Source organism: Mustela erminea, chromosome 1, assembly GCF_009829155.1.
Source record: "Mustela erminea isolate mMusErm1 chromosome 1, mMusErm1.Pri, whole genome shotgun sequence".
Lineage (NCBI taxonomy): Eukaryota > Metazoa > Chordata > Mammalia > Carnivora > Mustelidae > Mustela > Mustela erminea.
The window spans coordinates 107778109-107922287 of record NC_045614.1 but is presented as its reverse complement, the minus strand read 5'-3'; the positions used below and the strand labels follow the sequence as shown (position 1 = coordinate 107922287).

The 144179-nt window shown below is 35.6% G+C and overlaps 2 protein-coding genes and 1 pseudogene across 3 annotated transcripts; 1 reads left to right on the top strand and 2 right to left on the bottom strand.

Moving 5' to 3' along the window:
• The first annotated feature begins 52932 nt into the window (after nt 1–52932).
• On the top strand, nt 52933–94573 carry OSTN (osteocrin). Of its 2 annotated transcripts, none has more exons than XM_032337841.1 (5): nt 52933–53046; nt 65328–65426; nt 67679–67893; nt 88452–88563; nt 92473–94573. In XM_032337841.1, the coding sequence occupies exons 2-4, from the start codon at nt 65328–65330 to the stop codon at nt 88534–88536; spliced, it is 399 nt and encodes a 132-aa protein (XP_032193732.1). In that variant the 5' UTR covers nt 52933–53046; the 3' UTR covers nt 88537–88563; nt 92473–94573. The 2 variants fall into 2 exon arrangements, with proteins under 2 accessions (XP_032193732.1, XP_032193737.1); XM_032337846.1 differs by lacking the exon at nt 52933–53046 and adding an exon at nt 58319–58352.
• Nucleotides 93774–114450, bottom strand: UTS2B (urotensin 2B). The gene is given in 7 exon segments (XM_032337859.1): nt 93774–93852; nt 95119–95171; nt 97725–97786; nt 106317–106410; nt 107680–107717; nt 109345–109443; nt 114348–114450. Coding segments are annotated over 6 exon segments (438 nt in total). The 3' UTR covers nt 93774–93852; nt 95119–95129.
• A 1805-nt stretch (nt 114451–116255) lies between these two features.
• LOC116590437 lies at nt 116256–117064 on the bottom strand (annotated as a pseudogene).
• Nucleotides 117065–144179: the final 27115 nt, after the last annotated feature.

The window sequence follows — 144179 nt, the reverse complement described above, 5'->3', positions numbered from 1 at the left end:
CTCTATATTCGCAAAGCCCTTGATATTTTTCCATCTCATTTAAGCTAAAATATAAATCGTTACTCTTTCTACAAGGCTCTGAATGATGCTGTATACTATTGACCTTGTATACTATTCCGCTAATCTTACTTCCTTCCAACTTGCCCTTACTTTCCTTGATTTAACCATTTGTAGATTCCTTTTTGCTTCTCACATACTAGTCTTAGAGTCTTCACATACACCATTCCCTGTGCTTGGAAAGCCTTCCTTGTTCTCTACAATTTGCTAATTCCTTATCGTTGTATTTCAGCCTAGTTTTGTATTTGCAGAGGAGGAGATCAGAAAAGAAATTTTCTTTCTCTTCTCCACAGAGAAAAGATATGTTGTTGTGTTTTTAAGGACTGGTGCTCCTTTACTTCAGCACGAAGGCAAATTATTTTTATGAGGTGTTAAGAGCTGAGCCCTTTCCTGATGATGGACAATAAGCTGAAAGCTCTCTTTAGTCTGTTAGGATGTAAGTGAGAAGGATCAACCTAGAGGAAATTTAGAAAAGGACATGGGTAAATAATACTAAATTTGGATATCTGAGTCCCATCCAAAGAGAAATTCAGAGATTAGCTAGTGACCTGAAAGCACCAGGACAATGGGCTAGAAGGAATAACAGGACCACATGCATTTGTCCAGGTCTATGCAAGTCTTAGGCAATGGCTTTCATTATAGGGGCCCTGCAATGCCTCATCAAAGCAAGATAAAATTACAATTACAACTCTGATTATTAAACTTAGTGTTTAACTTTAAGCATGTCACTTTATCCTTATATACATCATCAATTAAAGTGATAATCTCAAAGATTTAATAATTGTCTAGAACCTCTACAAAGCCCAAATTTAAAAAACAAAAACAAAAACAAAAAACTAAAAACCCAAAAAAACAAAAAACAAAAAAAACTTTTTTTTTTTTTTTTCAGAAGACACTGTTGGTCAGTTAGAGCAACATGAACTGGAAATCCCCTTGGAAAGGGGGCCAGTTTTTTTCACGTTATTGTCTAGGTTTGTTTTACCTTATAATTCTGTCCCATATTTGGGAAACGAGAAAGTACCTGATATAGTACTCATTCTTTCTGGTTCCCCTCAGGACTCTGAAATGACTGTACCATACACAGATTACAGATCATGCATAAGCTTTCAAACAATAAAGATGTAATTTCAGGAATAGCAGAGAAGTTACCCGGTTCTTGTTCTTCAATTAGTTGGAATGTTTTGGGCTGGAAATCTTTTTGGAACAATCCCTAACACCTAGTTAGTCTTGCTTGTCAGTTTATATGGTAGGTCTCTGGGTGCCAGAAGAACATGTCAACCCTAGAAAGTGATTTTATGAGGAAACCCATTTAACTTTTATGTCTTGACCAGGGCAGTCATTATTTCTGCTAGTAAAAGATTTCTAAATTGGCTTATAATGTCAAGCACAACATTTAGGATGCAAGTGTTTTGGTGGTCTGAACAGTGAATAAAAAGGGTTAATAACAGTTCTGTGCATGCTGTTGTCCATTGACTGACTGGCTTGTGAGCATCGCATACTTTTGAATGTCAACTCAACTTGTAAAAATAACTTGGACTCTTAAGCACTTAGGTCTGTATAATAATTTATGGACATCAGATTAGAATCCCATAGAGTGATTTGGAAATTTATTTAAGCAGATTTTATTCCAGGAAAATCTCACCATGTATATTTGATAGCTAAAACAGTGTGTTAAATGTTCCAGGCAATTGCCTGCTAACTTTAAATCTTGTATATTCAATATAAAATTATGCTTACTGAATTTTCAAGGAAACAAAATCAAATCTTATTTGATCATTTTTCTTGCAATTTCGCAGTATAATTATATAGAGTTAAGAGCAGGAATGGATTCAGATACCACCTGACCCACTCTCTATTTTTCATGTGAGAAAACTGAGACCTAAGGAGGAAGTGGATAATATGGTTATAAAGAAATTGACCGCAGAGCTAAGAATAGAACACAACTTTCCTACACCCGGTGTTCTTTCAACTGCACCCCAGATCGTACCAAGCTTAATGATACATACATGTACCTATATAAATGTGTGGATCTATAAGAATATAGCATCTCAAACTCTAGTTCTGGTATAGTAACTACTAAAATGAGGCAAATTCTTTTTTTTTTTTTTTTTTTTTTGGTCAAGTGTAAGGTAAATAAACTTTTGAAAGAAAACTGTGAATAATCTCTAACACATATTTAATCATTAATATTCTCACTGATTAAGAAAAAAGCAACCAAATTATTTGAATTCTAATAAAATCATTTTACAATGATGGATTTCTTTTTTTAAATTTTTTATTTAAATTCAATTAGCCAACATAGAGTACATTATTAGTTTCAGATGTAGAGTTCAGTAGTTCATCAGTTGTGTATAACACCCTTAATGTATTTCAAGTATGAGAGGAAAATACGGAAGGAATAAAATGAATCAAGTAGCCTTCTAGGGATATTTATTCAAATGTAAACAGGCACCTTTTACAAGCCCTGTCTATGTATGTACCTAGAAATGATAGAAAAACTTGGAAGGAAATGGCTTCTCACTGAGTTTCCCAGCTTACTAGCTTCTACTATTTCGCTTCACGGATTTAAAATGCCATGCTGAACAATAAATGAGGCAAAGATTGTTTTGACAATTTATAGCTAAATAAGTCAAATTTTAGATTCACTCAATTATTTGACCATGTATCATCCAGCTTGATTTGAATTCGAACTTACTCAAAGTCAAATCAATTTCTTATCTTGGAAGGATTGAGATGAGGAGCAAGTCACAGCGATAAATACCACAGAGGATGATTTTTTTTTTTTTTTTTTTTACCAACTAGAGTATAATCCTATTTTTATTTGCTCTTTTATAATTTGCTAAAGTTATAAATTGCCCATTTGAAATGGTAAATACTTATTGCAAATTTAATCTTTTCTCTTCCTTTCTCTTCCCTTTTTTTTTTTTTTTGCACTTATGTTCAAGCCATCTGTATGGCTACATTTTTCAAAATAATGAGCCTGAAAAGTTTTGTTCTGTTTTTTTAACCTTGAAACATAAATTCCCATGAGAATTTTCAGAAAAAACTGTGACTGTTTAAGAAAATGTTGCTTCAGAGTAATGACTCCACAAAGAAGGGACTTTTCCTCATAGCAAGGGCAGTTGATAGAGAGGTAGCTACTCTTATTGTGGTATTTTGTAATGTATATATTTGTTAAAACACTATATTGTGCACCTGAAACTAACATAATATTGTAAGTCAATTGCACTTGAATTAAAAATAAAGCCCATTAAAGAGGATATCTTGGGATGGCTGGATGCCTCTGTCGTTTAAGCATCTGCCTTTGACTCAGGTCATGATCCTGGGATCCTGAGATGGAACCCGGTGTCAGGTTCTTGACTGTAGGGAGCCTGCTTCTCCTGCTCCTTCCCACTCATGCTCTCCTTTGCTTTCTCTCTCTCTAATAAATAAAATCTGTAAGAAATAAAAAAATAAAGACGATAATATGTTTTTCTAAAGTACAAACACACAAAGACAGTAAGTTTCTTATCATGGCTGTGCTAAATTAGAGTAAGAGGTAAGTTCTGCAGTTCCATTTTCCACAATAGAGGATACTAAGGAGTAAAATAAAGAAATTAATTCAGAGTTTTTCTAATTCTTTTATTCATTTTGAATTTTTCTAATTGAAAGTCATTCATACTCAGAATTCTATAGCTTCATCTGACATCAAATTAACTCTTAAAGAATCATACCTAAATTTTAAGATTTGTGTATTATTTGCATATTAATTTATGCAGATCAGAAAGCAATTTTTAAACATATTCCTTTTTTCTTTGTTCTTTGAATCTTTCTTCCTGCCCATGCAACAACTTACTGTTGTTGACATAAGTGTTTTCTGTTATTTTTTTTAAAGAAATGAATTAATAAATTCACATATACTCAAGCTTAATCTTGGAGAACATTTTTGTTGAAATCTTCATTACTAAGTTATTTTTCAATTTATCCCATAAAATTAACTCTCAACCCATATTCCTACAAGCAAATATAAAGTCATGGAAACAGATAGAGCTAGGAAAAGACTAATAATGTAAAAAATGTTTGGTAGGATCAGAGTGAAAAACAACACAGCAACTGACCAGCACCCTTTATTGCGTATTTTTCTGCATTAAATTCTTTGTTAAAAATCCTTCCATAGAGTCTTTAATCATCAAAGCAACCTTAATAAGTGGGTACTATTAAATATATCCATAAGGAACCTGAAAAAACTTAAGTAACTTGAAAAATGTTATGGAACTGGCCAGAGGCAAAGCTGGCAAATAGTATATCTGGGATTTAAACTTAAATGGTATGATTTTGGTGGCCTAGGCCAGACTATATCAGACTATATTTTAGGGCAGAGGAACCAATCTATTTAGAAGTGGTGGCACAGGACATAGCAGCTCAAAGTAAATGTCCTTTACATAAAATTCCGAGTTCCCTTCTCTTACATAGGTTTGGAATGTGCAGAATATACCGAACTATATTCCAGTGAGATTTAATGAGAATTAGAAGGCAATAAGCAGTGTCTAGTTAAAACAGTTATTTTATTCAACTTGACTTGATTGTCCATTTACAATTTGTGACTTTATAGTCTTGAATGCTGTTCTGTCAAACAATTTGATTTCCTTTCTTATTCTCATATCCTCTTCTCCAAACAGCAATAGAGTGATCTTTTAAACACATGAATCATACCATTTCCAGGCTTATAATGCTCTAGGGCTTCAGTCACATTTAGAATGTATCCCTCTCCTTGTGAGGTTCTGCTAAGCTCTGTGTGAGCTAGCCCTTACCCTTCCCTCTCCTTACAAGGAGAGGGAATGTATCCCCCTCCTTGTGAGGTTCTGCTAAGCTCTATGTGAGCTAGCTAGAGATATGACACATCTCCCCCTATCGCCCTCATGATGACTTCAGTTTCCACCCACTTCAATCACTGCTGCCCCTCAAATTCGCCCAGCTGATGCGCTACCTGAAAAGCTCTTCCCTTGGATTGTTCAATGTTTAAATTCATCATTTCACTGAAGTCTCCATATAGACCTCCTTAGAGAGGCCTCTCCTCACTAACTCACTTAAAAACCACGACTAGCCTCATCACTCCATTCCCTTCCTGGCTCTCCCTGCATGCTTTTTATTAAATCTTAGTTTATTTTCTTTTATATCTGCAAATTCCATGGGGGCTGAGCCTTAAAAGCAGCACTGTTCACTGCTGTGAGTTAGTCCTTTGACAATGCCTGGAACTTAGCATGCATTAACTATATACAGAAGAGAAAAAAATTATGATCCTGAATTATTTTAAAAATTTTATTTCTTGGTCTAGGCAGGCACACTTGCTCACTTTAAATCATATTTAAAAAGTTTTGGAGTATACAGATATTTAGGAGATAGCAAATTATTTTATGAAAGTACATTTAGACTACACATTAGGTCAAAATTATCTCCTGATTTTTACATATACCATCTAGCCGACGTTTTTATTACCGTGTTTATAGGAGGAGGAAAGATGGATGGATGGACGGACGGATGGATTTTATTTCTCAACACTTATGTATCTCAAAGTGATTCATAAATTGCAGAACCTTTGATTATCTCAAAGAACCACAGATGGAGTAGCAAGGATAGATGGTTCAGCGCCCAAGACAGGGATCTCTAGCTTGTTTCCCTCACTTGCAAAATCAAGGAACTGGGTCTGATGGTTTCTAAGATGCATTCTTGTTGATTGTCTACAAATTGGTGATTGTAATTTAAAAAAAAATCATTGGAACTCTGAAATATTGAAAATAAGAATACAACTATACTAATTTAAGTTTATAAATTATAGCTGTAAATGCCGATAACCAGCAAGAATCCTTCTTGATTAGCAAATATTATCACCCAGGTACTTTGCTTATTAACTGTGTGACATTAAGGGAATAGCTTCATCTTTCTATGCCTTAATTTCTTCACTTGTAAATTGGAATTAACTACAGTATACACCTTATGAGGTAGTTGTTAAAATTAAATAAGCTGATGTGTGATGCACCATTAATGTAGTTTGCAGCATATTATAAGTGCTAAATAATTGTCAGCTAGTAAACACAAACACAGTTAATGAACTTAAAGTTTTAAGAAAAAGTTAAAGTGAAATATGGTACTGAATCTTCCTAAAACTATTAATAAACTTCTACACTCATTTTTGGAATGAAAGAGGGGACGTGGGGGATAATTAAAAAGGCAAATTTGAAAGTAGATCTGATTTAATTAATATAAATTCTGAATCCTCTCAGTTCAGACAAAAGTATTTATGCAGATATACTAGTGCTGTTTTTTTCATATTAAGAATATGTTAGAAGAAAATACACAAAGGAATTCAACCCTTACCACAAAAAGAAATGAATATGTCTCTTCTTTAATAAAACCAGGAAGTGATGATTTTGCCAAACCACATGCTATGAAGAACCCTTGCAAAATGTTTCAGTATTTGAACCAAATCAGAAGAAAACAACAGAAGAGATACTCACATTTAGAATTAGGCAATGTACAGATTTCACTGCAAGTTTGTGAGAACTTCCTAAATAACATAATCAAGATTCTTTTGTTTGAGTAATGAAAACATAGATAGATGTCTATATATCTATATATTTATATCTATATCTATATATGTTATATATACAGATATATAACATATATATCAGTGAGCCTCAAAAGAAGAAAATTGATTTCCTATGGGTCACTACTCACTCCCTACTCAGTAGAGAATTAGGGAAGGTGAAGCCAAAGGAGAGAAAAGATAAACATCTTCAGCTTAACTCAGCTACGTCACTTTGAGCTAAGATAACCAGGAAGATGCAAATATTCATTAAATAAATGAGAGAACTCTGAACTAGGATACTTCGTTGAAAAATAATGTCCTTACTAACAATCTGCATACCTAGAGAGGACTCAGATGAAACATATTCAGAGTAGAATACATCACAAATAACATGAAAACATATTCTAAAAATGTGCACTAGCTCTCACTGACTATCAAGCCCACTTCTAGCCCTTTGCTATGCCACTGAGTGAATAATAAATCTGGAAGGTATTGCCAACATTGAGACATCACAATAAGTACGAAGTATGCAACATGGGATTTACATTTTTAAAAAATGTTAATAAAACAAGTAAATAACATGAAATACAGAATGCTGCTGGAAAATGAACTTTTCTAAAATAAATTTCTGAGTTCATTATAATAAAAGAGAACATAAATAATTTGCAAAGAGACTTTAAAGAATAACACCAGAGAAAGAAAAAAAGTTAAGACAGTGGAAGATGAAAGGTAAGCCAGAAGAGATCAGGAAGACCATTCAAAATCCCAATGAAAAGCATTACTAAAATTTGAAAATACATTAATATTTGCAAGCCATATGACTGATATCATGAAAACTGAAGTAAGGAGGTAGGGGGCAGATGTAGACATGCAATACCAAATGGGCAAGACAGTGAACAAAATGCTGAAAGACAACATCAATGAAAAGCAAATGAAAGAAATCCAATCTAGATATAACTGGTATTCCTGAAGAAGAGAAAAATACACCCATGGAAAGAAACATATCTACATTAAGAGAGATGTTGCTCAATGTGGCAAACTGACAAGGATCCCTGGCTCCCTTTAACACATTAAAGTTACGGATTAAACAGGGAAGGGGGTAAGAAAATTTACAAATCCCAAATGATAAAAGAAGGAAAAAAGATAATGAATGTTGTTATAGCAGATATATACAGGACATTAAAGGTTTTATAAATAAATATAAATCTCAAAGATAAATATAAATTTTAACATAAAAAATTTAATAATGGAAACATAAAAGCAAAATAGTCCTGATAATTTTATTTTATATGTTAGTAAAGGAATATCATCAATAATATGATAATAGGTTTCAATGAAAATTTGCAAAATTTAAAAACCTAGATGGACATAATAGAAAGCTATCCAATGGAAAAATTGACACAAAATCTAAAAACCTGCCACAACCAATAGTCATTTTAAAAAACTAAAATGGGAATCATAGGACAACTCTTCCCCATCCTCCAAAAAACCTCTCGAAATGAAAATAGTATAATTAATTCTCATAAACTTGCTTTAGCACACTGTATAAAAAAATAAAAATAGAGGGAAAGCTAATGAGGACATATAAAACTAAGCCCCAAACTAGAATAAGAATAGCACAAAAATCATAGGTATCTTTCATATATGAATATAGTTGTCAAAGTCCTAAATAAAATGTCTGGTAATCAAAAGCAAAAGTGTCTTACAAATAACATATTTTGTTCAGTAGATTTAATTCAGAAATTCAGATGATCTATCACGTTAGTGAAGGAAAAAAATCAAACAGTTGATAGATACAAACAAAGCATTTGATAAATATTGGCAAGCATTTATATTTGGAAATAGAACAAAAAGCTAGAACTAGACTGGGACTTCCTTAATTTGATCAAAAACTTATTGGAAATTTCATGACTCATGAAATATCTTTAGTTAGACATATTATCTTAAAGATCAGAAATATAATGAAAAGGCCTGGTTACTACAGGCCTATGATTGAAAAAAAACAATAGGTGATTTAAGGAAAAGAAGAGAGACTAAGCTGTCTTTATGTACAGATGATAGAATTAAGTACATAGAAAACTCAGTATAATAAAAAAAAATAAGAGAGTTCACTTGGGATTCTAAATACAGGGTCAACATACAAAATATAAGCATTTATATGGTAATATCTAATTGGAGTATACATTAGAAGCAATTCATAGTAGTGGGGAAGGGGGAGATAGGAATTCATCTAACAAAGAATTTACCTTGCACAAGAAATTTATGGAGAAAAAATTTTAGTTATATTAAAGGATATAAAGGACATAAAACATGAGCTAAATTCAGAGATTAATTTCATGTTTATGGATAGAAATTTTAACATTACAAAGATCTTAATGCCTCCTCTGATTAATCTATAATCCAACACAAATTTGGATCAAACTCCAAAAATGTTTTTTGTTGTTGTTTTGTTTTGTTTTTGTTTTGAGAAACTAAGCAAAACTACTGAAAAATTTATCTTGAAGAATAATGTCCACAGATGGTTATTTCAGTTTGGAAAGTGAACAAAGACTCAGCCTGCTAGATTATAAAATACACTGCGAGACACAGTAACAAAAAAATATTGTGGGACCACTACAAATACAAATAACTACCCCCATCAAACAAACAAACAAAAAACCCAAACAAAACACCCGGAGAGCTTAGAGCAATACTCATGCACATATGGAGTAAAAATGAGTGTAATGGAGGGGTTAAAAGTATGGAAAATGAAAACCCATTGCCTGCACCCAAAACATGGTTCTGATACTTAATAGGTATGTGACCTTGACCTAGTTGTTTACCTCTCTATGCCTGAGTTTCTTCTTCTGTAAAATAGGAAATTAAAAAAGTGCATTTATTTATTTATTTATCTATTCATTTACTTTAGTGAGAACATTTAAGTTCTCTCTTAACAAATTCCAATTATGTAATACAGTGTTATCAACCATAGACACTGTGTTACACATTAGATCCCCAGACATTATTCATCTTAGAGCTGAAAGTTTATACCCTTTTATCAAATGGTCCCTAATTCCCCCATCCCCCAAGCCCCTGACAACTACTTTTCTATTCTGACTTTTTTTTTAAATTTTATATTCCATAGATAAGAGATATCATTCAGTATTTGTCTTTTTTTTAAAGATTTTATTTATTTATTTGACAGAGAGAGAGAGAGAGATCACAAGTAGGCAGAGAGACAGGCAGAGAGGGGGGTGGGGAGCAGGCTCCCTGCTGAGCAGAGAGCTCCATGGAAGGCTCCATGCCAGGACCCTGAGATCATGACCTGAGCCAAAGGCAGATGCTCAACCCACTGAGCCACCCAGCTCCAGTATTTGTCTTTCTTTGTCTGACTTTTTTCACTTAGCCTAATGTTCCTTAGGTAACTTAACGCAAGGTGGTGGATGCGTGTGGTAAAAGATGGGAGGAATCCTTCCACAGTGTATGTGTATATCAGATCACCACAGTGAACATTTTTAAAAACCTTATAAACTGTACATGTTAATTATACCCCAGTAAAATTTTAAAAATAGATATTTTAAACCCAAAAAAGTATCTCCTTAATAGGGCTATTGTAAAGATTAGTTGAGTAAAGCACTCAGAACACCATGGGCATTGGGTAAGTACTCAATAAAGATTAGTTATTAACACAAAGCAGAAAGGAAAACATGCTCTCCTTAGTAGGGTTGTGGATACTGGTTCACCATCTGGTAAAAAATACTCTCAGAACTCCAGGTGTGTTTTTAAGTATTAAACATGAAAAATAAAATTATAAAACTAATAAAAAGGATCCTTTCTAATTTTTAAAGTATAAATCATAGGATAAGCAGTTGATAAAGTTGATTACATTAAAATTTGAAATTTGTGTTTATGATACACAAATCTTTAACAAAAAGTTAAAAGCAAGGAGATATTTGCAATATCCAATACTAAAAGATATCTTTAGACTATAAAAAGAACATGTAAAAGTTATTAATATCAAAACCCACCAAAATAAACAATGACCCAAAATAACTGTAAATGGCAGAAGTTATGCTATAAAAGAAAATTCTGTGAACACTAAACCATTTTAAATATAAATAACATTAAACCATTTTGAAAATTATGGTTACTAAGGAGAATGTAAAGTTGTAAATCTTTACACTGTATAAATACCACACAATAAAAATTGAAATAATGGAAACCAGCAGAGGAAGTAGGAAGACATATGTACACAAATTTCTTATTCTTTAAAGCAAGGAGACAATAGATAATGTGAAAAGTTTATAAATTGAGAAACATTATTAGGTAAAGAAATGATTGTGATCATTTGCTATCATAACAAACATAGCTCTCTAAATTACCAGACTATGAAAACAAAAGTGCATAAAACAAACCAAATGTAGACTACATGAAGAATTCAAAAGAAATGTTGAAAATAAAATCAAATATAAAATTAGAAATCATAAAAATGGAGCATGTGTTAATTTTCCAAAGCCTGTTATCCATGTTTCTAATATGCTCTGTGTTTCCTTTTCATGGCCAGCACCTTGAGAGTTGACTTAGTGTTTGATTCATCTCTGTGCCCAGTTCCATGCACACTTTAGGCACTAAAAAATAAACTCTCAATTATAATGAATGTATACATTTAGAAGCCTAACTACAAGGTTATAGAAGACTTTAATAGAATCATTTAAGGTTGATTAAATCCTACTTCTGATGCCAATATTTTGAGAAAGATTGAAGAACAATTAATCATGTATTAACCTTTGCTTGAGGGGTTCAGTTTAGAGTCTCTGCAGGGAAAAAATGGCACACTCAAACTGAGTAACTGGAAGGGGGTTTCAAAAGTGGATTCCTGGCAAAGCTATGAGTCTGGTATAGGGAAACCATAAGAGCTAGCTCAGTACCCTAGGTATAGTAACAGCAGAGTACTGCCACTATCCCAAGTCCTGAAGGAGTAGAGAGCAGTTTTGGGTAGAGGGAGAAAGGCCACCTGACAGAAGCTAAGTCCTGCCATATGGAGAGCCCTAACAACCTCTGAAGAAGAGTGATTGGGAAAATAAAACCCTGACTTGACTTCCCTCTCACAGAATCTCCTGGAAGTGCCTTCTATTGGTCAAAACCAAGTGAATGCTAGCAGACAAGGAGCCAGCTGATGGAGCACTCAAGGTCCTTCTCCTGGAAAGAACACAGGTTGTGAAAGGGCAGCAGAAGCTCTAGAGGGGCAAACAAGAGATAATCTGGCACAGAAACTCTCTATTTCCCAAAACTGTATGAATATAGCCTATGTCAGTTCTTTCCTGTGGTAGGCAGATAAATATTTTTTGTATTAATAAATGCCATGTGGTTGATTCTGAGCTTCTGTTTGACCCATAATTATAATCTCTATCTTCGGTGGATCTAATATCTTCTCAAATAAACTGGAAAATCTACATTCTGTTCACTCAAGTATTCTCAGCCACAAGTCTTACTTGGTTTTCCATGCATTAGAGAATTGGATCTATAATTTTGCTTCTGGTCAATAAAAAATAAGTCATGAGTGACAGATAGTTTTCTATTCAGCAACAATTTTTCTGACCAGGCAATTTTCAGCACAGCAAAGATGGATTTATTTCTCTGCAAAGCAGATCCAAAGAAGCACCTAAAGAGTGTCTTCTTTGTTGGGTTTTATGATAGCCAATCATTTGATGCCAAATCTTACATGATCCTTTTTACCACATCATTAATAAGGACAGATGTTTTGAATTGAGGATCACACAAAAGCCAAACTATGCTCTTGACCTTAAAAGACAGGATTAAACTTCCACTCTACTATAATGCTTTTTTCATCCAGAGACATTTATTTTAAGAATCATTCTTTTTGTTAGAGTTCTGTCAAATGTGCTGAAATACTTTCATAATCCCTCTTAACTGGTTAAATTTGAGCTCTGCAGAAACATTTTCAGCTGATCCCAAGACAGGCAGAGAGTGTAGCATAGAAAATATCCTCACCAACAAATTGAACTTTCATGTTAAAAAGTAGCATACCGTGATACTGTTTCTTAACTCCTTTCTTTTTTATAAGAATTCATGCAAAACATGTGCTGAATTATGGTTCCTCACAGAAGAGTTTAGAGCTTATATTTCCATAGTCTAGTCTATTTATTTTCCCACCTACTCAGTCATGATTTCAAACACTCTAGTCAATTCTTTAATTCCCTTACCGACTCCCTTTTTCCCTCAACCTCTATGGTTCATCTTCCAGGATGCAAATCTGAGAAATTCAGAGATACCTGAATAGCTTCACTTACGTGTCACATTGACACATACAACTTCTTACTGCTTAAAATATGCTATCCCTCTGGGATTCCCTATCTTTATTACCCAGTTTTCAAGACATAAATCTAGTAGTCTATGAATTATTATTCTTCATTACACACACCAAGTACTTAGCCAACCACTACAGATTGGGTTCCCTGGGAATGAAACTCTGAGGCAGTAATCAGTGCTCACAAGTTTAGTAGGAAGTGCTCTTGGGATCAACAGCTGTGGAAGGGAAGAGATGGAAACAGGACTGTGTAGAGGGAAAAGCTGGGTTGAGATGTAGGACCCCTCAGCCGATATCCTATGGTTATTCTTGAATGAACATTTGCATATTCAGATTGATTGATCATTAGATGAGGGCCACCCTAGGAAGGGGTACAGCCTTGGTCAAGGGAGCTCTTCCCAGCTAGAGCAGGGGTATTTTTAGTGGCAATACTCCCTAAAAAGTGAATTCAGGAGCCTCTGCTGCACCAATAAAACACCTCATCCTGTCATTCCATTTCTTAAATAGCTCTCAGGTCAGTCCACTCTTTTGTGTTCCATTCCAATACCCTCACCTATCACTAACATGTGTCCCCTGTATACCAGCTTTATAAGGGTTTCACTCTATCCAGTACATTTCTTCTCATTTATTTTTCAACCAGCTGTGCAGTCTTCATAAATCACGTATGGTACCATCTCTTTCCTCTGCTTAAAAACTTCCAATAGATTCTTATTACCTTAATAATAAATACCAATTTCTTTTTTTTAAATTTTATTTATTTATTTGAGAGACAGAGAAAGCAGGAGCAGAGAGAGCAGCAGAGGGAGAGGGAGAAGCAGGCTTCTCACTGAGCAGGGAGCTGGATACGGGGATACGGGGATACAGGACTCGATCCCAGCATCCTGGGATCATGACCTGAGCCAGAGGCAGATGCTTAAGTGACTGAGCCACCCAGGTGCCCCTAAATACCAATTTCTTAGACCAATAAGGCTCCAATGATCTTTCCTCTGCATGTCTCTTTAACATCTTAAAGTCACTCATCCCTCCTCGCTCCCCATCCTCTGGCAATGTCTGAGTATATACCAAGCTCCTCAAATTTCCTATACTCTCATCAGTCCAATTTTCTATACATTACCTCTGCTGCTAGGAATGCATATCACCCACCTCTCACTTTATAGCTGACTTAACCTGGACTTTTTTAGAGAGACATTTCAAGAATAGGTTAGATCCTTCTCTTCTGCTTCCTTAGCACTGTTCATCTCTCCAATCATAAAACTTCCTTAATATAAAAATATTTTATAGTTTTCTATCATTATTATTTTAACTTTTACTCATCACCTGCTCAATAGCCTCATGAAGACAGAACTTGTGCTTATCTTAATAACCAACATGGCCCAGTATCTGACATATAGCAAGTCTTAAAAAAATATTTGTTTGAATACATGTGGCTCATCTAAAGTGACTGTCTCAGTTGATCCAGGCAAATACTTCAAAATTCCTGAAACTTTGAGAAGTAATTTAATACCAATGCTATCTTAATTTGATAGAATTGGATGAGACTTTTGTTCAAGATTTTATTTATTTATTTGACAGACAGAGATCATAAGCAGACAGAGAGGCAGGCAGAGAGAGGAGGCAGCAGGCTCCCTGCTGAGCAGAGAGCCTGACACGGGGCTGGATTCCAGAACCCTGGGATCATGATCTCAGAAGAAGGCAGAGGGTTTAACCCACTGAGCCACCCAGGTGCCTCTGGATGGGATTTTTTAACTTTTTCTTTCTTTCTTTTTTTTTTTTCATAAAAATTAAACCAATCTATATCGATGACTTATGATAAAATGTGTCCTCATGTAGACTCCATCTGTTTGCACATCGGTGTATTACCTACTATTTAGGGTTTGGGGAGAATCAAATGAACTCATCTATAAAGCATTTAGTACAGTACTGGACACAGTATTATTTTATACTTAATGAATTATTTTATACTTAAAGAATGTAATAAACTGTTTTACCTAGTATTCTATTATGTAGAGTTGCCTATTTTTTAACTGGTATGTCACAAAAACCTTAGAATCACATAATCCCTTACAATTTACCAAGCACTGTCATATCTACGATCTTTGTAATTTTCAGAACAACACTGTAAGTCATGTAGAATATGGACTCTTGACTTGGCTGTGTCTCTGTTCTTAACTCATTCAAATAAATGATTGGCCTGGGCAGACAGATAGTAGGTCGGAGAATGGTAATTAAAACTTAAAACAAGTCTTTTTATGTATATATAATGTTAACTTACATATATGTATAAATAAGGTAAATTGTATATATAAATTTCTATCCTACATAATATAAATTTGTTTAATTACTGGAAATGCCTATACCAATCCTTTCATCTATACTTCTGGCCTATAAATGACAGCTATAGTTAGACCTTTGTAACTTATTCCTGAGGTCTTTTCTCCATCTCCCACAGACTCAGCAATATGGTTTTAGAATTTCTAATTTATTCTGATTTTTGGATTTTTTTTCTTGGAAATGAAACGAGGTGTCTGTATATTATGTGTATGATTGATAAAACAACTGGAACATTTGATTAACCAAAACACTGGAGACTATACTGTGTTTGGAAGATTTACACTTATGTTCTAACATTCTTTAGTTACTGAAATAGACTCTCTAAAGAATTTTGGTTCTGTTTTTGTTTTTTGTTTTTCATTAATAACATATGTGATAAATGGTGCAGAAGCAAATATAAGCTTAATGGAGCCTAGATGCACAGCCTTACTCATATAGCATTTGACTCTTATGCAGTCCAGTCTCAAATGTTAGAAGAATAATAATTAAAATAGAAAAAAAGGGGTGCTTGGATGGCTCAGTGGGTTAAAGTCTCTGCCTTCAGCTCAGGTCATGATTCCAAGGTCCTGGGATCGAGCCCCACATCAGGCTCTCTGCTTAGCAGGGAGCCTGCTTCCTCCTCTCTCTCTCTCTGCCTGCCTCTCTGCCTACTTGTGATCTCTGTCTGTCAAATAAATAAATAAAATCTTTTAAAAAAAAGTCAATTACATTTAAAAAAATAAAATAGAAAAAAAATTAAAAAACAAATCAAAACCAAAACATAACTCTTAAAATATTTTGAAATATACAGGCTTTTACTGAGTATTTTTGAGGGGTGGGGAGACAAAGAAAAGGAATGAAATTGCACATACCTCAATGAAACTTTCTTGACATTTCTCTCCTGTGGCCTGGAAGGTACTGTTAAATCAACATTCTCTCCCTGTCTTTCTCCCTCTCTCTCTATCTTCCTTTCAGGTAACTTGAGCCCTGGTTTTTTGTAGGATAATTTAGTCCTGTTCATGGCCTTTCTTAAGAAAGAAAATTATATCTGCCTTCTAATCTATCCACCTTAAATAGAAAGTGCAGGTATTCAAAATACTGTAAATATATTTGAAAAGCCTTATAATAATATGCAATTTCTGCAATTATTGATTGAAATTAAAGCAAATGAAAAAGCTGTTTGTGTAATTCCTAGAGCCCCATCTCTTCCTCAAGTACTGAAGAAAGTGCACTGAAATGCTTATGAGTGTGCATGAGATCATTTATTCATTCAAAAAAAATAAATACATGTGCCCTTTGTGTGCCAGGCACTATTCCAGTTTGGTGAATACAGAAGTAAGCAAGAGATGCATGATCTCACGTTTTGTGGAGATTTCTTTCTAGTGATAAGAGAAAAAATACATAAACTGAAAAATAAATTTAAAAGTCAGTGCTAATACAGAAAAAAAATCCAAGAAGAAAATTAAACTACATAAGTATGGCCAAGTAACTATTGGATTGACTGGCCATGGGAAGCCTCCTTGAGTATGGTCCATTTGAGCCAGAAAGCTAAAGGGTAAGAAGGATTCAACTTGCAAAAATCTGAAGAAATAGTCTGCCATGCCTCTAAATAGTGAATGCAAAAGCTCTAAGGTGGGAGATGGGTTAGGCCATTATAGTTGAAACAAAGTAATCAAGAGACGTATGAGATAGGCAGATAACAGAAAATGTATCCATGGTCAGCAGTTCAAATTCAGTTCTATGTGAGTTGTGAAGTCTCTAAAGGATTTTGATCAAGAATTTAAAATGAACGAAGGTAGTATGAGGTAGGTGTTAAGAGCCTGACTTTTTGGAGCCATAAGCACCAAAAACTATTAGCTGTGTTATCTTAGACAACTCACTTAAATTTCTAGCCTCACTTTCCATCAAATAGAGTTAAGTATAACATGATCGATTTACTTTATATGAGTACAGAGTATTGGTAGCTACCTTATTTCTTTTTAAAAAGATCACACGCAGGGCACCTGGATGGCTCAGTGGGTTAAGCCTCTGCCTTCAGGTCATGATTCCAGGATCTTGGGATGGAGCCCTGCATCTGGTTCCCTGCTCAGTGGGGAGCCTGCTTCCCCCTCCCTCTCTGTCTCTGCCTACGATTACCCAGGCTTGACTCCCTCTAATAAATAATTAAAAATCTAAAAAAAATAAAAAAATAACATGGGAGCAATATAAAGAAATAATTGCATGAAAGAAAGTAGAAATGTTGGGGCACCCGGGTGGCTCAGTAGATTAAATCTCTGCCTTCAGCTCAGGTCATGATCCCGGAGTACTGGGATCAAGCCCCTCATCGGGCTCTCTGCTGGGTGGGGAGCCTGCTTCCTCCTCTCTCTCTCTCTCTCTCTCTGCCTGCCTCTTTGCCTACTTGTGATCCCTGTCAAATAAATAAATAAAATCTTTAAAAAAAAAAAAAAAAAAAAAGATGGGACGCCTGGGTGGCTCAGTTGGTTAAGCAGCTGCCTTCGGCTCAGGTCATGATCCCAGCGTCCTGGGATCAAGTCCCACATCGGGCTCCTTGCTCGGCAGGGAGCCTGCTTCTCCCTCTGCCTCTGCCTGCCATTCTGTCTGCCTGTACTCGCTCTCTCCCCCCTCTCTCTCTGATAAATAAATAAAATCTTTAAAAAAAAAAAAAAAAAAGAAATGTTGAACTCCTCTGGAGGTTGCATTAGTGTCTATTGGTAGCATAACAAGCTACCACAAACATAGTGATTTGAAACAACACAATTATTATATTTTCATTCTGTAGATCAGAAGTCAAACATAGGTTTCACTGGGCTAAAAATCAAGGTGTTTGGCAGGGCTGCTTTCCCTTCTAGAAACTCTAGGAGAAAATTCACTCCCTTGCCATTTCCAATTTCTAGATGCCACCTGCATTCCTGCATTCTGTGGCTCATGGCCCCCTTTTGCCTTCAAATGCAGCAAGAAAAGTTCATGCCTTCTCACATTATATCTCTCTAACTATAGCTGGGAAAGATGCTCTACGTTCAAGGACTCATATAATTAGTTTGGACTCTCCCAGATAATGCAAATCAATCTCTTCAAGGTCTGTGCTTTTATTTATATTTACAAGGTCCCTTTTCCCATGTAAGGTAGCACATTTACGGGTTTCAAGGAATTATGGCATGGGCACCTTTGATTATTATTCTGCTTAACACTGCCTAATACAGGGAGGTTTTAGGAAGATATTTTAGTAGTATTTAGTAATTTTATAACTTTTAATTTAGTTCTATTTAAACAAATCTTCAAAGTAATATTTAAACAAGTCCTTTGTAAATGTTATGCCTAAAAATATAGTGTTGGCTTCAAATCATAGAAGTTTCTCATTATCCTAAGACACTTTAAATCTTCTTAAAAGGGGAACAATATCTTAGTAAATAACAAAAAATCAATTATTAACAAAAATAATTTAAGTTTACCTTATTTCAAAGTTAATAGTTTAAGCTGTATTAACAATTACATAGTTATTTTTATAATTAAAAAATTAAACGAGAATAATTCTTCTTAAAAATAATTTTTTAACAAAATAGTGTGATAGCATAACAGAACATTTTAAAATTGACCTTTCAAAGAAAAATAGTAAACAAAGGCATTTTGGCAATTAAGGGCCCATTTTTGATTAAGTATACTTGGTTAATTTAGACCAACCCTTCTACTAAAGATAACTAGAGTCACTGGTATAAATAGGTGATAAAGACTATATAGATATATGATGATAGATAGATAGATAGATAGATAGATAGATAGATATGGATAGATAATTTATTGGAGAGTCTTTGAAGAGCTACTAAGGCAGTGAAGAATTTCCTATTCACTGTGACTATGAAAAAGAGAAGGAAATGTGGCTCTGGAAGGTGAGCCTAGAATTTTAGACACTTTGACCCTGGAGGTATCTACCAGTACTGTTAAAGACTTCTAAGAAGAATACAATTGGAGTCATATTTTTGACAACCTTACAGAATTGGGTGGATAAAAATTGGACTTAAGGACCAGCTAAGGTAGCAGTTCTCTGATAAACTTCTGTATATTTTTAGTTGAAATTTAAAAGACATATATACTAGGAGAAAATGTGTACTGAATATAAACTGGCACTTTCAGAGACTACAGCCCCACTCTTCAAATCATATCAAAAATTTACAAATATACTTAATCAAAAACAATCAGGAACACATGGTGACAAGAATACATGAATTAAATCCAGCAGAAACAAAATACAACAGAAGTCAATTCAATGGAATGCTAGATATTGAAGTTGCCAGACTAAGCTTCAAGGTAATTATGTTTACTATATTTAAGTAAATAAAAGACTGAAAACCTATAGGGTAGAAATACTGCAACTGAAAGATTTTAAAACTGAAATTGATAATTTAATGATGGGATTTAACAGCTTAGATGTAGTAGAAGAGAGAATCAGTGACATTGAAAATGGGTCAGAAGAAAACTCTTAATGAATCATGGAAGAAAATGAATGAAAAAAACAGAACAGTTGGATAAGATACATGAAAAATACAGTAAGACAGACAAATTTATTTATTTATTTATTTATTTATTTTAGACGAATATATTTATAATTGGAGTCTCAGAAGAGAGGGAAGGAAGTAGTAGCAATATGTGAATAGATATTGGATGAAATGTATCCAATGATAAAATACATTAAATTTAAGGAAGTATATGAGATCCAAGCAAATTATTGCCAAATTATTTTACTGATAACCCTAAAACCTTGGAACAATAGTAACATGTAAAATAAGCTAAAATCACATAGAATATTTTTAAAGAAGCAACATTTGGACTGAGAGCTGGATCCTTAACAGAAATTAAAAAAATAAAACCTGCAATATTATCTTTATAGTGCTTAAACAAAGTACATACAAACCTAGAATGCTATACCCAGAAAAACAAAATGGTAAACATCGTCAAGAATTCATGTGATATAAAATTACATTAGTATAAATAAAGATTAACATAATCTTTCCCAACAGACAAGATGAATTATAAGGAGCATTTTTCAAGAAAAAGGAAAGGATCTCAGATGTAAGATTAGATCAGATGCAAGATTAGAAAAGCAAGAAAGATAGTCAATATCAAGGTGAATCTAAATAAACATTAATTTTATCAAATAATAATAATTACTATGTCAAATCATAATGTCTTAGGATATGTGTGTATGTATGCATTCACATATCAAAAGAAAGAGAATTAAAATATACAAAATTGCAGATATCTGGAAATGTAGTGGTAAAAATGTAGAATTTTAAATACTTAAACTTCTTTAAGGTAAAGCACTAATTAATATTAGACTAAGTCAAGAAAATTGTATTCATGAAAAAGAGCATGTATAAAAAAAGTAAATGAATTTCATCCAATAAAGGAAAAAATTTAATGAAATAATATGTAATGTACCCCCCCCAAAAAAGCAAATGGTGAGAATTAAACAAGAGAGATGAGAGATAAATAGAAAGCAAATAGAGAGATGAGAGTTTAATAAAACTATACCAATAGTTATAGTACTTATGACTGAACGAAGAGCTCTAATTAAAGGAAATATAAAGGACAAAAAGGTAACACACTGCCTACAAAAAACATTCTAAAATATAAGAGTACAACGTGGTTGAAGTTAAAAATTTGGGAATGTAAATGTTAGCATTAACAGAAAGTTTTTAGGTTCTATCAGTATCACACAAAGAAAACCTTGGTACAAAAAATTCATCATTGGGAATAAGGACAAACCCATCAGCTGGTCAAAGAAACATACCTTATGACAAGAATTTTGCTTAGTATTACATAAGCAAAAAAGTCATAGATATATGAACCTGAAGACACATATAATTATTCATAGCAGTGTTTTATAATAACCCCAAACTCAGAAAAACCCAATAGCAGAAGAACGGATGTTTAACTGACAAGATATTTATTATTTATACACCGGAATATTGTGTGGTCTGAAAATGAAAAAGACTACAGCTGAAGTGAATGAAATATTTGATTATGCTAAGTCAAATAAGTCAAACAGAGAAAGTCAATTATCATCTGGTTTCACTTATTTGTGAAACATAAAGAATAGCATGGAGGATATTAGGAGAGGGAAAAAAATGAAGAGGGAGAAATGGGAGTGCAAGACAAACCATGAGAGACTATGAACTCCAGGAAACAAATGGAGAGTTTTAGAAGGGATTGGGGGATGAGTGAGCCCAGTGACAGGTATTAAGGAGGCCATGGATTGCATGGAGCACTGGGTGTTATATGAAAGCAATGAATCATGGAATGCTACACCAAAAATTAATAATGTACTGTATGGTGACTAACTTAAGACAATAAAAAAAAAAAAGAAAAAAATATTTGATTATCACTAACCTAACATTGATCAAAAGAACTGAGTCAAGGATAATAGATGCTGTATGTTTCCATTTATATGAAATTTAAGGAGTAAAGGATAATAAAAACAAAACTAAAGGGTAATAATAGAGATTGGGATTATCATTATGTTTGTTAGGAAGGAAGAAATAGTAAGCAGGAGGAGAATGAGTGCAAGCCATATCCCACTTCTGGAACTGTGTGATGATTACAGAGATGTTCTCTTTGTGGTAATAAAGAAAAATCTGCAGATGTGTTTTCTTTATATTTTTCTCCATATATGTGTTACACATTACATATTTATTTTATATTATAATAGTTGCATAATTATATATAAGAAAGCATAATTGTATATGCATATACAAGCACACATAAATATATGTGTATACATAATTAAAAATTGGAGTATGAGTAAACATTACGTTCTCTAATTGAAGTTAACTTTATAACTTCTATAATCATTCATAATGGCAGAACTTGGCCTTGACAAATAAAGGTAACTCAGCCTCTTCTTTTTTAAAGTAGTCTATTTTGGGTAGTTAGACTGGATATAACAGCAGCTGTCCTCTCTTCTTTGGCCCAGATCCCTCCCCTGACACAGTGGTCAGCATCTCCTCTAAATTAATAGTAAGCAATTATTTAAAGGATATAATATTTAACAACTGCTAAAACAGTAGACTTTATAATATACTACATGACTTAGTTGGGTCTTTATATAAACTATCCTCATGCTTCAGTTTTATTCCCCAAATCACTATTATTTCCATCAAAAGCAGTCTTCTCAGTTTCGTTTTGTTTCTCTTTTTTTTTTTTAATTTTTTATTTTTTATAAACATGTATTTTTATCCCCAGGGGTACAGGTCTGTGAATCACCAGGTTTACACACTTCACAGCACTCACCAAAGCACATACCCTCCCCAATGTCCATAATCCCACCCCCTTCTCTCAACCCCCCTCCCTCCAGCAACCTTCAGTTTGTTTTGTGAGATTAAGAGTCACTTATGGTTTGTCTCCCTCCCAATTCCATCTTGTTTCATTGATTCTTCTTCTACCCACTTAAGCCCCCATGTTGCATCACCACTTCCTCATATCAGGGAGATCATATGATAGTTGTCTTTCTCTGCTTGACTTATTTCGCTAAGCATGATACGCTCTAGTTCCATCCATGTTGTCGCAAATGGCAAGATTTCATTTCTTTTGATGGCTGCATAGTATTCCATTGTGTATATATACCACATCTTCTTGATCCATTCATCTGTTGATGGACATCTAGGTTCTTTCCATAGTTTCGCTATTGTGGACATTGCTGCTATAAACATTCGGGTGCACGTGCCCCTTTGGATCACTACGTTTGTGTCTTTAGGGTAAATACCCAGTAGTGCAATTGCTGGGTCATAGGGCAGTTCTATTTTCAACATTTTGAGGAACCTCCATGCTGTTTTCCAGAGTGGCTGCACCAGCTGGCATTCCCACCAACAGTGTAGGAGGGTTCCCCTTTCTCCGCATCCTCGCCAGCATCTGTCATTTCCTGACTTGTTGATTTTAGCCATTCTGACTGGTGTGAGGTGATATCTCATTGTGGTTTTGATTTGTATTGTTTCTCTTTTTGCTTCCTCTGCCCAAAATAATGTACTCCAAAACCAGGAATTCATTAAATTATTGTGTCACATTCACCATTATCATATACTTTTAAGGTAAAATATTAATATCTCCATGTTGTATTAGAAGAAAATAAAGTTTACAGAAAGAAATTGAACTACTCATGGGTTCACAAGTAGAAAATGACAGAGGTCATATTCAAAGTCTGATTTCATAGCTAAAGACTCTGTCTACCAAGTTTGTACCCTTTCTAAATAAAAAATCATTTTAGATAAACCTGAAGGTCAGTTCAACTCTTTACATTTTTTTCTCTAACGCTATGGCTTTAAAATGAGAATAATACATTTCACAGATCATATTTTTAGTATGTGATATTTTTTACTGTGTATCAGTGTCCTGACATTATTGTCTAAAGAAGTAGTTGGCAAACGACTGTCGGAAGGCCAAATCTGGCCAGATTCCTGTTTTTGTAAATGAAGTTTTACTGGAACATAATCACTCCCCTTAATTTTTGTTTTATTTTGGTTGGTTAAGCAGCACAACAGCAGTTTAGCACTACAACAGCAACAGACACCATATGACCCACAAAGCCAAATTCTTTACTCTCTGGCTCTTTATAGAAAAAAAAAAAACTGCTAACTCTAGTATAAGGATTCCATTATTTTCTAATAATGTATATTGTATTCTCTGAGTTTCCTGTACACCAAAATAAAAAGTAAAACAGGGATTTTTTATTATATAATAAAGGGAAAAGTAACTATTTTTAGAACTGATGTTTGCCATTTTTACATTTCTGTTCCTTTCTTTTTTTCTTTACAAGTATATTCCCATTTTTTTAACATCTTAATTTAATTTTATTTTTTTCAGTGTTCCAAGATTCATTGTTTATGCACCACACCCAGTGTTCCATGTAATACATGCCCTTTTTAATACCCATCACCAGGCTTACCAATACCCCCACTCTCCTCCCTTCCAAAAACCTGAGTTTGTTTCTCAGAGTCCACAGTCGCTCATGCTTCATCTCCCCCTCTGATTTATACCAACTCACTTCTCCTTTCCTTCTCCTAACGTCCTCTGTGTTATTCCTTATGCTTCACAAGTAAGTGAAACTATATGATAATTTAGATAATTATCATAAACTATATGATAATCTGCTTGAATTATTTCACTCAGCATCATCTCCTCCAGTCCTGTCCATGTTGATACAAAAGTTGGGTATTCATCCTTTCTGATGGCTGTGTAATATTCCATTGTATATATTGACCACATCTTCTTTATCCGTTGGTCTATTGAAGGGCATCTTTGCTCTTTCCAGTTTGGTGATTGTGGCCATTGCTGCTATGAACATTGGGGTACAGAGGGCCTTCTTTTCACTACATCTGTATCTTTGGGGTAAATACCCAGTAGTGCAATTGCAGGATCATAGGGTCGATCTATTTTTAATTTCTTAAGGAATCTCCACACTGTTTTCCAAAGTGGCTGCACCAACTTGCATTCCCACTAATAGTGTATGAGAGGTCCCCTTTCTCTACATCCTCTTCAACACTTGTTGTTTCCTGTCCTGTAAATTTGGTCATTCTAACTGGTGTAAGCTGGCATCTCAATGTGGTTTTGATTTGATTTCCCTGATGGCTAATGATGATGAACATTTTGTCCTGTGTCTGTTAGCCATTTGCATGTCTTCTTTGGAGAAGTGTCTGTTCAGGTCTTCTGCCCATTTTTTGACATGATTATCTGTTTTTTGGGTGTTGAGTTTGAGGAGTTCTTTATAGATCTTGGATATCAGCCCTTTGTCTGTAGTGTTTTTGCAAATATCTTCTCCCATTCTGTGGGTTGCCTCTTTGTTTTATTGACTGTTTCTTTTGTTGTGCAGAAGCTTTTGATCTTGTTGAAGTCCCAAAAGTTCACTTTAGCTTTTGTTTCCTTTGCCTTTGGAGACATAACTTGAAAGAAGTTGCTGTGGCTGATCCTGAAGAGGTTACTGCCTATGCTCTCCTCAAGGATTTTGATAGATACCTGCCTCACATTGAGGTCTTTCATCTATTTTGAGTTTAATCTTTGTGTGCAATGTGAGAGAATGGTCGAGTTTCATTCCTCTATATATAGCAGTTCAATTTTCCCAGCACCATTTATTGAAGAGACCATCTTTTCTCCACTGGATATTTTTTCTGCTTTGTCGAAGATTATTTGACTATAGAGTTGAGGATCCATATTTGGCCTCTCTACTGTGTTCCATTGGTCTATGTGTCTGTTTTTGTGTAAGTACCATGCTGTCTTGGTGATCACACCTTTGTAGTAAAGCTTGAAGTCAAGCAACATGCTGCCCCCAGCTTTCTTTTTCTTTTTCAACATTTCCTTATCAATTCAGGGTCTTTTAGGGTTCCAAACAAATTTTAGGATTGTTTACTCCAACACTTTGAAAAATGTTGGTGGAATTTTGATCTGGATTGCATTGGAAGTATCGATTGCTCTGGGCAGTAACAATGTTTATTCTTCCAATCCATGAGCATGGAATACTTTTCGATCTTTTTGTGTCTTCTTCAATTTCTTTCATGAGTGTTCTGTAGTTCCTTGAGTCAGATCCTTTATCTCTTTGGTCAGGTTTATTCCAGATATCTTATGGTTCTTGGTGCTATAGTAAATGGAATCAATTCTCTAATTTCCCTTTCTATATTTTCATTGTTAGTGTATAAGAAAGCAACTGACTTCTGTGCATTGAGTTTGTATCTTGCCACATTACTGAATTGCTGTGAGTTCTAGTAGCTTTACTTTAAGAAAAAATTTTTTTTAAGATTTTATTTACTTATTTGTCAGAGAAAGAGAGAAAGCAAGCATTCACAAGCAGGGGGAGGTACAGAGGGAGAAGCAGGCTCCTTCTAAGAAGAGCCTTATGTGGGACTCGATCTCAAGACCCTAGGATCATGACCTGAGCCAAAGGAAGATGCTTAACTGACTGAGCCACCTAGGTGCCCATTTTTGTTACTTTCAATAATAAGATAGAAAAAGGCATGTTATCAATCAAGGGCCAATCAAGGTAAATATCATATCAGTCATTTAAACAGGGAAAAATTAATATGAAGGATTTTCCATCTGTAGAAGGTAATTAACTAATAAAAGTATCATATTGCAGACAATGGGTATGGCAGGCCCGAGCTGCTTGCAAGTGGTTGATTCTAAGGAAGTAGGGCTGAGGATGGAACTAATTCTCTCTCACTGAATAGTAATCATAATAGAGAACAGGTAGGGATCCAATAGAGAGAGTCTTCCTGCCTCCATCACCTTGCATTTCACTCCTGTGCCCTTTGTTGATGAAGGGTTACATTCTCTATCTCCCAAGATCCCCACAATCCAGCAGGGCAAAGAAGGGTAGGTGTGAAACTGAGAAACAGGAAGTGGGTCACTGGCACCTGTATGGAAGTACAAGTTTACAGAACGTACATATGTGTCTTGTATGGGCCTTTTAAAAATAGACTCAATTAACATTTGTCATAAGATTATATCAGATTCAGTGAAGGCATTTTTCTATCAGAGGGTTAAATTTTTGAGACACAGGCTAGCTGCTTCTTACTGATCAAAGTTGATAATAGGACGCTGTCTAGAGGATATAGAAGAGTGAGTTGGAAACATGTTCAGAATAAATATTGCTTTAATTGTAGACCATTTTTTCTCTAGAGAAAAGTTACCTAAAATAAGAAATTTAAAATGGGCTCCAGTTGGTATTAAAATAACAATACCAAATGATGCTCTCTATTCTGTTTTTAGCCAGTATTGTAAGTACTTCTAGATCCCTTCAAATTCTACCAACTTATTTTTCTGTTCCCAAAACGTGTCAAACATTTGCTCACAAATAATTCCTCTCAGTGTTATCTGCCATTTTTCTCCTGTACTTCTCCAGACCAATGTAAAGGAAAGGGCTGCTGAGAATGTTGAAATCACCAGAAGCCAGAGAGGCACTACGAAGGCAACTAGTGCACTAGTGCCCACGCCAAAATTGCTGATGCCTACACAGAAGATGGCATGATGTCTATGCTGTTGTCAGAGTTGCCAATATATGCCAAAGCATAGCATCTTCCCTCACTTTTACTCTCCATTACTGGAGGGCGTTGCCCACTTAGACTACTGTGTCCACCACCACCATGATTTTTTACATGCATGCTATACACCACATGCCTTTAACAGAAAGTTAGAGACTCACATCTTTTTTTTTTTTTTTTTTCTGTTCTCATTAGGACTCAAGGACATGTCCACAAGAGAAGGGCTAAAGAAAAATCCCCTCTTCCAATGATCTATGAACTTTTTTTTTTTTTAATGAGAATACATTTTTTATGTACCTTAACCTACTCTGCTACTCAGAGTTCTTTCCCATAAAGTTTTTTGGTTTCTCATGCAAAGAAATTCCAAGTGAGTCCTTACTGTTGAACTTCCAGACATTAGATAAACATATCTAAACTCTATAGTTACAGTGAGTCCCTAAGACATAAAAATTAAGTTTGTTTTTCCACCCCCAAAAATGGAGTTTTAACATTTGTCATGTGAATTTTGCTATTACCAAAAAATAATCTTCTTAAGTGTTTCTCCCTCTAGCTGGTGAATTTCTCAAAGACAGAATTGTTATTCTGATTTTCTAGTCATTTTGTAAGCACTTAACACAGTGCCTAGCACAAATAGGCATTCAACTAATGTTTGTTGTTCAAGTTTGCATAGCAATGGACTGAATTAACAAATTAAGTGAAAAATCCAATGTTGTCTTCATATTTTTAAGGTTCATTGTTTTGGCTTAGTTTACATTTACTGATTCTCACCTGCTTTTCATATATCAACATGTTAAAAAAAAAAGATTAGAAAAGATTACCCTTGGTAATATGTGTGGAACTATTTCCTTAAGCAATTATATTTGGATGTTTTTTCCACTTTTACACCAAGATTTGGAAACCAATGGAAAAGAAGGGCCCAGTAATAGCTGTTGCTAATGGTAACATATCCTGAGGATAAACAGGAGGGAAATCCTGGGAAGCAACATGGAGAAAACTGTAGAGTTATAGGGAGGATATCAAAGTAAAAATAGAATAATTTAGAAATCACCATCTTTCTTTGAATAGATATCCTGGCAGTCAAAATCCCCAAACAGAAGCTACTTGAGCCAAGACTTCCTTTGAAACCACTTCTATTTCATGGAAACTAATTTTTAAAATGCTCAGTGGTTTAGGAACATGAAGAGTCAGTTTACAAATCATCATCCACTCCATGAAAAGAAAAAGAAGAAATCATCAAGAACCCAGATTTGAAAACCATATAACGGAGTTAAACATTAAGTCATGTGACAAATTAGAGGGACACCCGAGTAATTTCAACACAGTCAAATCATCAGCCTTCAATCCTCATAGTGATTATGCTCTCAGCTTACATACATCTCTGCATTACTGTGGCGTCCTAATAACATCTGTTAAAAATCCTGACATGTTGGTAATGTGAGGAGAGGACATCCTTCAGTGTACCTATGCCAATAAGCAAATGTCTGTTCTAGTTACAGAAGTTTTTAGTTCTTCTGACTATATATAGCTCATACTTCTCTAATCTCCGTACTTCAGAACAGAATAAAAATAATAGCTCAATGAAAACAAGAAAGCTGTGATTATTAAATAGTTTATATGTTCGTTTGAAAACCCAGGTCTATGCCAATATGCTCTGATAACAGGCATAAGGTGAATATGTGTTAAATCTGGACTTGATAGAAGAGCTGTACTTAATGTATTTTAAATATGAAACTATCACCTTGTTATTCAGATTTTTAAAATTTTCCATTTCTAAGATTAAAAGGACATCCCTAATTACTATGTATTCTGGCCCCAATTTAATATTCACTTTTCCCAGAGCACGCATTTTAATCCATGAATGACTTTACATACAGTGTTTCCTCATCACTTAGTATTTTCACACATTCTTCAAATCTTAATTAAAATATCTCCCCCAGGCAGAGGCAACTAGGTTACTTCCTTCCTGTATGTTCCCACTGAAGTTACTGTAGCCCACTTAACTTGTTTTTCAATCTCCTGTCTCAGAATGAGTTTTTCAAGCACAGGAGTAGCATGTCTTGCCTCTTTAGGCCTCTATTATTTAGTCCAGTTCTGGAACATAATTGAGAAAAATGGTAACTTGTTAAATGAGTTTATCTGCCTTCTGGATCTTCTCTGCTCTAATACCTCATCCCACTAATATATAGGCGTTTTGTTATGTTTCAGACACAGAGGACTGTTTACCATTTTAAAATCTTTCATAATTTCTGTTACAATGGCCTTGTTCAAAGATTTGTATCAATCTACATGGGCCATCTCTTGGTTGAAACAGAAGACTTTCACAGATACCCAACACAGCAACCTGTCACTGTGTTCTCTGTCATGTCTTAAGGGGCTCCTGAGAACTTCCTCAACTGTCAAAACCTCTAGCATCAGAATATCTTCACTTATATCACTGCTCAGTCCTATCTGAACCTCCAAATACTTCTGAAAAAGATCTACTATTAATCTCTCTTCATGTTAGTGTGCTGATATTCTCCAATGTGCCAATTATCTGAGAATTAGAGGTTCAGCACAACCCCTAGAGTGTACTGGATATGGATTTAAAGGCTGTCACTTAACATCTGTTTGTCATAAGTTCTCAACTGAAAAATTGTAATAATGATCATAAACACTTTGAAATATCACTATTTTATAAAATTCAATCGAATGTGAAACTATAATGATGGTCAACATTTATTGAATACATATTAAGCATTTACACTTGCTTTACATACATTATTAAATTTAATCATCCCTACAGCATTACACAATAGGCATTAGTGTCCCTTTCTACAAGAAATTTGCCCAAATGTCTGTGTGTGTGTGTGTGTGTGTGTGTGTGTGTGTGTGTGTGTTGCAGAGAACATATCTAGTGCAGTAATCTGGTCAGAGTTATTTGAAATGCAAAAAGTGAACAGCTAGAACAAGGAAATAAGACTATTCAGTTAATATGGATGCTCATGAAGTTTAATGAGATTATTAAGACATAAACCAGCAATCAGCTTTCAAAAAGGAACTGGTATTTTTAACAAAAATTTTAAAATCTAAGAATATTTTTGCAAATAACCAAAAAGGGCTCATGAGATGAAATTTCTAAAGAGGCTATATGATCCTGATAAAGCTAAAACAAATTGTCAGCTCAGTTAAAGGAAAACTTACCACTACCCAATACAAGTCAGATATCAAGCTAGACCTCTATGCTAGAGGCAAAGGTGATTATGTGCTATTGTTACTGTCAAAGACCTTACAGTCCAGTGGGAGAATCAGAGATGCAATCAAATTTTAAATTAATAGTGAAGGAAAGGGCACTTGTATTATGGAATGTCACAGAAAGAGAAAAATTAACCCAACTGGAGAGATTAGGAAAGGATTTGCAGAAGAGATATCATTTTTGTGGTTTTTGGAAGCTAAGTAACCGTTGAAAGATGGGGAAGAAAGGATATTTAACATAAGGGTATCTTGTACTATTTATAAAGATTACCTTGAGGGTCTACTTTATTTGGAAAATATTGAGATGTTCTATTCTAGTTAACAAGTATCCAAAAGACATGTGTCCCAAAAATGGAAGCTAAATTCTGAGCTAGTATTGTCATATGACCAATACACATTAATCATCAGAATTCAAACAATAAGATAAAACACTGGTTTATAATTTATGTCCTCAGATAGTATGTCCATAGACAGCAGCAAAACCTGTAAAGATAGAAATTAGCTCATGTTTTGCATTTCTTCCTGAAATTTAGCCAAATCTGAATGCAAAACAATCATACTTCATTCCTCTTTGAAAAGATCTATGCAATAGGAAATGAGAAGAGTGTCTTTGAAAATAACTAATTATGGAATTGAATGAAATTTCATTATTCTAATTAAAGTCTATAATTCTAATTTAATACTTAGAAAATTATATTTTCATACCATTTCTATGAATATTTCTTTTTCTAATCACAATTTCCCTACTTTCTCTCCATATCTCACTTCATCTTCATAAAGGAAAATAATAATTTCTACCCCTGGTCAGGAGGAGTATTCTGAATGAAAAGCAATTCCTATTAGGATGTGTTCTGAAATAGAGCTCAGAAGTGGGGACATAGCTTGGAAGTAGAGAACAGATGTCAGAAGCTATGCATCAAATATTAAATCAAATGGAAATTTAAAAAATCAGATAGTCAAATTAAATGATGAGGTGATCAGTAGGAGTCAGTATATAAAACTAACTAGTTTGAGAAACCAGAAAAACTAAGCATCAAAGTCATGGAGTGAACAGGAAAGGAAGTATAGAAAGGAATTTGTAGAAAGGAAGTGGTCTACAAATGTTCCTGAAATGGATAAAAAATAACTCCAGTAAGCCAAACACAGGTTTGGTCAGGTTTGTATATCAGGAGTATCTGATAGAGCCTGAAATGAAAGAGTAGCCATCCCTTTACACCAGAGGATATGAATGATGCATACTTTTAAAACTCTAGTTTTCAAATAGTAGCTGAAGTCTATCTGGTCTGTCCACAAGGTCCCTAGATGCAAATCTCCTAATAGCAGAGATAAACCTCTCTGAAGAGTAACATTTGGAAAATCAAAGTTTTCTCTCTGCCCCAATAATAATGAGTTGATAAGGAAGAGAAAATGAGGCCTTTGAGAAAATGAAAGCTAATTTCTAAAGATAGTCTAAATCAGATGAGATGATAATAGCATTGTAGTGCTTTTCATCTTTAATTCATTTATAATGCTCTTGAATTTAAGTACAAAATTGTGTACTAGGTATCCAGAATCAATATTTTAAAATCAACTAAAAAAATAGAGTTAAATAAATCAATTTTGCTTGCATTTATAAATGGATAGTACTTTAATTTTAAGACATTAGATCTAGAAAAACATTTCCAACAGACATTTCAGAATAGTTTGATACATCAATAACATTGCATTCTAAATCCCTAGTTCACAGGGAGCCTTCTAAATCCATAGTTCACAGGGAGCCTTCTCCCTAGTCTGGAATTCTCTGGACTAAGGGAACAAAGGTTGGGCCAGATTCTATAGCCCTGCATCTGATTATTCCTTTCTTAATCTACCTAGCCTTACTTCTAAAGAGAGAAGTTTCTTCTTTTTTTAATAGACATGTGGTTAGTATAACTTGTTCCATATGCTTTCTCTGAATTTTCCCAAATACTTTCTTTACCTAGCAATGTTCCAGGGGAAAAAACAAAAGAAAAGGAAGAATGAAAAGAGAGGTGTGTAAGTCAATGTCACTAGCTCTAATTAAAGGGTGAGCAGAAATTACTTATATTCAGAAGGCACATGGTATATAGTTGGAATGGTGGGCTCTGAACACATCAGGTTGAAAACCCACCGCTATCACTTCCACTTGGGTGACCTATCTTAAGTCATGGAAGCACTTCTTGCCTAAGTCGCTTCTTTTTAAACTTATGGTTAATAATAATGCCTGCTTCGTAGAATTACCGTGAAGATTAGACAAGAGGGCTGGCACTGAGGAAGCACTGAGTGAATGTTAGCAGGTATTGTTATTACTAGATCTCACATTTTAGTAATGTGGAAGTAAATGGGCCATTCTTTGTTCCAATTTCCTTTACCTTCACATGAATATCACCCGTCTTCATTCCTACCTTCATAGGAATGCGGGCCCATCTAGTTGTTTAGATCAGTTAATCACAAATAATAAAAAATGAAATAGGTGCTTTTTCCTCAATGAGAAAAGTTTCAATAAGTCCTAATTACCTAATATCATTAAGCCAAAGAAGCTGCAAATAAAATAATTAAGGGAAACAATTTATTGGGAGTTCTGTTGCTTAATGAACTCGGAGTCTTTGAACAGTGACTTATTAAGTTTTAAAACACCTTATCCTTTATAATTTTTAATTAAGCAATTAAGTACTTCAATATTTGAACTTCAATGTTTCTCGTTTTCTGTGATTTTTTAGTTCATTCTGTTTCTTTTATAAAATAATGAAATCTTTTCCAATAATTTAATGCGTTTTTGTTGCTATTTCATGCTAGGCTTTAAACATGAGGGAAAAATTAACACAATAGCAACACCCCACTGCTGCTCTGAGATGGCCCGATGAAACTAGAGAGTATCATGGGGCAGACTGTGAAAAGGATGGCTTTGCTCACACCCACAGAACTTCTATTTGTTAACTCCGCACAAAATTAAACCCCAACTTCACATTCAACTTCATATTACCATACCCACATTTATAATTAGATTCATGGCTAAAATATACATTTTAATGAGAGGTATCTGGTTTTGCTTCCGTTTGGCAGGTCAGTGAATTCTAGTAACTTGGCAGACAAATGAGTGAGAGTTTATTTCAGGTAATGAGCAGTCAGTGTAAATGCTGAAACAGAGACTCAATGTGAAGTGGAAAAAACAGCATTCTTTTATATTCTAAGAAATATAGAGAAACAAGCATGTATGATACCTACTAGAGGAAATAATTCATGGTGATCGCTGTAGGTAAGATAATTTTAAGCCTGCACTTTGATAACTGCTTTTTTCTTATATACATTCATGGAAACTGAAAGAAGATGTGAATGTTGGATGTAAAAAAAAAAAAAAGTTACTTTTGTGCATTTATGATTTTAAGTGTGGACCTTAAAGGTCACTTCTCTAATGTTGGCCTGTGAATGGTAAGATACCTCCTTATACAAAAAACATGTGTTCACATATTTAATGTTAGGGTGAGATCCGTCAGCCACTCTTCAGGCATCCTGGCAACTAAAATAAAATGACAGAAGGTAAATCTCTCAAATCATGTTTAAAGTAGGCTTCCATAAAGTCTTTTTTTCATACCATTTGTATAGTACCAATTGCATTGAAATGTCACTATTTTTAAAATTAACCTCTTCTCTGTAAGACCTTAAGTTCCTGGAAGACAAGGACTATGTTTTACAAACTCTTTTTCCTGCATGATGACTTTCTTGGGACCTGATACACAGAAGATTCTCCAGAAATATTTATGGAAATGAAAGCTGACAACAGTGTAGATGATGTAGACACAGTGTCAAATAGGCAATTGCCTCATTTAGTAAATGGGAGTCTGGAAGACTGGAAAAGTACTTAGAGATCATTTGAATAAGCTCCTTATTTCACTGATAAAGAACCCAGGAATTCAAAAATGTGATACTTGTTCAAAACCAGTTTAGGATAGTAAAGATCCAGTTGGCACTTCCGAATCCCAATTACACCAGGTCATGGAGGCAAAAATGGTGCCAGGGGGTCATTGTTCCAAAGAGTATCTTACTTTTAAACCACAAAGGGAAAAACTGTGGGATACTTCTAAATTAAATCATGCCTGGCCATCAGAAGTCCAGTTTTGCAGAAGGCTGTGGGACATGAAGATTCTGCATGAAGAAAAATGTAGTTTGCTTGCCTCTGATGGATATCTGTTCACCTATAGTACACAAAGTCTTAAAGACATTGTAAATGCTAGTGTGTGTACTTACGCATTTAAGAGGAAGAATGGATAGCAAAAGAGAGCAAGCTTTGAATAAGAAAGTATTGCCTAAGAAGTATTAATTAAATGAAAATACAAAATGGGGCGCCTGGGTGGCTCAGTGGGTTAAGCCGCTGCCTTCAGCTCAGGTCATGATCTCAGGGTCCTGGGATCGAGCCCCGCATCGGGCTCTCTGCTCAGCAGGGAGCCTACTTCCTCTTCTCTCTGTGCCTGCCTCTCTGCCTGCTTGTCATCTCTCTCTGTCAAATAAATAAATAAAATCTTTAAAAAAAAAATGAAAATACAAAAATACATATAGCATTCAGATATAAATTTTGACTTGCTAAAAAAAAGTTGAAAGGAAAACATTATCTTTACTAATTCGGTTTTTTTTTAAATTTTTATGTATTTATTTGACAGACAGAGATCACAAGTAGACAGAGAAGCAGGCAGAGAGAGAAGAGGAAGCAGGCTCCCCACTGAGCAGAGAGCCCAATGAGGTGCTCGATCCCAGGACCCTGGGATCATGACCCAAGCTGAAGGCAGAGGCTTTGACCCACTGAGCCACCCAGGTACCCCTAGGGTATGTGTTTTATATTTTAAAACTTTCATATATGAGATATATATATCTCATATATATATTATATATATATAAAGATTGTATTTATTTATTAGAGAGAGAGAGCATGTGTGAGCAGGGGGTAGGGGGAGGAGGGGAGAGAGAGTCTCAAGTGGATTCCCCATTGAATGCAGAGCCTGACGTGAGGCTCAATCTCATGATTCTGAGATCATGACCCGAGCCAAAATCAAGAGTTGAACCAAGTGAGTCACTCAGGTACCTCTCATATGTATGAATTTTGATCACTATATAGAAGATTATCTAAACAAGCCTTTCTCTTACCTATTTAAACATAAGTATATATTCATTTTTCATTTTTGTTTATTGAATCACAAAGCTTAGAAGAAACTTCCTAATCTCACCTCCCTTTTGATGTGATAATCCTTTCTTCAGCACATCTGATATTTCCATTTCTTCCCAAGTAGCTTTGGATGTGGGGGCCTGTTTTTTGAAAGGAATAGTTTTATTGTCAAAAAGTATTAAATAAAAATGTTATTGATAAATAATCCGTTGTTTCCTATTGAATTCAAATCTATCTTCCTGTATTTTACTACTCAAGATAATTATAATGATTTTTTATAGATTTATTTGTCCTAAAAAAATCCATACTCTAATGATCTTTAGATTAACTGCTGTACAGACCCAACCGTATGCTGGACCCCCATTGGAACATTCTACTTTCTTTGTATCTCTGTTAAAGTATGGTACAATCTTACCAACATAGAATAAGACTATAGATATCGTATCCACGTTTAAAAATTTTCTTAACACTTTTAGGCATCTATATCATAGTGCTTATTTATACTGGGTATGTTTACTTAGGGTAAAGCCTTGTTTTACTAGTTACTTCAAGATTTGGATCACTTTGTGGGTGACACTTCCTACTTACTTGAGAGGTCCCAGTGTAAATACTGAACAACATTTACTTATTTTGATATGTCTGGGGATCCTTCCCAGTGTGAATTCATAGAAACAAGTTTGATGGATGCATAATTCACAGAGACATTACCTCTTCACAGTGATGGAAGTTGATGGCCTAAATAGATGCATAGCAGGAAAGGCTGGGATGCCCAGAGCTATCATGGGTGTTGTACAGTGTCATTGGTGTAGTGCAGTGGGAAACAGTCTTGAGTAGGGTTTAGAGGAAAGGTTTTGGAGTAGACTTCCAGACACACAAATCCCAGGTCTCACATTTATACCTGTAGGACTTTGAACATATTCCAAACCAAGTTTCCCCATGATTTAACTTTGGATAATACCTACCTTGTTAAGGTATTCTTTAGGATGACATAGAGAGACACTACAGAGTAGTTGTTAGAAACAAAAACTTTACAGTCAGAAAAGTTTGACTGAAATCTTGTCTTTACTATTAACTAGTTTCTTGACTTCAGCTAAGTTTTGGTTTCTTCTGTAAAATGAAGATAATCATGATGTCTCCTTGACCGTATAGAAGTGGAGATTTAAAAACAATGCTGTTACATAGTAAGTTTTCAAAAAATGTTGATTTTATAATGATCTCAAAAACATAATGTCTGTATCAAAAAGATAATCAATAAATTATTCTTATTAATCAGTGTCTACCCCTATAATTGTCTATAACTTTTAGAGAAAGAATGCCTGACTCAACATGAGAAAACATGAAAAAAACATTTCATATAATTTGGAAAATGTTCCAGAGTATCAGGTGACCCTTTAGGGAATTACCTTATAAAAATAGTGTAAATAAGCTAAAAAAAAAAAAATAGGAGAGCTGAATTATTCGCAAAGTAATATGGAGACCATCCTGGAGTTATCTGAATTTCAATTTTGTCTTCTCCATTCAAATATAGGTGCCTTGAGAACAGGGTCAGGACTTCCACAAACCCAGCAAAACTACCTGAATATTAATGCAACAGGTAAATATAATTCTTTAAACTTCAAGTTTTTTTTCAATTGTATAACGGTGTTAATAATAATAATTGCCTATTATCTAGGAGTATTGTCATATCCATAAGAGAACAGTTATAATAGCAGTAATATAAATTACATAACAACTTGTAAATATTGAAGTGCAATATGCTGACAGGTCATTATATCATTCTATGTTTAGGTACTGTGTGTGCATGAGAGAGAGAGAGAGAGAACTAGTATATATATTAGTTGGTCTTCTAGTGGGTTTCTGGTGTCCCAGCATTTCCATGTCCTTAAATTGACTAAGTTAGTGGTCTGAACTGCTAGAAGACAGAACTGTTAGCAGACAGAATCCTGTAATTAACGTAACCGGTGGGAGGGATCTTAATGGGGAAGGGTGTAATAAGCAGAGTATCAAACAGAAAAGGTACTCCATCAGCCTCAGCAAATGGTGTGGCTGTAAAAACTATTTTGAAGTGGCGGGGGTGTGGGAGGTTGGGGTACCGGGTGGTGGGTATTATGGAGGGCACGGATTGCATGGAGCACTGGGTGTGGTGGAAAAATAATGAATACTGTTTTTTCTGAAAATAAATAAATTAATTTATAAAAAAAAAAAACTTTTGAAATACAGCCAATCAGACCAATTGAAGTTTTAGCCCTATAAAATAAAGTTAATGTGCTTTCCTCAAAGGGGGGTCTCTAAAGCTCTCTACTGTTGTAGAAGATTCTACAGAAAGTACATAGGTGCAGTGTGCCCTAGGTGTGGAATAAATCAAAAATTTAGGCAAACCAGAGTGACACGGAGAGTTCTACAGGGGCCAGAGGTAGCGTTCAGTCTTCTGACCCTGAAGATCATATGAAATGAAAATGTGACTTGCTGGAGTTCACTTCAAGATAAATATCAATGGAAATATGAGAAGCTCATGAAAGCAGTTCTCCCACTTACGAATTTTGTTACAGGCACACTTTATACAGATGATAAATGCAGTAGAAAAGGAAGAACCTGGCTGGGAGACATGCTTTGCATCACTCATGCAATCTTGCATGCATCTTGTCTGCATGTTGACAAAAACATGCATCTTGTCTGCATGTCTACAAAATTGGGATGATAATAAAAACAATATCATTAGAAAAAATAAACAGAAAGAGATTATCAAAATATTCCTATACTGCAATACACACAAAGAATGTAAGGAAGAAGACTTGTGTTTCCACTTAGCATATAGGAAGCCACATGACAATGTCACTTTCCCAACATCAAATAAAGCCACAGTTTTTTTCAGTGCATCAGGAGCCTGAGGTCAATAGACAACCAGGGGTAGATATTCCAAACAGTTACAGCCCCTCTGAAGGAAAAGAGGATGCACAAATTATTTAACCTTTGGTAGAACACCTAAGGAGGAGGTCACCATAAAAGTGGTTAAAAAATTGATATTTTAATATTTTTAAGTAAATATATAGGCAAATGAGAATTATTTCTTAGAAGCTCAAGCCATAGCGAAATCTTCATTTATTTGCTACACCTATGACATGCTAAAATTAAAAACAAAAAGTATCAGGGACTGGACTCAGCATAGGAAACAGTAAACAAATTTGAAGTTAGATCTATAGAAAATATTTTTACTGAAATACAGAGAAGAAAAAGAATTTAAAAAAAATCACTAAGCATGATACGCTCTAGTTCCATCCATGTTGTCGCAAATGGCAAGATTTCATTTCTTTTGATGGCTGCATAGTATTCCATTGTGTATATATACCACATCTTCTTGATCCATTCATCTGTTGATGGACATCTAGGTTCTTTCCATAGTTTGGCTATTGTGGACATTGCTGCTATAAACATTCGGGTGCACGTGCCCCTTTGGATCACTACGTTTGTATCCTTAGGGTAAATACCCAATAGTGCAATTGCTGGGTCATAGGGCAGTTCTATTTTCAACATTTTGAGGAACCTCCATGTGATCTCCCTGATATGAGGAAGTGGTGATGCAACATGGGGGCTTAAGTGGGTAGGAGAAGAATAAATGAAACAAGATGGGATTGGGAGGGAGACAAACCATAAGTCACTCTTAATCTCACAAAACAAACTGAGGGTTGCTGGGGGGAGGGGGTTTGGGAGAAGGAGGTGGGATTATGGACATTGGGGAGGGTATGTGCTTTGGTGAGTGCTGTGAAGTGTGTAAACCTGGTGATTCACAGACCTGTACCCCTGGGGATAAAAATATATGTTTATAAAAAATAAAAAATTAATCAAAAAAAAATCAGACCTTCCAGGAGATAGAAGATGTCAAAGGATCTAATATATGTGTAACTAGAATAACAGAAGAAGAAAAGAGAATGGGACAAAAGAAATATTTGAAGAGATAATGGCCAACTTTCTCCCTAATTTAATGAAAGAAACCAACCAGAAACTCAGAGACCTTCAGGATAAATATAAATAAAACTATAATCAAACACATCATGGACAAACAGATGATATTAGACTTTCCATCAGACATGATACAATCCAGAAGAAAATAGAACATGAACATTAAAGTACTGAAAGAAGAAAAGCAATCTCCTCAGAATTCTATCCTGAGCAATAGTAACATTTAAAAATAAAAATGAATTAAGCACTTCCTTGGACAAAATGCTATAAGAAATGTTAAAGGAAGTTCTTCAAGCAAAAAGAAAATGGAACTGCATGGAACTGCAAATCTAAACACACACAGAGCAGCATCAACAACAGTAAATATAGTTAATATGAATTTTTAAACATTGTAAAAATCATTAAAAATAATTAACTGTACAAAACAAAAAAAGAAAAAAAATTGTGGGGATCATAACAGGTAAAATTAAGATGCATGACAGTAATACCCTAAAGGATGAGAGGATAAAGGGGAAGGCTACTGCTGAAAGATTGTTACATTATGTATGAAGTGGAAAAACATTTGAGGAAGACTGTAGCAACATAATGATACAAATTGTAAGCCTGTAGCAACAATGTAAATAATTAACAAGAGGTGTAAATTAAAATCCAAAATAAGGCAGAATGAGAGGCAACAGGGAACAGATGAAACAAAACAAAATAATTTTTTTAAAATTTTTTATTTTTTATAAACATATATTTTTATCCCCAGGGGTACAGGTCTGTGAATCACTCTTCACACTCTTCACACTCTTCACAGCACTCACCAAAGCACATACCCTCCCCAATGTTCATAATCCCACCCACTTCTCCCAAACCCCCTCCCCCCAGCAACCCTCAGTTTGTTTTGTGAGATTAAGAGTCACTTATGGTTTGTCTCCCTCACGATCCCATCTTGTTTCATTGATTCTTCTCCTACCCACTTAAGCCCCCATGTTGCATCACCACTTCCTCATATCAGGGAGATCATATGATAGTTGTCTTTCTCTGCTTGACTTATTTCGCTAAGCATGATACGCTCTAGTTCCATCCATGTTGTCGCAAATGGCAAGATTTCATTTCTTTTGATGGCTGCATAGTATTCCATTGTGTATATATACCACATCTTCTTGATCCATTCATCTGTTGATGGACATCTAGGTTCTTTCCATAGTTTGGCTATTGTGGACATTGCTGCTATAAACATTCGGGTGCATGTGCCCCTTTGGATCACTACATTTGTATATTTAGGGTAAATACCCAATAGTGCAATTGCTGGGTCATAGGGCAGTTCTATTTTCAACATTTTGAGGAACCTCCATGCTGTTTTCCAGAGTGGCTGCACCAGCTTGCATTCCCACCAACAGTGTAGGAGGGTTCCCCTTTCTCCGCATCCTCGCCAGCACCTGTCATTTCCTGAGTTGTTTATTTTAGCCATTCTGACTGGTGTGAGGTGATATCTCATTGTGGTTTTGATTTGTATTTCCCTGATGCCGAGTGATATGGAGCACCTTTTCATGTGTCTGTTGGCCATCTGGATACCTTCTTTGCAGAAATGTCTGTTCATGTCCTCTGCCCATTTCTTGATTGGATTATTTGTTCTTTGGGTGTTGAGTTTGCTAAGTTCTTTATAGATTCTGGACACTAGTCCTTTATCTGATATGTCGTTGGCAAATATCTTCTCCCATTCTGTCAGTTGTCTTTTGATTTTGTTAACTGTTTCCTTTGCTGTGCAAAAGCTTTTGATCTTGATGAAATCCCAATAGTACATTTTTGCCCATGCTTCCCTTGCCTTTGGCGTTGTTCCTAGGAAGATGTTGCTGCGGCTGAGGTCGAAGAGGTTGCTGCCTGTGTTCTCCTCAAGGATTCTGATGGATTCCTTTCGCACATTGAGGTCCTTCATCCATTTTGAGTCTATTTTTGTGTGTGGTGTAAGGAAATGGTCCAATTTCATTTTCCTGCATGTGGCTGTCCAATTTTCCCAGCACCATTTATTGAAGAGGCTGTCTTTTTTCCATTGGACATTCTTTCCTGCTTTGTCGAAGATTAGTTGACCATAGAGCTGAGGGTCTATTTCCGGGCTCTCTATTCTGTTCCATTGATCTATGTGTCTGTTTTTGTGCCAGTACCATGCTGTCTTGATGATGACAGCTTTGTAATAGAGCTTGAAGTCCGGAATTGTGGTGCCACCAACGTTGGCTTTCTTTTTCAATATTCCTTTGGCTATTCGAGGTCTTTTCTGGTTCCATATAAATTTTTAAATTATTTGTTCCATTTCTTTGAAAAAGATGGATGGTACTTTGATAGGAATTGCATTAAATGTGTAGATTGCTTTAGGTAGCATAGACATTTTCACAATATTTATTCTTCCAATCCAGGAGCATGGAACATTTTTCCATTTCTTTGTGTCTTCCTCAATTTCTTTCATGAGTACTTTATAGTTTTCTGAGTATAGATTCTGTGTCTCTTTGGTTAGGTTTATTCCTAGGTATCTTATGGTTTTGGGTGCAATTGTAAATGGGATTGACTCCTTAATTTCTCTTTCTTCTGCCTTGCTGTTGGTATAGAGAAATGCAACTGATTTCTGTGCATTGATTTTATATCCTGACACTTTACTGAATTCCTGTATAAGTTCTAGCAGTTTGGGAGTGGAGTCTTTTGGGTTTTCCACATATAGTATCATATCATCTGCGAAGAGTGATAATTTGACTTCTTCTTTGCCGATTTGGATGGCTTTAATTTCCTTTTGTTGTCTGATCGCTGAGGCTAGGACCTCTAGTACTATGTTGAATAGCAGTGGTGATAATGGACATCCCTGCCGTGTTCCTGACCTTAGTGGAAAAGCTTTCAGTTTTTCTCCATTGAGAATGATATTTGCGGTGGGTTTTTCATAGATGGCTTTGATGATATTGAGGTATGTGCCCTCTATCCCTACACTTTGAAGAGTTTTGATCAGGAAGAGATGCTGTACTTTGTCAAATGCTTTTTCAGCATCTATTGAGAGTATCATATCGTTCTTGTTCTTTCTTTTATTGATGTGTTGTATCACATTGATTGATTTGCAGATGTTGAACCAACCTTGCAGCCCTGGAATAAATCCCACTTGGTTGTGGTGAATAATCCTTTTAATGTACTGTTGAATCCTATTGGCTAGTATTTTGTTGAATATTTTCGCATCTGTGTTCATCAAGGATATAGGTCTATAGCTCTCTTTTTTGATGGGATCCTTGTCTGGTTTTGGGATCAAGGTGATGCTGGCCTCATAAAATGAGTTTGGAAGTTTTCCTTCCATTTCTATTTTTTGGAACAGTTTCAGGAGAATAGGAATTAGTTCTTCTTTAAATGTTTGGTAGAATTCCCCCAGGAAGCCGTCTGGCCCTGGGCTTCTGTTTGTTTGGAGATTTCTAATGACTGTTTCAATCTCCTTACTGGTTATGGGTCTGTTCAGGCTTTCTATTTCTTCCTGGTTCAGTTGTGGTAGTTTATATGTTTCTAGGAATGCATCCATTTCTTCCAGATTGTCAAATTTATTGGCGTAGAGTTGCTCATAGTACGTTCTTATAATAGTTTGTATTTCTTTGGTGTTAGTTGTGATCTCTCCTCTTTCATTCATGATTTTATTTATTTGGGTCCTTTCTCTTTTCTTTTTGATAAGTCGGGCCAGGGGTTTATCAATTTTATTAATTCTTTCAAAGAACCAGCTCCTAGTTTCGTTGATTTGTTCTATTGTTTTTTTGGTTTCTATTTCATTGATTTCTGCTCTGATCTTGATGATTTCTCTTCTCCTGCTGGGCTTAGGGTTTCTTTCTTGTTCTTTCTCCAGCTCTTTAGGTGTAGGGTTAGTTTGTGTACCTGAGACCTTTCTTGTTTCTTGAGAAAGGCTTGTACCGCTATATATTTTCCTCTCAGGACTGCCTTTGTTGTGTCCCACAGATTTTGAACCGTTGTATTTTCATTATCATTTGTTTCCATGATTTTTTTCAATTCTTCTTTAATTTCCCGATTGACCCATTCATTCTTTAGAAGGATGCTGTTTAGTCTCCATGTATTTGGGTTCTTTCCAAACTTCCTTTTGTGGTTGAGTTCTAGCTTTAGAGCATTGTGGTCTGAAAATATGCAGGGAATGATCCCAATCTTTTGATACCGGTTGAGTCCTGATTTAGGACCGAGGATGTGATCTATTCTGGAGAATGTTCCATGTGCACTAGAGAAGAATGTGTATTCTGTTGCTTTGGGATGAAATGTTCTGAATATATCTGTGATCTCCATCTGGTCCAGTGTGTCGTTTAAGGCCTTTATTTCCTTGCTGATCTTTTGCTTGGATGATCTGTCCATTTCAGTGAGGGGAGTGTTAAAGTCCCCTACTATTATTGTATTATTGTTGATGTGTTTCTTTGATTTTGTTATTAATTGGTTTACATAGTTGGCTGCTCCCACGTTGGGGGCATAGATATTTAAAATTGTTAGATCTTCTTGTTGGACAGACCCTTTGAGTATGATATAGTGTCCTTCCTCATCTCTTATTATAGTCTTTGGCTTAAAATCTAATTGATCTGATATAAGGATTGCCACTCCTGCTTTCTTCTGATGTCCATTAGCATGGTAAATTCTTTTCTACCCCCTCACTTTAAATCTGGAGGTGTCTTCGGGCTTAAAATGAGTTTCTTGGAGGCAACATATAGATGGGTTTTGTTTTTTTATCCATTCTGATACCCTGTGTCTTTTGACAGGGACATTTAGCCCATTAACATTCAGGGTCACAATTGAGATATATGAATTTAGTGCCATTGTATTGCCTGTAAGGTGACTGTTACTGTATATGGTCTCTGTTCCTTTCTGATCTACCACTTGTAGGCTCTCTCTTTGCTTAGAGGACCCCTTTCAATATTTCCTGTAGAGCTGGTTTGGTGTTTGCAAATTCTTTCAGTTTTTGTTTGTCCTGGAAGCTTTTAATCTCTCCTTCTATTTTCAATGATAGCCTAGGTAGATATAGTATTCTTGGCTGCATGTTTTTCTCTGAAAATATCATGCTCTGATAATATCATGCCAGCTCTTTCTGGCCTGCCAGGTCTCTGTGGATAAGTCAGCTGCCAATCTAATATTTTTACCATTGTATGTTACAGACTTCTTTTCCCGGGCTGCTTTCAGGATTTTCTCTTTGTCACTGAGACTTGTAAATTTTACTATTAGGTGATGGGATGTGGGCCTATTCTTATTGATTTTGAGGGGCGTTCTCTGAACCTCCTGAATTTTGATGCTCGTTCCCTTTGCCATATTGGGGAAATTCTCCCCAATAATTCTCTCCAGTATACCTTCTGCTCCCCTCTCTCTTTCTTCTTCTTCTGGAATCCCAATTATTCTAATGTTGTTTCGTCTTATGGTGTCACTTATCTCTCGAATTCTCCCCTTGTGGTCCAGTAGCTGTTTGTCCCTCTTTTGCTCAGCTTCTTTATTCTCTGTCATTTGGTCTTCTATATCACTAATTCTTTCTTCTGCCTCATTTATCCTAGCAGTGAGAGCCTCCATTTTTTATTGTACCTCATTAATAGCTTTTTTGATTTCAACTTGGTTAGATTTTAGTTCTTTTATTTCTCCAGAAAGGGCTTTTATATCTCTCGAGAGGGTTTCTCTAATATCTTCCATGCCTTTTTCGAGCCCGGCTAGAACCTTGAGAATTGTCATTCTGAACTCTAGATCTGACATATTACCAATGTCTGTATTGATTAGGTCCCTAGCCTTCGGTACTGCCTCTTGTTCTTTTTTTTGTGTTGAATTTTTCCTTCTTGTCATTTTGTCCAGATAAGAGTATATGAAGGAGCAAGTAAAATACTAAAAGGGTGGCAACAACCCCAGGAAAATATGCTTTAACCAAATTAGAAGAGATCCCAAATCGTGAGGGGGGAGAAAGGGGATAAAGAGAGGTTCAAAAAGGAAGAAAGAAAAAAAAAAAAGAAAAAAGAAAAAAAAAGATAAGAATTTTTAAAAAAGAAAACAAATAAGAAAAATATAAAATATATATATAAATATATTAGATAAACTAGTTAAAAAACGTTAAAAAAGAAAAAGGTAAAAGTTAAAAAAAATTTTTACCAGAAGGCGAGAAAAAAAAAAAAAAAATGAAAAAGAAAAAAATTAAATTAACTGCAAGACTAAAAAAAAATCACAGGGAAAAAGCCCTGAGTTCCGTGCTTGGCTTTTTCCTCCTCTGGAATTCTGCTGCTCTCCTTGGTATTGAAACCGCACTCCTTGGTAGGTGAACTTGGTCTCCGCTGGATTTCTTGTCGATCTTCTGGGGGAGGGGCCTGGTGTAGTGATTCTCAAGTGTCTTTGCCCCAGGCGGAATTACACCGCCCTCACCCGGGGCCGGGGTGATTAATCCGCTCGGGTTTGCTTTCAGGAGCTTTTGTTCCCTGAGCGCTTTCCGTAGAGTTCCGGAGGACGGGAATACAAATGGCGGCCTCCTGGTCTCCGGCCTGGAGGAGCCGAGAGCCCAGGGCCCCACTCCTCAGTGTGCCCTCAGAGAACAGCGCACAGTTACTCCCGTCTGCCTGACCTCCAGCCGCGCTCCGAGCTCACCCAGCCTGCGACCAGTTCAAGGTAACACCGAGCTGTGAGCTTACTGTCGGCTCTGTCTCTGTAGCCAGCTTTCCCGTTCCAATACCCACAAGCTCTGCGACACTCAGACACCCCCGATCCTTCTGTGACCCTGCATGACCTGAGGCCACGCTGACCCCACGTGGGCTTCGCCCCGGTTTAGCCTCTGGAGCGATGTCCCTCAGCAGAACAGACTTTTAAAAGTCCTGATTTTGTGCTCTATTGCTCCGCCGCTTGCTGGGAGCCGGCCCCTCCCCTCGGGGTCTATCTTCCCGTCGCTTTAGATTCACTTTCCGCCGGTCCTACCTTTCAGAAAGTGGTTGTTTTTCTGTTTCCAGAATTGCTGTTCTTCTTCTCTTCGATCTGCTGATGGATTTTCAGGTGTTTGCAATCTTTAGATAAGCTATCTAGCTGATCTCCGGCTAGCGGAAGTAGTCTCAGCCTGCTACTTCTCCGCCATCTTGACTCCTCCACCACAAAATAATTTTTTTAAAAGATTTTATTCATTTATTCAACAGACAGAGACCACAAGTAGGCAGAAGCAGGCAGAGAGAAAGAGGAGGAAGCAGGCTGCCTGCAGAGCAGAGAACCCGATGTGGGGTTCGATCCCAGGACCCTGGGATCATGACCTGAGCTAAAGGCAGAGGCTTTAACCCACTGAGCCACCCAGGCGCCCCTAAAACAAAATAATTTTAAAGACTGGGGTTTTAAATATATCAATAACTACATTAAACGCAAAGGTCAAAACACACCAGTTGAAATTTAGAGATTGTCAGAGTGTCAGTGGGATAGATTGACTAAAGGTGGAAGGAGGTAGGGAAGAGATACTCCAAGCCATCAATAATCAAAAGAAAGCTATAGTGAATTTATATCTGTCTAAATAATGTCAGAAAAAGTAAACTTCCAAACAAAGATTTTTGCCAAGGATACAGAGGTATGTTACATAATGATAAAGGGATATAAAAGGCATAAACATGAAAGGCAAAAGCTGATAGAACTAAAAAGAAAAACAGAGAAATTTTAGACTTGGAGACATTGGCAATCTTTCCTCAGTAATTGGAAGAACAAGCAGACAAAAATCATTAAAAGTATAGATTTGAACATTATCAGCCAAATTAGCTGAGATTTAGAATATTCCAGCCAATAATAATAGAATATACATTCTTTTAAAGTACACACGAACCCTCACCAAGGCCAACAATTATATTACTGGCAATTAGACAAATCTTGACAAATTCAGAGGACTTAAAATAATGCAAAATACGTTTCCTTAATAGAAAACAAACTAGCAGTCAATAACTAAAAAAAATGAAAATAAGCAAATATTTTGAAATTAACTGACATACATTCTAAAAAATCAGTAGTCAAAATTTTAAAGAAAATTAGAAAATATTCTGAATTACATAAAACATGAAAACAAAGCATATCAAAATGTATAGGCTATAACTAGAGCAGTGCCTAGAGGAAAATATATTGTACTACATGCCTATGTTAGAAGAAAATAAGTATCTATATTCAATAATCTAATCATCCATATTAAGAAAATTGAAAATGATGAGCAAATTAAACACAAATTAGGAAAAAGGAAGAAAACAATACAAAGTAGCAATCATTAAAATAAAATGACCAAATTATGATTCTTTTAATACATAAGTAAAATTTATAGAATTTTAGAATGACTAATTTAAAAAAAAGACTGACAAAATAAAAATAAAAAGAATACCAGAGTTAAGAATCAAATAGGGGAACATCACCACAGATTGCACAAATATCAAAAGGAAAAAAGAAGTATAAATAACTTCAATAATTTCATGAAATGAATATATTATTTGGAAGATGAAAGCCAAGAGAGTGCACTCAGGAAAATTAGTTACAATGATTAGTCCTATACTTATTAAAGAATTAGAAATTTTAGTTAAAATCCTTCCTACGAAGGCATCTATTGGCACAGATATCCTCACTTGGCGAATTCTACCAAACATTTCAGTAGGAAATAATATAAATCTCACACAAACTCTTCCAGCAAATAGATGAAGGTTGTTATTGACTGATTGTCTATGTCCCTGAAAAATTCGTGTATTGAAACTCTAACCCCCAATGTGATGTTATTTGAAGGTGGAGCCTTTGGGAGGTGATTGGGTCATGAAAGTAGAGCCCTCATGAATGAAATATTGTCTTTATCAGGGAGCTTCCAGAGAGCTTTCTCACTCTCCCTGTCATGGGAGGACACGTTAAGAAGACCACAATTTAGGGGCACCTGGGTGGCTCAGTGGGTTAAAGCCGCTGCCTTCAGCTCAGGCCATGATCTCAGGTTCCTGGGATCAAGCCCTGCATCAGGCTCTCTGCTCAGCAGGGAGCCTGCTTCCCTTCCTCCTCTCTCTGCCTGCCTCTCTGCCTACTTGTGATCTCTGTCAAGTAAATAAATAAATAAATCTTTAAAAAAAAAAGAAGACCACAATTTAGGAACCAGAAATTAGGTACCCACCAGACACCAAATCTGCAGACCCCTTAATCTTGGATTTCCCAGAACATGGAAACTAATGTTTGCTGGTTAAGCCACCTAGTCTACGATTATTTGTGTTACAGCAGTCTGAATGGACTAAGGCAGCATGTAGTTCTTCCCAATCATTTTATGAGACCTGTTACCAAAACTTGAAAAATATATTTTAAAAAGATAAAGGACATATACCCCTCATTAATAAAGATCCTTAAAAAGTAGTATCACATCAAATCCAGAAAAGGATAATATGTCATGACCAAGTAGAATCAAGGTTATAATTCACTAGGGAGTAAGGGGTTGAAGGTGGATGAAACTGGTAAAGCAGGTCAAAGGGTCAAGAGGTACAAACTTCTGGTTATAAAATAAATAAGTTATGGGGATGTAATATACAGCAGGGGACTATAGTTAATAGTACTGTACTGCATATTTGGAAGTTGCCAAGAAAGTAACTCTTGAAAATCTCATCAAAACAAAAAAATTGTGATTTTGTGTGGAGATCAATGATAACTATTGTGATCATTTCATACTGTACACAAATATCAAATCATTACATTGCACACTTGAAACTTATATGTCAATTATACCTCAATGAAAAAATTAAACAGGAATAAATATAACAAAATATGTGCAAGATTTATATGCTTTTAAAAATTAAAAAATTGCTAGGGGAAATTAAAGCTCTACATAAAAGGGATCAGAATGATTTCTTAGAACACAAAAAGCATGATCAATTAAAAATGCTTAATTGGACTTTATCAAATTAAAAATACCTACTTTGTGGGAGAAAATGTTATGACAATGAAAAGAAAAGTCACAGAGTGAAAAAAATTGCGAAACAAATCTTATAAAATTCTTGTGTCCAGATAGCTCAAGAACTCTTACAACTGAATATTAAGCAAAAGATTTGAACATTCAGGAATATACAAATAGGAAATAAGTACATGAAAAGATTCTCAGCAGCATTAGTCATTAAGAAAATACAAATGAAAACACAGTGAGATACCAGGATGCATTTATTAGAATGGCTTAATTTTTGAAAATGGCAATGAATATCGGATGGTAGCAAGGGTGCTGAGCAAATGGAACTCTCACACATATCTCCTAAGAATGAAAACGATAGAACCACTTTGGAAATCAGGTTCACTATTTCCTATGAAGTTAAACATACACTCCCAACATGATTTAGGAATCCAGTATCTGTATTTGTCCAGGTGAAATGAAAACATAAATATCAACTCAAGGACTTCTACATTAATGTTTACAGCAACTTTATTCATAATCACCCCAAAGTGGAAACTACCCAAATTTTCACCAGCTCATGAATGAATAAGTAATTTGTGGTACACCCAATCCAGACGAGATCGGGCACGTTCAGGGTGGTATGGCCATAGACAGTGGTACACCCAATCCAATAGCACACACTCTTGTTAAGAAGAAAAAAGTGTTGATACATTTAGCAGCATGGATAAATCACAGAAGCTTTATTCTAACTGAAATAAGCCAGACACCAATGACTACACACTGTATAATTTCCTATAGCCTTCTAGAAAAGGCAAAATTACAGGGACAGAATCAAATCGGTGGTGACCAGGACCTGGTGGTTGGGTATCAGTATGACTGTAAAGAGACAGAAAGGAGATTTGGTGGGGGTCATATAGACAAAGTCTATATCTTGATTTTAGTGGAGGTTACATAATGTTTACATTTGTCAAAACTCCTAAAACTGTACATTTTAAAAGGTCAGATTTTGTGTGTATAAATCGCATCTCAATAAACTTGCAAAAAATGTTAAGAAGTATCAGGTTTTAATTCAGGTAAATCGTGGCTTTTGCAGTCACGCTGCTCTTCACAAAGGAACTCATTTTGAATGTCTTTTAAGACAGTTTTGAGGTTAAATAATGTGCTGGTTCTTTCATCTACCCCCATTCAATCCCTTTTCCATTTGGGTTTGACTGAAGGTAAACAAAACAGGAGATTATACTGAGAAAGCAGAGTGAAATTCTGGTGTTTATTTCTTAAGTTCCCTCCCCTGTAGTTTGCTCTTGACTGGCTGTGTCCCTTGAGGAAAGGTCACATTTCTGCCAAACAACTTTGTCTACCCATATCCGTCTACTTACCTTTAAGCCTTCAAGACTAGGGATACCTGCTGTTATTGGTTCTGTGTACTCTGCTATATCGTCTTTGATTCCTCTACACCTTGCCCACATTAAATTCTCCTCAAAATATTCCATTTCAACATGCCATCCCTTTACTGTCACAATCCTGACAGATACAGAGGTGAGGTTCAACTCCTGATTCCATCATTTTGTAGCTGTGAACCCTTGGGCTATGCATTTCACATATTTGAGCGTTAGTTTCTTTTGTCTGTTAAATATGAATAGTAATACCTCTTTGACAAGGTTTTTATACAAATTAAATAATGATACACTAGCTGAAATTTTTTCATTAATATTTTCTCCCTTTCTCATCTTAGTCTTTCCCCTCTATCCCTGGATGCATATTCTCTTTCAGTTTCTTCATATGCTCCTGTTTCTACGCTGTCTTTCAAGGTAACAGAATTTCCCTATCATGTATAAATTTATAAGCAATTTACATAGGGATATATAATGTGCAGAACCCTGTATAAATGGCTTAAATGTACCATGGTTATGTTCCTGGAATAAACTTGCTATTTCTACTGCTGCAGAACAGTTAAGTCAAACTTTTGAATTAGGTCAACAAAATCCACAAATAGGGTGGAATCTTTGGACTGTCTAAGCAGGGACAGATCTGGAATAAATCAGCCGCAGATATCACTTGTCAGCAAGTGAGAGAGAGGCATTTCAAATAAGGGTAGAAGGTACGTCAAGAATATTGGCTTCTTGTAGCATTATGATGCATCCGTTAAATCTATACTGAGAGTTTTCCATCATGTGGATTCAAGCTCACATAATCGTTTTATGGCAGTAATGTTTAAACAAGGGTCCACAATTAGGCTGTATTTTTATCTTGACTTGTGAACTATCACTGCCAACTACTCAAATTTCAAGCTTGTTGAGACATATGTTATCCCTGGAAACCCTTCAAAAAAAAAAAAAAAGTATTTTACTGTCCCACCAATTCAGTGTGCTCTGGTCAGTTCCCCATCTAGATCCAAATTAACCATGTAATAGTTTCTACACTGGTGACGAGTATTTTAAATGGCTTTTAAAGCAAAACCAAAAAGAACAATTTTATTTCTATTTGCACAAAACATAATCTGGCTTGGATTCCTTTTCTAGCTTTTTAAAAAGTGAGACAGGATGAAGCTACGGAACAAGCACTGGATATGGAATTAAGATATGTATTTGAAATCTGGTTCTACTACTAGTTCCTAGCTGTGGCCTTATAAAGTCACTTAATGTATCTAGCCTCAGTTTCCTTATCTGTCAGATGGAGACCTAGCATTGAATCAAATGTGCTAATAATGATCTAACAGCATAATACCTCTAGGACTTAATAACTTATCTTTTTACAATCTGTGTGGGTAAGGTTGCAAATGTGCTTAGTAGGAAATGGGAAAGAAGAAAACTTTCAGACAGAGGCAGGAATGTTTTGGTGAAAAGGAAATTAAAATACTGGAGAGCTGGGAAAGATAAGAATGATTACAACATCTGCATTTATAGCCCACATGTCACAGTTCAGTATTTATAGGTTTGTTAGTGACAACCTTCCCAGTATAGCAATGTTAATTCTGAAGTCGCTGTCAGTTTCACTGACACAGCACTGTGCACCTGACCGAGGCTGAAACCACTCACCATTTCCATAGATGATCATTGCATTTAAAAGTCCAGAAAATACACCAGTAAATCAGTTTGGGTTTCTGATTATAATCTCCCTAAATCTTACTTTGAAATACCCTAGTGAGTTTCTTTCTGACAAATCCGAGTGCATTTTTGGTTCCCAAATATGATTTGTAATTATCCAAGCTAGACTAAAACCTCAGGGAGAAGTGATGTGTCTAGGGCTGAACACGATAATAAATGTATACTTAAATTTTCCAGAACCCAAGATCCTGTGCTACTTAGATACCGTGATCAAAGCAATAGATAAAATAAATATGGAGAAGAGTAGGAGAGGGAAAGGGAAAGACTGAGAGAAATAAAATAAGAGAGTGGGGGAGAGATTGAAGAGAGGCTTGGGAAAATGTTCAGTGGAAAATCTAGAAATGATGTAAGAGAAAGCAAAGGCAGGGATTGGAGTAAGGGGTGTATAACTGAAACTATAAAAACTCAGAGAGAAAGCTCACCATCAGGGCTGAGTTTGGGAGAAACTGCACAGAGAGGACTTTAAAGTTAGAATCTCCTGATTTTTCACAAGGTAAGTTAAATTTAAAAGCTATGAGAAAAATTTAAGGTTTTTTTTTCTTTGAGCTAGTTTTTTTTATTTTCACATACTTCTTAAATGTTTTGATTATATCTTGATTTTGAATGTTTTTGGTAATATTTCCCTCTCTAAAATGAGTAGAAAATCTAAGAAGATAGTTTTTAATACAAAATTAAGGAGGAGCTAATTGTTCAGACATTTGTTATTTATTAGATTATTCATTGCTTTTCTTTACCATTTCAAAACAAAAAAAAGGACAACTGAAGATAATGATTCTCTATATATGCTAATAGTCTTAAGTTTGCTTTCATTGAAGATGTCCAATTTAGTAAATGTTTAAATGTATAAAAGTGGTCTACTTTTAAAAGCCTAGGTAAAAAAGAAAGGCTTCTCTCATCTTTATTTCTATCAAAGTTAGAGCTTAAGATATAGCCCTAAATTAATCAAATTATAAAGTCAATATTCTATATTCTTCAAACCTAAAGTATCCTCTGTTTTTCTTCTTGTGAAACTCAAATACACAAGCATGATAGTAATAACAGTTTAGAGTGGACTGAAATCATGTCTACCCTTTTGTATTTGAAGTGCTTTTGCTATTGAATGATTGAATTGAGAGTTAATCTGATACATATATTTGAGCTGTGTTTAACAACAAATTTAAAACTTTATTTCAAGTTTTGATCTGTGGGATTAGTGTATACTCAATTAATTCAGTTTTGCCGATGCAAAATATTGTTCCTTCAAATTACAATGATAGACTCTATAGGTTTAGGAATGTGATAATTATTTGTTTCTAAGTTACCTTTCTAGAAGTTAAATAATTTTAACAATAATTTATGATGATTTTAATGCCCATATAAGCTATAAATTGAGAGGTCTCCCCAAAAACTTCAGGCACAGTATGTGTCATTTTACTGTAATACTACTCTTTATCACTCTTATGGAATTTTTCTAAAGAAACTCCCCCGAGGTTATGAATTCAAGTCTCCTCTTTGTAAGTGAATTGCACTGTGGTATCATTCAATAAGGCATTTGAAGTTGACATTTTTTTCTCCCCTTTTTTTCTTAGAGTTTTGAAGTGATTCCTATATAACAAATCATGGGTAGTAGAGAAGCAGATATATTTAGCAGACTAGATTTAGGGTCCTCAGAAATATAATTTTAACTTCTTATTCAAATACTTTCAATGACTTGAACTTTTGATTAATAAAATTAGATTAATTGAACTTGTCCCAAAGGAATAGAACTCAAAGTAAGCAGTACCAAAACACTGTCCCAACTTTGTCACTATGTGGTTTATAACTTCTGGCAAGACTTAAGCCCAGAGCTGGGCTCAATAATATCCTGTTAACTAAGGAAAGAGACAAAAGAGCTGGAAGTACCAGGGCTATTGAGTGGGAGAATGACCAAGGGAAGCTCCCACATCATCATGTTTTCCTATAATAGAGAATGAAGCCTCAGTTTCACAGTATCTTGGGCTTCATCTTTACATACCACTCAATTTCATCTTCTTGCCTGTATTTCATCTACTGGCATCTCTACCTACTGGACAACTTGTGCTTCGAGACTCTGCTGGCCTCAGAGGAACATAGTTTCGGGGTCAGGAAACAGATTTCTAATCCCAGTCCTGACTTCAGCACCTTTGACTCAGCCTTCCCAGTGCTTCATTTCCCCCTGGATACTGGGAGGTAATAAAGGGGAGCCCTAAGTTCTTTCTTAGCCCTGGATACCTCTCTACACAGGCCAACTTCTCTGTAGCTGAGTTCTCTCTCCTTTGGAGGTCTCTTTTAACTGAGCCTTCCCTCTTCTTTTGCCAGATAGTTGTCAGGGTACCTCTCTGAAGCAGTAGTTAGCATCACCTGCCAGTAATTGCCCAGTGCCTTGGTTGGCTTGAACTGGCTATCGCCCAGCCTTACCCTTTTCAGTGTCCCAACAACTCAGTTCTCCACAGGATGCTGCTCCCACAGGAAGAGTTCCTCCACTAAGCTTCACCATGCTCCCTCCTCTTTTTTGTCCATCTTAAATCTTACCTTCATCTCTTCCCTCTTTGGCCAACTTAACTGCCTCTGAGCCTTGCTCTCTCATTGTTGAGAGTGTTAAATTCAACAGTTTCCAAAGAGCATCCCCTCCCTTCTGAAATTCTATGTTCCCATGACACATAAGGCTGTAACCATGTAGAAAAGCCACTTTTATTTCTTTTTATTTTTAAAATTTTTTTTACATTTATTTGACAGAGAGAGCGCACAAGCAGGGAAGTGGCAGACAGATGGGAGAGGGAGAAGCAGGCTCCCCGCTGAGCAAGGCACTCAATGTGGGGCTCGATTCCAGGACCTTGGGATCATGAACTAAGCAGAAGACAGACATTTAACCAATGGAGCACCAGTTGTCCTTAAAAAAATGAACTTTTAAAATATCATCCATGCAACTAATGGCAACCTGGCTGTTGACCTACCAAGTCAGAACTGTGGTTCCCATGGGACCACTTTGGTGGTTGCATTTCCCTGTGAATGCTGACTTGTCTATCCACACCAGAGCTCTAAGAGGCGTGCTCTCTTCCTCTGTCTTCTCTGTGGTCCATTCCTTCCCAGCTCTTCCCTGTGAAGTCTGGTTCCAATGATAAGATCCTTCATTCCCATAATATCCATGATGGGTTTGCTTTCATGACACAGATAACTATGCTATAATATCAATATCACAAAAACTGCAAAAATCATCATCTTAACAACATAGAATTTTTTTAAAAAGTCAATAAAGATTTCTTATGAACTATAAAACAAAAATATGTATCATATAAAATTATATTAAAATTCAATTAAAAATTCACTTTTGTTACTGTAATTAGAAATTGAATAATTATGTTTTGAGTATAACTGAGTTAATTCCCTTTGTTTTCTTCTCGTTATGATATTCTGTTGTATGCTAATATTTTCACAGATACATTTCATAAAAATATTATTGCTGAAATTAATGATAATGCATAATATTCTGTAACACCAAATGCTGGAATGGTTGTCATTTATAACTCTGGTGAAATTTCTTCCCTCATTCGGTATTACTTTGTTAAAAATTTATTTTCTGCCATCTTGTCGTAATTCTAGATTTCAAGTAACTTTGTTTCTTAAAATGAACAAGGATAAAGAAAATATTTTTCATAACAAAAAAGTAGCATGGCATATTTTGTTAAGTGGCCAGATTTAGAAGGCAATATCAAGATAATGATAGCTATTATTTTTGCATAATTAATCTGTGCTAGTCACTTGTACTATTTGTAATCCTTATAATAAAACCACAGAGTAAATCTGTGCCCCATTTTCCTGATGAAAATATTAAGATAGAGAAGCTAAGTAGCATGCCCAGTCAAGAATCATAACTATATCTATGTAACTTAAGGACTGACCTCTTTCTACTAATTGACTTCATTGTGTTAGAAAGTATATACATAGGACGCCTGAGTAGCTGTCAGTTGAATGTGTATCCTCAGCTCAGGTCATGATCCCCGCCCTGGGATCCAGTCTAGCCTCAGGCTGCCTGCTCAGTGGGGAGTCCGCTGCTCAGTGGGGAGTCCCCTTGTCCTTCTGCCTACCCCCTGCCCCGCTTGTGCACTCTCTCCTTCTGACAAATAAATAAATAAAATATTTTAAAAAAAGAAAGTGTACACGCTGGACAAGGAATTAGGATACCAGTATTCTAAAGTAACTACCAGTATTCTAAAGTAACTCAACTTATCTCATTACATCTATTTTAAAAAGTACAATTATAGTATTTTTCATATAGATCAAGCATGATTGATGTGGTGATGAAAGGAGATAAATTAATTTCAAAATAATAAAGTGCTATGCAAATGTTTAAAAATGGTTACTTACAACAATTGTACTAGAAAGAAATGGAAACATTCGAGGAAGAGTCCGGTGTTGCAGGAAGAAATTCCAGGGCAGAGCTCGCAGTCCAGGGGTCTCTACTTTGACAAGGCTGGGAGCAGCTAGAAGGCAGGGAGGGTGTCTTACTCACTTTTATATTTCTGGAGCTTGATATATAGTATATACCTAATAAGTGCATCCTTTGGAATATGGTAACATTTATATTTTTGCCCTTCATGTACATTTTAGACAGTATTTTTTAATTGATTATATTGGTTAGTTTGATGTAATTAAATTGTTAGTTAATATTTTAATTAAATATTATACATAGGTACAAAATGGGGTAAAAGGTAAAAGAGGTGGTAATGTTCCACAATATCCTGAGGCTCATGTGTGCCATCTTTAATCACATTTATCCGTTGAAAGTCTTTTCATGACAGATAAAAAATTCCCCATGTATCAAATGACCAAGCAGCACGTTTATGTACAACTCTACCAGATCTTCCCTATCCATAATTTTAACGACTCTTGTTTTTCTCATTATAAAGCATTAGAATTAAACCACAAATCCCCTTAGCAGAATTGTATATAATCACACACTAAAATTTTTTTCTATTTCCAGGTGAAATCATTTTATTTCAAGAAACTTACATTAATTCAGGGATCTAAGCACAAATTAAGTTTTGATAAGGAGAAATCTTAAACACAGCTGGGAAAATTATTGGAGAATATTGATTCACGTCCCTTTTGTTAGAATGAGAATCTGAGATGTGAAACATTAATGCACTTACTGGACTTACTGGAATTCTGGCATGAACTTCACCACATATTACTGTGATTGTGCAATTTGGGCAAATTTCTTCCCTTATCCAACCCTTAGTTTCCATATTAATAAAGCTGGAATGTTAATATCTGCTCTGCATTCCTATTTACCTCCCACATGAAGCTACTTCATTCATTCATTCATTCATTCATTCAGCACATCATGTTGACTCTAAATACCTTGTTAAATATATTTACCTGAGCTTTTTAGTGATGCAATCTTCCTTCCTTTAAAGTGTCATTATAGATTTCCTTCTTAAATTTTTGCAAGAAAGAGATTAGTAGTATGCAAAAAAGAAATTTAACAACAGAATTCTGAAATTTTCGAAGGTTATAGTGTCAAAAAAAAAAAAAAAAGGATGAAAAGGGTGCCAAATAGAGTAAAATCAATTAACACATGTATAGTAGTAAGTAAATTGTCATTCTTCTTGATTCACAGCATTCAGAGAAAGTCCTTTTAAAATGCAGGTGCCTGCCACATGAAGAACACGTCATTCATAAACATTTTACTTTATAAGTAAAATTTACTTTATAAGCAGTTTGTTTTGGAGATGGAAAAATGTTTTAGACTTTTACAAATCGTTTATACTTGAAGGAGCATGAAACTAAGAATCTGAAAACGTAAGTTGCTTTTCTGGCTCTTCTAACCGGCTCTGTGATTTTGGAAAACTTACTATTGGTGACTGAAAAGCAATGAAAAATGAGAAAGAACATGTTCCTGATATTTTAATTAAAAACGAACAAACAAAAAAGGAAATGTTAAACTGCTGTCTCAATTTGCGCCTTTCTTTCAGGATCATACTGGAAACAGAAAGCAAAATACCCACCACACAATTTACTGAAAATAACAAATTTTACAGAAAGAATTTTAAATAAACTTCTCAGCAACATGAGCGTTTTTCTCTGATATATATTTGTGAGGATGATATAGATTATATATGTATATACTATTTCATTCATTCATACTAATTCAAATTGTTTTTGGGCAAAAATCCTTAGTGATTTTAAGTCTTTTATTTATGAGGATTCAAAAGCAATTCCCCACTAATAAAGTTCTAAGTGCCACAGCTACACTGGGTTCTCTTGTTTGTGGGGCTAAATTGGCCAGAGGCAGGGGAATTGAAGCTACAGGAAGGAAGAGACCTCCAGCTCATCTGGTCTGAGTCTCTGCCTTCCAGCTAACAAGTGTCTCAAAGACCTGGCTATTCCACTCTTCAAAGAAAACTAGTAGCAGCCTTCTTAACATTCTGTTCAAATATCGCCACTCATTGAAATACCAGAATTATCTGTATTATGTCAAACTGTAAAATGGCTCTTGGTTGTTTAACATAAATGTTGCACCTCTGGATTGTTTAAAATAAGTGTTGCAGGTTGTCTTTATGAATGCTCCCAAATTTTCAGTTCCCTATTGGGTTGTTGAGTACAAGCCTTATGTTCCCTGGAAGGATTTGGCTTCAAAGATCTACCTTCAGCCTAATTATAACCCTCTTGATACCCTATAATTAATTTTTTCACATTATCTTATAGTTTGCAAAGCTATTCATGGACAATTTAAAGTTCCCATTGAAAATTTTTTACCTATCATAAAATAAGAATAAAAGTGATAAGGTTTTTTTTTATAAATAATTATATCTTTATACATTTTCAGTAAATAATATTAAATATACGATTAAAGGCACTTATTGCTGTATGTGACAATCCTAAAAACCTCTGTAACATTTATGCTATTTGTAATTTAATTAAATAATTTTCAATTAACTGAAATTGAAATATGAATTCATAAAGTGAGTTTTATTAGATAATTTTGACAATTTAAGCATCTTGTTCAGGGTCACCAAACCAATATATAACACAGCAAAGACACCTCTCTCTATCCTTCAAATCTAATTCTGAGCTTTTTCCTCATCATCACAGAAATATTTTTCTGATGTTATTGAATACTTATTTATTGACTGAAAGAGTTATATTTTTAAAAATACTCAGCATAATGACTTAAGTATGATTAAAAAAAACACGTAAGCGTTTGAAAGTACATTAGATGTATCATATTTCATCCATTCTGATGCACATTTTAACATCTCAGAAATTGGAATGAGTCTTACACTTGATAGCATGTCATAATATAATTCACAGCATTTTTTTTCCTCCTAAAATACACGCATAAAATGGGATTTTTTTTTTTTACTATAAATGACATCTTAAAATGAAAACTTTGGAGGCCCTCCCCCTTTCCAGCTGGAAATACTTTAAATTCAAGAGGAACATTTTCATGTCGAAACCTAGAGACAATCTTATGCATAGACTGGCTGATTTGAGGGACAGAAGAAAGGCCTTTCTAGATAAAGCTGCACCAACTGTTATCATTATGTATAATGTCTGCATTTACACCAGAAAAGAGCCAGATACACCAACAGACTTTTAAAAAGTTGGAAGCGACATTAGAAGTCATTTAGACCAAGCACATTTCACTCAGCCTAGAAAGGAAAGGGTTTGCCTAAGCGATATGGTCAAGTCAAGGCAGAGCCTGAGTCTCTCCAGACCTGGAGCAGGTCTTTCTATGACAGTGAGTCACAAGAACTTTGTGTTAAGCATTGTCCCTATTAGGTCCTCTTTTGAAATTAAAAAAAAAAAAAAAAAGGCACTCTGTTATCTACTCTTCCTGAAGCTTTCTTTTGTTAATAAGAAGACCTGGGTGACTTTTGGAGCTTGGTGCCGGGCACACTGAACTTACTGTTTTATAGATTTACTCAGGGCCAAGCTGACACTGATTGCTTAGATACCCACCATCACTTTCTAAGAAGACAGTGAGTAGTGTGTGTGTGGAGGGGGTGGGGGCAAGGCACATAGGGTCATTTCATAGTGTCGGAACCAGGGACACTTTACATGTCCTATTAAATCACACTTAAAAAATATAAAGTTTTAATTACTTTGTAAGTCTTTTATCCTTTATCTTTAAGCCCTTTATTTTTAGTTTTTTGTTGAAAAAAGGGTGCAGTAAAGTCTATTTTGGGTATTTCCAATCAAGTAACTAGGGTAAATTTAAAAATCCCAAAAGTTACTGGAGTAAACTAAAAATTCCCAAACTCAGTACTCTTGAGACTTTCTAATAGATCTACCATCCATTAGTCAGACATTAATGACAAGGTCTCAGGTTGAAGGGAAATCTTCTAAATCACCAGAGGAATTTGTGTTTTTTCAACACCAACCCTCAAGACAGATAGTTTAAAAGTGTGATTAAAAAGTGCATGCAATCAGATATTGGCTCACACTCTTTCTCTTTTCAGTTTAACTTCTTACTCTATCACCTCCTCTCATTCCTGTTTGCTCTCTCTTTTAGATCTGTAGTTCTTGATCTTTTCTTTCTTTTCTGCCCATGAGAGATTTCTTTTAGTAAGAACAATGACTCATTACCTCATTGATTCTTTTTTTTAAATATTTATTTATTTATTTGACAGACAGAGATCACAAAGAGGCAGAGAGGCAGGCAGAGAGAGAGGAGGAAGCAGGCTCCCTGTTGAGCAGAGAGCCCGATGTGGGGGTCGATCCCAGGACCCTGGGATCATGACCTGAGCCGGAGGTGGAGGCTTTAACCCACTGAGCCACCAGGCGCCCCCACCTCACTGATTCTTAACAATGCAAACATCTTTCCTCATTTTAACAGAATTCTCATTTAATTCTAGACTAAATATAATTAAATAATTTCTTTGCTACTGTACTTTCAGAGCCTTTAATACGCCAGTATGCATGTTCAATGTTCCTCTAAGGGGTATACAATATGTGTTGCTTCCAAAACTTAAATGACAAAACTTCTCACGCACACACACACACACACACACGCACACACACACCCCAACAACCTTGCTCTCCTCACTGCCATTCTAGCTAGAGTTTGGAGGATCCCTTTGGGTTATAATTCTGACATGTGGAAAGGTCTTTAAAACAAAGGTTAAGAAGTTACACAACATGAATATTTGAATTATTCAGCAATATTATTTAAAAAGTGAAAATGCAAGAACATAGTAAACCAGTTGGCTAACAACAAGTAGAGGAAGTGCCTAATTCTGTAAGGCAGATTCCATGCTCACTGTCTCTGTTGAAGCTCCTCACTAGCCAGAGGAATATTATTCAAAAATCGCTCAATCCAAATTACTGATGTCCTGAAAACTTTGCAAACATCACCACTCTGGTGTATTCCTATAATGAACATCCTTCAGTGTTCTTTCTGTGATTTGGAGTGTACATGGGGCCAACTAGATTTTAAATCATAGGCTATATTTATCCAGTATCAACAAAATAGGGAAATGGAGCTGAACCTACTCTTTCCCTTCCCTCCCTATAATTTCCTCTGTTTCTAATTTTGTGGCAATCAAGTTTCAACGAGTTAATCAAATGTCTTTTGTGTGGCAGGTGCCAGGGTGTTTGTTTTCATTAGTGTACCAACTGCCATATTTAGGAACTTGGCCTTTTGGTTAACTGGCTACAGGCATGGGTTTAAACCATTAAATGTGTGTATTTAAACTCGGCACTTATTTTTACATCCCCCTATCCAAATAATCAGGATGTGGTTATCTGTAAGATGATACATTACAACTTTTTTCCTGTATACACCCAAGCACAAAAATATATGCCTCAAACATAATCATCAATATTATAAATGTCCATCATCCTGTGCCATTTATAATATTGAAGAAATGAAGAGAAACCTGGTTTGTGAAACATACATAAAAATAGTTAAAGGAAATCCGCATGGCAAGGCTTATAAAACTGGGCAGTTTTACACTTTGTAAACTGTTTTCAACATGATAAAAAAAAATGAGGGAGGAAAACATCACAATTGTACTTTATCTTTGATTGAATGAAAGAGCTATTTTTAAGAAATAAAGATATGCCAGAAATATGAAATCATTTTTAAAATAGTTAAAGTTTTGATAGATCTTCCTTTACATTGAGGAAAGTTAAAGAGACTTCAGCAGGGAAGGGAAAAAAATATAATTCTGTGACACATGTTCTAAAGAATAGGTAATACACTTTTTGTTCATGTTTTTACCAGATAACTGTTGTATTCTTTCTTGTTATTTTTCTACTCTCTCAATGTAGAGTCATCTACACGATTTATTACTTTTTGATACTTATAAGAATACTCAGCTCATATATCAATTTGTCTGAAAGAGAACAGAGAATTTACTGCACCCTTCTAGAAAGGGTGGCATATAGAGAAGTAACTAGTGATTGACATTACAAGAGCCCAAAATATTTATTGGTGACATACTGAAGAACTAAGTTTAGACAACATAACATGAAAACTGAAATTATATTTGATAAATGTTATCAACATCGCTAAAATACATTTTTATTTTAAACTTTAATAGAGACGGTTCACACAGATGCAACCCTGTCTATAAGAAAACACTTATTTGTCTATATTCTAGCAGATAGTCTTTATTGCTACAATGTTACAACATTTTACAATTTTACAACAATTTTTGTTTACAACAAATTTACAGTGTTACAACATTTTATTGCCAAAATCTACAATGAGATTTCACAGTAACCGAATTATAAAGAAGTCATAAAAAAATCTTGGGTCACACCAAAGCAAATGTAGTTACTAAAGAAATACTTAGTAATACCTCATCAGTGTTCTTTCACTTAAAATGATAAATATATTACGGACTAAAGAAGTTTACACAAATTAGTAGAATCCTATCAAAGTTCTTTGGAGGTGAGAATTACTCTTTGCTTCATGAATACTAAAAACAAAGCTCAGTTAGATGAAGTATCACACATCCAATACCACTAATACTAAAGCCACAAGGAGACTCAAATCCAGTTCCTCAGATCCATCTAAGCAGCCCATCCTTTTTGATCCCAGCAGCTTTCCAAATGACTTTTTTTTGGAAATAAAAGTTTCCTGAAACTTCTAATTCATAATGTATGACCTGGTTGGCAGGTTGTGGGGGGAGACTTTTTCCATACCATGTACCAAGTGGTGACATCAAGCCTAGTGCATTGTAACCCACAGCCTGCGATCTTCCCTAAACAGGGCAACGCCTCCCCTTTCCAGCAGTCAAACTGGCATCTAGCAGACCCAATATAGACCATAGATTCACTTTAATTATCTATATAGTGATTTTTAATATAAAAAATCATAAATGTATGGATTACATATCTTTGTGATTAGTACACAGAAGTAACAAATGTGTTATTTAGACATAACTGCTTTAAAATATATCTATAGTGGGGCGCCTGGGTGGCTCAGTGGGTTAAAGCCTCTGCCTTCGGCTCAGGTCATGATCCCAGGGTCCTGGGATCGAGCCCCGCATCGGGCTCTCTGCTCCGCAGGGAGCCTGCTTCCTCCTCTCTCACTCTCTGCCTGCCTCTCTGCCTACTTGTGATCTCTGTCTGTCAAATAAATAAATAAAATCTTTTAAAATCTTTAAAAAAAATAAAATAAAAAAAATAAAATATATCTATAGATCTATATCTATCTATCATCTATCTATCTATATCTCTATCTATAGATAGAGATATAGATATCTGGGCCACCCAGGTGTCCCGGGACTTAGTTTTTATCTATCTAACTATCATCTATCTATCGATAGATAGAGATATAGATAGAGATATAGATATAGCTCCATAAAAACATGTAAGAGTTCTTTTGGAGTATATATCAAGAAGTGAAATAAATAGGTTATAAGTAGAACATGATTATTTTCAACTTTTCTGGATATTGTCTAATTTTTTCCAAATGATTGCATTCATTTCCAACCCCACCAGCATCACTTGTGTTTTTCTGTTTCCAAAACCATTTTGACATTCACAACGTTCACTTTGAATTTTTGCCAATCCGATGTATGTCTCTCTTTTTTTGCATTAAATAATTGTATGTGATTTTGGATGATGTCTTTTTGGATGCTTATTTTCCATGAGGTTATTTTCTTTTCCATGAAAAACCTATTCATAACTTTGTCCTATTTTTAATTAATTGTTATTTCACTCTTATTTTTAAAATTGTATATATCAGTTTTTAAGTATTTCAAATGGTAATCTCTCATTTATATATTATGTTGAAAATATATTCCATTTTGAACCATTTGAATCTAAAAAATCCTTATATAACACAAGGACATAAATATATTTGCCTATTGGATATGTGGTGGTTTTGAATTTGTGAATGTAAATGCTTTTAGACACAGTGCAGTTTCTCAGATTCACACAGACCTCACTGGACCTTATTTTCTAATACCTGGTCAATTTCATACATTTCCCCTGGATATATGAGGTTATAATCCTTGGATTAGTCAAAGAATAAGATTATACAAACCAGATTTCTCAGACTTTGGCTAGTTCAAATTATGATTATAGTTATACAACCCCAGCCTAGGTTTCCATGGAAATGAAGCCTTAATAGAATTCATTCCAGGAGACTGACAGTTTCTATTAAGTATTATTTAAGTTTTGCAGAGATGTACTCCAGCACCTAGAAGCTGAATAATTTGGTTTATCACTTGCAACTAACAAGCTTTACTGGAGCTTTTGTTTTCTATCTTTATATGCCAAAGTAATAAATGTTGACCTGATGTATGTGACCCTCAGATGCCGGACTGGAGATTGGCAAACGCACATTTTATTCTGGCTGTGACGTTGATGCTGTGGAGTTCAGGAAAAGTACACTCAGTGGATGTAGCAACAGAGGTAATGAAAATTAGCTTAAGGGACCATGTATTTTTTATGAATATAAGCCATTTCTACTAGTGTCAGAAGTAGGTGTTGCTGACAAATAGAGAGATGCCTTGATAACACAAAATCAAGGAAATAGATACATTTTTATCCTATTGTTTTGACCTCCCTATAGATTCAGTGAAGGCCAGTTATCTGAATATCAAAAAATAAGCTGGAAGCAATAAAGATGTGTATTCCGTGAACGAAAAAGCATTACGAGAAAATTCATGATCATTTCAACCATATATTTAATTAAATCAGTTGCTTTGGCCAAACTTTGTATGACTATACAAATGTTTTCTTGCTGCCATGACTAAAGTACAAAGAAAAATAAATACCCGGACTTCTCTAGACAGAGAAATGTTAATTTGGCTCATTTGATCTTGTTAGAAAGTGTTCTCTGTATTTCACAAAAAACAAGTAAGAATCTGAAGTGTGTTTTACTTGAGTTCCATGATTTTACCCCCAGGGGATTAAGATTATTTTTAAAAGGGATCAAACTCGATTTTCTATGTGCAGGAGTTGGAAGAATGGAAGCAGACATTTTGGAGGATGTGCTGAGAGATAATAAAAGATCTCCCATCTTTGCTCTTTGAAAGTTGTCTGCTGCTCTTTAAAGTTTCTTTCTCATGACTACAGCGTCTTTCCCTTCCCCAATTTCATTGTTGTCAAGCGTAGGTAGGAGAGTGATAGACGTTGAGGTTTTAAGAGGAGTTTGTGGACCTTGTGGAGTCTACATTTTAAATAACAAGAGCTATGAGAGATTTCTGATTTTCGTTCTACTGGATGAGAGTGTGTTGGGGATAATTAGCTTCCGGCAAAAGAGAAAAGGGGCGATGGGGTAGAGAAGCAGGTTATGAGGTCATTAAGAGTGTACATGCACTAAGCAGCAAAGGGGAGCTGATATGACTCACTACTGAAGGGAATCAGAAAGAGCAAGAGAGGTTTACTGGGAAGAACTGACCAGACTTAGCACAAGTTTTATTGGTTTAGGGAACATTAGACTCCATCGCTTTGGGTCTCCGTGTCAGACTGTATGTATTTCACAAGAGAGTTGCTGAAGCCCATGATGAAAAGGTTTGGAAATGCCACTCTTTCATTTTACTGGGGAAAATGAAGAACATAGAAAGAGAATGGAAGAAATAATCCAAGAAGAAAGACAGGAAGTGAAGAAAAAGAGTCTTGCCAAGACCAAGAGTCTGGCTCGAGGAGGAATGTGACTAACAGAGAAGCAGGGAGGAGGTCCCTGGAGCAAGTTTCTTCCCACAGGGCCATATTCTCACTTTCTTAGGAAAGAAGCAAGAGCCCCCAGACTCCACAATGACTGGAGACCGTTAATAGGAACTTTTTTTTTTAATGCTGTGATCAGGCTTAAAAAAGGAAAAAAACAGACTTCATAAGTGACTTTTATGTCCTGAATGAAGTGCGAAGTGGCAATATGTGTAACAAACAAGAAATTTTATGTGGGAGGACAGTCGTTGGGATAGTTCTGACTCACTGTAGACACTCATTAACGTTTGGTAATACATCACACGGAGAGATGGTAAGCTTCCTAAGGGCAGAGCCTGGATTTTGTTCATTTTTGTATCCCTCAGGTCTAATGCAGAACCTGGTACACAGTGGGTACTTAATGGCTTGAATCAATAAGGTGTGAATGACTGGTGAAAGATAACTGACATTTGCATTTTCAAAATTCATTCAGTAAATATTCAGAAATTTACTGAGTACTAACTTTTAGCAAAATACTGGCTTAAAAGATTAATTAGACATAGGTATTGCCCTCAGGTTACTCACAATCTAATAAGTAATACAAATATATTGTAACTAATCTAATATAAGGGAAAATGTAATGTATACAATGATGAAAGAGAGGTAAAGTGCTATGGGAATGTTAAGGAAAAATGCAGCTGTTACTGGGAAAGAATCTAAAAGAATGATTAGTTAATGTACTAAATTTTAGAGGCAGGTCTGTGGTTTTTCCTTTTCTCTTGGGTGTTTGTGTGGGTGTGTGCATCTGTGTCTATGTGTGTTGTTTTAATTGTGTTTAGATATACCTCATCTCTACACATTTTTGTCCTCAGAAGTCTTTTTCTTGGGACATAAATCTACAAAAAATCAAGTTTCATGACAGGCATGTCAGCTAAAGATAGCAAAACCCAAATGCAGATGATATACATTTTGAGGATTTTTCCTGAACAAATGGAATCACCTTTCTTGCCCTATAGGCTTTTGATTCTGGAGTCATAAATGTGCAGTCACCATCCACAGTCAGGAAAGAGAAATCAGCTACTAATCTGGCAGCAAAACTCTTGCTTCTTGATGAACTTGTGTCTTTGGAGAATGATGTAATTGAAACAAAGAAGAAAAGGAGCTTCTCGGGTTTTGGGTCTCCCCTGGACAGACTCTCTGCTGGCTCTGTCGATCATAAAGGTAAACAGAGGTAAGTAAACTCTTGGATGAAGAATATTTTTATTTATTTTTATTTTTTTATTTTTTTAAAGATTTTATTTATTTATTTGACAGACAGAGATCACAAGCAGGCAGAGAGGCAAGCAGAGAGAGAGAAGAAGAAGCAGACTCCCCACAGAGCAGAGAGCCCAACATGGGGCTCGAACCCAGGACCCCGGGGACCATGACCCGAGGGCAGAGGTTTTTAACCCACTGAGCCACCCAGGGACCCCGAATATTTTTATTTTTTAATTCTTCTGCTATAACTTCAGAAACAGAATTCCACATTAAAAATATAATGAAAACTTTGTAGGTAAACATATTTGACAGGATTTTAGCTAACTTGTGAATTTAAAAGTATGATTTTGAAAATAATGGTTTAGGAAGGAAAATGACTGCTACAGTATGCATTAATATTTTGTCATACCTTCCTAAGGAAGCTTCCATTGCATGCAAATGTGAAATAGTTATTATAAGACGTTACCGCATTGAGAGATGAGGGGGAAATGTGTGTATTATGGGATAAATGTTATAGCCACTTGAGTCCTCAATTTAACAAAGGTAACCAAAATTCCATTTCTATTTTCACCTATGATACAAAGCTGTCAAATATGTGAATGAGCCCACTCTCATATACTGAGACGTAGTGAAGTTCTCTCAGGACTTGGAGTCAGAAAAAGTGCATTTAAATCAAATTTCTGATCATTTCTAGCCATATGACTTGTATTAAATCTTACTCTCTGTGATCCTCAGCCTATTCATCTGTAAAACGGGGATAATTATTTAACCTCTATAAAAACTCAAATGAGTACTTTGTAAGCTGTTATTATAATAGAATTAGAGTAATTAAATCTCCCTTTAATCATTGTGTAACTATCAGCAACTTAAAGCAGTTGTTTTGATCTTGATTCATCTTCTGCCTCCTTAGTCTTTGTTTCTAATGCCATACATTCGATATTAGCGAAGGCACAAGAGACCACCCAACGACCAAGGCCAGGAATCTGAGGAATTTACTAGGAATCCTTTTGCTTACTTTAAACATCCCATTTTTCATGAAATTCTTCATATCCTATTTGCTTTGTATTTCAAATATCTCCAAAATATATTTTCCCTTTAAGGCTTTCCTAATTCTGGCCTACATTTTCTTTTTCACATTTGTTTTGTCATCCAGTCTTTCTTCATCTCCATTTCTACCATCATGATTACCTCTTTAGCACCAATGTATCCTCTGCTCTGCTACCAGGGGGATCATTTAACACTATAATCTTTTGGTGAAATGTTCCTATTGCTTACAAGATGAAAGAAAACTCCTCAGCAAACCCTACAAAGAATTTCAACATCTGGCACCCCATTTTGTCATGCACTCGCGTCCATGTCTTCGCCCCAGTCTCACCTCTTACTTGGAGCTCTGGGACCTGTCATGGTGTGTTCATAGTCCCTTGACTTCGCTGGGCTCCAAGATTCCTCATACTGGATGCGATTTGCTAGATTTCTCTTTTGAGAGTCTCCAAGCTACCTGAGGAAATAAAATCACCACTTGGAGACTATAATTTATCACACCTGTACTTGAAAAATAATCCTTTGCCTGTATTTTGAAATTCAGGCCCTGTTTCAATTAAACACATACAAATCAGATCCACTTATTAATCTAGGCATTGTGTTGGGCTCTGGTGGAAAAACAGGAGGAAAGTGTAATCTCTTTCTCTCAAAGAAATCACACTCCAATAAGAAATATCAAAATATTTTAATGAATTATAATGCAAAGCAAGAAGAGATATGTTTATAGGTACAGTATCTAAAGAAGGCCAGGCAATTCCAAGGAATCAGTGAAATTTTAGAGGAAAAAAAATTGTGTCTTCTAATAAATGTGATTTCTTTGACTCCTGGGTCTTCTAACATAGTCTATTAAATAACTGAAAAATCAACATGTAGATCTTATATGTAAATATTTAAATATAAATTTATAATAGCATAAATACATAGCATATTTACCAAGTACACAAGCATTAATATCATAAATACGTATCATCTACACTGAGGTTTCATCCTTACAACTTCTTACAATCATAAGGGGAGACCATATTAGGAGATATAATCTATCTGACATAGCTCAGTTTGTAAGAAAAAAGGGAGATTGGCAAGCATTTAATAACCGTGTAAACAGATTTTCACAAATAAAGGCTATGAATAAGCTGTTATAAGCATTTAAAAATTAGGGAATATTGTTCCCATGAGCACTTCTTGAGAAAGCTGCTAGATGAGTTTCTTGAACGAAATGACTGGAGAGATAACATTATAAGAATTGGGGTGAGTGTAACTGAGGAATTAAAGTGAAATGACAGTTGCAAAGAAAAGAGTGCAGCATGCTATGATTACACAGATCCATCTGACAACACAGTTCCATCAAATTTCTAACAGTTAAGGAACAATAGTGAGAACATTTACAATTTAGAATGAGTCTTGATTGTTTCATGGTTACTAACTGGGAATCATAGTTATCACTACAAATAGTTGCTTCGAGACATGGAGAAGAAGGAAAGAAAAAAATCACAAACTAAACTTACTGAATATTTTACTAAAGAATAAAAGAAAACAACTGAAAAGAACAAAGACCAAGGTTTTCATATAAAATATCAGTATAAAAAGCATAAGAACAAAAAACAAAACTTTCCTATAAAAGCATAAAAATGACATATGAAAAACTTCATATAAAATATCAGCATATATAAATATAACATATTATATATATAACATATAATATATTATATATATAACATATATAAATATAACACTTAAAATATGATAGAGTCCAAAAAATACTGATTATATTAATAAATGTAAATAGATATAACTAGCCTATTAAAATGCCAGTATTTTCAGATTGTCTGATAAAGTAAACCCAACACTTTTCTGTGTTTAAAATATAGAACTACAAATAAAGATATTTAGAAAAGCTGGCAATAAAAGAATGGACAAATTGTATCAGGAAAATTAAATTAAAATAGATTATAAATAAACAATAAATTAAATTAAAAAATTTAAAAGACTGCACCAATATTTATCAAAGAGAAACTACAGGGAGTGCTAGAAAAATAGAAACATATTAAAAATATACTTTAATTCATTTCTTAAAATCCAAGGCAGATTATATATTTAAAATTTATAGAAGATATATATAATGTAATCCTTAAAATAGAATTTGTAAATATACTTTGAAACCTGAATTTCAATAATAGAAAATATAGATTCTTCTCAAGTAAGTATGATGTATTTACAAAATTTACTGTATCTGAGATGATAAACCTTCTAGAAATTCTAAAGAACAGATACACTAAAAAATCATTCACTAACTGAAATATAATAAACTAGAACTTAGTAACAAAACCAGAAAACAAGAAGCGCTTTTATCTAGGAAGTATAAACTGTATGGTTAAATAGCGGTTGAGTCAAAGAAGAATACAAAATAAAATTACATACTTTATTGAAAGTAATAATAATGAAAATGTAACATTAGGGGCTGATAAAGAAAATACCAGATAAAAACCATTATTATACCGATAAAAATAAAAAGTTAAGATAAAGCAAATGACACACAAAAAAATCTAGAAAGAACAACAAAATAAGTCAAGAAAAGCCAGGGGAGAAAAAAAAAGAGCAGAAACTAGGAACAATGACAAAAGTTTGTGAAGCAAAACACAGGATAAAAGAAATCAAATGTAAAACCATGTTTCTTAAATCAAGAAAAATATAAGCCACTAGTTAACCTAATCTAATTAAGAAAAAAGTAGAAAGCAAATTCACAAATTAGAAATGACAAGATGGAAAAAACCAAAATAGAGAATCTTTAAAAAAGAGAACAACTTTGCTCAACTGTATATAAATAAATTGAAGACCTGGACAAAAGGGATAAAATTTTGGAAAAATATCATTTATAAACATTGACTCCCAAAAAGATAAATAGCTTAATTATCATGGAGTTTTTTTTTTTTTTTTTTTTTTTTTTTTAAAGAGCTTGCTAAGAGAAAGCAGACCTAAATATTTCCATGGAAGAATTTTACCAAATCTTAAGTTATCAATACTCCTAAGGTTATTTTCCCTTTTTAGATCTTAGTAAACCAAGTAAACTTTCCAAGTTTATTTGCTGATATAAATATAATATTAATCCCTAAATCACAACATTACGTTTTAAAAATGAAACTTTAGGCTCATCTCATATATGAATATCAATGCAAAAACTATAGATATGAAGTTAATAAACAGAATCCGCTAAAAAGAATCCGCAGAAAAGGCATTTGACAAAATCTAACATTTATTATATTTTTTAAAGTACAACAAAATGAGAACTGACAGATAGTTCCTTAATATGGTGTGTGTATGTGTGTATGTGTATACCTCAACCCAAAGCCAGTATCTAACCTAATGGTGACATATACTGGAAGTGTAAAGTGAGGAATAGGAAAATCATACCTATTATTTTTGCTACAATTCAAAAATGCGTTAAGATAGGAGAAAACATTTGTAGACATAAGAATTGCAAAGAAAGAAGTAAAACTATGTTTATTTACAAATGACAAGTTGGGAGCACTTGGGCGGCTCAGTTGGTTAAGTGTCTGATTTTGATAAGTCAGGATCTCAGGGCCCTGGGATTGAGGGAGCCACCATGGCTCCTCACTCAGTGGGGAGTCTGCTTGTGCTTCCGCCCCTCCCCTCACTCGTTTTCTCTTCAGAGACACTGTAAGGAGTGAGTAAGAGTCAGACTATAGGAAATTGCAAGATGAATAATCCAGTTTCTTCAATAAATGAATTACAAGGTTTTGAAGAAAAAGAAAGGGATGGAGGGGAAAGGACGTCCTAAAGATGAAAGCAGAATAAAGCATTTATTAACCAGTCACATTAAAAAAAATAATAACTTTCTAAGACACAATTGTGAATGTGAAGAAGGGCTATTTGATGACTTGAAGTAATTATAGTGTAATTTTAAATATGAAAATGGTACTGTGGTCACATTAAAAATGAGAGAGATTCTCATTTAAAAGTTTAATTGAAAGTATTCACCTTGGACTTGCTTCAAAATAGTACAGGAATGAAAATGGAATGGAGGAAGCAAGATTTGCCTAACTGATGACTGTTGACATAGAATGAGGGATACTTGGGAGCTTTTTATACAATTCTATTTGGCAGATGTCTGAAATATCCCATGATAAAATGAAGGAGAAAAACAAAACAAAACAAAACACTATGCAATGAGAGAAATAGCAGATTAGATCTGGCCAAACAGTAAATGAATTCATCATATAAGAAGAATATATCAAAAGAGATGGAGGACAGAATGAGAGATTATAACGTATATATTAATCTAATGAAAGTTCAGTGGGAACAAATAGAACAGAGGGAAGCACTATTTGAGCAGATGATGTGTGTTTTTTCAATAATTTTCTAGAAGAAAAAAAGATAGTTTTTTCATATTCAGCAATCATAATAAATTTTGACTGAAATAACTAGTACTGCTTTTGAAAGGTTAAGTGGATTAAGAACAACTATTCTGTGGAGAGGAACTCATCTAAGAGATGGTTCACAGGCTTGAATGTTCTTGTGAGGCACATTCTTGCAAGGGCTTAATAGCATGGTGTGGGCTTAGTATCAGATACAGATAAGAAGCAGGATAAGAAGTGAACTTGGGAAGGAGATTTGGGGTCCCACAGGAAAGCTGTGTTCAAAAGCCATGTTCAAAAACTGCCATTTCAAAACTATGGGAAACCCATATAAACTCGATCAGTATCTCTGAAGCTAGACAATGACTGCTCCATCCAATGTGTATAAAGCAAGAAAGGATTTTAGTTGAGTAACTGATGATCTTAGAAGGTCAAATATTGTAGTTTTCAATTTGTTCTACCTTTTTGTTCTACCTTTACCTTTACTTCTGACTACTTCCAGAAGTTAGAAATGAGTTAAGTAGAACTAATACATTTGCACAATAGTTTCCCCATGAGCTTGAAAAATTGAGGATTTCCCTTAATCTAGACTGTTTAATCTTGCTTCACCTCTGAAATTAGAATACAGAGACTAGGCTTTTCTGTATTCACTGGCATAGCAACAAAGGTGAGCTCCAATGTCAGGATTGTTCTATTTAGAATTTATTTAGAATGATGTATACATATTAATAATTTTCTTATGTAGATATAAGTTATTTTTGCATTTTATATTTTTTATTTTCAATAGTTCATGTTTTAATTTTTTCAAATTAAATTCAAAGGGCACATCTTGTGGGAAGTTTTTTTCCAAGATTTATTTTTTTTAATAAGGGTTCTGTTCTTGGCCTCAAAGTAAATATTAAATTTGGTTTGTATATTAGGAAGGTGGGAAACAATGGAAAATAAATATATTCTTGCATAAAATATTTCTCTACACCTTCTTGAGTTTTAATTGGAAAACAATTTAGGTTTTCAAGACATAATGAAAACTCAAGATTAAAGATTAAAATTTCAATCATCTGTTACAAAAACATCTTTGTATCATTGAAATGTGTATAATAAAGTGACAGACAAAAATATGTATTTTTCCATATTTTGTATAAAAAGACATAGGTTAGAGTTTTGCACCGATTATAAAAAGTGCATAAAAATTATAGCAATTTTGCTTGGGAGAGTCATATGTAAGGTTATTTGCTGCTCTGTTATCATATTTGAGACAATTGCCTTGGTCCACTAATACAGGGAGCTTTAACCTCTTCCCTATTTATTTTTGGAATTTTCACAAAATTAAGAATTATTATATTACTTTAACATGAGTTTGCATGAGTGTTCACACTTTCTTTGTGGCTTTTAAACATCCATGGTTTTCATGTGTATCCCTTCAAATTTTATCCTTCTCAGGCATGCATTCTCTACTTTCTCGTAATCACCCACAGAAGAGCATAGGTCCAAGATCCATTTTCATACTGAAGCCCCAAGATTTCATCCATCCAGGGACTCATAAACTTCTTTGGGTCATGGCCCACTTTGGTAGCTTGGTGAAACCTATGGACTACTTCTCATATTATTGTTCTTAAGTGGATAATATTCATAAAAATTCAAAGATTACCAATATATAGAAATAGAATTATCAAAAAATGTAAAGTTAATTAGTATATAATAACATATATGCTTACTTGTTAATACATAGAATAATAAGTTCTAAGAGACAAGTCCAAAAAACAATCATTTCAAGTAGTGCTGAACATAAAAGCAATTTCAAAATATCTACAACAACTGAAATCTGAATATATCTGTGATTTCTATTTGTAACAAAGGTCTAGGTACTCCTGATATTATTGTGATTTGTTCCCTGCATTCATAAGTGAAAGAATTGCTATATTTCAGTTAGAGGGTAATGAAACCGAAGATGTGACATTTTCGCATCACACGTATGGATCCCTGAATTATATTGGCATACAATTCCATATTTAAAAACTCTAACATTCAAGCAAATGACACACCATTATTTTATTTTTCAATTACTGTAAAGTATTCAGAAAAGAAAATTTTACACTTTGTTTTTGAAAAACTTCCTAAGAGATGGAAATGGAAAGATGAATTGTTGGGGAAAAAAAAAAAACAAAAACAATCATGAAAAAGATAAAACAGAACAAAGTCTACTTCAGATCATATTAAAATGATGCAAGGAACCACCTATTGGTTCCTATTTTGTATGGTGCTTAACTTTTTTTCTATCTCAATTTGACACCAGCTTCATAATCAAATGGATGTGCAAATTAATTCTCAGGGCAAAGTTAACCATGCTTTGAAGTCCAAAGTATTTTCCTCATTCAGTTCATTTGTTTAAAGTCTGCAGTTAATGAATGGTTTTCTCATTTATGCAAATAAAATGAGCAGCTCTGATTATATCCCGGGCAAAATAGCATCTACTATATGAATGGCCTTTTAATATTGGAGAATGCTAATAACTGGCCTGGAATTTCTCTAAAAACTTTTTTCCCTCACTCCTTCATGCAATGCTGAGAATACCTTGTGGAAAAGAAAACAATACTCATTATTTGTATTTACTTACTATAAACATCTTCATAGCTCTTACTGCTTGAATTCTCTCATTAATATCTTGAGGTCAGCATTATTTTGTCAGTTAGGATTTCTGCGGGAAACAGGCAGCACATTTAAAAAAGGAAAATTTGAGAAGAGTTTGCTCACAACAGGATTTTTTACAAAAGACTGAGTAGAGGGGAATTGTAATAGAAGGTGCAACAGCCTGAGACCTGGGTCTAAAGAGATAAGGAAGGGAGAGGTTTCCAGAAGTCCAAGAGACAGTCCTGAACAGTTAAATGGGTTTGAGAGAAGGAGTGACCTTCACTGGGGGACGTGACTTGGCAAGGCAGGCGGCAGGGGAATTATCCCGATCTCACTTCCTCTGTTCTTCTAGTCTCTTTCCAAGGTTGCCCATTGCCTGACCCAAACTGAAGCCAGAGACCAGAGGAATTTTTATCTTTTCCAAACAGGTTAGCCTCCTGGACTGAAAGTCAAATGAGAAAAGGCAGAGATTGACTCTGGCAAGCGAGACGGAAGTGTAATTACATTCATTGTAATTATGCACATTGTACAGATTCAGGTCAATAACTTTGCTCCAGTACACTGTTATTATAATCACTTACTTCAAGAGAAGGACTCATGAGACATACTCAGAAAAAGTTTTAATCCCCACCTACATGCATTCTAACCCATTCAGTAGGAGCTGCTTCCTACCTCTTAGATAAAGTAAGGCAGGTACTATGGCTCACTGGTCCCACTGAAATAAGAAAGACCCCTCTTGCCGTTTTTTATTACAAAACAACCATATATCAATCATTCAAATAACTATTCTTACATCTTAGCCCAAACCATAAATATAATTAAAGTTTCTCTTCTTCCCTGCTTAGGCCCCATTCAAGTTGTGAGGTTGCAATGGGAAGGGGGTTGCTTGTAGTCAATTTCTTCCTGCCCCTTTCCCTAGGACAGTGGGCTGCCTCCCGCTGTGCAGAGAGGTAAAGAAAACTCTGACGCGAATGAGGCTTATACCCTGGCTTTACTGCTCTCTGGCCTCAGTAAATGTTCAAAGCTGATTCCTTATCATGGGCTATTTTGCGGGGAGGAGCAGTCATCACATAACCCCCATCAGGAACATCGATATAAATATCCTTCCTTCTTGCAATGCTCTCCCCTGGTAGGTCAGTTTGCCCCTCAGCCTCATCTTCCCTTCCCAACTTCTTCAAATGACATCACCACCAGCACCCTGATGAGGTCACCTCACCATCACCCCTGGCAGCAAGGCCCTCAGGGAAGGTGTTTTTTATAGTGAACATAAGGCCAACTCTATCCACAAGCTTGCTCTGCCTCTGCTCCACAGAAAACCCACTGCTTTGGTTCCAGTCACAAACTGAAACGGTTCCTTATGTAACCATCTCTTCATTCTTGTCTGGAGCGAACTCTCACAGCTTCTTGCCCTTGAGATTTCACTGACGCTGTTCTCTCAGGCCTGCCCTCTTCCATGGGCATATGTCAAGCCATCTAAATTGTTTTTTCGAAGTCTCCCCCACACCCTAGAAGAGGAAAGAGGAGGAAAATTATCACTGTTCTCCAATAATTCATTCCACAGAAATTCTCCTTCTTCACCTACTCTATCTACATCTATCCTCTTATTGGATTCAAGTTGGGATAATCAGTATTTAGGAAACCCCTTTTCAACAACTGCAAGAGTCTAGTGTTTCACTTTGGAATGCAAGAAGAAATGCTTGCCACCTACTTCTGTTTTTCCCTCAGCTTTTCAGGTCACAGCCAAAACTAAGATAGAAAAAAAAAATCCCATTTAACATCCTGGTATATATATTTTTTCTAATCCCTATAACTCCCTAAGAAGATATTATTATCCTCATTTTATTTGCATATTTTCAGGCAGAAAAAATGATTTTCCTGAGATTATCAGCTAGAATGTTAGATGTTTAAGTCCAAGTCCATTGACTTTCCAGATAAATAGTTCTTCTGATGAAGAAATTAAAGTTCTGCATCAAAAAGGCACCTATCCAAGAACTGGAACAGCAAGGTTCACTTAGAATGTATGCATTAAATAAATAGTTTTAGAAAATTTATACCAATGATAGATGGGTTTCTATCCTAAGCCAGACATTAAATTCAGAGTACAGTTGAGAATAGCAATGGCAGTTCATGTCAGATATGATTGCCCTTCTGATCACAGTCCCAAAGATTAAAGATAAAAATCCTAACATTTCATATTCCTTCCTAATTAATTGAGAAGCAATGCTACAGACCTAAGCCAACCTAGAAATCTCATGGTTTTGCTATTCCTTTCCAGCTCTAATTTGGTGATGCCCAAAAGATATAGTTCAAAATGGGCTCCATTTCAGAGAAGAAATTCAAGAAAATGATTCAAAGAATGGTGTGTCATTTCCCTACTTCCTTCCTCCTAGTTGAAAAGCCTGGCTATGTAATAGAAGATGCTCTCAAGCATAATGATCCAGGGCCATTGTTCATAACTATTCTCTGTTGCTGGCCTCTCATCACTGCAGCTCAACACCACAGACTGAGATTGTCCCTTTGCCTTTGCTCCCTACCCTAACTAGTATATGAATGAGTTTAAAACCTTCTCCCCAGAGCAGCAATATTGATTCCATGGATAGGGCTTTGATGTGTACCTTATCTACTCCCATCCCCAAAAGAAGATTCTAGAAGATATTTTTGTGTAAATCTATTTGCTGGGTAGAAGTTCTGAAAGTTTCATTAGACCTTCACAGAGGTTCATGAGCCAAGCAAATGAAGATCCCCTATACCTTATCCTAGTGCTTTACAGCAATTTCCAAATCAAGCATGCCTATGTTACCTTACAAAAACCTCAATCTCGTTATTTATTCCAGTGCTCATGGTTTGTTTCCACCCATTCCTTGGGATAATACTTTAGAAGGTGACATTATGCTTAGTCAGCACCATCATCATAAATTTAACAGAATCCATTTAAAATTGAATTACTACTTTGAAATAGAATTCCAAGTCATACATCAACTTTCTGCTAAGCAAAGAGTAGCACTTTCTTCCATCTTCCTAAACAGATCCCATTTATTAAGCCACAAATTTACATGTACAGGAACTCCAGGTAGGGAAAGACTAACTTCTTGTCCTACCCTTGATTCACTCCCTTCTGGAAGAGAAAGCAGTCATTTATCTAACAGGCAAGTTATTGTGGAAGAGTCAAGCATATTTCATTGATTGCCTTTCTTCCTGTTGCTACATGATAACCATGACTAGTGATATAAATTGGTCTAATCCACGCAGGAAATAGAAGCCTTTTCAAATGCAAGTGGTGAAGCCACATCCTATGTTCAGTCTGATCACTAATAAAAATGACATCTTGATTCTCATGCATTGATCATAGCTTATTTCTTTATTGTTTCTGAATGTGGACTCTGTGGTTGGAGGGGACATTGTATATTGGCCCCTAAAAAACTATATCATCATTCAGACTTATTGTGGTCCTTCATCCTGATATTCTGGAATTGAATTTAAAAGGCTAATTTTCTGTTTTAAACACAACTCTTTGGACTTTGATGATAATGCTTTTCATTCTTTACAGGGCTTTGCTGAGTCCTTCATTTTAGCTTGTCCTCATACATCAGTCCTTCTTTCCAAGTTCATATAGTTATAGCTGTCCTCCTATAGTGATTTCTTCTTTTTTTTTTTTTTAAGTTTATGTATTTATTTAAGTAATCTCTATATCTAGTGCGTGGCTTGAACTCAAGACGCTGAAATCTAGAGTCATATGTTCTTCTAACTGAGCCAGCCAGGTGCCCCCTCGTTCAGTCATTGCTTAATTCTATGCCTTAATTATAAATTGCAATAACCAAGATTGGGACCATCATTTGTTTTTACTGTTTTCCACATTTTCTGTAAATTCTTCCAGGAACCCCAAACTAGATGTGATCTCTTCTCTTGTGGAATTCCAGAGCATTTCGAATTTCACAGTATTAGATATCTTAAAACACTAATCAACATTGATGTTCTCACATAATTTCTGTGCATCAGAATCCAGAAAACTTTTGTCTGAATGCATCTGGCTAAAGGTCTCTCTAAGGGTTTCCGTGAAGAAGCTGGCCAGGGCTGCAGTCATCTGGAGGCTATACCAGGGCTGGATTAATCATTTCCAAAATGACCCACTCAACATGGCTGATGGCAGGAAGTCTTAGTTCTTCACTGGCAGTTGGCAGGAGGCTTTTAGTTAATTGCTACGTAAACCTCTCTATAGGGCTCTTAGAGTGTCTTCTGGAAAAGGCAGATGACTTCGCTAATGTAAGTGATCCAAAATAGCAGGGCAAGCTACAATATTTTCATGACTTAGCTTTGGAGTCACACATCAGTCACAATATACTGCTGGCTACAGAGGTCAGCCCTGCTCGGTATAGAGGGAAACTGTATTATAGTGATATTATTGGGGCTCATGTTGGAGCCTGGCTACTGTACTCATCTAAGCTGTATAGTATAATAATTTAATAATATGTTTTACTAATCTAGATTATGGAACTATTTAAGGGGCGCCTGGGTGACTCAGTCAGTTAAACATCTGCATTCAGCTCAGCTCATGATCCCACGGTCTTGGGATCAAGCCCTGTGTTGGGCTCCCTGCTCAGCAGGGAGCTTGCTAATCCCTCTCCCTCTGCCCTTCTCCTGAGTTTGTCCTCCCTCTATCTCTCTCTCAGATAAATAAATGAAATCTTTAAAAAAATAAAATAAAATAAATTACTGACCTACTTAAAAGAACATCCTCTATTAACCATTACCGTATCTTCCCTTTCCACATATTACTCAAAGCTGCTGGAGGGGCAGGCCGTTGTTGACAGGGCCTAGCATTTTATTGCCCATTTAAGATGTACTGCAAATCAGACTGTTGTTTTTAAGGAAACATTCTCCACACTCTGATTCTTAGGTTTCTTTCCTTGGAACTCAAAATCATAAGCAGGATCAGTAAAAGTTGTAGTTGTAACCAACAATTGGGAAAAAAATTTACATTCACATGAAATAACTATTAAAATCAATGAAGTTCCAGTCCACAAAATAAGCCTTAAAATTTTTAAAGTTCTGGTTACCATATGGAACATATTTTCACACCATGATATAATTAAATAACAATAAGATAACCAAAAAAGAAGGTGCAATCCTCAACTCACTTCATGAGAATGCATTATCTAATCACCAAAACCGTGTATGGAGAGAACAAGGAAAAAAAATTATAGGACAATTGCATTAATGAGAGCAGATACAAATTCCTACAAAAAATTAACAAAACAATTCAAGTAATGTATTAAAGAAGAATACAGCATTATCCTGTCCGGTTCATCACAAAAACACAATATAAGGTTGATTTGCTTTGGAAGGTCAATTAACAACGTTAATAGATTGAAGAAATAAAGCCACATCACTCAATAGATGCAGAAAAAGCATTCAATAAAATTAAGCATCTATTCATGATCAAAATCACTGATAAACTAATAATAGAAATATAAGGAAACTTTTTTTTTTTAACCAAGTAAAGGACACCTATTAAAAAACCTACAGCACATGTTTTTAAATGGTGTCACAACAACAACAAATCCAATAAACTATGGAAGGTCTTTATGGAGAAAATTGCAATTATTCTTGAGAAGGCATGACAGATAACCTAAAGAAAAGATCTTAGATAGAAAGATTCGATAGCATTAAGATTTCAAATCTCTCCAGACCTGTTTATACCTTATATTCAAAACAATTCAAAGTAAAATTGCAAAAGGATATTCCATGAGACTTAATAAGCTGAATCTAACATTTATAAATAATTAAATATGAATATAAAAAAGACCTTTGTTTCATTCCATAAATAAAAGTATAATTTCAAAAGAATTAAGAACATAAATGTGAAAAGCAAAACTACAAAAAGAATTTAGTATGAAATAGGAGAATATCCTCATAACATTAGAGCAGAAGTCATTAATAAACAAAAAGTAAAAATACCGATAAATTTAAAAATAGTGAAGATTTTCATAAAAGACACAATAAAGAGTAACCACAAACGGACAAGGATATTTGCATGTAACTGACAAAATCTAACATTCTGAGTATTTGTAACTCTCCTACAAATCAAAATTTAAAAGATAAACTAACGAGGGTAACTGGGTGGCTCATTTTGTGAAAAGTATCCCAATTTTGATTTTGGCTCAAGTCATGATTTTAGGGTCCTGAAATTGAGCCCTGGGCGTGGAAGCAGCTTAAGAGTCTCTTCCTTGCCTGCTGCCGTCCCCCACCATGTTTCTCCCTCTCTCACTTCTAAAAAAACAAAGCACAGAACAAAACAAAACAAAAACTAAACAATAGAAAACAGGCAACAGACTTGAACAGACACTTCCAAAAGAAGAAATCCAAGTAATCAGTAAACAAAGGAGAAGGGGAGAAACTTATTCAGAAACAACAAATTAAAACCACAGTGAGACAAAATTATAAATGCTTGAGATTTTGCCATTTGCAGCAACGTGGTTGGACCTAGAGGGTATTACACTAATCGAAGTAAATTAGAGGAAGGCAAATTTCATATGATCTCACACAATTGTGGAATTTAAGAAACAAAACAGATGAACATAGGGGAAGGGAAGGAAAAACAAAAACCGCACATTGCAAGGGCTGGCCTAGATTTGAAACAATAGGAACTGCCATACTCTGCTCTTGGATATGTAAATTGGTACAACTTTGGAACAGTCTGGCACAATGTAATATAATTAAGTGTAGGCATAGCTAACGATTGTACTTCTAAAAACACACTTGAGAGAAATCCTTAAATGTGCACTAAAGGCAACCCTAAGAAAATTTTCATCTGAAGAATATTTAACACCATAAAAGAAAATAACTCAAATTTCCCTCTATGGCAAAATGTCTAAATAAGGTATTGTATATAAATACAATAAAATATCATATAGCGGAGAAAATAAAGAAATGCAACTGTATATGTCAACATGGACAAATATCAAAACAAAATATTTGCTGAAAGAAGTCAAGAAGAATTCATACATGGTTTTTTAAAAAATAAAATTACAGAACCATCTACACTAAAACAAGAGAGTTTTGAATAATACATAGAGATTATAAGGAAAAGCAAGGGGATAGATAATTAGACCAGAATTCAGTCTACAGATTACTTCTGGGACTGAGGCATAAAAGGGATGCAATTTGGGAGCAAGAACACTGGAGAGTTCTATAGTGTCGCTAATATTCTATTTCTTCATCTGGTGCCAAAGGAATGTTCATTTCATTTTTCATTTAACTGATCATAGATAAATCTATAGGCTATTTTGTATGTGTGACGTGATTCTCAATAAAACATTTAAATACACATTTCCTAACTCTTGTTTTAGAATGTAAGAATTTTTTCAGAATCTGGGTTATCAAAGGATATAAATGCTTAAAAAATCCTATTAACACAAGAAGTATATTTAAGTGGAAAGTTTAAGGTAGTATTTGAAATAACCAATGCATTCTCTTTATTAGTTTGGCAGGTATTTTGTATCCTTAACCTATTTCAGAATCTTTTAAAATGTAAAAGGTAACATTGATATATAATATAAGCCATGTCATACCATTATTTTGTCACAAGAGGGACTAGATAGTCAGAAAGTAGTTTTCCCCTTTGGTCTTAAGAATATTTCACTGTCTTAACATTTATGTTTTACACACTGTTTATTCCTATAAGGGTATGTGTTACAGAGTATAGGACTGTGATATATATTTCATATCAGCAAAAACCTTAAGATAAGTACTAGTATGCCATTTTACTTCTAAATGGATGGAGACTGCATAGAAATTATTTAACTTACAGAGCTATGGTCTTTTTTTTTTTTTTAACTGCTTTACAGGAATAATTGTTTTCATTTTGTATTAGTGCTAAATATTTTAAATACTGAATGGCTTTTCACATTTATTTGTTTATTTACTTTTCTTATTTGATATCAAGATACATGTGAGCATTTGAAACCACTCCCAAATTTTAGAAAATGAATCAAACTAATTATGGATCTATGGTTAGGACAAAAACGTTCATATCCACGTGACCAGTGGTTTTCCAACTCTGCTCTAAGCACTCTTAAGTGTTTCTGGAAGCTCTTACAGAGTCCACAATATAGGAGAAGGTGGGGCACTTCTTTATAGGGACGGCTCTTCACTGAACATTTTAGGTACTGAACCCTTTTATAAAGCTTTTATTTGTAGACATAATAAACTACAAATAGTTTTAAAACCAGTGGACAGGACTGTTAGAAAATAATAGTAGAATCGGTTAAAATGTGTAGAATGATTTCAGGTGTGTTACCTCATTAGCTTTTATCAAATAATGTATGTCTTATTCACCACTGTATCCCCAGTACAGAGAAAAAAATATCAATGATTGTGCATAAAGCAATCAAATTTACTTAAGGAATAAGTGTTAAATAAACAAACTGGCCTGAAAGATAGGCAGAGCAGGTATTATCTAAATCTCATCAAAAAAGAAAGAGAAGATCAGAATGACAACGGTCCTACAAACGCTTACAGTAGAAGAATCAGGTAGAATCTGTCTTTCATATCCTGGTTCTTCATCAAATTTGGGGGGAAGAATGGAAGGAAGGAACATAGAACAAGGAAAAAAGGAAGGAAAAAAGAATTTATTTTGCTTTCCACCACTACAGCTGCCTCTTAGTTGCTTGAGCAAAAAAGATCCATAGTAGAAAAGAAAGAAAAAATGCTGTTTTCATTCATTTTACCTTTGTTTTTGAAAAAATGTATTGGTGCTCTTTTTTTTATTTACATTCAATTAGCCAAGATATAGTACCTCATTAGTGTGCATTAGTACTCTTAACCAGTAAATGTTCTGTTCTAATTTGTAATGATGCATGAGACCATCATACTTTCCTCTAAAGAAGCAGAAGTGTGACTGTTCCTGCCACCATCCAACCCGCAGGTGCTTTGGGAGGTTAGTTCACATGTGCGGCACTACTCTTTATCCCAGCTGCCATTTCCTTCCCCTTCTCACCAGTCCTTGAAACACCCAAAGGGGTTGGTTTCTCACTTCCTCTTCTTACTTGTCTGGAACTTCTCCTGAGCACTCTCCTCCACCCTGAGGCGGCTTCTATCTTACCCTTTTCCTGGACTTAAGTTGGAGGTAGTCAGTATAGGAATTGAAAGGTTCAAGGAATAAAAAATCCTATCAAGTCTGATTTTTTAAAAATATATATCAACAATGTTACCCTCAGACATAAGCTCTAAATCATACAGATATATTCATAAGTTATTGCTATGGTAATAAATTACCTTAAGCTTCTGGACTTAGAACAACACAAATTTACTGTCTCACAATTCTTTTTTTTTTTTTTAAATTTTTTATTTTTTATAAACATATATTTTTATCCCCAGGGGTACAGGTCTGTGAATCACCAGGTTTACACACTTCACAGCACTCACCAAAGCACATACCCTCCCCAATGTCCATAACCCCACCCCCCTTCTCCCAACCCCCCTCCCCCCAGCAACCTTCAGTTTGTTTTGTGAGATTAAGAGTCACTTATGGTTTGTCTCCCTCCCAATCCCATCTTGTTTCATTGATTCTTCTCCTACCCACTTAAGCCCCCATGTTGCATCACCACTTCCTCATACCAGGGAGATCATATGATAGTTGTCTTTCTCTGCTTGACTTATTTCGCTAAGCATGATACACTCTAGTTCCATCCATGTTGTCGCAAATGGCAAGATTTCATTTCTTTTGATGGCTGCATAGTATTCCATTGTGTATATATACCATCAACAGATGAATGGATCAAGAAGATGTGGTATACTGTCTCACAATTCTATAGGCCTGATGTCCATATACCAATATGGTATATGACAGTCGCCATATACCAATCTATACAACTTTTCTCCTTTCCAATTAGGGACAGCCATGTGATTGATTGTTAGGCACTGTGTAGCCTCTAAAATTGTCCCTGCTAGCTGCTCTGTGCTTTCTTTTGCCTGATCTGCCAGCTAGCTATGGAAGAAGTCAAGAGGTCACTGGGCTGCTCTCCTTGGAGGTTCTAGAGGAGAATCCATTTCCTACTCATTCAGGTTGTTGGAAGACTTCAGTCTGTTTTGGTTATAGGACAGAATTCCATCTGTTTTGGTTCTCTTTTGAGAACTTCTAGCAGTCACAGCATTCCTTTTTTTTTTTTTTTAAAGATTTATTTATTTGAGAGAGAGAGCATATACAAGAAGAGGGGAAGGGGCTGAAGGAAAGGGAGAGAGAGAATTCTCAAACAACCGCCCACTGAGGGCAGAACAGACACAGGGATTCTGAGATCATGACCTGAGCAGAAATCAAGAGTCAGAGGCCAAACTGACTGAGCCACCCTGGCGCCCCTACCTACCATTCCTTGGTTCTTGATTCTTTCCTTCATCCTCAAGGCCAGGGATGGTGGGTTAAGTCCTTCTCAGAGTGCAGCTCTCCGACCAACCCACTCTTCTTCAGTCATCTTCCACTGTTACAGAGACTGGACTAGATTGGACCTACCTAGACAACCCAGCATAATCTTTTCATCTCAAGGTCCTTTTTAATTCTATCGGTAAAGTCTCTTTTGCTGTGTAAGGTGACATACTTGTGGATTCTGTGGATTATGGTGGGGACATCCTTGAGGAGACCTTATTCTTACTACCACAAAGAAAATAACTGTTTAAAATAAAAGTCTATAAATTATATGAATAAAAATAAAAAATATGAGTTTTTTTCTTTTTCCAGTAATAATTATTTATAATTACATCAGCATACTTAAGCACTGGTGAAATACATATTTCCTCTGTCTCATCAACATTTATTTTACACTAATTTTACTAATCCCCTTTGATTATCAAGTTGAAAAATTTGTAGTACATATTGTATCCAAAAATCCAGAAGTACAAATGATGGACCTCACTGAAGAGGGTATGTTTTTCAGAAATGTGAAGAGTAGAAGCACCTGGATGGCTCACTGGGTTAAGCCTCTGCCTTCCGCTCAGGTCATGATCTTGGGGTCCTGGGATAGAGGCCCACATCCAGCTCTCTGCTCATCAGGGAGCCTGCTTCCTCCTCTCTCTCTCTGCCTGCCTCTCTGCCTACTTGTGATCTCTCTCTGTCAAATAAATAAATTTTAAAAAATTAAAAAAAAAAGAAATGTGAAGAGTAGCAGAGGTATGACTAAGTTAAGGATAAACACTAAATTTTTTTTCCTGGATTTTCCTCTATTGATCAAACTGTTGTTTAACAGACAGCCTTATAAAATCATATATATGATGCTATCTGCATTGACTTGCAAAACCAAAAGCCAGCCTGTAAAGGCAGATGGATGTGAATCAACAGAAAAGAACGCTGAATTAGGTAAAAACAAACAAACAATCAAACGAATAAAAAACATAACATGACCCTGTGCCTGGTTCCTGCAGTATCATTGAGGGATAAGTTCCAATCAGGTTCTTGCCTATTTTTATCATCATTGTATACACAGTACTAAGCACAGTGCCTGGCATATATAAAGCATTAAGTAAATATTAATAACCATCAAATTTATTAGTTTGAGTACAGTCAAACTGTGTTTATGGAATGTTCTATGTGTAAGATACAGTAATAAAAATATTCCATGTTTCCATTATTCTCTATATTTCTCAAAGCTTTTAAATCAATTATTTACCTAATAGTGATATGAGGAACACTGATTAGACCTGGTAGTTAAGGTAAAAACTTGGTGTCAGTAAAAATGAGAGCTTTTTCCCCTCTACCTATTTACATCAAATCATCACTTATCTGAGAGGACTAGGATTTTGACTTGGTAGAACGAAGGTATGACAATAGCAAATCAAAAGAATATGTTCCTTCTTTCTAAAGGGAGATTTTACAAAACATAAAAGCCAGAAATCCTCCCATCTTAATAATGAAACTAATTTTTTCCAAATAATATTTGACACAGAGAATATGTGACAGACAGAGACCATTGCGTAAAAAGCTTCCCTGGGTAAAATCCAAGTGAAGACCTGAGAAGCACACTTCGTCTATAGTCAGTCTTGGCATCAGCACTTTCTCCTCCCCCACCACCATTCTTGCCAAGAAGAACCATTTTGAGTCAGAGATTGGGGAAAACCACTGAGCTAGTGTAGTTGTCATCCATCACCAGAGGAATATACCAACATTTGAAGAGAGAAAGGGACTTACCCAAGCTAAACACTTAACAGATTTATATGCTAATAAGACCCCGCTTTTCATCGGCACTGTTTGATTTTGGATAAGTAACTTAATTTCTCAAAGCTTCAGATTCCTCAGATATAAAATGGAGGCATTAGACCCACTTTGACCGATATCCAAAGAATAAGAGATACTGTCTGGCACATAGTGAGTGGTAGTGAATGATAACTATCATGTGTATTCCAACTCCCAAATAAAACACCTAAATCTGCAAGAAATAAAAGAGCAAAACTCATTAATTGATAACTTGGAGTTTAGCTTAAAAATAATCTCCTTGGTTTGTTTCAGGAAAGTAGTAGATCATCCAAAAAGACGATTTGGTATTCCTGTGGATCGGATTGGTGGAAGCCGTCTCTCAAATTCCAGAGGCTAATTGATTCTAACCATGAGTACAATTTGGGTATGTAACAGTATATTCAAGCTTCTGATTAACATTTCACAATGAGTTCATTGATCCATCTTGATTTATAAATTGCCCTTTTAATTTCCTAGCTTATAAATTCACTGTTTCAGCTTTTCTGTACTCAATTAGTATATTGATGCAAGTAACTTAAGTGACATTTAAAAAGCAAAGGAATGTCCTAGATCTACTTCACCATTAAAAAGAAGATTCAATTATCCCCACAGATTCTCATACAATTAGGGGATACTAATATATGAACAATGGTTAAAATTCTAACTGACGTATTAATCACCTTCATACATGCACATAACTGTGTAGTAACCCCTCTATTATAAGGAAGACACATTTCAGTGTCACACAGCATTTTGTTGCCAATAACTACATTCCCAGATTTATGATAACACAGAACACAGGAGAGAGAATGGTGTAGCAAGAAGAGTATTGGTCATAGAATCATAACACCTACTCCAAATCCTGGCTCTGTCACTCATTTGTTCATTATCTTGTTTCCATATCTTATTTCTCTACATCTTGTTCATTTAAATAGTAACACACTAGTATCGTGAGAATTAAATTAGAAGTGTATTGGGCACACAGGACATGCCAGTAATCTTAGATTTATAGTTCTGAAAATTTACTCTGTGCTGGGCCCTATACTTTGTGCTATGTACATACTGCTTCATTTAATCATCCTTTTCCCTAAAGTAGGTCCTGTTGCTGTCTCCAGTATCTTGAGAAGTAGGACAGTGTAAGGGGTAAAAGTGACAGCAGGAGAGGCCAGTGTTGTGGGTCAAATCCCGGTTATTCTACCTGTTAGCCGTGGGACCTTGGTTAAATTCTAAAATTCCCCTCCATAAATGGATGATAATAATGAAGTTCCATCACACTACATTGTCCAGAGAACTAAATGCATTGATACGTATTAAACATTTAGAATAGTGTCTGACATGTAAATATTCAATAATCATCATTATTATTATACTATATTATATAATATTAGTATTATACAATAATAGAAAGCATAGATATATTAACTCAAAATGCCATATAGCTAGTGACATAAGTAGCATTTAAATCCAGAAAGGTCATATTCTGAGTTTATATTTTTAAAAGTATATTTAGCCATACATATTATATATTTTAGATTTTTTTTTTAATTTGTCACAGAGAGAGATCACTAGTAGGCAGAGAGTCAGGTAGAGAGGGGGGGGGAAGCAGGCTCCCCGCTGAGCAGAGAGTCGGATGCGAGGCTCGATCTCAGGACCCTGGGATCATGACCTGAGCCAAAGACGGAGGCTTAACCCACTGAGCCACCTAGGCACCCCCATATTATATATTTTAAACATGAAATGCTAAACATAAAATCTAGGCAAAGTATTTTTTCTCAGTAAAGCTTACAAGAGGATGCATCCTCCATCCCAGGCAGAGGAGACAAACGGGAACTGTTTTGACAGTTTCAAGCATGACTTTCATGCTTTTTATTTCTCTCCGGATGATCCTTTGACCAAGGATGCAGAGTCCCCCAAAACATCACATTAACCCTGAACCTCTCAGTTTAAGTCATGCCGGTTTGTTCTCTTCATCAAATGCTCTAAACCACAGTGAGAAGTGAATATTTTACTTCAACTTTCTTATTCTCAGAATGACTTAGTTAAAAGAATTTTTTTTCACCATGGAGCTCTTGATCAATGAAGTTATGAAGTTACTGAATGTCCACAGATATAAGAGGACTTACTTAGTATGTGAAGAACAATGTATTTTGAGTAGTGCCATCTTCAAAATGTGGATTGAACTTTCTTTTTGTCTAGAGATATACCAAGTATGGTTACTCTTTAGTATTGTTAAAAATCACCACATTATATTTGAGTAGGATCTAATTAATTGCTATTAAAAACTGAGTAATTCCTTGAAATCAGGATCACAATCCTCCAGTTTCTTGATGTGTTGAGAACATTCTGACACTGAGATTAAAACAATTAGGTTTGATTAGTTTCCATAGGAACTCTACCACCTTGGATACCCTGGATTATCACCATTCTAGTATTTCTGAATTAAACCAAAACAGGTTATGATTAAAAAAAATACATGCAGGAAACTCCTTTTCATTTACATTTTCATATGAAGTTTCAGACCATGTAAACTCCTGATAGCCACTGAACTACGGCAAGGTATTTGAATTAATATAATGTCTCCTGGATCACTATGGGCAAAATCCAAATTCATATATTATATCCTTCATCTAATAGGCTTTGGTAAGTATGATGACAACCACTGTCCTTATTACTGAAGTTTCAAGATAGTCATATCACAACATAATAGATTTAGAATAAAACCTAACACCATGTATTTTTTTCTTTCCCTTTGTCGATCATTGCAGGGGCACCCATCAACCATTAGGTTTCTAGTCATTATTTCCTGCCACTGTCACCGAGGTTTTTCAGACGCTTTCTTACTTTCTCATACGTTTTAGGTTTTCTCAAAGTTTTAGGTTTTCAGTTTCTGAATAATAAAAAAAATAAAAATAAATATGTCTAATTTCCATTTAACTTTTCAAAATCATTTTCTGATACACTGTTTTTTATTCTTAATGACTGATAAAATCACTAAGAGATTCAAGAACATAGTCTCATTTAATCCTACTCTTTTGTTTTGTTTTGTTTTTTAATAAATGAGGACACTGGGTCTGTGAGAGGAAAACGATTTGCTCAAAATTTTACACTCTCAGACAGGCAAGATCCAGAGCCCAGGTCTCTGGACTTCTAAGTCAGCATTCTCTTCATGACCTAGAAGGTCTTCGGGAGGTTAAGTTGTCATTGCTGGATGCCAACTTCTCTGCTTACGCATTTCTAAAACAAACAGAAGCAGTGTGTCAGACTTTGTGAAAATCTTTGTTCCACTTCTGTGGGAGTTAATGTATACTCTTTTAAAGAAGGTTTATTTGTGGGTTTTCACCTTCTGGGTTTCACAAGTCTTCACAGTAAAAGTGAAACTGGTTCTAATCGTGGAAGTTTTGTGTGGTTTGAGTTTAGATCTAGATACAGCTGCTGTATGTTACCTAGTTTTCAGAACAAATGTTAACCTCTTCTCAATATGTGTTTTGGAAAAGAAGATAACCTGGTATTTACAACAATGTCTTCCTCAAATCATTAATGTATTTGACCACAATTTTGAGTTTTTTTATAGGTGTCAGCTCTAAGCAACTCAAATTCAGAGAGGGATTGTGTCTAAGATTTTGCAGCTTGTCTAAACGCGGTTAACAAGTTCTAAGTCTCTACAATTGAAAACTGGATACCTTCCTGATGAAATTGGGTAGAAATAGGACTACTAATTATGCTACCTCTTGCTACCATATGCGCTAAGATTTTTAATAATACAAGGCACATGGTGATGTATTATACTGACAATTTTTTTATATTTTAGACCAATATTGACGCACTATCATTCAAACATATTAACAGAACTCTTAAAGAGCAGAAAAAATTATGTTTAAATGTCAGCATTATACTTGGTCCCTTTAAGGAGAGCAAAATATATAAAATTATCAATGTGTTATAGCAATAAACAAAGTAATAGTTAGATTTTCTTTATTTCCTTTTTATGTCATGGCAACATCCCTGAACCAAGATTTAAAACTGAAAAGAAATAGAATATAGCAGTTACCCAAAGAAAGGAACCATGGCTTGAGAATAGGAAATGGCTTATACATTGAAGATGGTGTTTTTAATGTGTTTTGATCTGAAATGATCACTTTGCATTATTGTCTTTGCAATTAAAATATGTCCCAGGAAAAAAATCTATAATGAAACATCATTTAGAGTTTCAGCTCTTCTCAACTGAAGTTGATGGTATTCCCCTTATCTATGGAGTTTCCCATAGCTGTAACAATTTCAACTTTCCTTTTTACAGACACAGCTTCTCCGGTGAAATGTCACAGAAACATGGAAGATGCTTCAGTGAAGTTCTTTACACTCAATAATGATTCAACATGCAAAGAACTGACCTTCTGCAAATCTTTCCACAGTCAGAACTTCAGTCAGTCACATCACAGTATTGTTATAACTTCAATTAAATTATACAGACCACTTCAATGCATGGATATTTTTTTAAATATATATTTTAATTAACGGGAATGGCTCCCTAGCTCCAAACCTTGCTTTTCTAAGAAACAGTCAAAACACACTATACATGAAATGCTTTCTATATGCATTTACCATTTACATTTATGCAGTTGAAGAATAATAACTGAAGACTGATTTTTTTTTCTGTACAACTTAGGTACAGTCTGTTTGCTCATTACTGAGAGATGAGGAAAAACAATGTTGTGTATGTTCTCTTAAATATTTGATTTCTTTTGTATACTTTGTCAGTGAGCCTCTTGGGTAATGATTATGAAATTAGGCTTGTCTTAGCATATTCACATTTCAGTGAGGTTCAGGGACATAAAACATAGCTCCAGTTCTAGAAATAAAAGAAGAATGATTTATAAGCAAGGAAAAAAAAAACAGCTAGTAATTAAACCCATCAATGTTATTCTTCGAAACAATTGAGAAAATACTTGAAGGTCAGAGCATATTGACCAAATTAGGAAGTGAAGGATATCATTCATTTGTCAAGTTTGGAGATCTCATGTCCTCTAACAAATTTTCTTTTCTCTAAATTACAACTGGTAGTTAATTAAGAGCAGCAGCGGCTAATTACGAGAAGAGCAGATTGTAAAGAACACAGGAGCTACAGATGAAATTATTGGGGAAAAGCAAAGAATCACTCAGTAGTAAACCACTAGAATAGTCTGGAGCGCAATTAAATACATATAATTTTAGCATGGTACTTTTTGGCATAGTACAATAAGCCGTCATCTTGGTGGTACTAACTCACTCAAGAAACTGATTGGTTTCATATACTCTGTTTAATAAGGCATTGAAAAGTATAATGTGTTTTGGGGAAAATTCTTCCAACTACTGAAAATCTTCAAATTTAAGTTTACAAAAAAACACAATAAATGAACAATTCTGTTAACTGTAATAGATGGGCTATAGCAAAGAGAAATGAATTTTGAGAGCGCTAATTCTGTTTTTCATAAACTATAAACTTAGCAGGAGCACAGGGACAAATATCCTGTAGAACTCATTATTTGAAAACTATTTAAGAAGTTAGAATGTCTCTTGACACTTTTCCCCAAACTTTATTGAATTATAGAAATATGTTATATTCCTTGGAAGTTCTTTCTTCCCTTTTTCTCCATCTGGATATTTGTAAGGTTCTAATCCAACTGGGTGCTGCTGCTTCCTGCAATGACAAAAGGTATTAAAGCCTACTTCAGCCTAAAATTTTATCATGGTGAAGATTTAAAGTCAAATTAAATAAATTGATTTCCTCTCATCTTTATTTTTTAATAAAGTTATAGTTATGGCATTCAGTCTAATTAAAATCAGAGGTCACACTATATGGATTTATACTCTATTCTAATCTATAATGCATTTATCTCATAATATATACTCAAGTCTTCAATGAACAAAATGAGAAAAATGTTTTCTCCCCTTAAGACCATTTAATTTCATATTTTAATTTTTACCACTACTTTATACAAAGTAGAAAATAAGTCAACAGTACCCTTGTTTGAAATAAGGCATTCTTTTAACACTGCAAGAAATTAAAACATAATTTCGATTAAGGATATGATGAGTCATCTCATTCATTTGTGAAGCTCACAGAGCACATTGTAAACATGGATTTCCGTGTTCTGGCATCAATCACATAACTAATTTTTCATGAGGGATTTCTTTCCTGGTTACATCGTCTTAAAATCTTCTCCACTACAAAAAGTCTAGCAAATTCTACCTTTAATCTACAGATAGTTTTAGGGAATTAAATTTCTCAAAGCAAACTATTAAAAGTTGATTTAATGGATTCTTCTAAAAGGAAGAAGTAGCAAAAGCTTTTTTGAGTGACCTTACCCTTGAAGGTTCAAAATGCCTGCATATTGTTTAACTGTTCCAAAGTTAATAAACATGAGATGGTGAACGCAGGAGTTTTTGTCTTTCTTTATAACAATATTATATTTGTGTTTACAACAAATTTAAATATATAAGAATAATTAGATATTACTGAGCAACTGGCATTTATGCACATTTGAGTGGCTCTTAACAAGTATATAAATAGCACTATAGAGATATGACTCAACTTGGTTTGTTTTATTTTTTTTAACTTAATATTGTTCATCCTCTCTTATGAGATAGTTTTCTCTTTAAGCACCACAAAATTAGAATTATGTAGACAAGCTGCATTTCCCCCATACTGTGTATTAAGGAACTGTGTATAGGCTCATCTGACCATCTATTCTAGCCCTTAATATTCTTTCAAGTTACTTTGGCGATGTTTCTGTGCTATCACAGTTAACAGACAAGACTGAAGTTGAACTCCCAGCCTTGAGTTGATTAAATAAGCTTGTGCAGATGAAAGCACGAGCAGTTTGATGCACAGATGTGAAAAAGAAGAAAAAAAAAAAAGAATCAAGAGAAAGCCAATGAGTTTTTTCTTTGTTTTATTTTTTACCACAATGAGTGTCATCTCTTCCAGACATGCTGTGTCTCAAATAGTTCATGATGCTGTGGAGGCAAAGAAGAGAATTAAGAAATGAAAAGGCAAATTGCTTTGTAAGAAAGTTTTCTTAATATCTATCTCTGAGACACCTAATATTACTTTCTCTCAGAGTCCAATAAACCATATATTACTGCCTGCTAGTAATATATTCATTTGGTTATAGTAGTTTCAGTGACAGTTGTCCAAATGAACAGAAAAGAAATAATAGCTAGCAAAATCATAAGAAAGAGAAAGGACAATGATGCATATTTTTCCATAAATTGAGACAATATAATTTATTTTAATTTTCCAAGATGCTTTTTAAAATACTTTGTTCATTCAATAACATAGTTATCACCAGACAAAATCAGATGTAGAGGATGAATCTATAGACAGCATACAATAATAGATACAACACTGTCAACTTGAGCACTACAAGGCCATTTGATAGCCCATGCCAGGCAAAAGTGCAACTGATTTGTCATTATTCACACCTTAAACCTCAAGTATATAACAGGCAGAATAAATGCCACTGTTTCTTTATGCTTAAAATAGCTATAACCCTTAAGCAGTAGGGAATGGTTGTATCTCTTTTTTTCTAGTGTTCTCTATTTGTATCCAGAGGAAAAAACTTCAGACACAGTATTTCCAAAAGCACACTAAAAAAGAAAGCAAAATACATTCTTTATTAGGAGGATATTTGATGAAACATTACATTTGAATAAAATAGGTTATGTGTGCCTCAGCATGAGAGAGTTTTGTAAAAGGAACATTCAATACAGTTGTTATCAGCCTCATGGGAATCTATAAATTGATAAATATTAAATAAAACCTGAAAATTCACCTTCTCCATCACACTAGCCACATTTAGATTACTCATTAGTAATTTGTAGCCAGTGACTACCATAATGAGCCCTGCATTACAGAGTAGTCACCTCATCACAGAAAGTTCTATTGGATAGTACTCTTCTACATGATAATGCGTGTAATACAGTTCAGATAATGCGTGTAATACAGTTGTCCTATTAGATACAACCCTCTGTTTTATATCTGGGGTAACTGAAATCCCAAAAAGGAAGTCACATGAGTAAAAACTGTGATAAATATGTTTCAACTTACTGGGGGAGGAAAAGTAGGGAGAGAGTTTAAAGTTCACTTTGCAGGTCATTTGTTATTTAAGTAATTTAATTGTCACATTCAGTCTTCACATTCTGATCATAAAAATGATGCTTCAGAAAAATCAAACCAATTCTAACATTATTTTAATCTTCAAATGCAGGACTGAGTCATTTTAAATCTTCTGTAGGTTATTCCCAATCGCCTGACTTAAAGTAACTTCATAGACTCATTATAAATTTCTTTAATTTCCTTCAGTCTAAGTGGTTTATAAAATTAAGACCTCAGGGAGACAGGTTTTTGATTTACTATTGATGAAAAAGACTTAAAAAAAAAAGATACTCATTGAAATCCTCTTTGAAATAAATGGTAAAAGTCTGTCTGCTGGCCAGGTTTCCCTCCCTCTCTATTCACTCTGTAAACTGTAACCCTCAAGCTCATCACCACCTACACATCCAGTGTTGTGACAGCACTCACAGTCTACTTTTCATTTCTACAAGAGCCACAGCTTCCTTTAAATGAAACCATATTCAAATCCTATGAAAGGATTTTATTTTCAGACATTAAACTGAGGAGCCTGGCCCATTAATCCAATCTTCTTTTTATAGTATGCTTTGGAAAGTTACCATCACTACCTTTTCTGGCCCTTCAGATATCATTGAGTATCTGTCAGGAAAATAGAAATGCACACGTATCCAAAAATTACTCATGAGCGGCTCGATTAAGTATGCAATGGAATATAGTTTGGGAAACTTTCTGGAACTGGATGAAAGGAAGTGTCATGAATGATATCCCCAGTAGAGCTTAATTCTTCAATGCTTATCTATTCTATATTTAGTCTGAAGGAAACTTCTTGCTAGCATTCTGGTGTCATTTGACGTCTCTCCAGTTCACTCTTGTAACCCTGTTTTCAGCAGGATGCTATGTGTTAGACAGCTATATGTTTATTTTTCACCTCCCATCCCCAGGTTTCTTCAAATGAGCTGCTTCTATCCTACATCAGCTTATGAATCCCAAAAACTAAAGTCCTTAGGAGTACAACTAAGTAAATAGACCAGAGTGAGAGCTAAGGAGACTTTTTTTTCTTCCTTTTTAAAAAATTTAATAAATTTGACATTATATTTCATAAATTTAAGGTATGCAGGTATACAGTGTGTTACTTTGATAAATTTATGTTTTGTAATATGATTGCCATTGAAGTAGTCTATGTCAGATTACATCATTAGAGTACAATATTATTGTCCCCTTTCATTGCATTGTGCATTAGATTTCTGTAACTTATTTACTGTATATTACAAGTTTGTATACTTTAACTCCATCAATCTTATCCAAGCCCCTTGCCTCCATGATCTACTGATTACCACCATTTTACTCCATTTTTTCATGCGTTTCACCTTTTTAGATCCACGTATACGTGATATCATACGGTTCTTGTCTTTCTCTGTCTGACTTATCTTGCTTACCATAATGGGCTCAGATGTCATCCGTGTCGTTGCAGAAGACAGGATATCCTCCTTTCTCATGGCTGAAAAAAAAAAAATATATATATATATGTGTATATATATATATATATATATATATATATATATATATATATAAATTTTATCCATTCATCCATTGACCCACCTGGAAGTGGAATTGCTGGATCATATGGTACATGTATTTTTACTTTTTTGAGGAACTCTTATATTGTTTTCCATAGCAGTTGGATGAATTTACATTCCTATCAACAGTGTATAAGAGCTCCCTTTTACCATGTTCTCAACTTCACTCAGTGTCTCTTGTCTTCTTGACGATAGCCATACTAACAGGTGTGAGATGATATTTCATTGTGGTTCTGATTTGCATTTCCTGCTGATTAGTGAAGTTGAACATCTTTTATGTGCTTTTTTTGGATATTTTGATATCCTTTTTAGAAAAAAAAATCTAGTTCTGCCCATTTTTCAATTAGATGCTTTTAGGGGTTTTCTGTTGTTATTAAGTTATATTCTTTATTAAGTTGTATTCTTTATATTTTTTGGATATTAACCTCTTATCCAATATACAATTTGACAAAATTTTCTTCCATTTCTTCCATATTTGCAAGAAAATAAAATTTTCTTCCATTCTATAATTTGTCATTTCATTGCATTGTTTCTTTTGTTGTGCAGGGACTTTTGAGTTTGATGTGGTCCCATTTGTTAATTTTTCCTTTTGTTGCTTGTGTTTTTGGTGTCATGTGCAAAAAGTCATTACTGAGACCAATATTTATAAGCCTCTGATCTATATTTTCTTCTAGGAGTTTTATGTTATCAAGTCTATGTTGAAGACTTTTATCCATTTCAAGTGAATTCTTGTGAGTGATGTGATATAAGGGTCCAATTTCATTGTACTGCATGTTTTTCCCAGCATTATTTGTTGAAGGACTATCCTTCCCCCCAGAGGTGTTCATGGCTCCCTTGTTGAATATTAGTTGACTGTACATACCGAGATTTAATTCTGGGCTTTCTGTTCTGTTTCACTGGTCTATATGTATATTTTTGTGTCAGTACCACATAGTTTTTATTACTATGGCTTTACAGTGTAATTTGAAATCAGGTTTTGTTCTTTTATGCTCAGAATATTTTTTGGTTATTTGGTGTCTTTTATGGTTCCACATAAACTTTAGATTCTTTCTTCTATTTCTGCGAAGAATGCCTTTGATATTTTGGTGAGGATTGCATTGAGCCTGTAGAGGGCTAAGGGGAATATGGCCATTTTAACAATATTTATTATTCCAGTCCATGAGCACAGATTTCTTCCCATTTGTTTGTGTCTTCTTCAATTTCTTTCAGCACAGTTTTATAGTTGTCATTGTGCAGATCCTTCACTCCCTTGATTAAATTTTTTCCTAAGTAAATGGGCAGAGGACCTGAGTAAACATTTCTCCAAAGAAGTAATACAAATGGCCAACAGATATATGAAGAGATGTTCAACATCACTAATAATCCAAAAAATGCAAATCAAAACCACAATGAGATATCACCTCATACCTGTCAGAATGGCTGTTATCAAAATAAATAAATAAATAACAACTGTTGGCAAAGATGTGGAGAAAAAGGAATCTTTGTACACTATTGGTGGGAATGCAAAATGGTGTAGCCAGTACTGAAAAAGTATGGATGTTCCTCAAAAATTAAAAATAGAACTACAATATGGTACAACAATTCTACTTCTGAGTATTTAACTGAGGAAAATGGAAGCAGTAATTTGAAAAGGTACATGCATTCCTATGTTGACTGTAGCCTTATTTACAATAGCAAAGATATAGAAACAACCTGTGTCCATCAATAGATGAATAAATAAAGAAGATTGATTATACACACACACAATGGAATATCTATTAAAAATTAAATTTTGCCGTTCATGACAACATGAATGGACCTAAACGGTATTATGCCAAATAAAATAAGTTAGACAAAGACCATATGATTTTACTTATATGTAGACTCTAAAAAATAAAACAAATGAATAAATAAAAGAAAACAAAAACAGACCCTTAGATGCAGAGAATAATCTGGCAGTTGTTAGAGGGGAGGGAGTGAAATAGAGGAAGGGAGTTAAAATGTACAAACTTCCAGTTATAAAATAAGTAAGACATGGGGATACAGTGTACAAAATAAGGAATGTAGTTAAAAATATTTAAACACTTTATATGGTAACAGATGGTAGGTAGATTTATTTTGGTGACCACTTCCTAATGTTGTATTATAATGCTGCATACATGAAATTAAAATAATATTGTATATCAACTCTAATTCAATAACATTTTATTAACTAGGTAGTTTATTATTTTTGATGCTATTGTGATTGGGATTTTTTTTCCCAATGCTTCATCATTAGCATAAGGGGATGCCACTGATTTCTGTAAGCTGATTCTTTAATCTGCCACTTCATTGAAATCATTAATTAATTTCAACAAGTTTTTGATTGACTTTTTAGGATTTTATATACATATGATCATACCATCAGCAATTAGTGACAGTTTTACTTCTTCCTTCCTGATTTGGATGCCTTTTATTTCTTTGTCTTTTCTAATTGCTCTAGCTGGGATTTCCAGTACTATACTTAATAGAAGTAGTGAGAGTGGGTAACCTTGTCTTGTTCCCAAACTCAGAGAAATCCCTTTCTATTTTTCTTCATTGAATATGATATTAGCTGTGGGTTGGTTATATATGGCCTTTACTAAGTTCAGGCATGTTCCTTCAATACCCAATATTGTTAAGGGTTTTTATCATGAAAAGATGTTGTATTTTATCACATTAGACAGCACCATTCTTAGTGAATTTGGCAGGTGTCTATCAATTATATATTAAATGATTAAAGCAAATTATAATATTCCCAGTAAGTATAATTTACTTTAGCATTAGCTGGATCTCTGTGTCCATTTTACCTTCACACAAGGGAATTCATAGTAGAACAACTTCTAGTTACACAATAGAACAACACTTTAACTATAAGGTGGGTTGTTTCTGTGACTTAACCTGGGCATCTACTTCATGTTTATCTCCACAAATATTTATTTTATTCCTACTACATACAAATATATTTTAATATATCCTTGCTTAAAAACAAAGAAGATCCTTTGATCAGACTTCAAAGTGCTCTAGCTAATATTCTAATTTTTTATACCCTTTAGAACAAAATTTCTCAAAAGTGGTGTCTATTGTCAGTGGTACCAGAGAAATGATAAAAATATTGCTTTATCATATTCTCTTTAGCCAAAGTCCACCAAACAATTCTTGTCAAAGCCATTAATTATCTTTTATTGCTGTTCAGAAGGAAAGTTGAAGTCATCAACTAATGGGCTATTATAGCTTTAAATACACTTACACTACTTCCTAGAAACTGTGAAGTCTTCTTTATTGGTCACTTTCTTCCTTGGTAGCCACTCTATTAAGCCTCCTTTGCTGATTCTCTCTTCTGCCCAACCTCTAACCTTGGAATCACCTGGGCTGTCTTCTCTTTTTTTTTTTTTTTAAGATTTTATTTATTCATTTGACAGAGAGAAATCACAAGTAGATGGAGAGGCAGGCAGAGAGAGAGAGAGAGAGGGAAGCAGGCTCCCTGCTGAGCAGAGAGCCCGATGCGGGACTCGATCCCAGGACCCTGAGATCATGACCTGAGCCGAAGGCAGCGGCCCAACCCACTGAGCCACCCAGGCGCCCCTGTCTTCTCTTTTATACCTAGAGTCATTTCTTAGATGGTTTGATCACAATAACAAGCAACATTGATATGCTGATAACTGTCAAATTTATATCTCCAATATGAGCTGCTTCCTTAAACTTCAAATTTATATATTCAATGGTCTACTCAGATCACTAAAGAAGTCCCCCCTTATCTGTGGGAGACATGTTTCAAGACCCCCAGTGGATGTCTGAAACTGCAGATAGTATTGCAGTTTCTATACTGCAGAATGCTATAAATACTATGTTTTTTACTAAGCATATATACTACAATAAAGTTCAGTTTATAAACTGGGCACAATGAGATTAATAACAATAACTAATAACTAATAACTAGAACAATTATAACAATACACTGCAATAAAAGTTATGTGAATGTGGCCTCTTTCTCTCAAAATATCTTATTATACTCTAGTCGCCCTTCTTCTGGTGATGATGTAGATAATACAATGCCTACATGATGACATGAAGTGAGGTGAATGACACAGGCTCTATGACATAATATCAGGCTACTACTGACCAAAATGCTGCTGACATATCAGAGGAGGATTGTTTGCTTCTGAACCATGGCTGAGCACAGGTAACTGAAACTACAAAACATGCATGAGGAGGCTACTATACTGTTGAGATACTGTTATGCATGGTAATGACAAGCTCAAGATGTCTGTGGTAGAAATATGATTCTCCAAATAACCCTTGTGCTTTTTTTTTTTTTTTTTTTTAAATTTTCCAGGTGCTTTCCTGACCCTGTTCAGTTAAATTAAGATCATGTGCCTAATTTTATCAGTTAAGAGTGTGTTTACCTCCATCTCTCTCCCGTTCTACCTCGGGAACACATAGAGTAGATACAGAGTAAAGGAAAATGACCAACATATGCGAGGCTTCCTGTAATCAAAACATAAATCTTAAAGTAGCTTCATTACTGAAATCGTAAGGTTAGTTTGCTAATGGAGTTTGCCTAATTTATCCCCAAATACAATTTGACAACAAATACAGTGGGAATAAAGAGAGTCCAGAAAACAAAATCTCAAAATGTTGAAAGAACTAACTTCTTCTAAGTCCCAAACACTATGAGATTTAAAAACACCCTGGGGATAGAGTATTATGCCTCCATCAGAAAGGATGAATACCCAACTTTTGTAGCAACATGGACGGGACTGGAAGAGATTATGCTGAGTGAAATAAGTCAAGCAGAGAGAGTCAATTATCATATCGTTTCACTTATTTGTGGAGCATAACAAATAGCATGGAGGACATGGGGACTTAGAGTGGAGAAGGGAGTTGGGGGAAATTGGAAGGGGAGGTGAACCATGAGAGACTATGGACTCTGAAAAACAATCTGAGGGTTTTGAAGGGACGGGGGGTGGGAGGTTGGGGTACCAGGTGGTGGGTATTATAGAGGGCACGGATTGCATGGAGCACGGGGTGTGGTGCAAAAATAATGAATACTGTTATGCTGGAAATAAAAAAAAAATTAAAAAAAAAACACTCTAAGTGATAGAGCCTCTGTAAATAGCAGTTGGAATAAAGAACTCAGGACAAAAATCAGACTGATAATGTAGTCTTTAAGGTATGTTCCAGATACTTTGAAGGCAACTGCTACTAAATTGGGGGTGAGAACGCAGAATAATTAAAATTGATTTTTTTAAAAAGTGTGTGCATGGAGCAAGTACATGGGAAGCTTTCTAATTTTTGAAGGAACATCAATGTCAAAGAAACCATAGATCCTAAAATAAAAATATCTTCAACACATAAAGACAAAATAATCCTTGTGCCTCCAACTTTGCAAAAGTAGGACGAGACCTGAGAAAACTGTGCCATCTGGAGAAAGGAATAATCCCCGAGTGGCACATAAAATGGGTCCAGAGATAAAAACGAAAAAGCAAAAATTTCTAACAGTGCAGCCAGTGGAAACATCACAATAGGCAAATGACTCCTCTTAGATAATACAGGCTCCAGTCAAAACACCTTTTTCCAACCCCAGGGTAGGAGACCTTTATAATATTTGCCCAGTGGGATTTCAGAATTGCTGGAGGATAGCATTCTGTGTGTCTCTTGGTTTCCTTTATGAAAGGGATTATCAGTTCTCATTATCCTGTCCTGGTTCTGCCAGTTTTTGGATTTGTCTTTTCAGCCAACAGGTCTGTGAATGAAGAAGAAGAAGCCACACTGTAGCTGATGAAGGCTGGTACGTATCTCCTCCTGGAGAGCCTGTTCACTGACTTCTGGGTTCAGTTTTAGATTGTCTCTAAAGGGAAGGCATTGAGTATAGTCTATGTGGTTAAGAGGAGATCAAAGGATTGACCGCGTGTGGTACAGGCAGAGCTTTCCAAGTATTATACGTACTTCCTAAAATGTCTCAGCCTGTCTTGCCAATATTTTGGTGGCAGTCCACATGACTAATTCTAGCCAACAGACTTCAGGAGAACTGATACCTGTCACTGAACTGAGTTCTGAGCTGGGATGTATCCTCTATCCCTTTCCTGTGTCTTGGAAATATTAGGAGCTGTCAAGCTATAACAACCTTCTAGATGATATAGCCAGAAAATAGAAGTGGGCTGTGCAACATGCATTGGACTTTATTATAAAATAAGCCTCTGAGATTTGGATTAAAACTGATACCACAAGATAACCCTAAACTATGCTAATTGTGGGAAGGCCTAATAAATGTCTATCCCAGTGCTTCTATACCACCAAACGTTCTCCTCTTCCAGCAATCTCCGACTCAATAAATAGAAATTACCCTCTTTTCCTAGTTGGTTAAAAATCAATGAAACAAGATGGGATTGGGAGGGAGACAAACCATAAGTGACTTTTAATCTCACAAAACAAACTGAGGGTTGCTGTGGGGAGGGGGTTTGGGAGAAGGGGGTGGGATTGTAGACATTGGGGAGGGTATGTGCTTTGGTGAGTGCTGTGAAGTGTGTAAACCTGGTGATTCACAGACCTGTACCCCTGGGGATAGAGTATTATGCCTCCATCAGAAAGGATGACTACCCAACTTTTGTAGCAACATGGACGGGACTGGAAGAGATTATGCTGAGTGAAATAAGTCAAGCAGAGAGAGTCAACTATCATATGGTTTCACTTATTTGTGGAGCATAACAAATAGCATGGAGGACATGGGGACTTAGAGTGGAGAAGGGAGTTGGGGGAAATTGGAAGGGGAGGTGAACCATGAGAGACTATGGACTCTGAAAAACAATCTGAGGGTTTTGAAGGGACGGGGGGTGGGAGGTTGGGGTACCAGGTGGTGGGTATTATAGAGGGCACGGATTGCATGGAGCACGGGGTGTGGTGCAAAAATAATGAATACTGTTATGCTGGAAATAAAAATAAATTAAAAAAAAAAAAAACTTTGAAATCACTTTTGATGTCTTCCTTTAAAAAAACAAACAAACATGCAATTCTACAACAAATTTTGTTGATTTTTTTGTTCAACTTATATCCAGCATCAGACCCCTTCTTACCAATTCACTACTGCCACCCTAATCCAAGCTACTACCACTTACCATCTGAATGACTAAATTTTCCTCATTAATGGTTTCTCTGCTTCTACCTTTGCCCATCTTTTGCAGTGTATTCTCCACGAAGCATCAGAGTGGCTCCGTTAAAACTTATCTCATATTTCTATTTTGCTACAAGTTTCCAATGATATTCCATATGATACCCAATAAAAGCTAAAGTCCTTAAAAATCCTGAAGTTTCTCTCCTTTACATCTTCAATTCATCTTCTACTACACTTTCCTTTGAGTCACTTAGCAGTTGGGTTATTTTTGGCATGTAATTTCACCTCTCTGAGATATAATTTCCTCATCTATAAAATAAGCATAGTAATAGCTATCCTATGGTGTTTATGATGAAAATAAAATAATAATTATAGTATTGATCAAAACCATAAAAAACAAGTTAGGCTTACTTAGTACTTACTGTATACCAGGCGTTATTCTAAATGTCTTTCCTATATTTACCTATCAAATCTTCCTGACAATCTCATAAAGATAATTATTATTATAATTTGCAATTGGGGGGAAAGAAAATGAGGCACAAGATGTTTTATAATTGCTCAAGTTCAAACAGGTAGGAAATGTCAATGTTGATTTGAACCCAGGCAGTTTATCTCTAGAGCCTGTGTATTTAACCACAATATTTTGACATATTAAAGTACAAAATGTCTTGTATATGCTAAGTGTTTAAATAATACCAGTGCATCCTCTTCCCACTTACTAGCATTGTGAAATAGGTTTTTGCACAAGTTAAAGGCAAATCTGGAAGGAGGAGAGAAATGTAGATAAATAAAAGGAGTCTTAGGAAGGCTCACATCACTATATGAATGGAGAAATATATACAAAGTTTTTTCAAATTTAACTAATTCAGCAAGAAACAAGAATTTCCCAAGAAATGTTATGAAAAAACAAGAAGGATATAAAAGACAAATCTTTCTAAATTTAAATGTTATGATTCAAAACTTGAACCAAGTGTTAGAGCAATGAAGGTTCACCTTACTTCAATAAAGATCTTCTAAAATTTGAATTGACTTAAAACTTGATTGCATCTATTTATGATTCTCCCAACTCCAGTCTTTAACCAAAATAACAAGGGTAGGTCACAATTTTTAGCAATAAGGGCCTATTTTACATATGACCTTACTATCCACTTCTGTAAACATGACAGAGCTCAGATATATTCACAAAGGAACATATTCATTGGCATCTTTTTAAAAAATATGAACCTCGATCTTAATAATCACCATAGGATTAAGAAATGACAAGTTACTCTTCTCCCTTTTAGTAATAATTGTGAAAGTAATCTATCAGATGCCAATTTTAGAACTTTGAAATTAAAATTTACCTCGCTTGCTTGGAGGGGAAGAAGATGGACCATCTATAGCATAGGATATCTCAACATCTTTTGCCTCCGTAAACTGCTCTTTTAGCTTTTCCAACTGTTAAAAATCAAATATAAAAATTATAAATATTTAATAAGAATGATGCTGCTTTCTATTGAAAAAGAGGAATAATTAGAAAAAGAAAGGAAAAAGCATGGAAAAAATGGAAGAAGGGAGTAAGAAAGGAGGGAAAAAAAAGGAATGGAAAAGGAGAAAAATAATAAAGAAAACAAACAAAAAGAATTAAATAGAAAAATCCAAGGAAACTTGTAGTTAGAGACTGGTTTGGAAAGGTACATGACTCAACAGGAGATAGGAAAAAACAGGTTTATAGTGAAGGAAGTCAGCTCCAGGTGTTAATTAATGGGGAACTTATAAACACAGCCTGTGTTGCTGGACTGGATTTTATGTCACCCATAATGAGCATTCCTTTTCAAGGAGTTTCAAAGAGTTATGTAAATGTTTGAATTTTCTGAAATATTTCTCCTTTCCAGAAGGAAAGGGGAGGTATTTTGAGGCCTTAGGACTTTTACCTGGTATTCAACCCATGTTAATTTTTAGCAAGCTCTCTGATTGCCCATGCCCTGAAGACCTAACTCTACCAAAATAGAGTCAGCCTGGCTACTGAAGCTGTCCATGTCCAACCTGCTCAAAATGATGGGGGTACAATTCTCTCTCCCAAACAGCCACACAGTTTTTACAATAATGAATTTGCATGCATGTATGCGGACAAGTTTTGAAATCATCTAATCTGGTGATTTTCGAATTTTTCTTCCCACTGTCAAGCAGTGGAGAAATAAGGCTGCTAAGGGGCTCCCAATCAGGAGGGCTGAGAGCAGGTCAGGAAGGTGACACTTCAGGCCTGCAACCAGGTGATTTAAGCAGAAGAGCTCCACCTTCATGTGCTTCACTTACTAGGACCACATCCAATTTATTTGGGAAAAAGTATTTCCACTTTTTAAAATAATAACTATGTTATTTAAAATCACCAATCTAAGTATAGCCTCCCATTTTACAGATGAGATTTAAATCCAGAGAATTTTAATTTATCCATGTCTTATAGTTAGGTAATTGAAGAGCTGGGATGCATTTCGTCTCAAGATCTCTTCAGCTATAGTTTCATTTTGGTTTTCTTTTCTTTTCTTTTTTTTTTTTTTTAATGTAAGTGTAATTTGACTATTTTTTCCCTAGTGAATTACTTTACTTTTTCTCTAGCAGGAATACAAAAATTTAACAGTATAGCACTAATAATTTTTCAAAACTGTGCCCCCCAAAATACCTTATAATTATTATTAAAATTAAAATGTAAGTATTGTACATTCTCACCTGCTTAAGTTCTTCCAATTTGCTAGCCAGTTATCTATCTGCAAGATACATTTTTCATATGAAAAATTTCATTGCAAGTAATATTTGATTCACTTCAGGACATGCATTAGGATCTTATCTGGAAGGCAAGTCTTTTTTCATATGATTTAAGACCACCCATCATCCTAATATAAACCCAAATACTTTCTCAATGTCTATAACATTGACATGTAACCAGTTATGTAATGAGAAAATATCTGATTTCTAGTAATAAACACAAAGCTTTCTAAAATAGACCATAGTTCTAACACGTGCTATTATTTAGAAATAAACTATTTTACTGATATGAGGAAATCTTAGAAAACAATTTTAAGCAAAAAGACCAGGACACAAGCATCTATGTAATTCAACTGATAACCACCTAAAATATGAATAATAACTCCCTCCGTTAAAATTTGAATATAAGTTTTCCTTTTGTATAATTTCATTCATTTTTTCAAAGAGAATATCTTACTTCTAATCTTAAAACCTTGTATTTTAAAAATATTTTATTAAAATATGTTGTAGTCAGCACATTGTCCCATGAATAGACATTTTCTTTAGAAGACCAGATGTTTTCTGAGAGTATACCACATTGACATATTGTCACATTTTCTCTCAGGCTAGACTTACCAAGTTTCTGACAGTATTTGTCATTTCTTGGAGAAGATTCTGATACATAAATTAGATTCTTCTGTTCTTTAAAGAAAAAAAAAATCTCAGTTGGTGTAGACTAAATTTCCCAATGGTCTCTACTCTAACCATTTCTCACACTGGGAGAATTTGGTTGCAAAATATGCTAACTTAACTGCTATGAAACTTCAGCTAATTTGTGGAATTTCTAATGGAAACCTATGAATGGATGTGAAGCATTTAGTAAAAAAAAAAATATATATATATATATATATCTGTGTATGTGTGTGTGTGTGTGTGTGTGTGTGTGTATATATATATATATATATATATATCTGTGTGTGTGTGTGTATAAACTATACCAATAAGAAGTTGCATAGATATGAAAATATGAGTAAAGATCACTATGGTGTAACTACATGGTTACCGATCCCACTAGGACCTTCTAATTAAAGAAAATAGGATTTTAATATTTGTTAATAATGCCATTGCTTTTACATGAATATGAAATAATAAAAACCCTTAAGCCATAAGTGCAGCATAAAAGGGAGTAGTTATTATTTTATTTAATATAAATAAATATTTAGAAAGAACAGATCAGAAGACAGAATAAATTCTTTTTGTATAATTTTTTTATTTTTATTTTTTATAAACATATAACATATTTTTATCCCCAGGAGTACAGGTCTGTGAATTGTGAGGTTTACACATTTCACAGCACTCACCATAGCACATACCCTCCCCAATGTCCATAACCCCACTCCCCTTCTCCCAACCCCAGTCCCTCCAGCAACCCTCAGTTTGTTTTGTGAGATTAAGAGTCACTTATGGTTTGTCTCCCTCCCAATCCCATCTTGTTTCATTTATTCTTCTCCTACCCCTTTAACCCCCCATGTTGCTTCTCCACTTCCTCATATCAGGGAGATCATATGACAGTTGCCTTTTTCCAATTGACTTATTTCGCTAAGCATGATACCCTCTAGTTCTAGTAGACAGAATAAATTCTTGACTCACCAATGTTGGAAGGTCTTTGGAAATCAAAATGTTTATTCAGTAAAGCCAGCAGTAGTTCCTCATTATTTGTATCTTCCTTATCTGGAAATAGTTCATTTCCTGTAATAATCACCTCAATGTAATAAAACTCCCATTTTCTATCTGTATCACTGGAAGTATTTCTAATTAAATACATTTTACTGGTAACTATCAATGCATATAGTCATCATTAAAAGGCATATGGAGAAAGGTGTGTAATCAAAAAAAAACAGGCTGTTAAAAAAAATCAATGAATGAATTGGAGCACTCAAAGACAGACTGTGAGAGAGGGAGAAGGAGAGACAGAGAGTATGTCTGAAAGGTGAAATCCTAAAATTTACCTGCCTTCATTCCTAGGTAGTAGAATCACAGGTAAATTTCTTATTTTTTACCTGCATTATTGAAATTTTCTACTCTTGTATTTAATATGAAAAACATAAAAGGTATGTTTTTAAAGAAAAAATCTATATATTTTTTTAATTTTAAGATTTTTATGAGCTATACACATTAAAATATGAGCCATTTTGTGTTCTGGAGATTGCATTTAAATTATCTAAGGAACCCTGTGGAAGAGGTTGCATGATGTCTATTTTCTCCCTATTGACATCTTCCCATCTTTGTCAGTTTCCCTCCCATTCCATTCACTGACCAACTCTTTCAACACCTTAAAAACAGAAATATCACCCAATTTTTTGTAAATATTTTTATTTTATTAAATATTTTTAATCAGGACAATAACCTTTACTCAAGTTATAAAACATGTAGACCCAATAAGATAGCTATGAATAAATAACACAATTGAAATAATAACTAGTGTATTACAAATAAAATAAACTTTTGTGAGGTGGCCTAAAAAATCAAACCTTTATCATAGAACTTCTTTGGATCATTTTTCTCTACTTCTTATTTCCTCAGACAAGCTGACAGTGTGAGCAGAAGCTAGATTTGTAAGTTTGAAGTTTAGAAGTAAGAGTATTGTGGTTTTAGCTACAGAAATGGCTCATGACTTGACTATATTATTCCATAAAACCATCTGCCTTTTCTGTGTCTAGAAAATGTTTATTGATGAACTCAAAGGTCTGAGAGGCTAATGAATGAAATCAAAAAACCTTGGTGAGGAAGCAAATGGATGACTTGGGGCAAGTGACAGCATTGTTTCCACACTGACCAAACATAGTTCATTGGTGCTCAGCTCTTCAATTTTCTTTACATCATAAACATAGAAATTATCTGTGACATTGTGGGTTTTTTCTATTGATTAATTAAAACACTAATAAAATACCAATGGAAATTTTGCTTACTATTAATTAAATGAAGACCCTCAGAGAGAGTTTAGTTTAAGACGTGGCCATGCAATACAATAATTGTTACCACAGTTGTTTATGAAAATGTTAAATAATAAACTTTAAAATGTTTCTGTTTGAAAAAGACATAAGGTACATTTTATAGCCAGATGATAATGGTTACTTGTGTCAGAGAACTGTGATAAGAGCAACTGTTTCATTGCCTTAACTAGAGAAAGTATAAGACAAGAAGGAAGTAAGGAGGAAAAGTAGAGCTGAAGATTTTATATGCTTAATTCACAATCCACTTCTGCATATTTAAGTGGAACATTTTTCACAAAAGAAAATTAACCTATTTGCCTTTCTTTACCACTTTTGCTTGCGGTAACTACACTTGCATAAGTGTCCTCAAAAAGTCTTGTCACTACCTGTTAAGGCAACCACTGTTTACAGGACTCTCTGAAGAAAAAAGTTTTCTCAAAAATTTTTTAAAAATAGGGGCGCCTGGGTGACTCAGTGGGTTAAAAGCCTCTGCCTTCGGCTCAGGTCATGATCCCAGGGTCCTGGGATTGAGCCCCTTATCAGGCTCTCTGCTTGACGGGGAGCCTGCTTCCCCCTCTCTCTCTCTGCCTGCCTCTCTGCCTACTTGTGATCTCTGTCAAGTAAATAAATAAAATCTTTAAAAAATTTTTTTTTTAATATTTTTTATTCTTAAAGTTAAGAAAGTATTGTCTAAGATATATAATAGGAAATGAACCTTTTTTATTCTTGTTTTCTGTAACCATCCCTCAGAATAAGATACTGTTTAAAATATAACAACTAATGAGGAGTTGTACTGGTCACACAAGCATGCCTAAGATGACCTTGAGAAAAACATGTACTAGCAGCAGGCCTCTGGTGGAGGGGATGATAAATGTCCTTGAAGCCGAGCAGCTGGGGATGCCTGGCTCACCCAGGGTGGGACATCGCCTGCTTCATGGAAGCCGGGCAGCTGGGAATGCCAGCCCCACTCAGGGTGGAATGGCTGCCTGCTTCCCTGTTTCCTGGTCTCCCCTGCCTCAGAGAAAGCCTGCTGTTAAGGCAATCCCTTTAAGTCCACTTGCTCAACTACAATTCCGTGCTGCTGGACCCCACACACCTTACTCCTCTTCTTGTCTACCTCATTTACCTCTAAGACTTGGGACCAACTTGTGACTCACATTCCTTCTTGTTTACCTACTAGACGTATGGCTATTGTATAGCCTTATTTTCTTCTCCTTTGTTGCTATCTTGTATCTAATAAATACAGGACTGAGAAGTTGTTCCCGTGACAGTCCTTTCAGCTGTGGTCCTCTGCTCCTCTCTCTCTTACTGCTGACTTTTTTGTGCCTCATTATTCTCCCATTCACTGTTAGGAAATCGGCAGTTTTCATTTTTAGTTTTAAAACAGCTAGTTTTAAAAGAAAGAAATACACATATTTTGACTATGTTTCTGTATTTGAACTACAGTTATTTTTTAAAAAATGAATTATAAAGGTTAATATTGATAAAGGAAATGTTTGAATAAAAACTCCCTGAGTGTAGATGCACCCTTAGCACAAAGGATGGCAAAGTTACCCAGACGTGACTGAGTAAATGCTTTTGCAAATACACAGATAATATTGATTCATTGTTACTTAAGATAGACTTAAAAGATTTTGTTGTCTCCTTGCTTTTTGTTCAAATTTGAAGCATTTTAGTGGAGACAGATGAGAAATTTTTACCAGAAAGAAACCTGGAACCCCCCCCATAATGATAATACCAAAAATTCATAAATTTTCCATAGTCTTCCAGGTCATGGTAGTCACTCTTCCATCTTTTGTGGTAGGTAGTTTGCTCATTGTCAGGTTTACCCATGGAGCCAGGCTTTTCTGTAACCCCCACCAAATTAAAGCTGGCAGACCATGACATTTGTCTTGAATATTGTCTAACACAGAGCAAGAGATGGTTAATCCCAACTTTGCTCTCTGTCAGTGGACAAATGCTTATTTGAAAAATGTGTCAAAAACCACAATAAGTCAAATGTTTGGCTGCTTTGACAAATGTGGGAGTGGAGAGAGGCATACTCTAATCACAGACAATTTAGTTCAGAAAATAACCTTACTAGTAATTTCATCTTTTCCATTTACATACAAGGCAACAGATCCAAGGGAGTCCCAGAGAGAAACCTTTCCAATGTGCTGCCAGTGATAGAAGGACATCAATGTGTGGTATTCTGGGGTCAGAGGTGTTATGCAATTTTAATCTAGAAAAATGCTTTAGAGTTGGATTCTGCTGTATCCCACGTGCATATGAAATCAGAAGGTACATTTACCACTAACATCCTAATTTTGCAAAGTCCTCACAAATGGTCTCATTTTTCCACACATGTTTGTGCTATGATAAGAACATTGAAAATTTCATTATTTCACAGGAAGAGCAATAGAGGCCTACCAAGTGCAATGATTTTGACCTGCCAAAGATAAACTGTGAGCCATGGATAAAATCTAGTCTTTTTGATTCCCAAGTTTCTATTTATGTCTCTGGGACAATTTTTTTTTCAATGGAAAAATCCCTATAAATAAATAAATAGGATTTATGCAATTTTAGTTTCTTTACCAAAAGAACTGCTTTTTCATTGACTTTTAAAACTGCATTTGAAGCAACATGGTCTAGTACAATTGAATTCCTTCTGAAAGGGAGAGAAACTTGAGCCCTCTTCTCAGTCCAATATTATATAAACCAAATGTATAATGTTCTGATTTGGTTCCGCACCCAGTAGGACAAAAGGCTCTTTCCAGCCCATCAAGAAGGCCAGTTAGATGACAATAACCTCAAAATCTCAAGCTGGAAGGGAAAATAGAGAGCACTATTTTAAGTTACTATTTTTTAAACATAAAGAATTATGCAAAAGTTTCAATGAGGTTGTTTGCCTAATGAATCAACATTAAATTTAGCTCTACTGATTCTCAGATGAAGTTATTTCCATTACAAAATGCATTGAAAATTTTAAAGAAAGATCAGTATAAGTTACAATACTACAAAAGCAGGAACTTATTTTCTCCAACTTTACATGGTAAATATTTGTAGATGTCATAGATTACATTATTTCATTTAACATAAGTACCCTAAATATGTTAGAAATCTGATAAATACAGTCAATGCATAATGTAGGTGTTAGCATCATCCTCCTGAAAATACTGTGTAGATTTCCCCGTGCATTATTACTTCCAAATCTCTGCAAACACAAATATCCACCTTAATGAGTTCTTCTCTGAGCCGTTCTTCTTTCACAAGTAATTTATTTATAGTCTTATTGGGTAAAACTATTATTTTTCTTTCCCCAAATGTACTTTAAAAATATGCACATGTTAGTTAATTGGTTGTGTTAATATTTATACATTCACTACCTTTGGTCATAGAGTAGATGTAAGAAAAAGGTGCCCCATGATTAGAAAAAAAAATAATACAATGTAATCAAAATAAATTTAGTACGGTGGTGGTTAAAATTAATTTACTTGAGCAGAACAACACCACAGATTACATTTAATTTAAAACAGTAGCTTTTGAAGGGATGTTTAATGATTACATCATAGTAATGCCTTACAGCATTATTTTAATAATGTCAGAAAAATTAAGACAATGCAAACAGGAAGATAGGGATTATTTACCCATCTATAGGATTTTAGATTCATCTGTACATACCTTGGGTAAGATATGGCTGTCCATGCACCAATTCCAAAAAAATCATTACAGTTAACAAAGTTAGGAGTCCAAAGCAAAGAGTGGTTGAAAGGACCTTGTTCATGTTAAAAATCTTCTGTGCTAGCAGAGAAACTGGACTATCCAAGTCAAGATAAATACTTCAGTGGCTCTGGAATGCTGCAGAGATCACTTTTAAAAGATGCCAAATGTGCTTCAACTACAAATGATGTGGACAAAGACAAAAACTTATAAAATGTAATGCATTCTGTCCACATGATTCACTACTTGGAGAAGTGACAGGTTTGCTACTCAGTCAATTACAGGAAGAATCCAATCAATACATCTCATACCTGCCCATTTCACTAAAAGCACGCATTCCTATGCATGTTCACGCACTCAGACCCATGCACAAGCACAGAGCAAAAACTGGCAATGTAGAACTTGTTGGTTACATTTTCATAACAGTGAAATGGGAGCAATGCCTTTCATTTGACTAATTTAGAATCCCGTGGAGGTCTTCCTAATAGCCCAGGTTATTTGCAACCACCGCTTCATTTTTAACCAACCAGATAGATTAGAGTTGGGAAGAGCTCAATCTGTAAATGAATCATAATGGGAACATTAATGTCTTACAACATTGAAGAAGGATGGTTTCATTTTGCTGCAACCAGCACTTCTAGAGATTAAAGCTAAATCTAATTAATTCAAAGTAGGCAAATGTCCCGTCAATTACACTCTTTAATACTTGTTTTAATTGTAACTGCTTTCTTTTTAAGTCAAAGTCTTTCAGTAGATCCACAATTCCAATTTTATGGCTCTGAAGATGTGCTAATGACCTCTGGCCTTGGCATTTACTTCTCTGTCAGAAGAACTTTCCATGCATTCGCTCTAAAACTGACTCAGTTCCCCATGCATAAAGGGCAGCACGTGATAATGTGAAAGAAATGCGATTATCCAACTTTTCACGAACCCATTGCTTTAATAAATTCCCTGAATAAAGTCTCAACTACTTAGTTTGGTATTCAGGCTTGTTTTTCCTCCACAGGCTCATTGCCACTGCATGTTCTTCTGCACCAGTCACAATAGGCTTTCAATTCCTGGACATGCCTTGCACTTCCTCACTTCAGAGTGTCCCTGACACATTCCCCAGTAATGTTTTTAGACTTTATATTTGGATATCAAGCTAAGTGAATGGAAAGAATAATTGCACCTCCTTAAGTGTGTTTTCTCCTGAGACTAAAAATTCAAGAACAGTGTCTTTGCAAGTTGATCCTTAAAGTTCATCCTACCACAGTATTTCAAAAGCTTCCATCACTCAAACATACCTTGAAACCATCATTACTTATTTAATAAGTTATTTGTATTAGGTTTTTAAACTCTACTATTTTTATAGTATGTCAATATGGAAAATGGCAAATGAGTATTACTTAGTAGACAAAGAATATACAACCATGATGAAAAATAGTATAATTACAAATAATTAGTAAAGAAAAAAGTAAAAACAAAGTATAAAATTCACTGATAATAAATCTGATCAATTGTATATAAAATATGTGGATAATAAATCTAATAATCCAAAATGAAGGCATGGCAAAAAATAACAAATAAAATGCAAGTTAAATATGAGTCAGTATTAAAAACATGTTCAGATCATGGCTCCCTAACTTAAAAAAAAAAGTTTTTAAATATAAAAAAAGATTGTTTGGATTTTTAAAAAATTTGATGTCAAATAGCAGCACAAGGAACCCAATTCCCATAGGGTTTGCTTCTTAAAAGAGGCAACTTAATTTAACTGCCTTCTGTGATAAGGTTGGGTACTGATGACTCATTTCCTTTTTTTTTTTTTTTTAAGTGACTGAAAGAGAACTTTTTATTACTTTTCTGTAAAGAAAATTCAACAGCATCCACTCAGGCCAGTTTGGTGGGTAGTTCTTTAGCCTTTGTCTTCTCCAACTTGGCAATGTGAGCCACAGACTTTGGACACAGGACATTGCCCCTCTCTCCCCCCACCACCGTGATGGTGGATCTCATCATATCTGTCATTGTACTTGGTCCTGGTGGCTTCTACCAGCTTAGCCAGAGCTCCCCTGTCTTCTGAATTAACCTGTGTGAAGGCAACAGTGGTGCAGGTCTTCCCATGAACCAGATGCCCCAGCCTAGCCTTCCCCTTGGTAATGTGTAGGGAAGCCCGCAGCTTAGGACACAGTGCAGGCAGGAAGACAACCAGTTCAATGGGATCCACATCATGTGTAATCACTACCAGCTGAGACTTCTTGTTTCCCACCAAGGTGGTGACAAGATTAACTCCAGCTTGAAGGACAGGAGGCCTTTTAGTGGGGATATCCCCTTTGCCAGCAGCTTTCTTCTCAGCCCAGAACCACAATCTCTGCTTCTTCTTTTGCTTTGTCTCTGGTCTGTATATGTGGGCCAGTTTAGGCAGCTGAGTAGCTGTTTGGTGATCCAAGGCCTGGGTGAACTGGTTAATCATGAGAGGCACTTTTAGACATTTATAGAAAATAACCCTTTGCCATTGCAGCCGGATGTAGTAGGACTATTTGTCAAATGAGGTCTCTTTTGGGCAGGATGTTCTGTCTGATGCTAAAATTCTTGGGCCTTATCTCAGACAAGGGACTGACCACCTTCTTGGTCTCCTGCTTCTTTACAATAGCAGGGGCTTGAGCCAGCTTCTTCCCCTCAGCCTTCTGTCCTTTCAGCATCTCAGATGGCTGGAAGAGAGAGCTCTGATGATTCATTTCTAAACAAAATCTTATGTATGACTTTTGCTCCCCAAACATTTGCATCAGGAAATCTCATGTAACCTCCTGAATCTCCTGTCATATTTTATCTGATATTGAGGAAGTGATGAAAAATAACTTCCTTATCTGTAACCATTCTATCCACTTTGGGAAAAAAGCCTACAGAGATCCTTAACTAAATCATTCTCTCTTAATAATCAAAATACTTTACTAAACTCTGGTAAGTATATAATCTAATTTGTTGTTTAAATGAAAACAAATTTTCAAGATTGATTGTATTAAACAGATAAATGAAATTAGAATATTTGTTTCTGGAGTCATTAGTATACACAGTAATAGTACATAGCAAGGTTATTGTTGCCACTAATTGAGCAATCATCTAAGCCAGGCTCTGTTCTAAACATTTCACATATATTATTTTTTTAATTCTTACAGTAGTGCCTCAAAAATTATAAAGTTGTTTTGATTTTTCACCTTTTACAGCAAAGGAAGAAAGTAATGGAGCCAAAAGGAAACCTAGATCTACCTCAGAGTCATACCCTTATCCACGTTGTCTCTTGTCCACAACTGAGAAAACCTAGAAATGGAAAGTGATTGGTCATTCCAATCAGAGAGATCCCAAATTTTAAAGGAAATTTACAACATTTTGCTTCAGATTTTCTTTTTTTTTTTCTTTTTTTAAATTTATTTATTTTCAGCATAACAATATTCATTATTTTTCACCACAACCAGCGCTCCATGTAATCCGTGCCCTCTATAATACCCACCACCTGGTACCCCAACCTCCCACCCCCCCACCCCTTGCAAACCCTCAGATTGTTTTTCAGAGTCCATAATATCTCATGGTTCACCTCCCCTTGCAATTTCCCCCAACTCCCTTCCCCTCTCTAACTCCCCATGTCCTCCATGCTATTGGTTATGCTCCACGAATAATTTGCTTCAAATTTTCAAAAGCAATCCTCTTGATCACTTAGTCTGTATCTCAGTCATTACTTCTAAATAACATTTCTGTTTTGTCAATGAAGACACTGTCATTATATTACAATGTATAGATAACTCTAAGATTCATTTACATCTTAACTATTCTCATAATGAGTGACAGGAAAAGCACAGATAATCAGAGTCCATATGGTGACTCAAATACATTTGAATAATTACTTTCTGACTCTATTAAACAGTTGGGCTTTTTTTCCAGTGAGCAAAAAAATTAAACAATTTTATTTTGACCCTCCTCTGACCCCATTATTTCTTGGTAGAACTCCTAACATACAGTTAAATGAGTGAAAGAAAACAGCAGACAGAAGAAAGAAGGCAAAAGTAGAGGCTGTGATAAGTGTGTGCATTGATTTTTTTTTTCATTTTAAAGAGTTCAGAAAGACTTTATTTGTCAAAATAAAGTAGAGATGTCTATTCCAATAGCTTTATAACTTTTTAAATTGGATTATTTTTTTTTTATTATTAGTTGTAAGAGTTCCTTATATTCTGGATGCCAGTCCCTTATTAAGTATAAAATTTGCAAATATATTTCCACATTCTATAGGCTGTCTTTTCCCTTTCTTGATATGGCCTTTGAAGCACGGTTTTTATTTGGATAAACTGCAATTTGTTTATTTTTTTTCTTTGTGTGTGTGTATTTTTTAGTATATCTAAAAATCATTACCTAATCAAAGTCATGAAGACTCATGACTGCATTTTCTTTTAGAGTTTTATGCTTTTAGCTTTAAAATGTAGGACTTTGACACATTTTGCACTAAATTTTATATATGGTGTGCCACATGGGTCCTACTTTATTCTTTTAAATGTGGGTATCTAATTGTCCCATCACCTTTTGTTGATATGTGGTTTTATTTCTGGACTCTCAATTTCTTTCCATTGATCAGTCTGTCTATCCTTATGTCACCACCATGCTACTTTTTAAAAAAAATATATTTTGGGGCGCCTGGGTGGCTCAGTTGGTTAAGCAACTGCCTTCAGCTCAGGTCATGATCCCGGAGTCCTGGGATTGAGTCCCACATCGGGCTCCCAGCTCCATGGGGAGTCTGCTTCTCCCTCTGACCTTCTCCCCTCTCATGCTCTCTCTCTCTCTCTCAAATAAATAAATAAATAATGTTTAAAAAAATATATATATATATATTTTATTTTTAAGTAATCTCTATACCCAACTTGGGACTTGAACTTACAACCCTGAGATCAAGAGTTGTATGTTCTACTAACTAAGCTAGCTAGGTGCCCCTACCATATTATCTTGATTAATGTAGCTCTGTAGTAAGCCTTGAAATCAGGACATGTGAGACTTCCAACTTTGTCCTTTTTTCTGGATCTTTTTCATTTTCATATTAATTTTAGAATGAGCTTATCAATTTCTATACAAAGGGCAACTGGGATTTTGATAGGGATTACATTAAATTTTAGATCAATTTGGGAAATATTACAACCTTAAAAATATTAACTCTTCCAATCCATGAACATAGTCCTTCTGTTTATGTGTTTAATTTCTTTCAAAACTGTTTTATAGTTTTTAGTAAACAAGTAATATTGCCAACCCATTGAATTTGTTTATTTATTATTTGCTATAGAAATAAAACACTGAGATTTTTTTGTCACTTCTTTACTAAGGACCATGAGAAATAAAGACATCTCTGGCAGAATCCAGGGAAGAGTAATAATCCTAATAACATATACGCCTAATATTGAACACCAGTAAGAGTTAACATACAGAAAAGGCTTTACACCAGTAGATGTGCAAGGCAACAGAAATTTCCAGGCATAGACATACTATAATATAGGAGTTTAGTCTGTTTTCAAGTAGCACTTTTGATAATAGTTGAAAGCATAGAAGGTTTCTTAGTAAAAGTGAATAGAGGTTTAGATTCTGGTCAGAATGGAGGCTTAAAAATCAAGGTTTAAATTTAAGGTTCTTCCCTTGCAACACATGATACAAAACAGAACATCTTTAAAAAATGTAACTGAAGTGAAAAAAACCACAGTCCATAGGAACAGAAAGAGAGGAAAATATAGATTGCTCTAGACAGTATAGACATTTTAACAATGTTTATTCTTCTGATCCATGAGCATGGAATGGTCTTCCATCTTTATGGGTCTTCTTCAGTTTCTTTCATGAGTGTTCTGTAGTTCCTCGAGTACAGATCCTTTACCTCTTTGGTTAGGTTTATTCCCAGGTATCTTATGGTTCTTGGTGCTATAGTAAACAGAATCGATTCTCTAATTTCTCTTTCTATATTTTCATTGTTAGTGTATAAGAAAGCAACTGATTTCTGTGCACTGGTTTTGTATCCTGCCACATTACTAAATTACTGTATGAGCTCTAGTAGTTTGGGGTGGAGTCTTTTGGGTTTTCCATTTTAAGTATCAAGTCTTCTGTGAAGAGAGAGGGTTTGATTTCTTCTTTGCCAATTGGAATACGTTTTGCTTCTTTTTGTTGTCTGATTGCTGTTACTAGGACTTCTAGTACTGTGTTGAACAACAGTGGTGAGAGTGGGCATCCTTGTCATGTTCCTGATCTCAAAGGGAAGGCTGTCAACTTTTCCACATTGAGGGTGATATTCGCTGTGGGTTTTTCATAAACAGATTTTATGAAGTTGAGGAATGTTCCCTCTACCCCTATACTTTGAATAGTTTTAATCAGGAATGGATGCTATCTATACTTTCAATGCCATCCTGATCAAAATTCCACCAGCATTTTTCAAAGAGCTAGAATAAACAATCCTAAAACTTGTATGGAACCAGGAGAGATGCAGAATTTCTAAGGAAATGATGAAAAGGCAAAACAAAACTGGGGGCATCATGTTGCCTGATTTCAAGCTTTACTACAAAGCTGTAATCACCAAGACTGCATGGTACTGGCACAAAAACAGATACAGACACCAGTGGAACAGAGTAGAAAGCCCAGATATAGACCCTCAACTCTGTGGTCAAATAATCTTCGCCAAAGCAGGAATAAATATACAGTGGAAAAAAGACAGTCTCTCCAATAAATGGTGCTGGAAAAATTAGGCAGCTATGTGTAGAAGAATGAGACTCAACCATTCTCTTATACCATACACAAAGAGAAACTTGAAATGAATAAAAGACCTCAATGTGAGGCAGGCATCTATCAAAATCCTCGAGGAGAACATAAGCAGTAACCTCTTCGACATCAGTCATAGCAATTTCTTTCAAGTTACGTCTCCAAAGGCAAAGGAAACAAAAGTAAAAATGAACTTTTGGGACTTCATCAAGGTCAAAAGCTTCTGTACAGCAAAGGAAATAGTCAACAAAACAAAGAGGCAACCCACAGAATGGGAGAAGATATTCGCAAATGACACTACAGATGAAGGGCTGATACCTAAGATCTATAAAGAACTCCTCACAGACCTGTACCCCTGGGGATAAAAATATACGTTTATAAAAAATAAAAAATTAAAAAAAAATGTTCATCATCATTAGCCACCAGGGAGATTCAAATCAAGAGATACCACCTTACACCAGTTTGAATGACCCAAATTAACAAGACAGTAAACAACAAGTGTTGGAGAGGTTGTGGAGAAAAGGAAACCCTCTTACACTATTGATGGGAATGCAACTCGGTGCAACCACTTTGGAAAACAGTGTAGAGATTCCTTAAGAAATTAAAAATAGAGCTACCCTATGACCCTGCAATTGTACTACTGGGTATTTACCCCAAAGATACAGATGTAGTGAAAAGAAGGTCCACCTGTACCCCAATGTTCATAGTAGCAGTTGCCACACTTGCCAAACTCTGGAAAGAGCCAAGATGCCCTTCAGTGGACGAATGAATAAAGAAGATATGGTCCATTTATGCAATGGAGTATTATGCCTCCATCAGAAAGGATGAATACCTAACTATTGTATCAACATGGATGGGACTGGAAGAGATTATGGTGATGAAATAAGTCAAACAGAGAGAGTCAATTATCATATGGTCTCTTATTTGTGGAGCATAAGAAATAACACAGAGGACATTGGGAGATGAAGAGGAGAAGTGAGTTGGAGAAAATTGGAGGGGGAGGCAAATGAGAGAGTGTGGACTCTGAGAAACAAACTGAGGATTTTGGAGGGGAGGAGGGGGTAGAGTGAGGATGGTGGTGAGTATTATGGAGGACACATATTGCATGGAGCACTGGGTGTGGTGCATAAACAATGAATTCTGGAACACTGAAAAGAAATAAAATAAAATAAAATGAAAAGAAAAAAAAGAGAGAGAGAGGGAGAGAGAGAGGAAAAACTAGAATAAAAATCCAGGATCTATTAGCACTGTCTGTGTTTAAAAAAAAAAAAAAAAAAGATTCTCTAAGCCTACAGATGTTAAGCAGCAAGAAACAAGACTCTCAGAATTGCATTCAAAGGAAGAAACTGTCAAGAAAAGGACTTAGGTCTCAGTTTAATGGATAGATTCGCTGGCCATCAGCAAATGGCTCTAAACTCACCCTCTTCCTTCAGCTACCATGGTGATAATAGTTGTAAAGATGATCTATCTTCACATCAGGAATCAGAACTTCTGTTTGCCACTATCATTTAAACAAAGGTATTTCTCTAATCTTAAGTAAACTTCACTAGACTACTTATAGTGTCTTCTAACCACTGTCACTGCTTTCTCTCTCCATCAGGGCCAAACTTCCAGAAATAATTTCCTTCCTCTAGTTCTTTCCCACATATTTTCTTCAAACCATTTCAATTTTGGTTTTACCATTCTGTTCCCAGCTCTACAAAACAAAACAGCCCTCTCCAAAAATCTCATTGCTGCCAAACTCAATGAACCCTTTCTGGTTCTCCTCTCCTGGGCTATCTTTTTCAGAGTCTTCTTGGTTCACCATAGCCTTCTCATTGAAAAACTTCCTGGTTTCCTCCTAGTTTGCTAGCTATTTCTTTTCAGTTTCTTTTAACATTTCCTCCTCCTCTGACCTTTGAAAAATGAAATTTGTCAGAGTTTTGTTCTAGATTCTCTTTTCTTATCATGCTTCAATCTCTTCCAGGAAATTCATAACTTTAATCACTACCTACATGCCAGTGACTCCGAAATGTTTTCCTCTCTCCTTACCCCTTTTTTGAATACCATTTTTTACGGTTCTCAACCACATCCAAAAGTGAAAAATGAAACCTTCATTTTCACTCTAATGTTTCACTTATCTTCAAAGTTTACTACCTGAGTGAGCAGCATGGCCACTTATTCTTCCTCTCCCTTACTCCCCAAACTTTTCTACCCAACTGCAAAGTTCTGACATTAAACCTTTTAGGTATTTTTCAGTCTTTCCACGTCTATCTTTAGCACCTTCCTAGACTAGGAAGCCAATGTGTCACACCTACACTACTGACTTACCATTATTACCAAATTTCCTTACACCCACCATTGCTCCTCTTTAATCTATTCCCACAAAGCTCATAGAGTACTGTTCTGGAAATGCAAATATCAATCTGTAATATTCCTACTTAAAACACTTCAACTTCTTTTTGTTACACTTGAGATAAAGATCAAATGTATTAACATGGTCTATAAGGTCCTGCATTATCTGCCCCTACCCACATCTTCAATTTGTCCAGATCCATCTTTCCCTTACCACAGTTCAGCCACAATATTCTTTAATTCTTCAAAAATGTCAAGCTACTTTCTCCCACAAAGACTGGAATTCCCTCTCCCTACTTACACACACACACACACACACACACACACACACACACACATTCCATTTTAAGTCTCAATTAAAATTCTTCAGCAAAATCTCTGGTTTTTCCAGACTAGGTTAGTCTGCCTGTCATAGCTCTCACTGTGCTATACATTTCCTGATTGGCCCATGTCTCAACTCTGAAAAATTACTATGTTGCTTTTTTGTGCATTATCTCTCTTTATTGCACTATCAGATTCAATATGTTATGGTTTCTGTTTGCCATGTTTATAACCACATTGTCAGCAACCACAAGAGGACCTGGTACATAATAAACCCTAGCAAAATATCTAATGATTAACAAAATGAATAAAAAAGTAGAGTAAGAGTCCATTTGTGGTGCTGTTTTTGCTTGGGTACCTCCTATTAGTTTGACTATTTCAAATCCACCTGCTAAAAGAAAGAAGGCTACTGACTCTTCTAGATGCAGAATAAGGCCCTCTGCAGGAAGATGATAAGACAAATGTTTCTGAGATAGGAAGAGCTGAGATTTACAAAGTCAGAGTCTCATGTTCAGAGGAGAAGAGGGCAAGAAAAGGCAAAGCCTGACATATTTCTGTTGTTGTTTTTCTCCCAAATAGAGGAAATAGGAGATGTTGAGCAAGTGAGGGAAAGGGGAAGCAAACATGACTCTGATGTAATAGGCAAATTAACTAATATGTGAACTAAAATGTGCATAGGCCATACAATATACTGTACTGATGCTCATTATGCTTGAGAGAGAGTGTGATATCTGTGAGGAAGAACAATGTTGAAGGCAAGAGATGTCAGAAAAGGAAACTGGCAGGCATCCTGCAGATTCACTGAAGGACTGAATTAAGGCTTCTTCCAGAGGAGGTTGGGAGATAACAGAATTTTTTTTTTTTTTTTAATGAGAATCTCTTCAAATGAAGAGGTTCCCTGTAACTTCTGTGCCTTTTCTCCTTGAACGTGACTCTTGGACTTGAACTACAGATTAAAGGGTTTGTCCCTTAGAAGTGTCTAACTCATAGAAGAATACATCTGTGTTTGACCACTTTCCTGACTTGACTCGTTTTAGGAACTAATCCCAGGAGTCCTGTTAGCTCTTCCCTGACCCTAATTTCAGTTTTTTTCCTTTCTCTTACTCTGAAAGCTGATTTAGAACTTACCTCACTATGCAGTGGAGACATGAAATTATTTTCAAGAGACCATTCTATTGTTCACATAGTTCCCCTGGCTTGAAAGATCCTTATCCTTCATTATTCTACCCAGGAAACTCATTAAAAAGGAAAAAGTCAGAGGTCCAAGATTATATTTTCTAATTAAGAATTCCTTGATCTTTTTTTGGGCAGAATTGATTGATTCTTCTTCCATATACTTAAAGACATAATATACTTGTGTTACTCTACTTGTTGCATTATGTTTATTACTAATTAGGTCTGTGTGTGGGTCTCTCTCTAAATCTGAATTGCTTAAGCATAAGGATAATAATTCCTTATTGTTCATCATAACATATATCTTCCATCCTGTGGTAGGAATTAAATGAAAAAATAGATGTAAAATATTTAGCATGGCTCCTGGGACATAGGTTGTGATCACAAATGCTAGTTAAAGTGAATAGTAATTGCACCATGGATTATTCTCATTTAAATAATCTCTATTTACTAAGAAAATTAATTTTAAGAAAACATTTTTCATCATAATAATACATTTAATATTTTCATTGTCATCTAGCCAAGCTAAATGTTCTTTGGTCACCTAGTTAAGAAAAAAAGTTAACACCTTCTGCCTCTGCCATGTAACATTGGTACTTCCAAGCTCTGGGCTTCAATCTCTCATGTAAAATATTGAGGTTAATTATATCCAACATTTCTTCCCCTTGAACATTCCATGGCAATATTCTGCTGAATACTTTCTTAACCTATGCTTCTCTATTTGTAGTATGTATAATCACCTATATTTTAAAAAAAGAAAAATATAATTCAAGATTGTTTCTATACATTAGCACACCAACATAATATCTTGCCCAATAAGGGAACTCACAAAAAATTCATTGATGAATTATGAAGAAGTCACTGCTTTAACTCTGAATGAGTGCTCTTTTTGCTTAGTAAATCTATTTTTTGTATGTACTTGAGTTTATCACTTCCTTTCCTTTCATTTATAAGAGTGATTTCCTGGTTACCCATAATATGTCAGCTTCCTCTCCTTGACTGAGCCACCTCCTCTTTTTTAGGTGAATTCCATCAAGTCATTTTGAGTGACCAGACATATTTATGAATTTACATAAGTCTTAGTCAAACCAGCAGGAGAACTTGTCTCATTCTAGCTGATGGCCTAAAGATTTGAATGAAAAGCCATAAATTCACATATCCTTGGCTTTGCATAATCCATTTTGCTTGGTCCTATATGATTCACAATGCTACCTCGTCCTCCACAAATTTCCTTTCATTTCTCACCACAATATTTTTCAAGATTTCACTCCTAGAAACCTTTTATATTACCAATACATTAGATAATGAATAAAGATAGATATTCAACAATTCAGTTTTATTAACTAAATTCTTGTTGATATTGATACATTTATAGAACTTCAGTCCAAAGAGCAGTGCTTTAGGGAGAAGATGCCATTATCATAATGAGATTTCTTCCTCTGACACAAACCATTAGATGGAGTCAATATTGATGAAGCTTTTATCCTGACTTGGGTAATTTGTAACTCCTGCCTGGGTATGACTTTTCAGCTCAGTTGTTCTTAAGTCCATTAACTGCTATAACAGGATGAACTCAGATTTATTGTCCCTGGAGCTTTGCAAAGAGTTCTGAGTTGAGAGGAAGAAGAGTCCTTGAAAATTGGAGGACACAGAAAAAATCAGTTTTGTTGGCTGCTGAGATTCAGCCCCATAGATAGTTTTGGTACAAGATACCCCCATCAGGTACAAGTTACATCCCTTGAACAGATGCCCATTCCCTCTAAGACAGAAGAATTTAAGACAAGATTTGGACAGGAGTATCTAAGAATACATTCCCTTCCAAAAAACCCTCACAATTGATTCACAAGTGTCTATTTATCCCCAATATTATGACCATCAGTAAGGTAAGTGATATGAGGAACACAATCATTCAAGAAGCTATGCTCCATAATAGAAAGGACCCATCAAGAAGATTCATAAGACCTAAAATTCAATCTCTGATACACTACCCATGAGTATCATGACAACTGATGATTCCTGATTTCTTTTTCTTCAGCCGCATCCAGTGTTCTTTCTAATATTTCAAGCTGATGGTTCAGTGAGCAGTTGTCAATGAAGAACTTGTGTGCATGACCCTGACCCACATCCAAGCCATTTGTAGTTAAGTTTTCACTCTAGCAAGACATAAGACTAAGCTGAGCATACTTGTTTAAATGCAAGTTGGTACCAGATCCTTCACTGGAAAATTGCAAAAAAGAGAAATGGTTGATGGTTTTAAAAGGAAATCTAGTAGAGCTCCCTGAAACAGACTTCATCCTGTGAAAGATGGGGATGTAGAAAATAAATATGCTAGCTTCCTTCACCTTTCCTGGGACAACTATGAAGTTGTGCTTCACTGCCACCCCAAGTTCCCCAGTGGATTACACTCTGGTTGCACATTGTGGTAGCTTACTTGATGACATACTGTTTGGGTTTTCTTTCTTTCCAGTCTCACTTCTCCTCTCCCTATCAGATCTTTTCTGACATTTCCTCCCAAATACACTGCTTTCATTTGAATCCTTGTCTGAAGCTATACTTCTGCAGAAATCAAATCAAGAAATCACTAACACAATGTGAATATAATATTCATATTTCATTTTAACCTTGATAAGGAAACTCACCAAACATAAAATATATTTATATCATTTATGTTTGCCCTCATTACCACATAAGATAGACTACATTGTGTAAAACATAAGGAGTGCAAGTTAACTTTAGAGATAAAATCAACCTGTTCACTGATTTCATTGTCTGTAAATTAAACATAATGATGTTTGGACTTTAGCACATTCTGCAAACCGTCTGTTTGTCATGTGTTTTGTTAGTTTATAACTGTTCTTGCTTTACCCCCAAAACACTTACATCAGAAACGTAAACAGCAACAAGTTTCCACGATAGCTTCAGAAATTGCCCAAAGTCCCGTAGAGATACAGATAATAATACGGAAGACATGCTTGGGCGTCCTTAGGGTGTTTGAGCACTAAAACGTCTCTTCTGGTCAGGAGGAGATATTTTCATGCTTACGGTTGCTGCAGATTCCCTACTAACTAATTCCCGGAAGAAGCTCCAGTTCACTTCTGGCATGCCTTTACTCCTCAGCGCATGAGAGACGGGCTGCTGACAGGAAGCAGAGTACACCCCACATAATTAAGCAAAAGAGAGATTCTTAGGAATTACGTGACCAGAAAGAATCAGCAATCTCTGCTGCCCAGTTTAATTAGCTAATGAATGCCTAGAGAGGCACTAAGTCACTTTATTGATGCAGAATTCTGTTCTGACCACTCTGTGTGAATACAATCATAGATTCTTGAAACCTGAGCTTCTTTTGAATCCCTAGTTTGACTTTGAAGGTGCTCCATGCACTGGCCTCAACCTGCCTCTACAGTCTCCCTGCTGACCATGGCTCCATATGCCCTCCATACTTCTTTTTTTTTTTTTTAAGTTTTTATTTATTTATTTGACAGATCACAAGTAGGCAGAGAGGCAGGCAGAGAGAGAGGAGGAAGCAGGCTCCCTGCTGAGCAGACAGCCCGATGCGGGGCTTGATCCCAAGACCCCGGGATCACAACTCGAGCCGAAGGCAGAGGCTTTAACCCACTGAGCCACCCAGGCGCCCCTGCCCTCCATACTTCTAATACAGTGTGTTTTAGTGCAAGTTTTTCCAAAAAAGAAACCCTGAGACAAAATTATATCTGATGCTTTACTGGAGGGTACTAGAGGATGGCAGAATACACCACCTCAAAATGTGCCACTTTGACATAAGGATTATTTAGAGTTCAAGACCCTTGAAAATTAGCAGGTGCAAGATGGGTGCTGTGACTCTTCCTACTTGAAAGCAGGAGATTAAACCCCAGATAGGAAGTATCCTTCTGGCATCAGGAGAAAACTGACATTCTTACCACTGAAATAAATCTATAAAAATAAATCTTGTTAAACTAAAACCTATATCTCTGGTCACTTCTTTACCCAATTAGCTATCCTAGCCCAAGCCCATATGCATTGTCACATTTTCACAACTTATTACTCTGTTCAATTCAGTGTAGACACACATTCAAATCTAACTGCTTCTTGGGGTCTTCATTTACTTATGAGGGCTCTCTGTCATGCAACACTTTAATTAAATACATCTTTATGCTTTTCCCTAGTTAATGTGAATATGTCAGTCCAATTCTGAGTCCCAGTCAAAAGCCCTAGAAGAGTTAGAGCTTCAATTTTGCCTCCTCTGCAGTACAAGGAAACACAAGATGAAAAAGAAAAGTAAGGCATGAAAGAGGGAAACCAAATACAGAGTGATGTGTTTCTGTGCTGGCTATCATATCACCCAAAAATGTGTTTGACTGCTGAGTCCTGCAGGATAAATCTGGGTTGACAGCAAGGAATCACGGTACCTTACAACAATCCACCATGAATCAGAAGGGCAAGGAGATTCTCTCCTGCCTCCATCTCATCTTGTATGTCTTCATTCTACCCCCTGGAGGGTCAATACCCCTGCACTTTGGGGCTCTATTTTTCCCCTCTTGGCTCTCAAGGCATCCAGGTGGGAAGCTAGAACATTCTCAACTTCATTGCACCAATAGACTTATTGCCTATTAATAGGCTTATTGCAGTGGTCTCTCCTTGTCAGTCAATACCTTGCACAGGTCCTTTTTTGTTTGCATTGGTGGGACAAGCAGGAATAGTTGGGCCCTTATCACCTTGGTAATGGCAAGAGCTATTGCTAAAACATCTATGGCTCAGAAGGAAAGCAAGTGCTAGGGCCAGGGATAAAAGTAGAGCTGAGCCACATGAATATGTTGCACGTGGTAGGGAGCTGGCACTACAGTATGGGCCCAACTGTGGAACCCCCTCTTGTACAGGACTACACTAGAAATGTGCAGCCTCAAAGTCACTTCATGAAAGGGTCTCCTAGTATTACCAGTGCCCTTAAATGTTACCTCTAAAATTCAGAGCTAAAATCCACATACACAATATCCTTCTTTCTTGCATAGAATTTGCAAAGGGCAACATCATAACTATTACTTTAAAACAGAGTTTCTCAATCTTGGTACCATTGAGATTTGGGGTTAGATCATTCTTTAGTGAGAGGGGTTTTCCTGCACATTGTAGGACATTTGGTAGCTTCTCTGGCCTCTACCCGTTTTTGTTGTTACCCTGACTTCAACCCCCAGTTTACTGTCCACTCGATGCTACACCCTCTCACTGATTTTTGAACACCAAAATGTCTCCAGACATTGCCTAATGTCTTCTGAAGGGAAAATCATCCCCAGTTACTAACCATTGCTTTTAGGCATGACTAAGTTTGCCCCAGATCACTAGATCCTAAGAACATTACCCCTTAAATTTTAGTGGGTTTTATTTCCACTTTCTGACACACGTCTTATGGAGAGTATTAAGGATATTTGTCACCTCTTGCTTATGAAACCAAACAGAATGATACCGTCTACAGAATTGACCAGCAGGATATCGTGCAGAATGTGAGAATGATCATCATGGTCAGGATACCTGAGGATTGAGGTACATCCTGGGGATGATATTGCAAAAATAGGACAGTGACATAGCCATGAAAAGGCAAGCTGTATTCGATCCTCCATGCTAAAGGGACCACTTATTTGATAATAGCATACCAAATGTCAGAGGTTGATGAATGTGCTTCAATAAAGATAATGCATCTGCTATTGGGAGTCAATTCTCAGTGGGCACCCCACATTTTGCATATCCCATGAGTAGAGGTACTGACTTTCTTTGTTCTAGACTATTTTTTTTTTTTTTTTTTTTTTTTTTTTTTTTTTTTTTTTTTTTTTAATATTTAATTTATTTTTTATTTTTTTTTATTTCCAGCATAACAGTATTCATTATTTTTGCACCACACCCCGTGCTCCATGCAATCCGTGCCCTCTATAATACCCACCACCTGGTACCCCAACCTCCCACCCCCCGTCCCTTCAAAACCCTCAGATTGTTTTTCAGAGTCCATAGTCTATTTTTTTAAAGAATGTTTTATAACAAGCAGCTTTGAAGGATAGGAACAGCATATCCCTTCAGAACAAATGGTAGGTTTATTTACATTCTAATATAAGAAAAATAATATCTCCCATCAAGGCAAAGGATAAGCAGGCTTACTTCCCATTACAAAAGATTCAGGATCCCAAAGATTGAGATTCCTCTCTTATAACGTGCCCCACTGAGTGTGAAGAAACACCTGGCCCTCTTTGCATCACCTTGTGTGGGTTGGGCCTGATGTTCTGCCTATTGCTATTTCTGTGAGTAATAAACTTCATTTGTCTCCAACTCAGGAATCTCAAGTTTTCTGCCAGCATCCATGAAGCTGTGGCAGGCTAACTTCTTAGCTTGCCAGTGGAGTCAAATCTCAGAGCTTTCCCAGTTCTTGACATCCAGCAAGACAGCAGTGATCAGAGTTATAATTTGGCTAAGGCTATAGCAGTCTCCATCATCCAGTATGATCCAAGTGGTTTTTCAGAGGCCAGAGATGAAATGATGAAGAACATGCTGGTATTTAACTTTGCTGGTTAAGTCTTTGATGGTGGCTGAAATCTCTTCGATTAATTTAGAATGTGCTATTGCTTCTTATTTTCTACCTTTGAGATACGGAAGGGTAGTTGCAGAAACATCCAACTGGCACTTCTCCATGGGTCTTATTCCAAAGGTCAGAGAATGAATCTGAGTTCTGTCACCTGTGACATATATCCATCCTTTTGTCTATCCTTGTTGACTTTGGAAATAACTATAAGCTTATTCTATAGATGCACTGGGCTCACTGAGAGACAGACTTGGATCAAAACTATACTTAACAACTGTCCTCTATAAGATCCTTCTTTTGGGACACCTGGGTGGCTCAGTTGGTTAAGTGTCTGCCTTTGGCTTCGGCCATGATCCTGGGGCCCTGGGATCAGGCTCACTGCTCAGAGGGGAGTCTGATTCTCCCTCTCCCTCTTCCTCTCCCTCCCAGCTTATGCTCGCTCTCTCTCTCTCTCTCTCTCCCTCTTGCTCTCGCTCACTAGCTCTGAAATAAATAAATAAAATCTTAAAAAAAAAATCCCTCTCCCATCATGGCCTAATATGGCATTTCAGGTTCCCTATGAGTTAGTTCAAATTGCATATAAGTCTTTAAAAAATCATGAAGGACAAGCTATCTTGTCCAATAGCTGCAAGTCCCTAAGGAAAAGGTCAGAAGACATTTACTATACAGGCCCTCAGGTCTCCAGCCTCTCTTTCAATCAGTTGGACCTAGCTCTGTGATGAGGCTTAGATATAGAAAGTGAAAGAAAGACTGTGACTTTCCAATGTGGCATTCAATGTCAGACATCCCCCACCTACCTTCCTTCCTTCTTTCCTTCCTTCTTCCTCCCTCCCTCTCTCTCTTTCTTTCTTTCTTTCTTTCTTTCTTTCTTTCTTCCTTCCTTCCTTCCTTCCTTCCTTCCTTCCTTCCTTTCTCTCTCTCTCTCTTTCTCCTATATGTATGTATGTATGTATGTGTGTGTGTGTATGTGTGTAAATATATATATATCTATATGTATAGATATATATATATACACACACATATATAGAGAGAGATTATTGTTTTCCTCAAGGGTAACAAAGATGGCAGTTGTTTTATATATATATATATATAAATAAATATATAAATATATATTTATATATATATATATTTATAAATATATATTATATAAATAATTATATATATATATATATATAAAACAACTGCCATCTTTGTTACCCTTGAGGAAAACAATAATCTATTAGCCATCAGCATAGTTCTCTGGCAGTTAAACTCCTCTCACCACCAATCCAGAATTTCTAAATATTAACTTTGTACTTGGCCATTCCAGAATCCCATTTTCTTCATGTGTATTTAATTAGCCCAGTTTCATAGCATCTTCTCCCACTGATGAAGGAAGTGACCCCTGAGCTTTTTAAAGATGTCAATGCCTTTCTCACCTGTGCATTCATTATTGCTTCGGTAAAGGTAGTATTCTTCCAGCTTTAGGTAGTGATTCTCAGGTGTTGTCTTTCCAACCACTCTACTTCCCTGAGATTTCTGACAAATTCCTCAATAACAAAGCATGGACACTTGGGCATCTTGACTTCATTTACCGAAGACCGTTAACATTGTCAGGTTTCAAGAAACGACACCCGCAAATTCCTAGGCTCATACTTCCCTACTCAGGTTGTACTAAAATCTGATTCTCGGTATCAGCCCTGAAGACCATGAGGATGAATCCTGAGGATGCCAGTAGTAATATGGTAAGTCACTATTTTGAGTAGTTATTGCATGGTCTTTAGGTTATGCTCTTTTCCTCCGGCAAGCAGGAAGGGCTGATTCTGCTGGCCCTGAAAGATCAGAGAATTTAGGAGGCTCACATTCCCAAATATCCTCATTTCTGTCTTCAGAGACCCCAATTTCTTTCATTTGTCCTAAGAGACCCATCAAGTCTGCACTTCCTTCTTTTTTGCAGCTCTTGCAACTTTGTAATTACAAATGGCTCTATCCTAATCAAGCATAATAGCCACTTGATCTCTCTCTCTCTCTTTTTTTTAAGATTTATTTATTTATTTGAGAGAGACAGAAAGCTCAAGTGGAGGAGTGGGGAAAATGGGCCAATGGAGAGGGAGAGAGAGAATCCCAAGCAGGCTCCATTCCCAGGAAGGAGCCTAATGTGGGGCTGGACCTTATGGCCCCAAGATTATGATCTGAACTGAAATCAAAATGCAGCCACTCAACCACTCAACCAACTGAGCCTCCCAGGTGTCCCACCACTTGTCCTCATATGCCCTTCCTTATTTTTCACTTCATCCCACTTAACTAATGGTGAAAGCTTGGATAGTTGTAATTCCATCTCAGGCCAGGAAGTTTTGCTGTTCCATTTAACAATAACAATGGAGTGAGTTGCTTTGCTCCAGAACATGACCTCATCTTGAGGATGGGCTTTTGAGGGCCATTTTTTCTATCAGTTATGTTTGCCTCAAGCCATCAGAAAACAGAATGTTTGACAAAACTTATTATATGTTAACACATTTGATGAGGTAGGAGGACAGCAGGAGTATAGAGTAAAGGAAAATGAAGCAGAACTACAGTAAAGCAAAGTGGTGTTTTCTTTGCAGGTCACATTTTAACAGAAACTGAAGGGTCATAATTTACACATGTATTTAACATTAAAAACTGTTAGTATTCTAAAAGTGTTGGAAGACTTCATACTCACAGTACTAATGTATGAGTTCCAGTTCTTCTAGCTTTTGAAAAGCTGGAACTATTTTGTCATTTTTATGAAAAAAATCAATTAAATGCATATATTTGCTTCTTTCTGGATTATCTATTTCACTGAAGTATTTCCTTATGTCAATACTACATTGGCTTGATTATTGTAGTTTTATAGTTAGATTTTAAAACAGATAGGATAAGTTCACCAATGTTGATCAGCTTCAAAATGTTAGACTATTCTAACCATTGCATTTCTATATTAGATTTAGAAACAGATTGTTAATTTTTACAAAAAAAAATCTGTTGGAATTTTAGACAGAATTGAATTATGTCAATACATTGATTTTGAGACAACTGGCCTCTTAAAATATTAATTCTTCCAACTCATGAACACAGGATGATTCTCTACTCTAGATCATCTTTAATTTCTATGAACCAATAGTTCATAGTATTCAGACTGGAAGTCTTGCATATATTTGTTAAACTTATTTCTAAGATTTTATGTGTCTTGATGCTATAGTAAATAGATTTTTTAAATATGTATTTCCTAACCATTATTAGTACATAGAAATACAATTGATTTTTATATATCGAATTCCTACTCTGTCCCTTTGCTAAACTTATTAGTTCAAGCAGTTCCTTTGCACATTTCTTAGAGTTTTCTATTTAAACAATCATATAATACAAAAAATTACTTCTTTCCCAATATAAGTGTAGTTTACTTTCTTTCCTTCTTATTGTACTGTGGAATATTGCACAGTAAGATCTTGAATAAAAGTAAAGAGACCTCCTATCCTATTATTGTTCCCAATTGTGGAAGGAAACAGTGCTATAATTCACCAGCTTGTATGTTCTTCATAGACACATCTTGTGATATTGAGGAAGCTTCCTTCTATTTCTAGTCTTCTGAGAGTTTTTTAAAGATTTTTTTTTTTTAATTTAACATAGAGAGAGAAAGAGAAAGAGAGAGAGAGAGAGAGCACAAGCGGGGTAACAGCAGGCAGAGCAGGTAGAGGGAGAAGCAGGCTTCCTGCCCAGTGAGGAGGCCGATGCAGGACTCAGTCGTAGGACCCCAGGATCATGAGGCAAGCTGAAGGCAGCCGCTCAACAGACTGAGTCACCCAGGCATCCCAAGAGGTTTTTTTTTTTTGTTTTTTGTTTTTGTTTTCTTTAATAAATTTTTTAATAAATTTAAAAAATTTTAATAAATTTTTGTTTTTTAATAAATTATTTTTTAATAAATTTAATGCATTTTACCAAAATTGTTTTTGATAATATCTATTTAGATGATTAAGACATTGAATCCCATTGGCAGATTTTTTTTTTTAAGATTTTATTTATTTATTTGACAGAAATCACAAGTAGTCAGAGAGGAAGGCAGAGAGAGAGAGAGGGAAGCAGGCTCCCTGCTGAGCAGAGCCCCATGCGGGACTCGATCCCAGGACCCTGAGATCATGACCTGAGCCGAAGGCAGCGGCTTAACCCATTGAGCCACCCAGGCGCCCCCATTGGCAGATTCTTGAATCAATTTTGCATTCATATTCCTGGGAGTAACTTCAATTGGTGCTCATGTGTTATTCCTTTTGTATACTTCTATAATTGATTTACTAATATGTTGTGGAGAATTTTTGCATCTATCTTCATAAGGGATATTGGTCTATATTGTTCTTTTCATATCTCTGTTAGTTTTTGTATTGGGTGCTATGTTGGACACATAAATAAATTGGTTCATGTCTCTCTTAATTTATCTGAGTCTTTTATATCTCAATAGCACAGCAATTTAATTTCATTTATCCACCCATGACTTTGCATTTCTGTGGTCATGAATTTTACCTCTACATGCTTTACCAACACTAACTTACAATTTTATTGATTCACCTTTCTGCTTTAAAAAATAAATGATCTTGGGCGCCTGGGTGGCTCAGTGGGTTAAGCCACTGCCTTCGGCTCAGGTCATGATCTCAGGGTCCTGGGATCGAGTCCCGCATCGGGCTCTCTGCTCAGCAGGGAGCCTGCTTCCTTCTCTCTCTCTGCCTGCCTCTCTGTCTACTTGTGATCTCTCTCTGTTAAATAAATTAATAAAATCTTTAAAAATAATAATAGTAATAAAAATAAGTGATCTTTTAGGAAAATAAAATGGAAAGATACAAGAAAACAGATTTTTGAAAACTTATCCTCATATTTAGACTTTTCTTTCTTTAGATCTGAAATTCTATTTGCTATCCTTTCTTTCAGCCTCTTGAACTTCTTTTTGTAATGCTTATAGTTTAGGTATGGTGGTTACCACTTTTCTGAGTTTTCATTTATTAGAAAATAACTTTTTTTTTTTGAAGGACTCTTTTGTTACATATTGAATACTGATTTGATAGGCATTTTTTTATTGTTGTCACTTTAAAGCTGTAATTTTATTACTTTTCTGGCCTGTATTGTTTCTGATTAGAAGACAGTCATCATTTTTATGTGTTTTCTTATATATCCCATTTTTCTTGGATGCTTTGAAGATTATCTTTTCACCTGGGGTTATCAGCCCTTTGACTAGAATGGCCTAGTTGTTTTTCTTTGTATTTCTCCTTTTTCAGATTTTCTGAGCTACTTGGATCCATAGGTTGATGTTTTCAAATTAAATCTGGGAAACCATCAACTATTATTTGCATAAGTATTCCTCTCCTGGGTCTCTAAGTACATGTATTATAAACAGAATGATATTATATCAAAGGTATCTGAGGCTTCTCTTTAAAAAATCAGTTTTTTGTTTTTTCAGGTTAAATAATTTTTATTGATCTGTTCAAGTTCACAGTCTTTATTTTACCATCTCCATTCTATTATCATGCCCATTCAGTGATTCTTTTTTCTTTTCTTCAGGCACTATATTTTTTTTGCTTTCAGAAATTCCATTTATTTTCAGATTTCATCAGAAAATTTTCTAGGTCTGTTCACTGATTTTTGTATAGTTTCTATTGTCCACTGAGATTCCCCAGCTTTTCATTCCTTATGAACATATATTTTGCTTTAAATCCTTGAAAATACGTATAATAATTGATAACAAAAGCTTGTTTTGTGTCCTTGCCTTCTAATTCCAACATCTAGGTCATCTTGGCATCTGTGATCTCTGGTGCCTTTTTGTCTTAATTATTCACCACATCTCCTGAACTCCTTTGCAAGTCTAGGAATTTTTGGTAGATGATTTCTTTTTCGGAACATTTTCGAAATGCATTTTGAAGATGCATTTTTAATCTAATTTGGATTAGATTGAGTTTTTGTTTTGTTTTTGTTTAAAATAAATCTATTGTTGACTTTTGTCCTGGCAGATCATTATTTACTAGAAGCTCCCTTTCCTTCTGTGAAGGTTCGGTTATAGACTTCATTTGATTAGCTAAAGAGTAACCTTTGCAAGTAAGCTATCCATATAACTTATGATCTCTTTGGTAACTTCTCTAAATACTGGATGTATTAATGAGTTCTCTCCATTCTGAGTGGGTCTTTAATCTGACATTTCTATCATCTAGTGACCTCTTGAATTACCATCCCATTCTCTATTACAGGGATACTGCTCTCTGTTAGGCCTCACAGAGTTTCATCTTGCATATATATAAGCTTTGTCAAGTACTTGAGGAATCCTATATGCAGCAAACTCTTCAGTACCCTACCTCATATGTTCCAATTGTGTCAGCAGCTCTGCACCCAATTCTGTGCCTCCCCAGAGAGGATCTGCTTGGATTATACCCCCCTTATTTTATTAATTAATTAATTAATTAATTATCTTATTTATTTATTTTTATATAGAAAGAGTATGCACATGAATGGCGGCAGGGAGCCAGAGAGAGAGGGAGAGAGTATTTCAAGCAGGTTCCATGCCCAGCATGGAGCCGCATGTGTGGCTCTGTCCCACAACACTGAGATCATGGCCTGAGCAGAAATCAAGAGTTGGATACTTAACCAACTGAGCCACCCAGGAGCCTACACCCTCTCTATAAAACATTAGAAAATTGTACCAAGCTATAGAACTGTCAAGAGACTGGGAGGCTCTTTCCATGTGTCTTTCTTTCCTCAGGAATCATACAACCTATTGCTCAGTTCTTGAAAACAGTTGCAATGTGTTTTCTCTAGCTGTATAGTTGCTCATGGAGGGAGGATGTGTTTAGAACTATTTACTCTATTTTAACCATAAATGCAAGCCTAAATCAGTTTTAAAATTTTGAGTTATGCAATACATATTTCCTATGTGAAGAAAAAAATGGAAAATAATATAGTCACCAATGTGCCACACCCAGATTCAAGGTCAACATTTTTCCAGATTTGTCTCAAATATGTGTCCCTTTCTCAAAGAATTGAATCTCCACAGATACATTTGAAGTGTCCTCTTTCAGTTATCTGTGGATACATGATATACCACTCTATAGCTTATAGCTTTAAACAATAACATTCATTTGTTTGTTTAACATTCTACAAACTGAGCAAGATCAGTGAGGACATGGTCCCACATGCTTCTACCTAGAAAGTCTCAACTGGGTTTTGAAGAGAATGCTTGGCAATCATCTTGGTGTTAGCTGACAATTGAGCGCTCCACTAGAGATGTTGGCTGGGCTGCTTTCATCCCTTTCACCTAGCCTCTCCATGTAACTCGCTGAGTTTCTCATAACGTAGAGATATTAGGACAGTCAGATTTCTTTTTTTTTTTTTTTTATTTCCAGCATAACAGTATTCATTATTTTTGCACCACACCCCGTGCTCCATGCAATCCGTGCCCTCTATAATACCCACCACCTGGTACCCCAACCTCCCACCCCCCGTCCCTTCAAAACCCTCAGATTGTTTTTCAGAGTCCATAGTCTCTCATGGTTCACCTCCGCTTCCAATTTCCCCCAACTCCCTTCTCCACTCTAAGTCCTCATGTCCTCCATGCTATTTGTTATGCTCCACAAATAAGTGAAACCATATGATAATTGACTCTCTCTGCTTGACTTATTTCACTCAGCATAATCTCTTCCAGTCCCGTCCATGTTGCTACAAAAGTTGGGTATTCATCCTTTCTGATGGAGGCATAATACTCTATCCCCAGGGGTACAGGTCTGTGAATCACCAGGTTTACACACTTCACAGCACTCACCAAAGCACATACCCTCCCCAATGTCCATAATCCCACCTCCTTCTCCCAAACCCCCTCCCCCCAGCAACCCTCAGTTTGTTTTGTGAGATTAAAAGTCACTTATGGTTTGTCTCCCTCCCAATCCCATCTTGTTTCATTTATTCTTCTCCTACCCACTTAAGACAGTCAGATTTCTTACAAGTCCACTGACCTCTTTCAGAGCATGAAAGCAGAAGTTGCCTAGTCTTCTTAGTGCCAGGACTTACAAGTCTCAAATGCCACTTCTGTTGCATGTCATTGATCAGTGTCATCACAGGTCCAGCCCAGAGTCAACGGGAGGAGAATTCAACTCCACACTTTGATGGAGGCTACAAAGCTGTTTTGAAGGAGGACATATGTGATGGGAAATGATGCTGTGGTCACTCTTGCAGATACAACTTTTGGCACATTTACCTCACATCTCCTACTTCTTTCCCTCACACGTAGGCACTGTAACTGATATGTCTTTTTCTTATTTATATTTTTATACCGTTAGTATAACTCTCTCTAACACTGAATCCCTTTTACACATCAAGCACTGTCCACATAGAGCCAAACAAAACACTGAGGAAATTTCACAAATGTGTGATAGAACAGGGATTTCCTTGATGTCTTTAGCCAAAAATCTGCTAAGGCCATCACATTGCTGATGACTTAAGCTTCACAGATTCATCCTTTTTCTTTCCTCTCAACTTGAACTTATAACCCTGCCCTTCAAGTTACAAATATGATGGGGAAAATCACATGTAGAAAAAGTTTCCTAAATTATGGGTCTCCTGCAGAAAAAGAGACAGTGTGGTTCATCCTTTCAAGGTAGATTCCAGTCTCTTCCAGTTTGAAGCTCTGCTTTTAATTAAGACCTTTCTCCATACATAATTTTCTTGTTGTTGTAACTCCAGCACACTAAGCCCTGAGGTTAGGCACATTTTATCATACCTCATACTACTGAAATTTGCTTTCTCAGTGTTAGTTCATGTCTCTCCTTATGTTATGCTCCTTGCACTAATCAGTACTTGTGCCGGTATGCTTAACATCCCTGTATGTGAAAGTGGTTGATGTTCTACCCTAGGCCCTGCCAAGTCTTCTGGATGAGATTCTCCTACCTCACTGTTTCTTGGCTGCACTCTTATGGCAGTCGTGGAAACACCTCCTAAATGACAATGGTGTCATAATTGTTTTCCACATTAGAAATGTATTTATTTGCAATAAATGAAAGGACTTTAAACAAAAAATAGGCTTCAGGATACAATGGTATATAAGCTAAAGATTTCTCTTGCAAAGTAAGATTTCTGTCTTTTAAACCCAGTTGTTTCTCTGAAAAATTTTAGTTACATCTACTGTCTATTAAGATCTTGGTTTTTTCCTTAAAACTCATTTCCAAAAAACACATTTTTCTTTCTTTCTTTTTTTTTATATATATTTTTAAAAGATTTTTATTTATTTATTTGACAGACAGAGATCACAAGTAGGCAGAGAGGCAGGCAGAGAGAGAGGAGGAAGCAGGCTCCCTGCTGAGCAGAGAGCCCGATGCGGGGCTCGATCCCAGGACCCTGAGACCATGACCTGAGCCAAAGGCAGAGGCTTTAACCCACTGAGCCACCCAGGCATCCCCAAAAAACACATTTTTCTTAAAAAACTTACAACTTACTTTTTAGGGGCGCCTGGGTGGCTCAGTTGATTAAACATCTGCCTTCAGCTCCAGTCATGATCTCGTGGTCCTGGGATCAAGCCCCCTGTCGGGTTTCCTCCCACCCTCCTCTTGCATGTGTGTGCATGCTCTATGTCTCTCTCTCTCTCTCTCTCTCTCTCCAATAAACAAAATCTTTTTTTAAACTTACTTTTTAAAAGATATTGTTTGATTAGCATAGTCAGGATCTGCTTTAATAATCCTTTACTAAATGCTTTATCTGTTTATTCAACACATATGTTATGAGCAGATACTGTGTGCCAACACTATTCTGAGGATATAGTAGTGATTCATATAGACAAAGTTCCACTTTGATAGATTGGATGGACACAACAGATATTTAAACATACAAGATCTGCAGAGATAACTGATTTGGAGAGAAAAGAGAGTGGGTAAGATATGGAATGACAGAGATTAAGTTATTATTTTAGATAAAGTCCAGGAGGTCTCTCTGAGAAAATGGCATTTGAGCAGCTACCTGAATAAAAATGGAGAAGCACATCCTGTAGTTTTTTGGCAGGGGGTGGGGCAAGGGTAAGGAGCTTTCCAGGAAGAGGGGCTGGTTAAGTGAAAAGGCCTTTGGGAGGAAATGAAATAAGAAAAATCCCAAAAATGAAACAACAAAAACATTTCAAAAAGGAAAGTAGGATCATATCTATTAAATAGTAGCAATAGGTTAGTTTAAAAAGAACAGAAAACTGAGCTCAGGATCTGTCATCATTAAGGTCATTGTTTACATAATAAAAAAAATAATTTGGGGATCATGGGCCTAAAAAACTCTGACTGGAAAGGGTTTAAGGAAGGACGGAGAAGTAGCAAGAGGCGATCACTGAACAGTTGAATGCTTCAAAGAGGTTCTCTATAAACAGGTACAGAAAAATGTAGTAATAGATGAAGGGGAATTTTAAGTCAAAGAAAGTTTTTGTTAAGGTGCAGTAGTACCCTTGAATGTTGTGAAGTATTTACCAGAGAGGAAAAGTGATTACTGTTGGAGAGTAATACCTGTGAACGAGTGAGAGGATGGGATGTAATCAAGACTGATATTCAACAGATGTGAATAACTACAGTCATAATGATTGCCAAAATAGTAAGCCTTTCCGGCTGGTTTATAATTTAATGCTGTCTTAACCCCCCTGACTACCCCCACCCCCACCTGGGCCACATCTTCTTTTCCTTGGGACTCCCTAGCTCTTCTCATTATCCAGAAACCAAAGGGTGACAGCTGGCACAGGGTAACTATCAACACCTGCTCTGTGGTCATGTTTGTACTTTTGTCATTCTGGTTATTAAATGTTTTGAATATGGGGTGCCTGGGTGGCTCAGTGGGTTAAAGCCTCTGCCTTCAGTTTGGGTCATGATCCCAGGGGCCGGGGACTGAGCCCCACATCGGGCTCTCAGCTCAGTGGGGAGCCTGCTTCCCCCCTCCCCCCCCCGCCTGCCTCTCTGCCTACTTGCAATCTCTCTCTCTCTGTCAAATAAATAAACAAAATCTTTAAAAAAATAAAAAAATAAATAAATGTTTTGAATATCACCCAAGGATCCAGGGCACAATGGAGTTGTTAATCTTATACAGGAGAAATAGACTGATGGATTGATAGATTTGGAAAGGGTGAGGTTGAAAGTCCTCTTTTCAGTGCTTTTATTTTCTCAGTAGTCTAAGAAACTAAGAGTAAAGAGGGACAAGGGTCCGTATAGGTAGGAGGAAAGAAGATGTATAATTAGTGTCTAATGGCATAAGAAATAAACTGGCCTGGGAAACACACAGAATTTATAGTCAATTAGCCATGGTTGGGTTATTGCCATGCAAATAAGAATGAGGAAGACAGAGGTAAGGGAAGTGAGAGTGTCTTGTAGGGAGAGATTACAATAATAGGCCATAAACTGAACTAGGAGTATAAGGGCAAGTGAGAATCAGTACCAAGCTGGTAGGGCAAAGAGATAATAAGTTCTGCTGCTGTTGAAGAATTGTAGGAGATGAGGTATTAGTAGGAGTGAATTGGGGAGGTAGAAATGGTAGGTGGAGAATGGCTGTTCAAGATTGATGAAGGAGAACAGTTTTTAGTAATGCCAAATTCTAATGAATGACCCTGGGAGTTTTGGGCTGAGATGGGGTGCAGTAAAAAATCGCTGGGCATAAGGAGGTTAAGAAAAGAGATCAGGTTGGGAGAAGGGCTATCTTTGTATACACTGAAATCACCAAGTTGCATGGTGATGGACACAATGAGAAAGAAGCTATCATCTTGAAGGATCAAGAAGTTACCAAGGGGATGTAAATAACTACCATGGGAGATGTAGGGGGTCTGAGGGTATGAGCTTCAAAGATGCTAAACATAGTTAAGAATATGGAATAAATATGTTCCAAGAGAGGCAATAACATAAAAAGAATACAACCATAGCACCACCAGGCCCAGTGGGGGTATAGGACATTCGAGAAGAGACCCATTAATTTTGAGGGCTGCTGGAAAAACAATGTTCTTAGGTGACAATTAGGTTTCAGTGAGAAGGTGGCCACGTGTGAGCCAAGGAGAGAGTCCTCAGAAGAAACCAAATCTGCCAACACCTTGTTCTTGGACTTCTAATCTCCAGAACCACGAGAAAATAAACTGTTGTTTCAAGCACTTGGGCTGTGGTATTTTGTTATGACAGTGCTGGCGTACTAACACTGTCTGCTTAGTGGAAGTCACATAATTAGTTCTAATTACAGCCTTTTTGGTGGGGAACTACTTTCTTAGGGAGTTTGTGGTGGTGAGGTAGAAGCACTGGATGCCAAGAAGAAGGGGTCTCTCTAGGAGCATGTGTAACATTGTGGGTCTCCTTTCTTGTTGTATCAAGGTCCAATGTGACTCATTTATTTGACCATATTGCTTTCCTTTAGTCTTCCTTTAATTTGGGATTCTTATTAATAATACAACTGGGTAGATATATTCATTATTTATTTAACAAATATTTATTGAGTGTCTCTTGTGTGCCAGGCACTGTTGTAGGTATTAGGGATAGTAGTGAATAAAACACATAAAAAATCCCTGCCCTTATGGAGTTCACCATCTGGTACCACTTGGCTGTAATGTTCTAGTTTTCCAATTTGACTTCTTGTGGCTAAGCGCTCCCTATTCCAATCCACGTGTTCCTTATTCCCAAATTAACCCTCTTCATGTAGAAAATGTTTTATATGAC

Bases quoted from the DNA above. Each gene is read 5' to 3' on its own strand.
- OSTN (XM_032337841.1), top strand. From the start codon at position 65,328: ATGCCGGACTGGAGATTGGCAAACGCACATTTTATTCTGGCTGTGACG. The intron at 65,427-67,678 runs GTAATGAAAATT...CTTGCCCTATAG, and splicing joins CAGTGGATGTAGCAACAGAG to GCTTTTGATTCTGGAGTCAT. The intron at 67,894-88,451 runs GTAAGTAAACTC...GGTTTGTTTCAG, and splicing joins GATCATAAAGGTAAACAGAG to GAAAGTAGTAGATCATCCAA.